Genomic DNA, 144,179 nt, shown 5'->3' on the forward strand with positions numbered 1-144,179 from the left:
TGTACATATGCATATTTCTTTTAGTTGGAATTTTATTAACGAAACTTGGCACGCTACTTAAGTAACTACGAATTTTGTATATACAAATGTTTTTTCTTTTTTGTGCTTAAATTTATTTGCAATAAATTTGTTAAAATTTGTTTTTTTTTTTGTGTTTTTATTACGACGCATGCATTTGTTTAACAGCAAAAAAAATTGTATCTTTGCTTATTTTAATTTTTGTTTTGCAATATTTATGAGCGCAAAATGTTACAATATGTTCATCAATTTACATAAAATGTTAGCTAACATATTTAATTAATATATATTTATGTTTATATATGCGCTATATATATATTTATATATGTAGCCCTACTTAAGCCCAAGCTGCGGGCCTTGCTAATTGATTTAAATTCGATATGTGATCTGCTTAAAGTTAGACAAAAAAATTTACTGTGTGTTTCAACCTATCGCGAGATATATTTGGATCGTTCAGATTTTTAGCTGAGATTAAATTAAAACTTAGCACTGATTTGATAGCAAATTTGGCTAAGTCGAAATTTTAAATTGATTTAGCTCTTTGCTAGATATAAATTAATTAAGAACTCAAGACTTGCAAATAAAATAATTAAACTTTAAATTTAAATAATAAAAAAAAAAATCAAATCTAAATCTAAAATCAATATTGCATACAAATAAATTATTTAAATAATTCAAAGTCAGTTCAGTTCAAAAATAAATAAATATAAGGTTGAGATCAAATTATAGTTTAAATATAGTATAAAATATTAAATTTAAAATTATACATATTTAGTTTAAAAGCCTTGAGAGCTTTATAAAATAATCAAATCGAAATTAGCATATTTATTTATATAAATATTTTAAATTGAAAGTCAGTTCAGTTACAAATAAGTTACAAATAAATAAGTTTAATCGAAATAAATAAGTAAATCTATTTAAAAAATTAGAAAATAACAAACAAGTAAATAAGTATTTTAAATTTAAAGCAATTACAAATAAGTTAAAAATAAATAAAGAGCAGTGAAGCTATTTAAAAAATTCAAAATAACAAACAATTAAATTTAAAGTCAGTTTAGCTAAAAATAAATAAAGAGTCATAAGCGCAGCAATTAAAAAAATTAAGAATAAACAAGTGGACAGGTTAAAGTTGGGCGCCACCAACTTTTAAATACACTTTGACTAGGCATCGCAGCAAACACACACACTCACAAATACATACACACAAAACAGCGGACGCGTCACAGCTCGTTTTCGCTGAAGCGCCAGCAGCGACGGCGCCGCTGCGTCGGCAGCGACGTTTGTATGGCGCGTCAGCACGTGCACCCCGCTGTCTACATTTAAAATTGAAATGTCAATAATTCCTAAGTTTTTTATCGATTCGTTCCTGAAAGATTTGTCACAATCGGTCGAAAACATGACTAGGCAATTTTTATTTCAGATTTTTTAAGATTTTTGTCCTGCCTTATATATCGTTTTTTTCGATTGCGGGGGAGGGGGGGAGGAAATAAAAAAAATAAAATAAAAGCGTAGTGTCCTGGATATAGGAGCACCTACATACCAATTTGGTTGCTCTAGCTCTTATAGTTGCTGAGAAACACCAACACAGCTCACAACACGGACGGACGGACGGACGGACCGACGGACAGACGGACATGTATAAACGGCTATATAAACTCCAGCTCGTCGAGCTGATCAGGAATATATATACTTTATAGGGTCCTGCCAGCGCCGTCCTTCTCGCCTGTTACATACATTTGAGCAACATCATTTCAAATACCCTTTTTCCATTTTTTACAAAAATGTCAAAGTGTATAAAAATTAAAAATAAATAAGTAATGTAAATTGAAAGTCAGTTCAGTTTTGGAATCTATTGATTAACGAAATTCCGCCAAAGCACCCCCATGCACTATAAACGGAACTAGCCCTGCTCCGGCTCTAGCTGCTGCCGCTGCGGTCCGCCTTGGGTTCATTGCTCGCCGCCAGGCAGTTGCCCAGCAAGGCGGCCGCCAGCCGCTAGTAGGGACGCCAGACGTCCGTTGTCGGCTTGGGCGTGCGGGTGCGCATGGGTCCGCCGGCGCCGCAGCTGCCGCTGGCGGAGCGCGATGTGGTGCTGACGTCGTCCAGATCGATGGTTTCCACCGGCGAGGGCGCGGGCGAGGGCGAGCGGCGTGTGGAGCTAACAGGCGGCGAATTGGCGTTCGGATTGGCATTCTCGGCATTATCCGGCGGATTATGCGTGATGAGCGTGACGCAGCGCTTGATCAGATTAACGCCGTCGGCATCGGCAGCGGCAGCGGCAGCGGCAGCGGGCAGACTGCAGTTCTCTGCCGGCTGCGCAGAGCTGGCGGCAGCGGCGGCGGCAGCTGAACGCAGCCAAGGCAGCTCACTATAGTTGCCATAGAGCTGCGAGTAGAGCCACTGACTCGACTGCGGCAGCAGCGGACTCTGCAGAAAAAGCTGCGCAGCCAGCGCAGGATTAAAACTGTGCGCCGAGGGTGCAAAGTGTGCAGCGCCCGCAGCGCTGGCAAAGCCGCCAAAGAGTTCACTCGGATTCTTGGAGCGTTGTATGAGCGCAGTGAAGGCGCCGCCGCCAGCAGCAGCGCTGGGCGTCGAGTCCGCTGTTGTTAGTGTGGCAACGCTGCTGGCATCAGCGCTAAGCAGCGTTGGACTGCGACTGCGTTCCGGCTCCAGCTCCAGCTCCTCCTCATCGTGCGTTAGCGAGCTGACGCTTTTGCGTGGCGAACCCGTCACCGAAATGATGTCGCTTTCGAATCCTGCATCAATGTTGCTGCTGCTGTTGTTGTTGTTGTTGTTATTGTCATGTTGCTGCAGCGTCAGCGGCGGCGGCGTCGTCGTCGTCACAGGCTGCACAAAGGCGCTCAGCGTGGCGCTTGTCGCTGTCGTCGTTGTCGTGGGCGAACCCTCCGGACTTGTTGTGCTATGCGCGGCGCCCACCTGCGTCGACAGCGGCTGCTGATTGTCTGCCAAAGCGATGAGCAATCAAATTAGTGATTTCTGGTAGTGATTTCTAGCCCAACTTACCACCAAGTCCACGCAGGCTGCTGGCGGCGGCGGCGGCGGCTGCGGCGCTGGGAAAACTTGCCGCATGATGATGCGCAAAGAATGGCGCCGCTGGAAATCCTGGACGTCCGCCCAGTGCCATGTGTGCTCGCCAGTCCGGCGCATGCAGATGACTATGCATGCCCACCAGATGATGCGCGAAGCCTGCAAGCAGCAGCAATTGCATATTAAGTATACGCAACCAGCATTAAATTATGTGCGCATTTTGCTATCGATTACTCAGCTAGCAAATATGCGCTAGTTTAATATTAAGTATACGCCAGTTGCAACTTTTTATGGTCAGTCAGAGTTTCACTTTCATTACGCTGCTGGCAAATCGACTTGCAGTTTAATATTAAGTATACGCACTGCTCGCTGCTTGTTCAACATTTTTTCACTTGCTCTAGTGCTACTTAAATTAAATATAGCTAAATTCAACTCTTAAGCATTAGCTATTAAATCGTCAAGTTATTTTTCTTATATATTGCAATCATAACGTTTTTAATGAATAAAATATGAACATTTTTTATTATATACAAATTGGAGCACTCAAATGAAGTGTAATTATTATTAAGCAATATTTTTTTATTTTATTTAATAATAAATACTTAAAATAAAAACATATTACTTAATATTTAATAACTTTTATAATAAAACTTTTATCACTTGTTGTAAATATAAACATGTCAAACTCATCTACAAATTAATTAAATAAGATAAAAGGTAAACCGAGAAGTTAAATAAGAAAAGAAATATTTTTTGTTCATACTTTTTAATATTTATAAAACAGTTTAATGCTTATTTTTATTGTTTATATATAAATAAATGCTGCAGTATTTATTATGAAGTAAAAATAAATATATTCATTTATTTATATTAATTGTATAACTGTATTTAAGATTTGCTCATTTTCCAATACTTAACATGTATTTTTTGTATTTTATATAAACGCAATAAAATAAAATAATAAAATAAATATTAATTATATAAAAGCTGCTATATTGTCTGTTTTGTCTATGTAAAAATGCAACTGATTAAGCTTATGCAATTAATTTTAAAGTAAAGACTCTCGACTTGTATAAAAATCTGGCCAAGAGCCTGGCAAGACAATTCAAGAGCAAGTGCAAGTGCAAAAGGCGCTGCGCCAATGCCAAATGCTAAACTCAAAGTCAGAGTCAGAGTCAGAGTCAAAAGCAAAGCCAAAGCCAAAGCCAAAAACCGAAAGCGAGTTAGACCACATATAGCCCACTGTGCAAGACCAAAAACGTTGCCGCACATTTTGGTCGTGGGCAAAACAATATTGGGCAGCATTACCGCCAGACGAGAATGCAGGCAGCGAAAGAGAAAGAGAGAGAGAGAGAGAGAGAGAGCGAGATGTAGTTGAAGGCTGGGCCAAGGAGCAGCAATATGGCTGCTGCTGCTGCTGCTTATGTAAATGCAATCTGAGCGATCAGCATGCCCAATAAGAGAAGCTCCAAGGCGGCCAACGTAGCAGACAATGTAAGAGTGAGAGCGAGCGCAAGAGCGCCGGGCAAAACTCTTAAATAAATTCATTAAAATTATACCGAAAGCAGCAAAAGTCTGTCGAGTCCAGTGGGCAATGTGGCGCTGCTTAGAGGCTAACGGTGTTGCCCGCTATCAAGTGGCAGCCCACATTTGTGGCTGGAGCGGGGGGGTCGCCGCACATACTACGCGGCGGTCGACAGCGACGCTAACTGCGGCGTTGACTCATTGCTTGGCTGTGTGTGTGTGTCGCACACTTAAGAAAACGCCAAGGCAACAAACATTGAGCATAATTCGTAGCTGCTCTCGCTGCAGTCAAAGACGCAGACCGACCACAACACACACACACACAAACACACATACGCCCACATGGAGGAGAGCACTCTCTATTGCGCTCTCGCTTGCGCTATCTCGCTTTCACTGCTGAGACGTGCGCCAATTGCTTGCGCTCTCGCTCTTGCTTAACATTTGCACTCGCACTCGCCGCATTGGCGTCTTATACTTGCGCTCTCTCGCTCGCTCGCTCGCTCTCTCACTCGCTCTGCGTCTTTGCTCTGTCGCACTTGAGGCCGCATACTTGGCCAAGTTTTGCCAAAGTTTGCAACCAAAATTTCACCGAAAATGTGACACCAGCAACCAACCAACGAACCAACCAGGCCAACCAGTCAGACAGGCACTAACTGTGGCCAAAAACGAGAAGCTTCCAACACTGCTGTTCACTCCGAGCGACGGCGGCAGCGGCAGCAACGTCTTAGACACATTTATAGACATGTTCAAAATCAGCTTAGCTGCATTACTTGATTGGCATGCTGCATTATTTTCAAAGCAGCAGCCGTCGCCGTCGCCGCCGCCGTCGTCGTCAGCGTCTTTCATATGACACTCAATGTTACAAGTATAATGATAAGAAGAAGAAGCAGCAGCAGCAGCAGCCTAAGCACTTGTATGTAGGTCAAACAAATGTGTGCGCCAGACTTGGCAACTTCAACTGCCTGTCTGGGATCTTGATGGGGCCGAAAACTTCGCCAGCCAGTAATCAATGCCAGCTGTCATTGATCTCTAGCTCGCACAGCTTATATATATATATACATATGTAATATATAATATTCAATTAAAGCTTAGTACATACTTAGCTTAGATTTGCTATAAATTTAATTTATTTTAAGCATATTTTTCAGTTGCTTTTGCTACAAATAAAATTCAATTCATAATATATGAATCATTTTAAATAAAAACAGTTCAGTTTTTCTTAGAATTTCTGCTTAAAGTAAAAAATAATAAAATATACAAACTATAGTGAATTTAATAAAATGCATAGCGTATTACAAATGATTATAAATAAATGTAGATGGCGTATTAAAAATAAAGCGCTGTATTAATTTTTTTGTTTTAATAGTTTTGTGATTATAAAAAATTAACAAATTACTATTATATAGTAGTAATTTTTTGCTTATTAAAAATAAGCAAATTAATATAGACCTTTAATTTCAATACTTATACGCATATTTATTTAAATACTAATAATTAAGAATAGAGAACTGAATAAACAGAAGAGTTCAATTAAAAAACTAAACTAAAGCTCTAGAATAATAAAATATATAAAAGAGTATTTAGGAAAATGCTATTTTGAATTACTAATAAGTTTGTATAATTATTACGAAATGATTGGAAAAAAGTATTTTAAAACTATATGATTATTTAGGAATAAAAAATATATACGTATATTTATTAAGGAAAAAAAATTAAATAAAAAACCATATTAATTAAATAAAAATAAAGTGCTAAAAAATTTTTTTAACTTTATATATATACATATAATTATTAAATTATTTTTGGAAATAATAGAAAAATACCTAAAAATTAATTTGTTAAATTAATTTGATAAATCAAAAAAGGGCATAATAAAATTCAAAATTAAATAACAAATTAGAGTGGCGTTTAAAAAATAAAGTTCTAGAATTAGTTAATCATATAAGATTAAATCTTTTACGCTGCTAAGTGCAGTAGCTATACAAATTTTTGTAATTGCTCCACATACCGTTGAGAGTTGCATTAGTCGTATACGTAATATTTTAATGCTACTAAAACCTACTTAATGCCTGAAACTCTCAGCTAGAGCTAGAGCATGCATTAGCACTCATTATTGTATTGCTTTCTGGTTTTTTTTCTAGTGTGCTACATATTATTAGAAAGTTCTAACCAAAGCAGAGTCCATTACCATAGCTATATGTATATAGGAAGAGACAGATATATATAACGAAAGAGTGGAAAGAGTGTGTGTGTGTGTGTGTGTGGGGGGGGGGGGGAATTTTATAGTTGGATTTTAGTTGTGTTGTCACACAAAATGGCAGCAGTAACAGCCCACAAAACTACGACGATCACACACACACACAGACACACAAACACAGTTAGAGAGCGAGTTGGAGACACAGACACGCCCACGTCGTTGTGTGTATGTGTGTGTGTGTCGAGTGCTACTTAAGGCTGCGGGCTTGGGCGTCCCGACATTGAGCAAATTGTGTTGGGCCATATAATATAACGTCACGTCGATTTTGGTAACCCAAACCTACAAGGCAACCAATATATATATATATATATATATACATATGTATATAAGTAAGCGGGCAATGGTCGAAATCGCAGCGCGCAGGAGAGAGCGAGCGAGAGCGCGCGAGAGTGAGCGGCACCAGCACAAAAACCTAAATATGCGGTCCTGTAAGGAAACCCTATGTGCGATAAAGGGTTAGCCGCGCTTGGTGTCAGTTTGGGGTCGGGCCTTTCTTCTTCTTCGGCCACACACACACACACCACGTAACGGTATTCGTCGGTGACAAAGCGGGGGGCAGCATGTGTGTGTGTGTGTCTCGGAGCATAACGCGGTGCCATTGGTGCGCCACAAAAAGCTTTCAGCTGCCCACGCTTTTACTTTATTTTTTGACAACAAAAAAAATACATATATATTTATATATATATATATATATTTGCCTATTTTTATATTTTCTTGCAAGTTCTTTTTGCATTTGCCGTCGGCAAAGTGCGCTTGACGTTGGCGTTTACCGACGGCAAAGCGCGAAAACGAAAACGAAAGGCGCTCAGCGCAAAGCCAAAGAAAGCAAACACACACACACACGCACACAGAGAAAAATTACGCAAAGCGCAACAATTTCTCACCACAAGATGCTGTCTTGGAAAGTCGGCAGCAGCAAAAAAAAAATAAAATAAAAAAAAATTGCTACACGCCAAGGCAGCGCCGGCTTCTAACTCACCACAAAATGTGGTGAGTGAGCAGGCAGCGCGTGGTGCTCCCACACACACACACACACACGCACACATTTGAGCGCGTTGACGAATCAGGGGAAATTCACTCAAAGTCTAAACTCACTCAAAAGCGCGAGCGCGAGAGCGCTTATGCCAAACGAGCGTAGGCTAGAGTGAGTGAGCGCGACTGAGTTTCGACGCCTGCGCTGCAGCAGCCAGCTGCGTCGGCAGCGACGTTGAGCTCTTGGGCATTCGCTCAGTTGATTTTGCTTTGCTTTGCTTTGCTTTGCTTTGCTTTGGGTGCTGCTGCTGCTTTCAGTTGCGTTGTTGCTTACTTTGGTGCGCACTTTGCGGTAAAATTTGCTTTTTTTTTGTTTTCAAACGTTTTTTTGAGTTGTTATTGAGATATCAGCGCAACAACAACAATAACAATAACAATAACAATTGCAAGCCGCACAAACAGCGTGAAAGAAAGAGAGAGCGGCAGCAAATGCATATGAAATGAAAGCAAGAGCGTTACCCACTGAACTGCAATTTAAAACTTCAATTAATAATAATTATAATAAGTTCTAAGACTCTAAACTGCAGAAAGCGTTAAGGCATGTCGAAATGGTCGAAACACTTGAGCTACATATAAGCGCCTTATAACTGTTGTCCTGTCAATTTAAAATACAGTAAACAGTAAATTGGGCCTAAGTCGACAAATCAACAATTTTAGAAAACAAGTGGCTATTATAAATTGTAAAGTAGCCGCTGTGCGTGCATTTTATTTATTTAATATTTATTTAGGAATAAAATGCATTCTTATCAATATTTAAATTTAAAAACATTAAAAACCAACAACGAGAACAACTGTTTGCCATTTACAATTTTAGTCTTTATGTTATAATTATTTTATTTAACTAGCAAACAATTCAAATCAAATCAAATTCTTTATACAATTTTTTATGTGCATAAAAATCAAGCAACTAATATTTAATTATTAATTGCATTTACTATTTATATGCTATAAAATACTTCACATGATTTATGCATTTGCAAATACTAAAATCAATAATTAAGTTCTGAATTATATTCTGAAGATAGAACCTACATATTTGTTTTTTATAAGATTTTCAACTACAAGTAAATGTATTGAATATTCTTTTGCAATAGTTATCAATAAGTAAATAATAATTATTTTTCTCACTTCAGATTGACAATTAATAATTTAATTTATAATTCAACTAATCGAAAATGTATTTCAACTTCTCGCTATTGTCAAATATAAATTAAAATTTAAAAAGCCTAATCCAATTGCTTACTTTTCAGCGTAACTAATTAGCAACTGCACTAAATATTAATTTAAACAATTTAAAGCATAGCACATTATTTTTATTGCTTAAGCTGCAAGCTATTCAATTTATTAAGCTGCTGATCGTTTAGTTCATCAACTCCGCTGCTGCTGCTGTTGGCTGTGCACCTAATAAAGTCTGTCACACCGTCTTGGGTTTCATGTCTTTATGTTTTCGCTACAGGTGCACCACCCACCCACCCCACACGACAAATGGCAGTTGAACGCTTTGCTAACAGCTTGTTGTTGTCAAGTGGCTGTCATATCAGTATTTACACGTATTCGCTATAGATTTGCAAATTGTTTTGGCAAATTTGTTGCTATTTGGCTTTTGGTATGTGACCCCAAAAGAATTTCAGTGCCAGTGCCAGTGCCTGCGCCTTTGTCTTTCGCTTTGGGTCGCTGCCAAGGGCATGGGACACGCACAATACGCACAAATTTTACCGTTACACACAAGTGTTGTCAATACTTTGGGGGTTGGCACACACGCACACACACACACACACACATATGTTGAGCGTAACAGGCCGCAAGTTATTACAGCCCAAGCGAACGTATCAAAAAAAAATGTGTAGCATACTTTGCAGGGCGCGCCAAAAAGAAATTGCAAAGCGACAGCTTCGTTGCTTTCGTTGTTGTTGTTGGCATTTGGCAAACATATTTTCGCAAATGTTATAAATAATTTTAAACGCACACCGCTCACAGCACATGTCACGGGGTCAGGGGTCGAGCGCGCACAGCCACGACCCCAGAGCGTATTAGTGTCGCATTGACACGTAAATTGACATGAAATTGAATCAATGCTGTAATATGTCCTTGGGGGGCGCACACACACACACAGAAGCGAGCCTTGCTGCCACGCCCACCCACCTAAGGACGATGACTTTAAAATTTTCTTTTGCCAGCGCCAAATTGAGCTGTAGCCAACCCAAACACCCACCCACCCAACCACCCAGCCACCCACACCCCAACGCACAGTGACTGTGCAAATTTGTCTGTCTGTCTGCATGTTTGATTAGATGTACTAAATCATTTCGTTTTTGCACATGCATATTGTAAAGGGCTGCCTCAGAGTGGGTGGGAGGACTGAGCTGGGCTGGGCTGGCTGAACAAGTTTATGAAGCTGTTTAAAGACTGCAGCATACTTAACCCTTAACCCTTTAATATTGACTGTTGCGCCTATAGCTACAAAAAAAAAAAAGAAAATAAAGAAATAACTTAGTAAATATGCAGACATTAATAAAAAAGGACACCCCGCAGCAACATGAAAGCAAATTAACTGCAAATGCAAGTGAAAGCGCAAGGCGCAAACGATTGGAAATTCTTTTCTCACTCAGTCAGTCAATCCACAATTATAAGCAGGCTGGCTGGAATTTTTATCAACTTGAGTTGTAAATAAAATTAATTCTTTGCTTGACACCTGTTTACAGCGAATTTTTAATCAGCGCGCTTTGTATTTTGTGCCTAAAGCGTTGAAGCTTGACATGCATTTCGAGTTTTGTAACTTAAATATAAAGTAATTAATATTTTAAATTTCATAAATTAAAGCTACGCCCACTTGCATTCATTTTGTTCACAGAAATATTAATCATAATCTTCGAAAACACTTAGATTAAAAAATATGTTAAATTAGTTCAACCGTTGCCATGGCTAGTTACTCATTTCAAAAGATTTTGGCGCAGTACTGTATTTTTTTCTTCGAATTTTTTAAAACAGTTTCTTAAAAATTTACATAATAAATATGCCGAGCTTAAAGCATTGGAAAACTAAGTTGGCAGCAGGTTTGTTTCAACTACAATTTCAACAACCACAAACAATATTACACCAACAACAAAAGTTACAACAATAACTATCAATTCAACAACAATAGCAGCAAAATATATTATTATATGCTCTTATATTAATTTATACCAACAACTACAATTTCCACAACAACAAACAATATTACACCAACAGCAAATATCAATTCAACAACAACAACAATAGAACCAAAATGTATTATTGTTGCTGTTGTATTAGTAATTGTTGCTCTCATATTCATTTACACCAACAACAAGAATTACAACAACAAATATCAAGTCAACAATAATAGCTGCAAAATATATTATTGCTGCTTTACACCAACAAATAGAATTTCAACAACAACAAACTATATTACACCAACAACAAGAATTACAACAATGTATATTAACGACAATAAAAGCCAACTATATTATTGTTGCGCTATTATTTATTTCACCAACAACTGCAATTTCAACAACAAAAACAACGTTAATATGCGTTGTTCAACAATTATTAGCACAAACAACAATAATAATAGCAGCAAAATATGTTGTTGTTTTTCTTATTGGATATTAAATAATTATACCACAACAACAATAATAAATATGTTGTTGTTATTCTTATTGTTTTGCTGTCATATGCATGCGTGTTGTTGTAATTGTTGGTGTAATGTTGATTGTTGTAGTTGACATTGCATAAAACAAAAGACTTGAAAATAATAATAAATAATTTGTTCATCATCGACACCTCTTGCGCTTTACTGACTACGCCTATGCTTTTAACTCTTAACACACATAAGCTTCTAAAAATATATGCAAACTTTTTATTTAATGCATGCCCTAAAAAAATAAAACCAAACTTGAAGCATGCTAATGAATTTTCTATAAAAAGATGCCAATAACTTTAAATGTAACTTTAATTTTTAATTAGTTTGAAGCTGCAAATGCTGATCACATATGCACATAAGCAACAAGCACTAATACAACAATAAGCGCACACACACACACGCACATATGTGTCTGCGTGTTGAATGCTTTGATCTTTGACTTTTGCTTTTGACGTGCCTGACAGGGTAACAACAACAACAACAGCAGCAACAAAAAAGGGTTAACATAAAAAAAAGGAAATATATTTAATCTTAAATAATGTAGCAAGCGCTAGCGCTCAAGACAATATGCTGCTAAAAATGTATTCAAGCTGAAAATTCATTTAAAACATTAACGCACACACACACACACACACATAGACACGTTAGTTGCTAAGTAATTATGCACACATGCGTCGTCGTCGTCGTCGTTGTCGTCGTCGTCTACTTTGCCAATGGGTTTTATGACATAAATTACATCAAGCGCAAAATTTTAATATAATTTTCACTAAAAACGCAGCGCGAAACTTTTTTAGTTGCCGTGATGAGATGAAGCAAAGTTCAAAGAGCGAGAGAGAGAGAGAGCGAGTGAGTGTGCACGTATGTGTGTGAAACAGGATATCCGTTGCGGAAGTTACAAATTTTCCACTTTCCACACACACACACACACACACACAGACGCAAGCTTGACATGTGTCGCCTCCCCTTGGGCACCTTGGCAAGCTGGCTGGGTGGGTGGGGTGGTTGGGGTGGTTGGGGTGGCGGCTTCTTTGCTTGTGTCACTAATGTGCACTGCTTACGACGCCATTTTATATTTATTCCGTTCCATCAAGGCAGCAGCCACTCTGCTTCGCTTCAAACTATTTTCGAGCCAAGGCTCGTTCAGTTGAGTCCTTTTAATCATTTGGCAAACTTTCTGTGACACGCAGCGCACTCCAGAGTCAAATACATTTTGTCTACTTGACACACACACGCACGCACACACACACATGCACACATAGTGCTTTTAGTTTTTAATGTAATTTTGAGCTACTGTTTTTTTTTTTTTTGCTGCTGCTTTGTCACTTTGCTGTTTTTTAAGTCGCTCGTCGCAGCTGACAACAAAAGTTTTTTAAAAGCAACTAAAATAAAATAAAATAGTTCTGTGGCCAAGCATAAGAGCAACACTTGCAACAACAAACTTGAGGCAGCTAAGCACAAGTTTAGTGCTTTATGTTTTTTAATTTTTAGCTATGGCTTGGTCCAGCTTAAAGCAGAAAATCAATGTGAATATCGATTTCAGCATATAAAATTGACTTTACTTTTCTTTTACACTCAACTGCATTTGATTGAGCTGCTGTTAAGTTTTGAATTTCCTTCTAATGTGGCCAATGAAATATTTAATGCGCATACAAATTTTAGTTGCCTGCTTTTGAGCGCAGTTGGCGCAAGAACAATTCGAATTTAGTTGCTTTTCTACTTTTAATGCAATTAATTTTTTTATGTTATTTTTACTATTTAAGCAAAATGCAACGAACTTTAAGCAAAGCTAACGCTTCAAGCAAAAGCAGCTGCGTACTTTAATTAACAAAAATAATCAATTATAAATTAAAAACTAAAATATTATTTGAATAATTGATTTAATATTAAATTTGTAATACTTTCAAGCTCACAATACCAATGCATATTGAGGCATTTTTTTTATTATTTTGTTTGCTTTAATTTTTTTTTTGAAAATGAATATTTCTTTTATTTTTAATACAAAAAATGTATTTTTTATACATCAATTTAAGTAATTAATACTTATTGAGTGTGAAATATGTATTAGAAAAGAATTTTAATAAGTAAGATTTTGCATAAGCAATAATAATAATATAAGTAAAATAATTATAATAATTAAATAAATAAGTATGAAGGCCAAGCGTGATTGAATTCAATCAATTGATTAAACTATAGTACTAAACTTATATATAAAAAATATATATAAAACAAAATTGCTGTAAAAAAAATAAATAAAATAATAATTAAACTTACGCTTTAATCTATTTATAATAAAAAATAAATATAAACAAATAAATAGCAAAGCATAGCTATTTTATTTACTTGCAGTAACTTAAGCGCTATGACCGATTTTTAGCTTGTCCGCGCATTAAATTGAAGTCAACTGAACTGAAGTGAAGCGAAGTCGAGTCGAGTCAAGAGTCGAGAGTCGAGTCAAGCCTTTGGGGGCTTAAATTCTTCTATACAATTGCGCATTTTAATAAAAGCACAAAAATATTCGCAGTTCATAAAGGCGGCTGCCAACTGCTGTTGCTGCTATGAAGTGAAAGCGACAGCACGAAAAGCAGCACCAACAAAAGACAAAAGCAGAGAAGAGAAAACAACAAACAAGCAACACAAAGCAAAAAAAAACAATTCACCCAAATGTTGCTGCTGCTGCTGCTTGGCTCATAAATTTCATACAAGAAAATTGTTAAATTTTAATAAAATCAAAGCGTATCAAACGAGATTTGTTCACCAGGCGACGACGACTTGTTCGCAGTTCTGTTTATTGTTGTTGCAACAGTCGCTGCTTTAAAATAATTTAAGTCCTGCACGCCTGCTGCTAAGCTAAGGGTGCGACCCAACAAATGGGGGTGGGAATGCTTAACGGAATTGCTTGAACTCCAAGTCGGCGGCGTCGTCGTCGTCGTCGTCGTCGTCGTTGTCGTTTTGCGACTCGTTAAAGGATTAAAATCATTTTAATGGATTTTTCAAGCTGTTGTTTTGTTGTATAATTGTCGATGCTCTGTCTGTTGGAATATTTAGGGCACACACACACACACACACACACACTTGCCACCAAATGTGGCAGCGACTCGAATTTGTTTGCACGCCTGTCGCCGCCGTTTGGCGCGCCTGTTTGCTCGCTCATTTGTCATCACGCTTATGCAAATGTCTTTCATTTTGTTAATGCCTACCCCAAGTGGGAGTGGGAGTGGGAGTGGGCCGGGCAAGTGGGTGCTGAATATCGAAATACATCATTAGCCTGCCCCAGCCCCAGCCCCATAACCCTTGCGCGCATCATTTACATTTCACCTTTGGGCCATTTCGACATCGATATTGATATCGTTATCGCTATCGTAGGCCTTGGCTTAACTTACCTGGCAACTTAAAGGGCAATCCGGCCATAAGCGGATCCGGTCCAAAGCGCTGCGGCCCAAAGGCAAACGGATGAAAGCCCTGATGGCGCACCTTGGAGCGCGGCTCACGTGGCCCGTCCACAGTTACCTTAATGGCCTTCGTATAGGTCGCTATCTGTATCGGATTCGTTGAGATTATAATTGTTAGCGTAAAGCTTTTGCCTGCAAATTAACAAAATGGTTGCCGCAGTTAGAATAAAATGTATAGAGAATTAAATATCTGCAAATATTTTGTATGGAAAATAAAATGAAAGACAGCAGAGCCCAATAAATTAATTATAAATCTCATTTAAATGCTGTACATATTAAAAGAAATATGAAACAAATAAATACATAAATTTAAAAAAAAATATAATATTGCATTTTAAATCAAAATAGAAACTTTATAGATGTAATATTGAATTTTAAATTAAAATAAAAACTTTTTATAAATAAATCGCATTTAAATTTTGTATATAACATTTAAATTTTGTATAAATATAATAAATGCATAATTTAATAAAAATATAATATTGCATTTTAAGTTCAAATATAAACAGCTAAAAATATAAATTTAGTTTATATATAATTTGTAGAAATTTAATAGAAATTTAATAATTTAAGCTTTTTAATTATGCAAGACTTTATTAAAGGTTTTATTCATTTAAGCTGACTTTATCGATAGTATCGCTTGGCTAGCCTATCGATATACATTAGAAATAGCTTGAATTGAAATTAAATTGAAATTGCACTAAAATTTAACAAAAATTTTTGACTTTGAGACATTCCGCTTGTCTCATTAGCTGCAGTACATTTTCAATTTTCACAACTTTGATGAAGTTTCTGTGACAATTGTGTGGCTTACGATAGGGACGAACCCACCTGGGCCAGCTTGGTAATGCATTGAGATGAAATTCCAGCTGCTGCTGCTGCTGCTGCTGCTGCCTTAACAAAGCGATAGCTGCTGCGCAGTAAGGTAAGTCTAATATTAAGCAGCAGCAGCAGCTTCCTGACATGGCAACAACTATTGTGGCTAGCTCTGGGCTCTCTGTTCGAATCTCTATCGCTGCCATGACAGCCACGTCAATGGACTCTAATATGCTGATACAGAGCTCTCATATTTGGAATATTCATAAACTCCAGGGGGAGTTTGTGGGTGGGTGGGTTGGTGGGTTGGTGGCTCACTTTGTGCGCAGCTGTCTGGCTGTAAATTTTAGTGCTTTGTGAAGTGCATGGGTGGGGAGGGGGTGGGGGGTGTGGCAGGCATGCGTGAATAGCAAATTCATCGACATACTCAACCCAACAAGAAATATTGCAAGTGTGTGTGTGTGAATTTGCCAAACGCTGCAGTTAATCAAGCTAAATAAGCATTGCTGGCTATATCATGAAGTATCCATAGCCCTTGCTTTTGTTAATAATTAAAGGCTTAGCTCAAGTGCAGCGTAAAATGAATTACAATAATGTTCAGTCTAAAGATAACACAGCTCAAATTTGAATACAAAATTATAGTTGCAGCCAAAATTTTGCATATTTTTGTTAGTTTTGTTGCAAAGCTAAAGATTTTCTTTAAAGGTTTAGTGAACTAAAATTTGTAAATAATTTTGTTAATGAGTTCTTAACTTGTTTAAAGTTGCTACAAATATTTAGCTACTGAATTGATTAAATTTGAGTTATTAGCGGCTGAAAGATTCTTAAAGTTTAAACAGAGTTCGCTCTAAGTTTTTTGTTTATTTTTATTTAAGTTCTTAGCTGCTTAAAGATTAAAAAAATGTTTAGTGGGTTTCGGTTGCAAATTTTTAACTTTTTTTCTTCAATATTTAGCGAGATATGGTTCAAAATTTTGTATCATTTTTATTTGACTTCTTAGCTGCTTAAAATTTTTAGCTTATTCATTGTTTTTTCTTTATTTTTATGCAAACTTAAAGTTGCCTCAGCATTTTTATGCTTTGCAAATTTGAAATTATTTTTATATAAATTTATAGCTATAGAATTATTTAAATTTAAGCGCTTAGCTTGTTTTAAATGCTTATGGTTTATTTTTATGCGTGTGCTTAGCTGATTTAAACTTTATTTGGTTCACATTTTTGAAAGCTTTGATTTTATTTGAAACTGCTTTGTGTGTATTTTGTAGTGTAGCAAATTAAAGTGATGCCAAGCGTAAATAAATGAGATTCGAAATGCAAATATTAAATATGATTACAGCTGAGCATGTCTAGCCAAGTTGACAAAACAACAAGAACACAAAGAGCAAAGAGTCGGCGAAGCCATTAAATTCATTTGCAACTTGGTCTTGGTTTCTGCCAACAACAAAAACAACAACAACAACAACAAGATGTGAAGTGCAAACAAACTTCTTAGATTAATATTAAATTAAACGAAGCATGCAAAAAACGCAACAAGGCGGTAATCATTAGGACAAAAGGCGCAACCCACACTTGTAACTATATAAATACATATATATGTGTATGTGTGTGTGTGTGTGTGTGTGTATGTTGCTTAAGGCTGTGAAGATGAAAAACCCAAGAAACCTACACAAGAAAACAAATGAACATAAACAGAGCGAAGCGAACCAAGAAAACCAACAAAATGAAATGAAACTTTTTTAATTATGCGCCCTTAGCGGCAACAAGCTGGCATAGAAGGGTGGGGGTGTTGTTGTTGGTAGCTTGTACTAGCAAACGTCAACAAACTAACTAAGCTGCTGCGTTGGCAGTTGGCAGTTGGGGGTGCGGGGTGTCGCTTTGGGGTGCAAAGTGGCTAAGACAAAAGGCTCAAATGTTTGTGTCGACGGCATTTGGCAAATGAGCAAAAATTGCAAATAAATCTGTTGCGCTAGCCAAAATATACGAGAGAGGGAGAGAGACTGGGGCGGTAGGCGTGGCGTGACGTGGCGACAAAGAACTTTGCTGCTAATAAGATGAAAACCATTAAAAGTCGCACACAAAGTCGCCTGCGCTGCAAAGTATGCTATGTGAGCAAGCGAATGGCGTGAGTGCTGGAGTGGGGGGGGGGGAGGGGGGGGGGGGGGGGGGGGGGGGGGGTGCTTGGTTAAAATGTTGCATTTTGGCAACAAACAAAATATCACCACTCTTTAGCAAAAGGCAAACGCGAACAATGCAGTCAGCGCTACGTCGCTCGCTCTCGCTCTAACTCTTGCTAGCTATGTGTGTGTCTGTGTGTGTGTGCGCGCTAAGTGATTTTAAAACAAAGTTTTTCAAACGTTTAACGTTACAATTTTGCCAAGTGTAATAGAAAATGCTGTAGCTGCTCAACTGCGTTTTAACTTTCGTTGCTGATAATAAAGGCAAAGCTGCTGTCTAGCTCGCTCACACACACACACACGCACTCGCTCTTTCTATGTCTGTGTGTAGGCAATTTAATGGCACTGCTGCCGTTTGTGTTAATGTCGTTAGTAGCATGGCGCCATAATTATAATTTGACATAAGACAAGAAGTCTGAGGTTGACAACAAAATGACATTTTAAATACACACTGAGGCGGACAACCCCCAAGCAGCCAACACCCCCAACACACACACACACACACACACACAGAAATACTTGCGTGCGTATTTAGACACTTAACAGCTCATAATTTTAACACTTTTCCTTTTGTCAGCCAGTCGCCCGCCCCCCACTTGCCACTGATTGACTACCTGCTTAGCTTTATGTTTGCGCCGCCCCCAGCCACCACCCACACCCCTCTGCTGCCTCACAGTACTAGCGCTGCTGTCCCCAGGCGTCCTGCTGCTACCAAAATTGACGCTATTTGCATAGCTTTCGCCTTTCGGCTTTTGCCTTGCTCGCCATAAATATTCATATGTTTATTTTATACGCGACAACAACAATAACAAAAGACACTGTCTCGACCAGTCTCTAACCAGGCAGCTGCTCTAGCTTCATTGCTTGCTCTACTTTTTTTTATTATACCCTTGACTAATTTTTTTTTATTTTTATTTTGCTGCTAGACAAAGCTGCATTAGACTTAATATATTATTTTAGCTATGCAATTTAAAAAAACACTTCACGTTTAGCAAATTTTTAACTTATTGAAAATTAAGCTGCAGCAGCAACTATAAATACATAAAATAAAATGGTTGCATATTTAAAAAAAAAAATTTTAAAAAGCTTTAACAACCACAAAAAATATTAATAAAAATAGTTACATAATTTTTAAAACATTTTTAGCATTAAATAATTGTTAAAAGTACCTAAGCAGTACATTTTTTTTTTTAGTTTAAATTATTTTATTAAAGTTTGGTATTATGAATTTAGAAACAGCTCAAAATATAAATATTTAGCCTCAAAAAAAAAAATAGATAACAATAAGCTGGTATATTTTTTGAGCTAGATAGGCTATTATATATTTCTTTTTTAATATTCAAATCTCTGTTAACTAAAAATGGAAACATAAATTAAAGCATATTCTTTTAATAGAATTGGTTTAAATATAAAAAGAAACTCAAAAATAAATATATTGCAATAAATACAATTGAAGCTATTTTCTTAACTATTATTTTTTTAGTATAAGCTAAAGTAACAAAGAGCAGAAATATATATAGCATGATTTTCAAGCTAATACATATTTTTATATTGAGCAGTAAATAAGTAAAACATAAAAATGGACAATGTCAAAGTCGAAATATAAAAGTATAAGTCTATTAGACGTTCCTAGGGTATCTATAGTCTATGTCTACACTATTGGGAGGGAGGGGGTAGCATAAATAATATTTTCGTGTTTGTGTTTAGCACATGATACATTTGATTTTCAGTAGCGCAGAGAGCGAGATTTTTAGCATTTTGTCGCCGTTTTTGGTCGTTTGGCTTTCACTTGTCGCAAATTGTTTGGTGAGTGGGAGGGGCTGGGGGGCACGGGCATGGTTTAATAATCATAAATTGTAACCCTTTTTAGCGCGACTTATGGGCCTTCGCTCGTGTTGTTGTTGTGTTGACATCCGTTTTGTACTTTGGCAGCCATTTAACCCGATTTGTAATACATGGCCCAAGGGCAGTGTCACTTTTGCCATTGTTCTTGTTCTTGTTGTTGTTGTTGTGCTTTGGCTTTGGTTGAGAGCTACAAATTATGAAGCGCATAAAGTAACACAGAGAATGCCAGCACAGCATAAAGCGACAGAGCGAGAGCGAGAGCGAGAGAGAAAGTGGGAGTGAGCGAGCGCGCATATACGCAAGCGAAAAAGGAAATTAAATTTCCAGGCAAAGTCAAAAATTATATTGGCAATAAATGAAGACACAGCAGACGCTGCGACCACGCCCCGCAATTATATAGCGCCCTCTTTTGCAAACAGTTGCAGCTACTGGTGGTGACTACACACACACACACATACGCACAGTCTTTATCGTTATATGAGTATAAGAGTATGCCAAGGCTGCGACGTCGACGCGCAAACAGGAAGCCGGAATCGACGTTTATTAAAACGGAAACTTGAGACAACTGTGCGGCGGCAAAAGAAAAAAAAAAAAGAAAAGAAAAGCAAAATAAACCAACAAGCGCCCAAATCTGTAAGAAAAACGCATTGAAGTCGTTGAAGTCGACGATGAAGACAGCGCGATAGGCAAGGACATAATTCCGCCTTAGCAAACAATGTCCTTGGGCGTCAAGCTAAGCTGCCGTCGATGCTGTCGCACTGATAAGCAAACTCCACCCAACCCACCACCCCCCACTTGGGCTGCCGCCTGCGAAAAATGACCAGCGGCATTACACAGCCAAAGAAAAGGCCGCTAAATTGCAATTTTCAAGATTTAAGCGTGAACAATAAATGTCACATAATCTGTAAGTAGCTAAATAAAAGCCAACACACACACACACACAGGCACACACACAGACAGCGTGAGCGAGTGTGCGTGTCCTGGCCTGGGGTCTCTAGCTATTTAATTTAATTTATCGCATTTTAAACAGGCGACAAACAATAAAGAAAAGCTGCAAACAAAACTAAGCAATACAACAAATTTATTTGTTGTTTCCTTCTGGTCGATTCATTGGCCTTCCCAAACAGCATTGATTGCGGCTTTGTCTTTTATGTCCATAAACGTAGCGGGTGGGGTGGGGGTTGGGGGGATTGGGGCCTGTTGTAAATAAATCTATGCGCACTTTATCGCAATTTGTTAGCGCTGGCAACTTGATAGGGCGAGAGGCTTCAGCTCAAGTTTCAAAGGCAGCAGCACAAGTTTTTTTAAATAAAAAAGCGCAGCTCAAGCCTTTATTATGCTATAACTATTGTTTTAATTTAAACTGTAAAAGCGCAAAGCATTTAAAAAAAAGATGGCAACGTTTTCTAAGCATAAAGTTAAGTTAAACGTTTAGGTTCAAGCAACTAAGTAAATTTTTGTTTTTTTCTTACTAAATGCGTATGTTGGCTTCAACTTTCAGCTGATGGGCCGCCTAAATAAATTATAAGCTTAAGCTTTAAAAACTTTTAATATATTTAATTATTTAAAGTTGCATGTAGTACATATAATCTTAATATGAAATCCAAACAGCATTTACTTTGAGTTCTATTTACTTCTCTCTCTACTTTATGCTTTGCTTGTCTACAGCAAACAGCTCTCTATTGCTGCTGCTGATAATTAACAGTTAGATATTCGCTCACCAGCTTTGCTTTATTCTCTCTCTCACTCTCGACTCGCGCACTTCGCTAATTTCACTTGCTTAAGCATCAACACTTCATGCAAAACTGACCTACGTGCTGTCTCCCTCGCTGGCTGCCAGCCCCATGCGCTTTGATCAGAGTGCAAGAAATGAAGCGAAGAGCGCAAGTCGCTCAAAGAGCGTAAGTGACAGGCAGTGCTTAGCCCATGTTAGAATAATTCTGCGCTCTTAGGTTACTTAGCTTCATCTTCCTTTTTGCTGCTTTCTCGTTCTCGCTGTTCTCGTTTTGTATACGGTATGAGCGGGAGCTCATAATGAAGCTAAGTACCCACACACTCAAAAAGAAGAGCGCAGTCCGCTACCTTTTATCATTCTACCATTCTAGATGCATGCTAGCGAGAGAGCGTAGCGCTGCTTTCGTTCGCTAGTTATGCTGCCAGCCTTACACCCACACATAGATCTCAGTGCACAAATCGAAGCTGGGAGCGCAAACTCCACAGAGAGCGCGAGCGACAGTCAATGCAGCCAGTGCTAATCAGTGTACGCATGGTAGTATATCATGGCCTGATGGTGAGAGAGCAGCGCTGCTTTTGTTTGCTTGCGCTCGATCGCTCTTCGCTGCTATTGCGACTGAACGAGAGAGCATCGCTGCAGCGCTGCAGCGTACGGTGCATTTTGCTTATTTCGTTTAACTGCCGTTAGAGCGTGGGAACTTTTTGCCTTAGCGAAGCAGACTTTGTCTGATTTAAGCAAAACAATTTTCAATGAAGTTTACATATTTAAAATATTAAATGCAATGTGCTTATGTAATATTGCAGCTCAAGTCACAAGTCGCAAAAGTTGTAGACTACATTTAACAAGAAATACTTTATTAGAATTTGTTTCACAAATGCTTTTCTAATTGTATTTGCATTGCATACTTTTTGAAATTTATAAAGAACAAGAACTAAACAAGAACTTAATATGGAATTTGTTTATGTTTTTGCTAAAATTCTTTGCTTATTATATTAGCAATGACATTGCATTACTTTCGTCAACAGAGAACAAAAGTTTTTAATTAATTGAATGCATTCCCTACATGTTTCAATTTTCTAAGTAATTTGCAACTACAGAAATTCTTTAGCTCAGTAACAAAAGTATTTGTTTTTAGTTTTTTAGCATAGAAATGCTTTGAATAATAAAAGTAATAAAATGAATTTGTCAGCAGCAGCAGAAGCAGCAGCAACAGTTGTTGATGGCCCAAAAGCAACAAATATAGTTATAGACGAAGTCAAAGCTGTCAAGAGCAGCAGCTCTCACTCTCGCTCGCTCACTCACTCGCTCTCGCTACTTGAGATGCGGGCTTGAAAAGCCTATGAAACATTTCATTATACAAATAACAATTAAGCGAGCAGCAAATACTAATTGTAAGTGTGTGCGTAGCTGTTGCTGTTGCCACCACCAGCAGCAGCAGCAGCAGCAGCAACAACCACTAAGAATAACAACAACAACGGGAACGAGAACAACAACAACGAGAAGAAGAAGCCAAAGACGTCACTGGGCGTACAACCATCCCCCAGGTTCCAGTTCGAAGCATATGGAGCAGAGCATAAGGGCTCAAGGCTGCAAATGTTAATGAAAATTAAAAATTCAACATCAAACTCAAAGCGAGAGACGAAGGACGCAGCACTAAGGACGAAGGACGACGACGACATCAAACGAGAGCTGGAAAATTTACTTGCATTTGATAGAGAGTCAATGGGGGCGGGGGGCGACGACGACTATAGAAAGAAGTGTTAATGTGTTATCTGATTTATTTATGTTAAGCTTACATATGTGTGTGTGTGCGTCTCTCTCAAGTATGCCTGTGTATGTGTGTAAATTGCTTGCATTTGTGGAAATCGTGACTTCAATTAAATTCCATTCGATACTCAAGGAATTTTCAGCTGATGATGCGCAAGTAATTTCGGAAATTGAATACTGTATGCCAATTGCAAACAAGCAAACAAACACACACACACACACACACACACAGAAACACACACATGCACATACGTGTGTATGCTTTTGTATTAAATCAAATTTTAATTGCGCATACTTGTCCCTCTGCAAATATTTGCAACGTGCGCTTGCCGCCTTTGGCTCGCACACTCAACTCTCCCCCCTTCCACACACACACACACCCCGCCCGCCCACGCTCTGTCTCACTCGCTGTGTAAATTGCTTAAGCGTCAAGGAATTTGAGGCAGCAACCGAGCCAAACATATAAACACACACACACACACATACGCCATACGACTCGCCAAAGCTCTGCAAACAAACATTATGAGCAAACAAGCTGACAAACAAATAAGCTGCTAAATTTTATAATCCACAACTAAATGACGCTGCGAACAGCCAAGAGCCTGTAAATTAAGCAAAGGACTTAGCAAAAGGATTTGCAGCTACGTAGCTGCTTCAAATATATTTCTATTAATGTTGTTCATTTATTAGCGCGCTTTAAATAAATCTAACAAAATTCTAGGTTTAAAATTTATTATTTTTTACATATATTTAATAGCAGCATGTATTGTTTAACTAAGCACCTTTTATTTATTTAATTTAATATAGATTAAGAGCAACAGTCAACGGCAAAATAAAATATTTATAAAGAAAGCAGCAATCCAAATGAAAATTAAAAATTATTTAAATCTTTCTATATTATAAATAAAGAAAAATTAATAAGAAAATATATACTATGCTTGTAAGCTATTTGTTTATAAACATAAGTTAAATAGTAGAATTAGTTTGACATTGCTTTTATATTTATTTAATTAGTTTTAATATTTTTTTTATTTTTTTTTCATGAATTTTATGTGAAATTTTTTTTTTTTTTGATTAGGGGCACTTCTTGAATATTTAATAAATAAGTTTTAACTATTTTTTGTATAATTTTTTATAATCATTAGCTGAATTTTATTTAAAAATATTTCATTTTATTTTAGTTTTATTATTTTTTAATTAGACTCTCACTTCTTGAATATTTAATTAGCTTAGTTTTAATATTTTTAATATAATATTTTATAGTTATTAGCTGAATTTTATTTAAAAATATTTAATTTTATTTTAGTTTTATTATTGTTTTGATTAGGGTCACTTCTTTAATATTTAATTAATTAGTTTTGATATTTCTTATAGTTTTTAAAGTTATTAGCTGAATTTTATATGTAAATATTTAATCTTATGTTACTTTTATTATTTTTTGATGTTATTGAATTTAATGCTATTAACTTAAAAGCATTTAATTTAATTGGGAAATTATAAATTATCACTTTTATTTATAGCAAAAGTTAGAAATTCTTAATGCTTAAATAATAATAAAATGTTAAGCCAAAGCAGCAAACAATAGTCGATAAATAAAGCGCTAATTAAATAAATATTATAGTTTAATATGCAGCACACATTGGTGGCTGGGGTGGGTGTTGGGGAGGGGCGCATAAATTTATTCATATTTTGAGTCTTTTAAGCAACTGAGCTGCGCTGAGCGCCTTTGCCAAATCTGTCAGATGTCAGCGCCAGCAGCGACGCAGCGACGTCAGCGCTGCTTGGCTTGGCTTGGCTGATTAAAAGGAAAAACAAAACGGGCCAAAGGCAAAGCCAACAACAAATTAAAGAGCGAGAGGCAGGCAGGCAGGCATTGGCTTTAGCTTTAGCTTTAGCTTTAGCTTTAGCTTTAGCTTTAGCTTTAGCTTTGGCTTAGTCTGGTCTGGGCCTGGCCTGGCCTGGCTTGACATCAGCATAGTGGGGCTGACTTGCTGTAGTTGACACCTGGCAAAAAGTTTTTCGCCCCGACGACGACGACGACGACGACAACGACGCGTTAGCGCACAAAATGGCGCCCACGGCCGCTGTGCAACCATTTTCGGTCGGGTGTTTATCACATTGCTGCTATTAATTAAGCTTAACGAGGTTACCGTTCGCAACCACACCCAGTCAGCCAAACGTAGCTGCGTCGCTCAGCGCTAAAGAGTGAGCTGGTTTGGGTTGGGTTGGGTTGGGTTGGGTTGGGCCAGTAGGCAAAGCATCTTAGGCAAAAGCTACCGGTGCCGGTGCAAATCCCCAGGCAACTTCATAATGAAATTTTCGCCCTCATCTCATTAAAAGTCTTAAGCATTTGCCTCGCTTGGCAAATTGATGCCACCCCACACACCTCCCCCCACCCCCCCAAAAAAGGGGTACTTTGTATTTTAACTGTGTGTGGCACTCGCTTAGGATCAACTAAAGCAATGAGCAGATCAAGCTGCCACGCCCTCGAGACGCCCACAACTGGTTGGCAGCTGCCAACGCTCTGTTGCATATTCAATTTTTAATGAAGTTTAATGGATGCCGGAAGCTTTAAGATGCCGTCGCCGTCGCCGTCAACCCAAAAAGGCAGCAACAGCCGTCGCCCCAATAAGTATGCTACAATATTATTTACTTGCCCCAGCTCATAACTCAGATATTCAGGAAATTGTACATTAGCTGCCGCTACTAGTTCCGCCCACCCCCAACTCAGCTGCTCAGGCTAAAGTAGCAGTCAGCCTTTATATTAAGTCGAGCAATATAAATAGAAAAAAGAATATACAAAAGTTTAATGCAAACAAACTTGTGCGCTTAAGCTGAGTTTAAATGAATTGACTTGATTTGTAAGCTAAATATGCAATTATGATTACTTTTAGTTAATTATTTTTACAAAATGTTTGCTATGATAAATATGCAGTTTTATAATTTATATGCACAAATGATTTCATAATTGCAATTACTTTGAAATGATTAAAAGTGCTTGACTAAAAGTAATAAAAAGTAATCTGAATGCAAATCTAATGCGGCAACTCTCAATTTTTGTAGTTAAATAAATATTTAATGAATTGCAATTTAATTTCAAAAGTAAACAAATGATTTACTAATTGCTATTAATTTGAAGTAAGTAAAAGTGTTTGAATAAATTGAAGATAATTGAAAGTTATGTAGACTACTAAAGAAAACTAATTTCAATTATAAACTTTGAATATCTCTAATTTAATTGTCAATTATTTGTAGTAATGAAACAAAACTAAATTTATTGTAATTTAATTTCAATTATAATTACAAATGATTTAATAGTTGCAGTTAATTTTAAATAAGTAAAAATGTTTCAATAAATTGCCTTAATAAAACTAATTTCAAGCACTTTGAATATTTTCAAATGCGAGAACTCCCAATTATTTGTAATCGTAGTTATTAAATAATCTAAAAAAATGCTGAATAAATTGTGATTTAATTTCAATTATGATTACAAATTATATAATCTAAATACCCAATAAAATGAATTTCAATTATGAACTTTAAATATCTCAAATTTAATGCGGAATTTGTTAATTATTTGTAGACATTTAGTATTAAAACAAAACTAAATTAATTGTAGTTTAACTTCATTACGATTATAGAAAATTTAATAATTGAAATTGATTTGAAATAAGTAAAAGTGTTTGAATTTAAGTTAATTAAAAGAAAACTAAATATCTCAAAAATAAATTTCATAGAATATAGTGTTAAGTAAGACTAAGAAACGTCAAGTATTTCCAAAAAATTTAATAATTGGCCCCATAGCCAGATTTTAAATAAAGAAAAATAAAAAAAAAAATACTTTGAATATTCTCAAGAATTCTGCATTAAGTAAAAAACGAAGCCTAAATAATTTGCTCAACTTCAGAATAAAAATTATATAATTTCTAATGATTACAATGTCTGCTCATGAACAATAATGTATAGCGAATTAACTATAACTTTTCAATAATTCTTGGACATTAAATTATTTTATACATTTCATAGCTTGGCTAAATGCAAAGCTCATTAGGCCTGAGTTGAGTTATTCAATTCACTTGCGCACATAAGTTGAAGTTAACATTTGGTCAATTCGATTATTGCGAGCGCAGTGAAGCGCAAAGAACAAAAGCAGATGCTAAAATAATAACGAGTGCATTCCTCGAACTTTGGGGGCAAGTGCAATCAACTAAGTGCCGCAAGCAGAGCAGAGCGCAAGCTCAAGTGGCAGCGACGGCGACTGAGCGACTGAGCGAATAAGCACGTCATAAGCAGAATGAGCGCCAAACTTTGCTGTTAATTAACATATTAACGTAAATGCAGCAGCGGCAGCGGCAGCAACATCAGCTTAGTTTCTTGCCGCATTGTTGCAACAATTTGTTGTTGTTGTTGTTGCTAATGCACTTTGGTAATGCACTTCAAAGTGCTTACACATCAATGCAAGCGGCAAGCGGCAAGGCTGCAACTCATTTACATGCAATGCTGCAACAATAATTACATGTTGCCCCAACCTCATCGCCTCATCCCCACCCCATGCCGCAAACATGCCAAGCTCAGCGTCCAGAAGATTTTAATTCATTAGTAGACAACGGCCAAATGCATTTCCCATGTGTGTGTGTGTGCGTGTGTGTGTGTGTGTCTGTTCGTGTGTGTGTGTGTATGTGTGGATTATGCAGTTTCCGCTTGAATGCAACACAGCAACAGTTGCAGCTGCAATTGCAATTGCTGCAACAGCCGCCATTTTATCTAATTGCGCCCACATTACGTTACGCATACGCAGCGTTTGGTTCACATCATTAAAATTACGAGTGTGCACAAAAATTTTATGCCGAGCCAGCCCAAATACGAAAAAAATCACACACACACACACACGCTCATGCCAACTGCAGCGAGGGCAGCTACAGCAGTTGCTTGCATTAGCGAAATAAATAAAATAAATAAAACAAATAAAATAAATAAAATAAATAAAATAATAAAATAAATAAAATAAATAAAATAAATAAAATAAATAAATAAATATAAAATAAGCAAAATATGTTTAATTTTTTGTTAGTTTTGAAAATATTTTAGAAAGTCTAAAGCCATACATTGTTTTGAATTTTTAATCAATCGAATTTTCAATTTTAAAAACTATCAATCAAATATGAATTTTATATAAACAACTATAAAGCAATGTTTAGCTTTTTTATGGCCATTTTTACTTAACACTTGGCAACACTGGCTGCAGCTATAAAGAGGAAATATGTAAATAGCTTAAAATGCTCTAAAATAATAAAACGATTTTACTTAAACTAAGTCTAAAAAGCTGCAAGGCATAGAATCTTAGCTATGGAAACTTTTTTGCCACACAAAATAGAAGCTTAGATCGAATTTTTATATAGCTGCCATAGCTGCTTAATCAAAACGCAAGTAAGACGTCATTAAACTTAAAAGAGGCGCAGCACTTTTTTTTAGGTTTAGAAGCTCATCTATAGGTATCTAACATTTAATTTTGAAAATTAAATTAAGCTTATATACGCGACAAAATAAATTAATGATTAATGCTCAATCAAAGCAGCAATTTGCATAAAATTAAGCTTAGAGGACGCACAAGACTTAAGTAAGGCAAAATTAGTAACATTTTTTCACTTGAATTAGGAGTTAGCTGCAAGTCGAAAAGGCCGCCAAGCAACTTAATGCTGATATATGAGCAAGAAAAGATAATGACTATAGCTTAAGCAATGCAACGTTTTCGCTTTGATGAGGCGCATAACTTAAATTGAGCAATGGAAGTTCGATTATGGGCTGAATCTTTCTTGGAATCCCAAGGCTCATTGCTCCAGTTCGAGCTGTAGGCTCAACATTTTGCTAAAACTGCTGAAGCTCACCCAGGCATTCAATTTGCTCGTGCATAGGGCAAGAGGCAGGTCCTGTCTGCAGCCTTGACAACTGCAAGTGGCATTAGTTGTAGCAACAACAACGCGCCAGCAATGATTGCAACATTACTTTTAGCTAGTACAAGGGATTTGCATTTGTTTGCTAATTGAAATTAAGCAAATATTTAGCATGGTGGTGCGGGGAGGGGGGACATGGGTTAAGTTGACCCACGTAATCCTTTTTGTAACGCACATTACAACATTGTCGTCGAGTGGGAAGCGATAATTTAAATCCATTTGTTGGCATTGCTTTCAATTTTCAGCCAAACGTAACTTTTTTACATTTTCTGGTAATTAGTAAGAAAAAGGACATTCAGGCTCTTGATCAAATGCGCGAGGCTTTGCAAGTAAATCCCAAGGAATTATTTGCCACTTGAAACGTTTAAAAATGCCAAACAAGAAATTCTGCCTGATGAGGGTGACAAAATACAAGAAAAAAAAAAAAAATCAACCCCACGCGCAAATAAGAAAAAAAAAAGCAAAAGTTGAACCCAAGATTGAGACTCAGGTTTGGGGTCAGACAAACTTAATGAGCAAATTGTCAAATGCCGCGGCCAAGCGCGCACTTAAACATGCCCCACCCACACACACACACACACACACACACAGACAGCGGCAAATGAAAAATATATCTTGACGAAAAAGTAGCAACAGCGTCGTCGTCGTCGTCGTTGTTGTTAGCCATGTTTGGGAGGGTGGGGGGTGGATTTGAATAAACAGTTACGCTGATTTAATTTGGGACCCAAAAATTCTATCACAGTATGTTGTCTGTCACCCTCGATTTGATTTTTAAATTGCGTTCGTGATAAATTGACGAAATGAACAGCAATAACGCCAAAGTCAAAGTCAAAGCCAAAAAAAAAAAAATGCTACGCCCCAAAATAAAGAAAATTGACAACTGTCAAGTCGCCGACGGTGATGACGACGACGACGCCTCGAATAGACATATAAAAATTAACTACAGACTACTTATCTTATTTGTTGACGCAGTCATGCCGCCACCCAGCCACCCACTTGCCCAAGTTTGAAAAGCCAAAAGATATTGCAATATGAACGGAAGTCAAGCAAAAAGTTTGCCCGCCGCTTTTGATCTATGCATAGATGTGTGTGCGTGCGTGTGTGGCGCCCTCTAGCGTGCTAGACTTACTTACGCCGGAAGCAGACAATCAAGCCAAATGATAGCTGCACGCATTGTGGGCAAAACTTTGCCTCAATGCCAATGCTCCATCAACTTTTCACATTTCACTTTTGTAAATTTGAAATATGACTAATTAGCTTAAATACAACGCTGCAGCTATGTGTGGGTATGTGTGTGTGTGTGTGTGTGTGTGTTAAAATAAATACTTAACAACTAATTAAAGCTAAAGCTTGAGGCGCTAGATCACTAGCGTTTGGGTTTGATCAACTGCAAATTTCTAATAACAAACAGCTTAAGTGTGTGTCTCTTTCTCTCTATCTATCTATCTATCTCTCTCACACACTATATCTCTCTTGCTCTTTCTCTTCCTCTATTATTACAAGTGTTAATTGCACACCAAGTTTTAAATTAAGTTTTATTAGAAGCTTAGGCTCTAGTTTGTTTTAATTTTTGAACATCAGTCTCGATCTTAAACTTTAAACAAAGCTTAAAACTTTATTATTTACATACTGCTAACATGCTTGCGTATCCTTAAGATCTCTGGATCTTGCCTGCGTGCAAATATTATTATAATATTGTATGAGAGTAAAAAATTTGCATATAATTTAAAGCAGAATCTCAAATGAATAATACAAACAAATTAAATAAGCTGATGAGATTTGTTTAAATGGAATATACAACTATTATTATATTTAGCATTACTTTATTTATATATATAGCATTACTTTACAGTCTAAGCTCGCTAAGTTTGTCGCGGCAGTGGCTTTGCTTTGTTTAAAGCAAAAATGTTGCCAACGTCTCAATAGAATAAATGAGCCTTAAGTTGCAACGAATTAAACTGCGCATAGTATAAAAATAGTAATAAATTAATAGCCTCAGTTTAAATATGAACAACAATTCGCTAAACTAACTGAAAATAGTCTAAGCAATAGCAATGAAAATGCTTGACATGAAAACTCGACTCACCTCGGCCGCTGCGACCGACGAAGCGCAGATCATTGAACTTGGCCACCACCTGATTCTTCATGACGGCGGTGCAGTTGCGCAGCTCGCCGCAGAAGTTCTCATCGTTGCCGGCGCGTATGGTGACAATGGTGCCGTCCATGACCTCGCCCAAGGCCAGCACCTTAAAGGCAATGGGCAGCGTTTTGTTCGAGCGCCAGTGCGTGGGCAAAGTGGTGCAGACCTGTGAATGCAGCGAAGCTGCAGTTAAGTGCAGTCCCAACTGTAATTAGCTATACTCACCACATGTGGAGATCCAGTCTTGACCAGCTCGCCAGGATGTTCGGCAAGCAGGACATCAACAGTGCGCTCAATTAAATTCTCTGGCGTCAGATATGGACTCGTGTCCACGGCTTTTGTTTTCTGATTGTTGTTGTTATTATTGTTGTTGTTATTAGTGCTATTGTTGTTATTATTGTTTGCTTCTGCATTGCGTCGCTTTGTTGAGCCAGCCGTGGTTGTTGTTGTATTTGTTGCTACTGTTGTTATGTGTTGTTGTTGTGGTTGTTGTGGCTCTGCTTGTTGCTGCTGCTGTTGTTGTTGTTGCTGCTGTTGCTGCTGCTGCTGTGTTTGATTTGAGGTGGTCGAACTGACCTCAGCTGAAATGTGCATTATTGCAGTTTGAAAACGAAGCAAAAAATTCGCACTACGATCACTTCACGTTCAATCCAATTTTGTTTGGCTGCAAATAAATAATTTATTATATTTTTAAATTAAACAACAATCACAGCTAAGTAGCTGTCAAAATTGAAAGCCAACCAATCAGCAAATCAAATTTATGCTTAGTTTATTGCTTATGTATAATTTAAATTTAAAAACAGCAGCAGCAAAGTTTTTATGTACTTATAAATATTTATATAAAATACTTAAGTACTTAAGTTATTGTTTGTTTATGCTGTTTTGTTAATACTCATAACTTGCTTTGAAAACTAGCTTACTAGTTTAAATAAATTAATTTTAACAGCAGCTGCCATTAATTTTAATTTAATAACTTCAATTTTTAAAGTAATAATAAAATTGAAATTGTAAAGCTAAGACAAATTTTAATATTTAGGCGAATCAACAATTCATATTTATTTATTTTTTGTATTAAAAAAATATAATAAAAATGCACACTTTTGTTTATTTTGACATGTACTTAATTTTTTTAATTTATTAAAAATTAAATTTATTAAATTATTATTCAAATTTTATGCATATGCAGCGGTTTGAAATTTTATATTTTTTGGCTGTAGTTAATATATACTTAATTTATTTGTGTTTTTATTAATAAATAAAATTCAGCATTAAATATTTGCAATTTTATTATTTATTTAAATTGCACACTTGTCATATTAATACAAATTTTATAATATATTTTTAAGCCATAATTGTTATTGCTTTATTAACTTTGAGCTTTTATGTTTATGCAGCAGTTGGTCGCGCACATAAGTATGCAGCAACATTTTTTTTTAGCAAGGCTAGGCGTTACGCATACGCCGCGTATAGATCACAAAATATATGAATTGAATTTAACACAAGCTGAATTTTTATTACGAACCGCACACCTTAGCGAACAAATGACATTTAAGCCGCCGACTGGCCGCACAACTCAATTAAATAATAAAAAATTCAAACGCCGAACGCTGAACAGCTGCTCAGGTTAAGATGATGCAAAAATGCAATCAAATGAGCGCTAACAGTAACAGCAGCTACGCAAGAAGAAGCAGCAGAACACAGCAATATAAAAAAAATAAACAACAATTATAAAAATAAACGTGCATAATAAAAAAAAAAAAAGGAATAATGAAGCGACAGCTGTTGCCGCTTTTGTATGTTTGGCCACCAAAAAATCAACAATGTGCAATTACACACACACACACACACATACACACATGAGAGTGTATATTTTTTCAAGCATTTTTTATTTGCAATTGTTGTTGTTTTTATTGTTGTAGGCACATATGTGCGTAGGCACTGTGTATTGCATTTTTTACAACTTCCGTTCTGCGAAAATTTTTGCATACACAAATGGCTGCCCATCAACCCACTCCAGCCCCCCCCATAAAGCAAATGAGCTTCAACGACTATGCGGCGACATATGTGGCCACAGGACACAGGACACATGGCACACACACAGACACAGACACAGACAATGCGCCTGCAATTCCAAATCTGACCAAACATATAAGCCCAGTTAAATCTGCTCTAGGCCGTGTGTGTGTGTGTGTGTGTGTTTTAAATAATAACCACAAAATTTGGTTTGCATTCAGTTGGTTACGATTTTTTAATGCATTGTAGTCTTTTTAGAATAATTAACATAACATATTTGAAAGTTTGAAGATCGTTGCAATTGAAATTTCAAAAAGAGCTGCCAGCGAATTTTTAAATGAGTCTCATATCTATACAAAATCAGCTGCTAGCATTAACTTTTTGGACAAAAAATTTATTATTTTAATTATTTTAAACAAGAAGAACTCTCAAGCTTCTAGTTCAGTCTACAGACTTTAGATCAACATTTTACTTTAGTGATCAATATTTTTGAATAAGTTTGGCATTTTCTCAAATTTCTAATTTATTATATGCCAAATTTTTTATGCATTTTTATATATTTGTTGCAGTATCAATTAGTTTTTTTTGTAGTTTTTATAATAATTTTCGAGTTTTCATAAATTTATGCCAAGCTGCTGTTATTTAATATTTTTAATTTTAGTTTTAAAATTATATTTAATTAACAATTTATGTTGTTTTACATGAGCTTAGAAATTTGTTGTTAGTTTTTAATATTTCTTGTATTTAGTTCTTAACTTTTTATATTTTGTTACTTACCTTTGTCAAAGTTATGCTTTCACTTTGCTTTGGCATACATTTGTTTATAATTTTTACAGTAATTTATGCACGCTTAGTTTGCATTTATATTTAAATTTTTTATAAGAAGCGCACATTCCCAAAAAATTAATTTTTATTTAATATCACATTGAAGCACAGCAAAAAAAAATTCATCAAGACAAGCTGATATTTTGATATATTTTTTGGGGTTTCACACACACACTTACACACGCGTTAGAGACACACACACACACACATACACATGCACATATATAATAGAGACGCTAATTAAGCTAAGACGGCGGCTTAGTGAGAGATTTCGGTGCGCTGCAGCTAAAGATTAAGATAAAGATTTGGCGAGTTGTCGTTTTAGATTGAGTTTTGTGGTCGCTCTGTCGCTCTGTCTGTCTCTGCCAGAGGAGGTCTGGGCGATCGAATCAAACGACACGAAGATATTAAACTATTTTTTTGCGGTAACCATGAACGCGACCACTACGAGCGGTTGACGCTGACAGCGACGCCAGCAGCGAGCTCAGCTGAGCATCATCATCATCAGCAGCAGCAGCCGAAGTCCTGCTCGTGCTGCTGCGACGGCGACTGCTGAGGCTCTTTCTTTTTTTTTTCTTCTTGTGTTTGCTTTCTTTCTATGCGCTGCCTGCGCTGCTGCTGCTGCGCTTGTTGTTGTTGTTGTTGTTGTTGTTGCTTTTGGAGTCGCAGCCAAACGCTTTGGGTATATAATTCTTTTTCTTGGCTTAACATTTACCGCGAGAACCAGTAGCAGTGGTTTTTGCTTGTGGTGTGCCAGCGACGCTAACAGCAGCGTCAGCGACGGCAGCGCTGCCAGCGTTAACTGCGCGGCAGCCGAAGCGAAAGCCAAGCCAAAAACCGAAAACCGAAACCAAAAACGTCAACTACACCACAAGCAGAAAGGCCGCAACGATGTCTTCAAGTTGACACCCCCAACCAGCAGCAGCAGCAGCCCGCCCACTCTTATGGCGCCCAGCCAACAGCCAAAAAAAAAAAGCGCTCAATTCACCTTCGCGAGCGCCCAACATTTTTCTTGAGTCGAATTTTTCAAGACAGCAACTGGAAAGACGCTGAGCGCAGCTCTACTATTTGTTTTTTTTTTTTGTTTTTGGACAACAACCCCTAAGACTTGGTGGCGTCTTTGAGTTGAGTTGGCGCTACAGTTGGAAGAAAAAAAATCTCAACGCGCAGCGTGGTAAATAAGACGAGAAACTCAACCTCAGGCATGCCAAGACACCAAAAAAAAAAAAACTAGGAATAGCAGCGCAAAAGAAAAAAATAAAAATGAGTGCGCAACGCTGCGACGTCGACGTCGACTGCGACTGCAAGTTTGAGAATGAGAATGTAACCAGCGCGTGGCTTTGCGGCAAGCCTCTGAGCAAGTGAGAGCTGCCTAAAGAGAGCGAGAAAGCGAGAGAGCGAGATAACTGTCTGGCGGCGGCTGAACGGTAAAATCTTTGCGGCTGCCATTTGCGGCCAAAGACGAGGCAATATTTTTGCAGCCTAGGAGCAGCAGCAGCGCCGTCGACGTCTTGAGTGAGAAATGGGCGCAACCACATGAGCGTAAGCCGACCCCCTTTTTTGGTTTTTTTTTTTGTCTTTTGCTTAGCAAGGGCGGAGTTTTCTTTTCGAAGGTTTTCGAGCTGCATTAACATTCAACCCTCCTACATTTTGCGGTTTTAGTATGTGTAGCGCTAGCTGAAGCTTCTGCCCAACATGCAGTCCTCCCTCTTGAGCTGCTGCTGCTGCTAGTGCTGTTGGTGGTGGTGCTGGTGGTGGTGGTTATCAGTCGGCGGTTGCGCAGCAAACATGTCGCAGGGTGTGTGGTTGGCATTATGAAACCGCAAGAATTATTATACGCTGCGGTCGATTACTATATCAAAACTCTAATCCCAGCCCCACAGCCTATCCAGCCAGCCAGCCAGCCAGCCAACCAAAAGCCGCCTTCCAATCGCGCTGCCATCGAGCCAATGAGCCACAGCCACAGCCGCAAGCACAGCGTGTCTAACTGCTCAGTTAAGCATTGCCAATGCCAATGGCTTGTTCCATGTTTAATTCACAACTGTTAGTAATAGCTGCAAGCATTTCCAGCTAATCGCTTGATTAAGCAACAGCGCATAAAAATTAAAAATATTGCTAACAAACTTATGCTATAGACTCCAACTGCTTGTACTCTTTATTTAAAAGCTTAAGCTCAAGTTTGTTTTAGTTACAAGTCTAACTTAAATTCATTGCTTCTGCTTGCAGCATTGCTTAAGCTCAATAAGTAATGCAAACAAATGATTGTTATTATTTAAATTGCATTATTTGCACATAAACATGTCACAAATAAATTTATTACTCAATAAATAATAATACAATCCCATTTGAGCTGAATGCTAATGTAGTTAGTTGAACAGCTGTTTAAGATTGGCGATCTATCGATTCTAGCTTTTAACATAAAATGTTAAACGTTAACATAGCGCGCTCACTTCTTGTAAGATTTGCAACTAAAGCTAAAATACATATACTAAAATAATAATAAAATAAAATAAAATAGCCCTGTTAATATTAAAAATATTAATAAAGAATTTTTGGACTTTAAAAAAAATATTATTATTTCTACTTAAAGAATTATATAAAAAACTTATATGCCCTAGTCAGGAATTGGGAATATGACACCTAAAATTTTAAAGTTCAACAAAAACTTTTTACATGTTTTAAATTTAAAAAAATACAAAATAAATATCTGCAGCTCCCTTTATATTCCAACGCCTACCCAATTCTATACCAACAATATGAAAAACTTCAGCTTAGTTAAAAATAATAAATTATATTAGAATTACGAGCCCTAAAACTTTAAAAGCTCAATAATAACTTTTTGCATGTATGAAAGTCTTCAATTAAATTTAAAAAATAAATAAGAATATATTCAGCTCCCTTGGAATTCCCAAGTCAATACCAACAATATTAAAAACTTTAAAAATTAAATAAAAATATTCCCAAGTCTAAACCACAAAATTTTAAATAAAAAACTTGAACTGAAGGCTTTCAATTCAGTTAGAAATAAATATTAAATTAATAAAAAAAACAATTTATTTATTTCAAACAAGATTGCTGTTACCGCTGGGGCAACTTAATCTAGTTATATATAATACAAATAAAAAAATAAATAAATTAAAATATATTAATGGCTTAAATTGCTTGTAGAGCGTAACAAATGTTATTGTTGCCGTTGGTTATTTATGTATTTATCATTAGCTGGCCACAACATCGATCTGTTGCATGTATGCGCGGCAATTGTTGCAGGACCCTGGGGCAAGCCAATTAAATGCATAAGCCGCAACAAAAAATAAAACAAAAGAGTGAAGCAATGCTCAAGTGGGTGAGAGAGGGGAGGGGCACGCTGAATGACCGCGAAGCAACACCCCGACAATTATTTGCAGCAGGAACAAAAGTTGCAACAACAATCGGGAGCTGCTGTGGCAGCAGCACTCAAGGCAAGTGGGTGGGAGTGGGAGTGGGCGTGGGAGGTGGGTGCGCTGCTTGGCCTGAAAGATTTTGTGCAAATAATTTAAGAGGCAGTGAAAAGTAAATGACGCGACTGGCAGCACTAAGAGCGAACGGATGTGTCCTCCGTCCTCCAAGCCTCAAAGCCAAAGGGTCTCTCTGAGCCAGGGCAACACACTAATGGCCAGCAAAACGATGACAAGCGACAAAAGCTGTCGGCTGTTGACAGACTCTCCCTCCCTCTCTCACTCTCCCTCTCCCTCTCCCTCTCCCTCCCTCTCTTTCTCTGTGTGTGTTGATTTTTCTTTTAATTGTTGCGGATTTGCATTCTGACACATTTGTCAACCTCAAGCTCAGGCGACGCTGCTGCTGCCTCCTGGCGTCCTCCTCAGCGTCTGTGGCTGCTACACTGCTGTAAATACAGTGAAGCTTCCTCAAACCAAGTTGCAAGCTCAACAAATTTTAAAGCTGCACTTACACACAAGCGAGACAATAGCTAATGAAATTTCTTTTAAATATTTAACATTGCAGCTTTATTCTCTTTGTTGTATTTATTTATTTATTATAATTAGTATATACAATTATATACAAAAAGTAATTTTTATTCTTATTTATTTATTTATTAATTTTTTTTTATTATTAAGCAGCACTTAAGCTTAATTTTTTTTGTTTATTTTATTTCACCTATTTTATTTTTTATACTTTTATTTATTTAATTAATTAATTTCTTCTTATTCACTTTATTTTTTGATTTATTTTTTTTTTTTTATTTTTTTTATTATAATCAACTTGCATGTACATTTAAATCAAACGATATTTTTTTCCTTTTTTATTTGTATTAAAGCCAACAAAAAAAAATATTTTGTAACATTGCTGATTTATTCTTTTTATTTTATTGAATTATTTTTTATAAATTATAATTAAATAAATTATTCTAATTTAAATCACAACCTATGAAATATTTTCTTTTTCAATTTTTTTTCATGTAAGCTCTTGTTTTTTTTATGATAATCAAATTATATATAAATTTAAGTACTTTATTGTATTTATTGAATCTTCTAGCTTTAATGGAAGACTACAAATAGCCATAGTTATATATTTACTTTATATTTTATTATATTTTAGCTGATCTTATTCAACATTTATTTATATGCTAAGCATTTATTTCATTTGTTCATTAACCCGTTGCCCAACTGTACGTGTTAAAAAGGGTTGCCTGGGGGCGGTGTGTGTGGGGCGTGGCACTTCAAACCGTGTTTGCTCAGGTTGTGTAGAAGGAGCGTTTATTATTTATTAGCTGGCATGTGTGACAGTCGCTGAAGCCTTAAGCCCCGTTGGGATAATAATAAGCGCCAGCGTCAAGTCATTTGTCAGCAAGACCCCCAACAACAACAAAAACAACAACAACAATACTTTTAAGTTATACACATGTGTGTGTGTGTGTGTGTGTGTGTGTTCGTGTGTGTTTATTTTGAGTGACATGTGTCAAAACTGAAAAACTACGCGAATTTATGTCAAATACCCTTGTCAGCGCTTTTCAAGTGCAAAACAACACTCGGAACTCAACAACAACAACAAGTAGATGAAGAAGAAGAACACTCAACACTCTCTCAAGTTGCCAAGTTTGACACTAAAGCACACCTGAGCTACCCCATACTAGCTTTGGGTTGAGGCTAAATAACTCGAAATGCATATTAGATGCGTCTATAGCAATTTTAAGCGAAGCTTTCGAGCTTGCTTAGGCTTAAGCAATGTTCTCATTTAAAACAATTGACTATATTAAATTGCTATCGATTGCAAGCTGCAATCAATTTAGTTTCTCATATTTTTCCAAGTATTTTAGTCCATGAGTTAAGCGTTTTAGTTCGACTAAACCTAAGCACAGTCATGGACTACTAAAGAAAATAATTGCAAAAAGCTATTTCAAATTTATTCAAATAACAAATACTTGGATTGCTAAAAAGAATTGGGGAATGTGCAATCGTCTCTGAGATTTTTTTTATAAATATTTTAGGCCATATTCGTCTTCTTCTTTAACTTGAAGCCTTTTCAAGCTAATAAAGAGTCAAAAACATAAGTAAGACAACCAAAACTTGTATTATATAAATATTTTAATTATTCCTATTTAATATATTTTTTTTTATTTCATGATTTATTTTAACTTATTAGATAAATGTTTTAATTAATTGCTTCTTATAATTTATTTTATTATTTATTTTAAATATTTGATTAGTAGCTTATTATTTATTTTTATTATAAACTATTTTTTTTATTATTTTGGTTATAATTTATTATTATTTATTTTTAATATTTTATAAGTGCTTATTATTACTTTTTATTTTACTATCAATTATTTATTATGCAAATTTTTTACTTTTAACATATTTTTAAGACTTTCCGCTATTATCATCATTAAAATATAAGCTCAAACATACCAAAATTCTTTTTTAAATTTTCTTTCTAAGTTTTGCAATAATATTTTTAAAATAAAACACAGTCATAACAATAAAAATGCGTAGCTATTCAATTGTTAATAAATTGACAAACATGACACAAGTCAAAGAAAACCTTCCCCCAATAATTTTGGGCACTATAAATTAGACATTTAATGGACTTAAGCGTTAAATCTTTATGGCAGTTGTCAGCGACAGATTAAATGGAACTAGTTCTGTAGCTATGTCACGATTTCCAAAAACAAAATACTTATTGAGGGTTGCAAAATATTTTTGCGTGCATATAAAAAACAAAAATGTGCAAAAAAGCGCACAGAGAATGGCAAATTGCCTTTGATCAATGAAAACAAATCATAAAACGCGGTTTACAGCTCCCATGTGTGTAATCGCTGGCGTTTAACGTTTTGGGCTTCTTTAAGGCTTACGACTGGCACGTGAGGGGCGGTTGTTGTTTTTTTGTTTTTTGTTTATGTTAAGATACTTAACAAAGCACAAACTGCATGCACAAAAAAAAAATTAAACTGTTAAAATATATATGGAGAAACATGCGCGACATGCGTCTGGGGAATTTCTATTTAACAGACAGACAGACAAAGAGAGTGTGGGAGAGTGAGAGAGAGTTGAAAATTTGAAAAATGTAAAACAAATTGAGGCAATTTTGTTGTTGTCTTTGTTTTGATTTTTGCCAAAGCTGTTGACATGCCAGATGGGCCTTTAAAATTGCGAACGTAATCGAAGGGTGATAGCTATAAAATATAAAATGTGTAATACAGTAAAGACACGCATAGAATAAAATAAAAAAATATTAATGCAGTCATTGCGTTATTGATTTTATTGTTCCTAGAAACAAGAGCTGTATTATTTTAGTTTTTAACTAAATTTTTACCACTCTAGCTTACAAATATTTAGTTGCTTTCTAGCTGAAAGCTTTTTATAAACGTATATGCTATAATTTAAGACGAAACATTTGTTAATTAACAGTAAAATAATAACTTACCATATTAGTCTTCTTCTCACTCTCATTTTGGCAACTCTTACTCACTTCACTGCTTGCTTAAAATTCAAATTAAGAGAAATAAATGCACATTGAGCACATACTTAGGGAAAATTTGTGCTAGGCAGTGTTTTTAAAATATTACAATAAGTACATTTTATTTAATACAATTTGTCACGTTGCTTTGAAAATAATTGTGCGTAAGCTAATCTTGAGCTAAGATAAGATAATTTAATTCCCATGCTCAGTGTCCAGCTGCAGTCAAAGCAAAAGCACCGTACGATGCAGCGGCGCTCTCTCGTTCAGTCGCAACAGCAGCAAAGAACGATCGAGCGCAAGCAAACGAAATCAGCGCTGCTCTCTCACCATTGGGCTATGTAGGCTGATTACCACAAGCATTGACTGTAGCGCGCGCTCTCTGAGGGCCTTGCGCTCCCAGCTTCGATTTGTGCAATGAGTTCAATGTGTGGGTGTGAGGCTGGCAGCTTAACTATCAAACGAAAGCAGCGCTGCTCTTTCGCTGGCATGCATGATTAGTATCACGCTCTCTGAGCGGCTTGCGCTCTTTATCTTCTCTGCTTGCACTTTGATCAAAGTGTGTGTGAGGCTAACAGCAAGCGAGGGAGACAACACATACATAGGTCAGTTTTGTATGAAGTGTTGGTGATTGAACAAGTAGTGAAAGTGAAGTGCGAAATGAGAGTTAGAAAGAGAAGAAGCCGTAAACAATGGGTAAGGGCTTAGCTAACTGTTAAATATCAATTACTTTTAAAGCTTTTTGCTGTAGACAAGCATACTTAATGGAATTTTTTATGTATGTATATGCACAAGTGTTGAACTTGAATTGAAATTCTTTTACTCGTGAAACTTTAGACAAGTCTTACATAGCTCTAACTTCAAAAGCTTCATATGTATATTCCTTAATAACCTTCAAGTTTTTAATGATAAACTCCTTAATCGCTGCCACATACTCTCCTGCCGTCGCAATCAGCTGCTTAAAGGCCTCGATCACTTTGCCCTCACCCTGCAGCACGCCTCTATAGCAATCCTCGGACACTCGCGTTATATATCCACGTATGCCCACGATCTTTGCCTGCGCTAGAGCGAATAGTTCAAAAGCCTCTTTGGGTATTTTGCCGCGTACTTCAAAGTCGCAACTCAATATGCCGGGCTTATCCTGCAAATTTGGCGTGTCCGCCTTCGTCATGTTGAAGCCACAATTTTAATAATTTTTAGTAGTTTAAGCCAAATGCCTGCTCTGCTCAAACAAAATACAAACAGTTTGGAGCTAGCAACACAGGCATTGGCAAATCAAATCATTGGGAATCAGGTAAAGGCAACGAGATGTTAATCGCTGGAAGAGATTAACGAGTAAAGCACTTCCCAGCAATAGAATAAAGACAACAGAATGAGTAAATTTACTTCAAAAATTATTGAATATGAGTTTTGATTTCGCCTTGACTGAAATTTTTTATTTATAAGTATGATTGCCTTACTCTTAGCTTTCATTTTGAATAGAACTCTTAGCTATTAATATAAATTATATTATATTATATAATAAAAAATTATTATAATTTATTTAAATACTGTCTCACTTAAATATTAAGCGCTAGCAGCAAAGGTCTAAAGCTTGTAGTGTAAATGTTTCTTAAAGAAGAAATGCGTTAGTTTTGAAATGTTCAAATATTGTATTAAAATCGTTTCAGAATTGGGTATTTTCTGATTTCTCATTTCTTGCAGTCTTGCTCTAGTTTTTAATGCAATTTGTTAATCTGCTATAAATTTAAACTTACTGCTTAAATACAAATTATATTGAAAAAGAATAGAAATCTTCGAATATAAAAGTTGCAGATGTTAATACAATTTATATAAGTTTTATAAAAGTTGCTTATATAGTTGATTGCTTACTATATAAAACATATAAATATGCAATATGTAGACATAATCTAGATATAGACAAACAAAGCGAATAATGCAGTCCAGCAGCTAAAATTGAAGTCTGAAAGTTTAAACAAATTGGCGACACGTTGATTGCTGCGTGTTGTGCATAGCTAAGAATCGAGGCATATATATTTTAATGGCTACAACCCAGACGCGTAGACAGACGGACGGACTGAGACTGACTCTGAGACTGCGACTGCGTAGGATGCGTAGCCCGTGGCGACAATAACCGTAAGGATAATAATAAGTGACTAAATGAGTGAGTAAGTGGGTGAGCTAACGATAACGTAAATAATGACCGAAAGGCCAGTGCGTCTAACGGGCAGGCCATAGTAAAAAAAAAAGGGACATGAAGGACACGAAGGAACGTGCTCGATATTCAATAACCGCATGGAACTCACACAAATGGCGGGCGGAGGAGTAACATGTGTGTGTGTGTGTGTGTATGGGACGGAAAAATTGAATTGAACATATCCTGGCAGGGCAACCATGTGGGCAAGGACAATGACAGGGACTGACCCATTCAATTAAGCATGAAAAAAAAGCGAAGCATACGAATGGGCGCCGGCCTACGTGCCATGATAGTCTGGCAAGGATATATGTATGTGTGTATATAAAAAAAAGGACATCACGAGAGAGCACTTAAGGAGTCCAGCGCTCAACTGCGCTGCCCGCAACAAAACACGCATCACTTGTCACACATACTTAGCAGCAAAAAAACAAAGCGCGCGACAGAGATAGCAATAGAGCGATAGAAAGGACGCTCGCTTATTGTCATGTCCTGGTGTTGTTATTGAGGTGTAATACAATTTTTGCCATGATACCCATAACAGCAGCAAAATAAAAAAAAAACAAAAAAACGAACGAAACGTATAAAAATAGAAAATCAACTTCATGCCGACACAATCAAAAAGGATAACGAGGCAGCTCGTTGTCCTGGTCACATATGGCGGTATTAGTTTTAGCAACAATAGCCATACACACATATGTGTGTGGATGCGTGTGTGTTTGTCTCTATTCAGGCATCGCATAAACTTGCAATTGAGCCAATTTGTAAAGTGCGGCAAGCCCATTAACGTGAACTGGAGAGAACTCGTTACCAAACCGGGAGCTGCTGCTGCTGCTGCTGCCAATCGAATGTCAGCACCCCCACACGCACCAGCCAACCCACCATCAAAATTGTGAACTTTTTCGGCGCATCCTTTTTGCATTTACTTTGCATTACAAGCGCCCACATTAAAATTAAAATAAAGTTCTTTTAGCTGCTGGCTATCCTTTTGGCCTGAGCTGTGGGCGTTGCCCTTGCCCTTTTTTGTTTTCTTTTTTTTTTTTTGCTTTTTTGTTTTGTTTTTAACTACAAATAAATCTAAAACTCGCACATTTCTCAAAGCCGTCGACTGAACTCTCAGCTTTTTGGGTTTGGTTTAGCTTCACACAAATGCAAATATCCTTGCGAGAGCGAGAGAGCGAGTCGCAGGATACGGGCTGGCCGCAGTTGGGCAACGCAGTTTTATTTTGCATTTACATGCCCACATACATTATGCATACGGCTCCGAAACTTTCCAAGTGTATCCATCTCCATCTCCTTGCTCGTGTCTCATCCGCATCCTTTTAATGCTCTAACAGCGGTGGCGTCCATCCACAAATCGCAAGCACACTTGCCACACAGCTGCCCCAGCAAATCAAACAAACAAGAAAAATCTCTGAAAAGAGTTTAAAGCTCAAAAGAAATAAAATATATGCCCAAAGGATTAAATAAAAAATTAAATAAAGGGCATGAAATATAAAGGCGTAAAAAAAAACAACAAATACAATAATAAATAAATATTGTAGAGAAACAATATTAAGAAAATTTAAAGCAATTATATTAAAATATTAAGAGATAAAAAAAAATACATTCAAATGTTGAATTGCAATCAATAACTCAAAATAATATTGCAAAAATATTTTTATATTTTTTTTTTACTTATTTTATTCAAATGCTTAAAGCATAAAAATACAAATGCATATATTTTTATGCATATTTATATTAATATGAATGAAATACTTAAATAATTGAAATTTAATTTAAATTTAAATAATTGAAATTTAAATAATTTTCATAACAACTTGCATAATAATTTTATAAAATTTAAGAAGCATATTATACATTTATTTATAATTCTTTTTAAATAGTTAGAGTCAGAATTTAAGAAACATATTATATATTTATTTATATTTTCACTTAACTAGTTAGAATGCTTAACTCACATGCACTTATATTTTTTATTTTATATGCATTTGTATTTTGTTTTATTTCCACTAGCGTCTGCTTCTTGTCATTTCTGTTAGTCACTTCTCTTTTTTTTTTTGTTTAGCAAAGGCTTTAAAACAAAGCGCAGGATACACAGCAACAACAACAAACAAGAGAATAAAAGTAAAGCATGCAAAATGTAAAACAAAAAGCGTTGAGAGCACAAAGGATGCTACAATAATATCCTTAAGCTACAAATGCAACATGAATTTGTCTTTGGCTCGACCCAAGTCCGAGCCAAAAAAAAAAAATAAAAAGACAGCAACCCCCAGCCCCTCCCTGTTGCCCACTTATGTTGCATATAGACAACAAATTGTTGTTGCTCTGTCTTCAAGTTGCTTTGGCAAAAAAGCAGTAAGGACAACGTGTATGGAAATAAAGGATACTCGAACTTTACAAATGCATGCACATTAGAGCGATTTAAATATGCGTCTGTGTGTGTGTGTGAAAAGTAATCTTATGCGTATTGTATGTGAACCTTACATATGCGTTCAGTCGCTCAGTCGCTCAGTCCCTCCACTTTGTCGACTTGGCCTTATATCCTTTGGTCCTTTTTGCTGCCTTTGCTTCGACACTTATTTTAATTTATTTCATTTTCATTTATGTACCCTTTCCACTCGCTCTCTCTCTCTCTCTCTCTCTCTCTCTCTCTCACTCTCATGCACTGTCTTTGTCCAACTTGTCTGCCTCCCACTCCTGCCATTGTCCTCTAAGCCTTTCTGTGTGTAATTAAATAAAAACGAACTATGGACTTTAAAATCGCATATGCCAAGCATAAACGCAAGCTCGCATTAAAATTTTATAATTGCTAAGGCAAAATGACTTGCTTTCTTTTTAAATTATTATAAATTAAATAAATTCAATCAAATACTATACAATTCACAATCAAAAGCAGCAAATAAATTAAAATATTAATAATACGGTTATAAAATTCGTTCTGCTGCTCGAGGTTTTCCCTCTTTAATAGTTTTCTTTATAGATGCTTATTATTTGCAATAATTAAATTAGTTATACATATTAAGCATAAAGTTGCGACAAGCCATTGTTTATACAAATCAACTGACAATGAACTAAGTTAGGCATCAATTTTTATTATCAATATAAATTTAAATATAAATATTTTAATTTTTAAGCATACTTTTGACAACTAGTAGTATTATATACAAATTGTTATCAAACTATGCTACAAATCTTCAATTAAAATAAAATTTAGTGATTAAATTAGCACATGCAAGTTGGCACGTAGGCCTAAATGGCTTGAAAACAATTGTGCTTAATATTTAGCTTAGCTAAAGCCGTCTAGCTCCCACGCCCACTGTCCACACGTGCAGTTAAAACAAAGCCCAGCCCATCGTACGATGCGCTCTCCAAGCAACGAATCAGCGACGCTCTTGGTTCAGTTGCAGCAGCAGCGCCGAACGATCGAGCGCAAGCGAACGAAAGCAGCGCTGCGCTCTCGCTAGCAAGCGACTGATTAGCATATATATAAGTATAAGTATAAGTCTGCGGTATAAGCGCAAGCATTGACAAACGCCTCACGCTCTCTGAGTGGCTTGCGCTCTCAGCTGCTCAGCTTCGTTTTGTGCGCTGAGATCAATGTGTGGGTGCGAGGCTGGTAGGTTAACTAGCGAACGAAAGCAGCGCTGCTCTCTCGCTCGCTAGCAAGCACATGGGCTGATTAGTATAAGTATAAGTATAAGTCTGCGGTATAAGCCACAGCACAAACATTGACTGACGCTCACGCTCTCTGAGTGGCTTGCGCTCTCAGCTTCTGTTCTTGCATTGAGATCAATGTGTGGGTGGCTGACAGCAGAGGCGGGGCCAGACGTAGGTCAGTTGTGCGTGGACTGCTGGCGATTAAACACGCGTTGAAGCGCAGTCAGTTGCCAGTGGGTTGTAACCAAAATTAAAATACCATATATATATTTACTAACAAGCAATCAATACACTTATTATTAATTAATAAGCTCGTTTAATCAAATTATTCTATAGCAGCTGTTCTGCCTTAAGTTATTGAACAGCTTGACATAAATTAAATGCAACTTGCTTTAAATTTGTGTTGCGAATGTTTTATAATTTACTTTTATTCATTTTACTTTACTATATATGTATTTATATTATATTTATTTGAAAAAGCCTCAAAGGCTTTGGCTGCTGCTTTCATAACTAAATTTATTTATATATAACTGCTTGTCTATTTTGTTTTTCAATGCAAAAGCGCAACTTCTATGAATGTTATAAATCTTTATTAGATATATCAAAGAACAGCTTGACATTAACCCAATCAGTAGACAATACAAATAAAAATGGAAATCGCTTATACGGATATATCTAAATTTGTGCTCACATGTTGATTATTTGTGATTTGATTTCTTAACAGTCAGGCGTTCCTTCTGATTGAGTTTCTCCAATTTTGGAAAATTCTGTATGGTCTTCTCCGTGGCGCTATTGAAGGCATTGGGAGTGGAAGTGGCAGTGGGCGGAGAGCCCTTGGGATTGGACGTTATGGTGAAGACAGTGTGCGATGACTTGCCCTGAATATCACGGGAGAGCACCTCACGATATGTGGGCTTGGGCAGTTCCTCGGTTTCGGTTTCGTTGGCGTCATCCATGTCAATGATTTGCTCATTCGAGTCGCGCTGCTTGGCAAGATTAGCGGAGGCAGCGGCAGCGGCGGCCGCTGCCTGTTCGGCCTTCTGCTCATTGAGACGCAACAGTTGCCAATAGTTTATGTCCGGATGATAGAGCGACTGATATTTGGGCGTCTTGGGCAGCTTGGTGATTAGCTTGGGCACCAGCTTTGTCACCGGACGTATGTAGTAGCCATCGCCAGTGGTGCCATTGATCACCTTCAGCTGCGCCAGCCGGCAAGTCAAGTGTGTGTCATGTTTAGCTAAAGAACAGCAAACAAATATTTAACTTTACTTAGTTCTCAGGCATCTCCACTTACATATAAAATGCTGTTGCTCGCGCAGCTCGCGCTCCGGATATTCCATGGGCGTGGGCGTGGGGTAATCCTCATGCGGCTCCACCTGCACCAGCTCGCCCATCAGCTTGCGGCTGCGACTCGATAGCAACTGCTTGCCCAGCAGCACATGCTCGAAGCCCGGCGGTGGCGAAGCTGTAAGTTATTTATGTTTATTAAAAAACTTTGGCGCTCAACTAAAAGAAAATTAATTAGCAAACCGCTAAGCGTTCAATTAAATTCCATAAAACAATATGCTAAGAATTTTTTCATAATTTCAAATATATTTTTTTAAGAGCATAGAAAGTTAGCGTTAATGATTTAAGAATTATTTGATTAAAATATTTGTAATATTTTGTACAATAATTGCAAAGCTAAATATATAAATGAATTAATCATTACTCAATATTAAACGATGCGCAAAAGTAAAAAACAAAAGATAAGCAGTAAATAAATATAAACAAACACCTAGACTTCATTATTTATAAATATTTATTAGTGATTATTATTATACTATTTTTGTGGTCTTGTAAATTAGTGAATTAAATTTTAAATGCAATAAAATGAATACAAAAATTTTTAAGTAATTAAAATTTAGAAATAATAATTATTTGAGATTTTTTTTATGCATTTTTTAATTGTTTTTGAAGTTAACTAAACTAATTTCAGATTAAGGCAAGTTTATACAATTTTTAAAACGTTTATAAGTAATTATATATAATATAAAATAATTACTTATAATATTATATATTCATTTTATGTTATTTAATTTATTTTTAAATTTTTAACTTATTTTATTTTTAATTTTTTTTTAATTATTTAAAGGCTTTAAAGATTTATTGAACTTACGATTGGGCTTGCTGGGATCGCTGTCGCGCGTCGTGATGTCCAATGGATCCCACACCTGTTGCGACTTGCCAATGGGCTGCCACTCGAAGAGTTCGCCCTCCGGCTGCTCTGTGCCCAGCACCTGGCAGCGAGTGCGCGGCTGAGGTGAACCGCATCTTGGCTGCTCTTGATTCTCATCGCCATAGTGGCCATCGGACAGATAGTCATGCGATGGGCCAAAGTTGGGCCCAAATTCCGCCTCCAGATGAGGCACAAAGCAGGCGGCGCTCGAAGGAGGCGGCGGCGGCGGCGGTGCCTGGCGCCAGTCGTAGATATACTCGGTGTAGCCAGCGGGCGGCTTGGGCTCCATGTTGGCCGCATAGGCGAGCGGCATGGGAGCAAAGAAGCGGCGCTGATCTGGCTGCAGGACCAGCATGGTGGGCTTGAGCAAAGTGTATGGACTATTGGGCGCATAGATGGGCGTCGAGGTGTATGGGCAGAAGGAGCGCGTGCGCAACACGTGAGGCGGACGATGTGGTCGATAGACGCCGGCATTGAGCTCCGACGAGACAGACTTGTCCGGGTCGGACTCGTCGCCGGCTATGGGCCATGGATCATCCGGAGCTGCATCATCAAAGTCCAACTCATTGTCGTCATCGTCGTCATCGACGTCTTCGTCGTCGTCGTCATCATCGTCGTCGTCGTCGTCGTCGTCGTCGTCGTCATCGTCGTCATCGCCTTCGTCGCCATCGGCATAAACAATCTGGCGTGCTGTGCTTGAGAGCGCTCTAGCCTCCAAGCTCGGTTGCTTGACGGGCGTGGGCGTGCGCTCCGGCGTAAGCGTTGGCGTCGTCAAATGCATCAGCGTTGACGCCGGCGATGGTGTGCGCGATGTGAGCGGCGAACTGGCCTGGGAGCCGGCGTTTTGGGACTCACCTATGATGCCATTGGCCACCACCGAAGCCCAGGATGACGTCAGTTGTTGTGCCATGGCCATGGAGCTGCTTTCGTCCATATGTGCGAGCAGTAATCGGGTATGTTTGACTGTTTTATATTGTTGTTGTTGTTGCCTGCCTCAAGGATTGCATGCGCCGCCAAATAACGTTAACTTTTCGGTGACTTGGAAGGAAAAAAATCTGTGTGTTGTCGACTAAAATTAATTGTTCACAAAATTCTGGCAAACTTAAGTTTTCAAGTGTAATTTTGACAGCTGATGACGTAAATGTCAGCGAACGTGAGTTGACAATAATTTGAAAAAAGGGTTACAACAAATTTTTGAATAACATAACACATTTTGCAAGGCAAGCTAAATTTTCAAAATGCGCGCCGTGCTCATATTTAAATTAAGCGCCAAGCTGACAACGCTAGATGGCAGCTGTTGTTGCACTGCTTGTGCACTGCTTGCAAAGCTCAATTGTGTGCTGCTGCGCCAGCTAGCGGCAGTTTTGCATACAATCGATTAACGATTTCTACGCTATCGGCTAGCCTAACAGTTGCTGTAATGTTAAACAGCTGTTAAGTTACTATTGACAACAGCAAGAGTTGTTGTTTTGTTGCTCATTATTTATTTGATTTTATTTTCACCTGCCTAACTTGGCAGACGCTGAATAATTTTTTAACTATAAACGAAAAAATTTAAATAGACTTTTGTGTGCTTGTGTGAAATGTACAGACGCAGCAAATATTAATTTACATACAATATATAATAAGTAAAGAAGGCAGCTGCTGGCTACAAGAACAAAAACTACAGCAACAGCAACAACAACAACGAACAGCGTTTGTGGGAGAAAGGCAAAAGCTGTTTGGTGCATTATATTTTGGTTATCAACTTTGACGGAATCCCCAACAACAACAAACAACAAATGCTGTGTCGCTCTAATCAGCAGCAGCGGTACGTAGTAATTTCTTTGTCGTCATTGCATTGAGTAAGGCTAAGGTCTGCGAACTGATAAGACAGCAGCAGCAGCAGTAGCAGCAGCAGTATGTCGACAGCGTTGGCGACAGCGACTGCAGCAGCAGCAGTGGCAGCAGCGAGCAGCAGCAGCGCTGCTGCTAGCTCTGGTGAGAAGAACTTGTTGAATGGCCTAAATAAGCTGCGCTCGCAGGGCAAACTAACTGATGTGAAATTAATTGTTGAAGACCATTGTTATCAGGTGGGTGGTGCTGTTGCAATTGGTTATAAAACAAAAAAAACATAAATAAATATGATTCATTAACAGGCTCATCGCGTGGTGCTGGCGGCCAGCAGCGATTACTTTTGCGCCATGTTTGCCGACAGCGATATGATTGAGTCGCGCCAGAAAGAGATTAAGCTATATGGGATGACACCACGCGCCATGGGACGCATTATACTATTTATATATACATCAATGCTGGATCTGAACGAGGACAATGTGGAGGAGACGCTGGCAGCGGCTACACATGTGCAGGTGAAGGAGGTGATCGAACGCTGCACCATGTATCTGGAGGAGAAAATAGGCATGGTCAACTGCCTGGCCATAGCCAGTTTGGCTGAGATTTATGGGCAGCAGGCGCTGGCCGAGCGCGCTTATCGTTATATATGCGCGCATTTCAAGGAATTCGCGGCTAGCGCTGATTTCAAGGATCTCAAGCTGGAACAGCTGCACTATATACTGTTCAGCAACTATCCGATTGATGTTAGCGAGCTGGAGCTGCTGCAGCTGATCTGCCGCTATGCGCTGGAGCAGCAGCTGGACGATAATGCGCTGCATGAGCTGCTGCATCTAATCAAATGGCAGTATATACACTATGAGGAGCTAAAGACGCTGCGGCAAATGCATCACTCGCTGGTCGAGGAGTTTTTGCCGCCGCAGGACGATGCTGAGTCGAGTGTTGAGCTGCTGCCCGAACAGGGACCCACCAATATGCGCGGCATGGAGCTGAGTCTGCTCAAGATTGGCGGCTTCGAGTGCAAGGGTCTGACCAATGAGATCATGTGCTTCTCGCCCACCAAAATGAAATGGTATGAGCTCACCTCCATACCGCACATCGATCAGTGTAAGTTCAGTTTAGATCAACGCGCGACTGTGGGACTTACGCTTTGTTTGCTTGCAGGCAATTTCGGCACCGCTGTGCTGAACAACGAGTTGTTTGTTGTGGGCGGCGCCTATGATGTGTGCCTCAAGGAGTATATACATCCATTTGGCTTTCGCTATTGCCCGCTGCGCGACTCTTGGGTCACCATAGCGCCCATACAACTGGATCGCTGTCGCTTCTCGCTGAATGCTGTGGGCAAGCAGCATCTCTATGCAGTTGGTGGCATTGTCGAGCACGATGACAACTCGGAGGAGGCGCTGCGTCGCATGTCCAATGTGGAGCGCTATGACATCGTGAGCAACACCTGGACCTATATGCCCAGTCTGCAGGAGAATCGCAGCCAGCACGCGGGCGTTGTTGTTGGCGATAAGCTTTACATCTCGGGCGGCATTCACTTGGCCAACATTTTGGCCAGCATGTGGTGCTTCGACACCAGCAGCGAGCAGTGGCTGGAGCTGGCGCCCATGCCCACACCCTGCTGCGATCATGTGCTGGTCGCCATCGATAATCACATCTATGCCTGCGGCGGCTGGCACGAGACGCTGCGTGAATCTCGCGTGCTCGTCGAGCATATCTACGCTTATGATATACAGAACAACAGCTGGCGTGTGGAAACCAAAATACCCGCACCCAAGTTTTACTCGGGGGTGACCTCAATGCGTCGCACTATTTTCTTTGTTGGCGGCTTGGACTCCACCGAGTCAATTGATCGCGCTAGCTCCGAGACTATGGCTTATGATTTGGATACCAGCAACTGGTGGCATCGCAAGGACTCGTGGGATACGCCCAACGATGTCTGGGAGTCCACCTGTGCGGCCATCTATGTGCCCAGCTTTAATGCTTAACGAATTTTTAGTTACGCCTAATTTATTTTAAATCAAATCAAGTCCTGTATATTTACCAGTTTACCAGTTGTGCCAAAATGTTACAACCTGGTAAATATTTAAATAATTTAGTAAACAATTTTTAGGCAAGTTTTTTAGGCATACACTACTACTATAGTACGTATATATTATATATATATATATATATATATATATTTTGTTAATAAATGTCGAATTTTTGCTGTGTTCTGATTTAGCTCTACTTACGCTGTTGTTAATAAACTTATTACATTTTTTTAATATATATAAAGTTAAGTGTGAATTTTGTAACAAAATGGTTGTTTAACAATTTATATGCAGCTGATTTGAATTTATTGTATTTGCTTTCGAACTCGAAATGTATCTTTTGCTCATGCTGAACACTAATTTGTGTTGGTAAAAAGTTAATCTCTGCATTGATTTCTATTTGGTTTTCGAACTCGAAATGTTTATTTATATGGCACAATTTCGCGCTATTGTTGCTTTTCGAACTGGAAATGTGTCTTTATTTATTTGTGAACGCTGCTAATTCGTTTCGGTTCATTCTAATTTCATATTTTAGGTACAAAATTTAACATGCAGCTAATTGAATCATTGCATTGATTACTATTGGGCGTATTCGAACTCGAACTCGAACTTTACTATTTTATGTATGTATGAAATGTATCAAAATTTAAATTCTATTGCACATGTTCGTATCTTTATTGTTTTTCAAACTCGAAATGTGTCTTTTATTTATTGATTGATCACTGTATGAAAATATTGTATTGCTTTTCGAACTCGAAATATGTCTATTTATTTGCTGAACGCTGCTTATTATTTTATTTGCTTTAATTAATATTTTTTTTGGTAAAAAAAAAATGTATTATGACTTATTGTATTGATTTCTATATAGCGCATTTTCGATTTATTGTTGTTTGTCGAAATGTGTCTTTATTTATTTGCTGAACGCTGCTAATTCGTCTCTTGGCGTATACTTAATATTTTTGGTAAACATTACTTGTGTCACACATACATACAGCTGTGAATTGTCTCGTTTATAGAATAGAAATTAAACACTAAATTAAATTAAAATGCTTAAGTTTAAACAAAATGTCGGTATGGCTTACAAACAAGAAAGTTACTACTACTACATTTAGAGTAAACAAGCAACATGAATTTAAAACTAAACAAAGCCAAAAATAAAAATCAGCTAAACAAAAAACGCAACTTAAATTAATTTCTACAGTTACAGTTATAGTTAAGTGTTTTTTGTTTTTTTTTTTTTCTTTTTTTTTTAGCTTTAAGTTTGAGTTACAGTTATAGTTATAATGTTAAAGTTACGGTTACAGTTGGAGTGGTACACAGCTAAAGGTTATAAACAAATTCACTCGCGGCTACGCTATAACCACCCAGCCATCGTTTTCCACATTATCCGCACCGCCGCCCGCCGCTGCAGTCTCCTGACCGCTGCCGCTGCTCTGCTGGCTGCTCAAGCTGGGCGCTTGACGCGCGGTCGGATTGTTCGACTGACGCGACGCTGGCAGCTTCTCCCACTGCTGCTGCAGATCATTGTACAAGGTTTGCAAATCCTCCTGGCGAGAGAAAGAGAGAGAAAAATATATAACATTTTCAAATAAAAGTCTTATTGATAGCTATCGAAATCAAAATCAAAAATAGCGCTTATATATAAATAACTCATAACTCTTAAATTAAATATATTTAATTTTTATTGCTAAAATTCAAAATTGCAAACTTTTAAAATAGAAAATTATTTTTGAGTACAAAATAAAAATTTAAAGCAAGTATTATTTAGTTTACTTTAAGTCAAAATGAATTGTTAGCTGCAGAATTTCAAATTAAACTTCAACTAGCTCAAAAATAAAAGAGCTCAAGTTATTTTAAAAGTTTTCAGCCCAAAGTTTGAGCGTAATTTTTTATATAAATAATAAATGTTTGAATTTTAAAAGCGCAAGAAAATTATTTACAAACATTTATTTTTATTTTATTTTATGTTTGATTTGTTTGATAAATTGCCAACTTAACTGACTACATTTCGAATTATTTTAAGCTTGCTTAGTAATTATTATTTTTTTGTTTAATATTTTATTACTTTGGTATTTTAGTTTTTATTCTTGTTTTTCAAATTATTTTACTGATGAAAATGTTTAAGTGTCTCGTCCTTAACTAAATTTTCTTTTTAAGCAATTTAAGCCTTGCTAGTTTAACTTGCTTAAAAACTGTTTCAATTATATTTTGTGTACTTATTAATTTGCTATATTTTGCCTTTTGTTTCAATAGCTTAACATCAAATCTAATCGAACATTTATTATTATTGAAATTTGAACAAACTGCAACTGACCTTGTCTTTAATTTTTCGCAGACGTTCCTGCTTCTGTTCACGCTCGCTGCGATCCATTTGGAGTATGAGCTTCTCCTTGAAGTCCTGCGCATAGTAGAGATTGGTATCGACCCGCAGGAATTCCTTGGCCATGTGGCGATGATCGCGATAAATGGCCTGCGACTCTGGATTGTTGGCAATGGGCGGCAATGGCTGCAGCTCGGGATCCAAAATCTCCGCTAGCGACTGCTCAGTGCCGTCGTTTTCATCCGCATCCGCCACGTTGGCAGCAGCAGCGTCCACTGCTGCTGCTGCTGCTGCTGGCGCTTGACTAAGCAATCCATTGGATTGGCTTTCATTGTTGTTGGCTCTGTGCGAATGGCTAATGCTGCAATTGTTATTGGCCAGATCTGTGTTGCTGGCGGCAATGATGACGGGCTTGGTGTCCGTAACTGTCAAACGCTCGCGTCCATCGCTTTTGGCTGCAAAGTAAGTTGCGCAAACATTAAATATTTAGGCACATAAATTAGCTAAAGACACATACTATAAATAATCCAGCAGCTATGCAGCTCATTAGCTGCTGCTGTTGTTAGCGCGCGCGTGTCGCACATTTTGGAACTTGCAACAAAAAGAAATATCAAGTGCTCATTTTTTGAATTTTATAATACTTAAGGCGCGCTAAGCAGATGACGTGTTCACACACACACACACACACACAGAGAGAGAGACGCGTGTATTTTGTTTATGTATATTGCATAAAAAACAAACAAATGTTTTAATGAATTTGAAGACAACTTTTGCTTTGCTTTATATATGCGCATATAATGCCAATTTATTGTCAATTTATTGTCAAATGCTGTTGTTGTTTTGTTGTTGTTGTTGTTGTTGCTGTTGTTGTTGAGTTGCAACGAATTTTGATGCGTAACATTGCTGCGGCAACAACGAAGACTCGAAGACGCTCGAACGCAGACTGAGATTCTATTCTGTACCACATTGAGTGGCACACACGAACGAACGAACTCACTATGCGCTGTATAAATATATAGCCTATAGCCATATAAACATACATACATTCATTGCTCTGCATGTGTGTGTGTGTGTGTGTGTATATATATATATATATTTTTAATATTTCATTCGTTCGCGCGATCTCGAGCAATTCCCGAAATGACGCGCACTGAAAAAATTGTAACATCATCATTTGCAAAAGAGCATCGAATGCCTTTCAAAACTCTAGTAAGCATAGTGGCTGCCATAAGTATGCAGACAATGTATGTAGTCAATGTCGTTTAATATTAATCAATGCATTTGTTTAGTTCAGCTCAAATATTTTCGATTAGTATTGCAAACAATTTTAAATTAATGCAGCATTTAAATATTTGTAATCTTTTTTTTTTTTATAATAAATTTTTCAGTTCTTGCGTTATTATAATCATACAAATATATATTGCGGATAATGAAATTCAATTTCTAGCTGAAATATTTTCCAATTACTTTAAAATTACAATTTCAAATAATTCATAATGCGGCATTTAATTTAATTTTTAGTAGCATAATTTTATTTTTAAAATATTTTCTATTACTTTTCAATTACAATTACAAATATTTCATATTATTTGCAATTTATTTTTTTAATAATTTTCATTTTAATATTGAAACTCATATTTCATTTTCAATTATTACAATTATAAATAATTTGATTTTATTTTCAATTTATATATTCTTTAAATAATTCCGCATTATTTTTCAGTTTTTGTTAATTATAATCAGTTCAAAATTACTACTGATAATTTAATTCATTTCCGAGGTGAAATATTTTCAATTACTTTTCAATTACAATTACAAATAATTAAATTATTTAACAGCATTTAATTATTTGCAATGTATATTTAATAATCTCACATTATTTTTCACTTTTTGTTAATTTTAAGCAGTTCATATGAAATATTTTGCATTATCCAATTATTACATTTACAAACTTAAAGTTTTTGCTTTAATTATAATTGAGCGCAAGTAATTACTATTTCACAAAAAAAAAAATGCAATTAGTAATAATTACAATTTTTAAACAGATACAGCTCAAGCATATATAGTTTTATATATGATACGCTTCATAAGCTCTATTAAATTTCAAATACAATATGATCAACTCTAGTAAATTTTAGATGAAAAGCAAATATTTACTCAAAATAGTATTGGCAAAGTATTTTAATTGTTGGCAAAATATATTTGTCAAATTAAAATTACTATCTAGAGCAATTTAAGGATTAGCTAAATAAATTTCTGCTTTTACTTGCTTCGCATTAATTATTGTATTGGCTTAGTGCGCATAATTTTAGCTGCCACTGTATATAAACAGATGTTTAAATTTGTATGTCTAGAGTCTAAATACTACATATATATATAGTATATAGCTATATACTTGTAGCAACTGCTCCTTTCGATATGATTAATGCTTGTGGCATGCAATTGGGAAATCTCCCAAATGAGAAGAAGAAGCAGCGACTTGCAGCAAGCAAATTAAAATGTATTTACTTTAGTCGCTAGTCACTAGTCTTAAGTCTTGCGGATCTGTCTGCTATATAGACTATATAGTTGAAAATGAATTGTGCTTGGATTTTGTCCCCGTAACCATTAAGTGCTTACTTGTCTATACACTCGTATATATATACAACTGTTTGTCTATATACAACAGGCACTATATAGATATACATATATATATGCATATATACGCACAGCAAAAATCAAAAAAAAAGTGAGATTATTGCCGTATGACTCACTGGTCAATTTCATTGGGGGCTGGCTATTGAGGCAACACGGCTATATTTGTGGGTGGGGGGGTGGTTGGGTGGTCCGCGACTGTCGGCCTCGTCATGTGTGTGCGTCGTATTTGCCATTAGCTGATTTTTCATTTACATTTCATTTTTCTGCTTAGCTAAATTTTGTGTTTTGTGTTCTGTTTTTTTTTTGTTTTTTTTTTTTTGCGCATATCAGCGTCATTAATCTAGCCTAAATTGCCAGGCTGCAACGCTAAGTGCCACAAGCGGTGGCAAATTATTGAGAGAGCGTATTTTAGACAAAGCAAATTTTTAAAAATTTCTACGAATTCGAAAACAAGCAAAAAGTAAACTAATAAATAGTACAAAATATTTTGAATAATCCTAAGAAACTAAACTTAGCTAAGCTTATTTAAAAGTATTAAAAAGATCAAGAGTCGATAAAAAAATGATAAAATATTTAAAAATTAATGCAAATTTAATATTAAGTTAAAATTACTTTTAATTTGCGTTCATACATAAAAATAAAATTAATAATATAAAACTCAAGCTAAGCTAAGGCAAGCATAAATAAAATTGCCAAATATATGTGTATATATATACAAACTGCCAAATAAACAAGCCAAATAACAAAAGCATACAATAACACAAGTCTCTGCAAAGTGAAAACTAAAAAGAGAGAGCAAATGGAATTTATATAAAAAATAAAAAAGTGTAGCCAAAGCACAATAAATCTAAATTCTAAGCGTACAATATATAAATAAAATTTATTTATTTAAATATTGTTAAGCTAAGTTAAATTTAAAATGCAATATTATTTGCTTAACTTTTTGTTTTGTGACCCTCACAATTTTTGTTTAGCTGCTGCAGCTAACTAAAGTTAAACTTGAGCTTAATTTGTTTTTACTTTTTTGTTTGTTGTTGAAAATAGTTTTGCTGCTCGCTTTGCAATGATTGCATCAAAAATGTATTTTGTATTTATTTTTGGCCAACTGAGACATTGGCAATTGAAAAATGTGCAAAATGCAAAATATTCATTTCTGCTTGCAATTTACTTATTAGAAATAAAAGCGAAAAGCAGCGCGGCTAATTAAGCAATGATGCCTTGAGTTAGAGCGAGACGGCAAGCGCCTTATTGTTTATGTACAATTAAACAATTAACGCTGATTGCAATTGTTATTGTTGCTGTTGCCGCTGCTGCTGCTTGGTGGTTGCTGATGCGTCATGCTAACGACCTCAAACAGCTGCCCCCAAACGCAGACGAAGCAATGACAATGCGCTCAGCTATTTGCAACAATAACAACAACAACAATTTAAATTTAAATTAAGCAGCGTGTGAATTTGTTAATCGCAGACACGTGAGAGGCGCTCAGTTTGCTAGAAGAACTCACCATAGGTGCTGCTGCTGCTGCTGCTCTCGCTGCGACTTAAATCGAAGCCATTCTGCAAAATAAATAAACAATAAGTAGCCTATATATATAACAATAATATTCATATTTACCGCCTCAACATCCAAAGTTAACTGCGGCAATGGTCTGCTGGCCATTTGTATCATGCCATTGCGTATTGTCTCCAAACGCTTGGAGGCCTCCGCGGATGATGTTAGATTGAAGCTATCGTTGTTCTGATGCTGGCACTCGCTGGCATCCTCCTCGGGTATGGCGTCCCAGCGATTGCTGCTGCTCATATGGAACAGTCCGTTATTGTCAAGTTGGCAACTGCCCGAATTTGTGGGCGTTCGATCAATTGATGAGGTATTTTCGTTGTTACTTGTTGTTGTTGTTATTGAACCAGTCTCAGCATTGGCTATGGCAGTGCCAGCAGTTGCGCCGCCAAGCTGCTGCTGCACATTGGTGGGCGTTAGCTGTGTGGATGCCAAGCTCATGTCGCTTGAGCTGACACTTAAACTATCATAAGTTGCGGCCACAGTGCCATCGCTTTCCTTAGATACAATCTGTAAAGAGAAATTTGACAGTTGCAGTGCAATTTAAGCTTAAAAACAAATGTCACAAACAAAATATGAGCAAAACTTATCAAAGTTGTGTATAATAAATCAAACCGTCAGTCTCTATACTCAAATCAAGGCTAATCATTATTGCAGATAATAAAGCTAATGCTAAAACGCATAAAATTGAGTGTAAATTTAACGCATACAAATTAAACAAACTTTAACTATATAGCTGTTCTAACTATACACTTTAAGCTCCTTTAAATTTAAATATATAGCTTCTTTACCTTCTCAACTGGCATCTATTCTTCATATACTTTAAGCTCTTCGACATTTAGTTTTCTTTCTTGCTTTTCTCTTTTGCTTGCTCTACTTAGACTCTCAGCAATTTCTGCACGCACCTGTTGATTGACGAAAGCATATTCCAGCGCCTTATCGGCGCCTACATAGTCCTTGATAATCTCATTCATCACGCTCACTATATACTGCATTGATGGTCGATCCTCTGGCGCTGTTTTCCAGCAGGCAGTCATTAGCTCTTCAATATGCTTGGGGCAATTGTCCAGCAGTGGAGGTCGCTCGCCTGCAGCAAAGATTTAGTTTAAGTAAGCTGCTTTATTTAAATTTATAATTTGTTCTACAACCTTTGTATATCTTCCACTGTATAGTGTAGGCATTGTCTATATCCTTGAATGGCTGCTTGCGCGACAGCACCTCCCAGAGCACTATGGCCCAGCTAAAGATGTCGCATTTCTCTGTGTACTTGGAGCCTTCAAAGACCTGCAAAGCAAATAATAATATAAATATATATGTATGCTTAGCTGTTGTCCGTTGCTTACCTCTGGCGCCATCCAGGCAGCACTGCCGCGATTATTGGTCATCATTGTAGACTTGTCTGCTACTGTACCGAAATCACATATCTTCAGGTTTCTGCCCTTGTTGGTCAGCAGCAAGTTTAGCGGCTTTAGATCGCGATGTATCAATGGCTTGGGCGACATGCCATGCAGGTAGGCAACACCCTGTAATTAATAATATGTTATCAATTATTATTATTTTCGCAGCTTTCGTTGCTACTTTACCTCGGCACATTGGCGTGCCCAGCTCATGGCATGCGCCAGACTATAAGCCGGCTTCACTTTGCCGTGCAAGAAATTATGCAGCGAGCCACCTTCGGCATATTCCATTATCAAATATGTAGCCTGATGATATGAAATGCCATAGAGCGCAATAATGTTCACATGCTTAACGCGCGACAGCTGCTTGACCTCCTTTTCGATGTCCTTTTGCTCGGCGCTGGCAAAGAACTCCTTGACGGCCACCAGCTGATTGCGCCACATTGCCTTGCATACCACGCCGTAGGAGCCATGGCCCACTTTCTGCAAACATTTTATGTGTGTGTTTAATCCTTAAGTACATTGCATCTATGATGGCTGTTCAGGCTTACCTCTCCCAATGCTATTTCATTAAAGTCCACAAAGGCGGTTTGCAGCGCATCTTGTGACGCGGCGGCCATCGCCTGTTAATGCTCCACTCCACCTCTCCTGACACACTCAATTGTTCTTTATGCGCTTGGCTTCTGCTCCGTGCTTTTGCTCAACCAGCATATGGGCTTGAGATCCTCAACTTTGTTATTGTGTTCACACAGGGCCAAAGGGCCTCTTGGGTTAGAGCAGCAGCGGCAGCCCCGTCTTGCTTATATCGACCAGCAGTAAATCGCAGCAAGTGCGAGCGCTGCGCACATCCTTCTAAGCGTTGTTGGCGTTGGCTTCAGTCGTGGCATCGGATCATCAAGCCGATTAATATATTATTGCCAGTTTTAACAATGCACGGCAAGCAGGTATTTTAATTTGGCGACAAATTATTTCTCATATTATTATTTTTTCGTTTTTGGTCAGTCGTTTGTGTCGCACATATCGATAAGCGTCGCACTTATCGCATATCTATGGCTAATTATGAGCATGCCGCCACAATTTCATTACATTTGCAATCGCCAAAGCATCGATGCTGTTGCTGATGTTGGCCAAAAAATAGTTATATATTCAATGCTGCCGTGTAAATATGCAATCAAATTTGTATGCTACGTGCAGGTTTAACTCCTCATTAAGTTTTTTTATTGTATTATACATCATTAGTTCGCAGCTACTGTTAAATTCAAAGTGGCGCTGTTAAGTAACAGTTCGATAACGAGTTTAATTTGCACGTGAGAGTGTTGCTTACCTGATAAATTAAAACAACAGAGTGTGTTTAAATAATAAATTTATAAGCAGCTACATATGATATTAAAACAAGGTAATCAAAAATTGTAACATGTGTTATCGATACCTATGTTAATGTTAAACGCTGCTCATTGTGTAGCTGCTTAAAACATCAAGTACTTATCGAGACATTAACATTATTTGTTTCGATGCTATAATACATCGATGTTTTATATACAGACGCACACAACCATACCGCAATCGGTCGCAACGGAAAGCAAACGTAATTTTTTTTAATACACAATATTTTCTAAGTACAGTGAATTTTGAATTTATGTTTTGCGTTCGTGTGTGAATTGAATTGGCAATGTGAATTGGCAACAATAAGTTTGCACAAACCGAATAGATGAATTGTGTGTAAGTTGTTGTTTTTTATTTATGAAGCGCTCATACTTGTTTGCACGGTAAATGCAAACAAATAATATAATTGTTCATACTACACACACACACACACGCAGACACAAACACACATACACAACATACTAGCACATGCATTTTGGTGATAACACAAATCGAATGCAGGCAAAATACTACAAGTGTGCCGTCCGCCGCCCGCGTGAATCGTAAATTTTGTTATTGTGCTGTGTGAAATGTTTGCCAAAAGCAGAAGCAGAAAGACGCGAAGAAACGGCAAGCAAAAGTGCGTCTAAATATATGAAAAGCACAAATTGTGTTGATTGTGAATTTAAAAGAACGAACAAGCGAACGGAACGGAACGGGGGCCGCTCACAAATTTGCCAAAGTGTTGAAGGCGACGCCGCCAATTAATGCTACTCGTCGCCGTCGCGGCAGCCGCGCAGCCATTGATGCCGCTGCCGCTGCCAGTGTCAACCGCAGCAGAAAAAAGAAAAACAACAACAATTGCAGCAGCAGCAGCGGCAGCAGCAATGTGAAAGACATGAAATGTCAAAAAAATTATGCAAAGTTTGCAGAAGTTGCTGCAGTATTGTTATTGTTTTTTAACTTTTCATTGAAAATATACAAGTTTTAAATTAAAACAAATACATTTATAGACATGCAAGTAAAGTAAAGTCAAGCATAAGCGAAAGAAGAAATTGCTGCTGCTGCGGCGGCGTAGGAGCAAAGAGAGTTCCAATACACAACCTCAACTCATCATCTGCTTCGTCTCTTCTACACATGCTCTTCTTTGTTTAGGATGTGTGTGCGTGTGTGTTTAAATGCGTGCGGCATAATTTTTTTTATATTTTTTTTTGCTGTGTGCGCGCGCTCTTGCTTACTCTTGTATGTGTGTGTGTGATTGTTTGCATGTGTATGTGTTGTGTATAAGAATTTTCATTACGCTGCTGCTGCTGCAGCCTAAATTGTTTTTTTGTTTTTTTTTGTTGTCGTTTTTTAGCACTAAACTTAATCTAGTTAATCGGCTTTTCTTTAACGCTCTTTAAAGGGAATCCTCGACAACGTTTACAACAACAACTAGCTAAAGTCGTTAGCCGCTCTCTGTATACATGTGCATTTGTATGTGTGTATAGAACGCACAATTAAAGCCGCCGCTACGCTGTTATTTTTGATTCGGTAAGTTGCTGCTTCTTACTTTTTTTTTTATTATTATTATTACATGTATAGGGCAGACAGACGTATGTATGTACCTGTGTGTGTGTGTGTGTCTGTGTTAAATGTTTTGTTTATTTGTGCACAATTTGTATCTAAACAAGCAGCCCAAACGTTTTATATACTCTGCCGCATCTTCTAAGCTGCGCTGCTACTTCGACAATGTTTGTTGTTATTGTTGCCCGTCTTACGTATACACAAACAGACACTCACACACAGGCACACACACAAACGTACACATTTCCCGTTGTAGCATGGAACAGCGAAAGTTGTCTTCCTGCTTTTTTTTTTCGGTTTACCATCGTTCCAAGTCGGCATTGTGTAGTTTTTTTTTTCGCTTGCCTTATTTGCTGTCCGAGTTGTTCTCTCACTCTCATTCCCGCTCGAAGCTCCAAAAAAAAAAAAAAAACTCCCACTTTGGGGGCGCAAGGGCATATGCAAATTGTTTGTGTGATTGCTTCTGCTGTCGACCTTCTGCTTACTCTTATACTCGCTCTCTTCTGCTTAAGCTCTTGGCGCTGCTGAGCCTAGAAGGATGAACATGCGTCGACTTTGACTTTGTCTTTAACCCTTTTGCATTATTTAAAATAAAAAAAATGTATTGTTTGTTATATTGTTAAGCTTAGCTTCTGTTCTCATTAGCAAAGACTTTAGCAACAAACTTTAACATATAGCCAGCCATATATATTGTATTATAGTCTGATCGGCATTATATACTTACAGCAGTAAGTTGCTTGTATCCAAGGTTTTATGTAATTGTTAATTTTATTTTGTGCTTTTGCTTTTCGTTTTCATTTTTTTTTATACCCTGTGATTGGCTAAAACTGCGGCTATATTGGCTGCCAATGCATAAAACTAACTGAAATATACACTTTGTTAAGCTTCATATGGAAATTGCAAATTGTTATTTTTTAAATATAGCAAAGTTTGATTATATATGTTGATACTGATTGATTGAGATTCTCAAATTATTGAAGAAAAAAGCGTACTAAACCAACTACAATATACACTTTTTTAAATCAAACATATGCTGTTGCTTATTTTGAACTTTACAGCGCATTTGCTTAGTCGTGCATGCCCGCATTTTAATTCTTGCACTAGGTCAAATGACTTGTTTCTTTTTTTTTTTATGTTTGCTTTAGTTGAGCTTCTTGCGTGCTGGTCGAATTCAAAACACCAAACAACAACAATGGGCAACAACAATAATAATAAACGTAGAAAAAAACCAAAAGCAAAAAAAAACAATAACAGTGCCTAATAAAAGTTGATTACTCACAATCGTGATTTGGCCACAGTTATTTGTTGTTTGTCGCTTTCAAGCGATTTGCTGTCTCGCTCTTTGACTTATGCATAAGTTTGGCAATAGCTTTAAATTATTTAGTGCATGCAAAAGATCATGACTGTAACGTTTCCTGTTATAAACAATATCAACTTGCTTATATTTTAAATAGTTAAATACACTTGAAAATATAGCAAAGCTTTCAAATTTGATATGGGCTGCATTTGTTTATGCGTATCAAGTTAATAATTAATTAACAACAGGCAGACAGTATTTATTAATTGTATATTTATACATTTATTTGTTTGCAATATTGTCAAAGTTTGTTGACAAATGATTTGTTTATATAATTTTTGATATATAAACAGTAATTAATTAACACAGACAGCTAGAACATAATACTAATACTTATAGTTTATTTACACTTTGTCATGTTTATACAATTTTTTCAAAGTGTAATTTGATAAGCAACGCAAAAATATTAATTAAGTGTATTTGGAAGTGGCTAATTATTTTACTTTTCTACTTGTTTTTCATCATATTACATTTGAATTGCGTTGTTGTTGTTGTTGTTGTTGTTGAGCGATAAGATGCGAGAGAATTCTAATTAAATGACAAAACTTTGAGACTAACTTTTGCCTACACTCCAATTGAATTGAAGCAGCAGCGACGGCAGCGACTGCGACAGCGACTGCGACAGCGACTGCGACTGCGACTTGAAGTGCAGGGAGACAAGACACTTGTCACTTCTCGCTCTCTCACTCTCTATGTGTGTGTGTGTAGCACCGGAAGTAAGCCAACAAGAGCGGCAAGTTTTTGTTACTTGCGCAAAAAAATAAAAAAAAAAATCCTACTAATTATTCAAACTAAAAAATATGCATATTAACTTTTTAGCGCTATCTAGCTGCATTTATATGTGTCTGTGTGTCTGTGTGAAGCGCATGTGAGGTTATGTCATCAACATTTATCGCGCTATTTTGCAGTCATGCAACAACAAACACAAACAACAACAACAACAATAGCAACAATAGTAGTCACAGCTAAACAAATTGTTAACTCTAGTATAACATTGTAAATTTCACGCGATTTACAGTGAGGCAGACAAGTTGACAAATGGCCAATTGAATTATGTACATATTTTAAAGAATTGTAACAACAATTGCATTCTTAACTGGTTTTTATGCTTAGAACTGCAACTAACTAAGCTAGCTTCGATTATATTTAAATCAATGCTGCAGTTCGCAAGTTCAATGTCAATTGAAAACCAATTTAATGTCCATTGCGCATAAACAAATTATACTGGATGGACACTTGCATTTTTAATGTCTGCAAATGGATTTTGCATTAATTCAATTTCTCAAAAAAAATGTCAAAAGGCCAACACACACACTCAAATACACATTAACTTTGGCCAGCAGATAATTTCTGGCTAATTGACATGTTGATGGAACACTTTGCTGTAAAAAACTGTCAAAGCCATAAATGCAAAATAATGTTCAGCCAGCGAGCCCAGCGGAGTCATCAAATGTTGCTCTGTGTGCGTGTGGGTCGAAGGTCAAATAGTGTGGGTCGAATTAAGTGGCAGCTGCAAAAGGTTAATAAGTAATCAAATTGCATTAAATCATTCGTTGCAGATTTTTTATTTTTGCACCGCACATCTTTGTGGGCAGTTGAATGTGCTAACAAAATGTTTTAAATTTATAAAAAAAGTTATATGTAAATTAAAAATGTAGTTATTCATTTTTTTTTTAATAAACTCTTTAATTTAATGCTTTTATTTAATTTTTGTTAAATGTTCATTTATAAATGTGCCATTCTTATTTTTTATATAATTTTGTTTTGATATATATATATTTTATATATATTTTTTTATATAATTTTTTTTATATATATTTTTATATATTATTTTTACAGTTTTTTTTGCTTTATATATATTTTTTTATATATTTATTTTATTATTTGCGCACATTTAAATGTATATAATTTTCTTTTGATATATTTTTTAATATATATTTTTATACATATGTATATATATTTTATAGTTTTTTTTTTATATATTTACTTTATTATTTGCGCACATTTAAATGTTACTGTAAATGTAAACTATTTAATTTTTTTCTTTTATTAGTAATGCTTTTTTAAATATTTATTTATATTAATTGCCTGTTGTTTTTTTGTTTGTTTATATCAATTGTTATTGCTTATAAATGTAAACATGTAAAAATTTGATATTTATTTATTTTTTTTATATTAATTGCTTACATTTAATTGTTGCTGCTGTTTGTGAGCTAAACATTTAAAAGTGTTTATTATATTGCTTAAATGATTTATTGCTTTTAATTAGCGTGCATCCAACTGTAGCTAAATGAATTATTCACTGTAAGTCTAATAATAACTTACAATGGAAACCTTTACGTTTGTTATATAAAATGGCACGCAACACAGACAGACGCACACTCACACACACATACACAGCTTCCTATGGCAGAGTGTGTGAGTGAGAGGGAGCTAGTGATAAACATGTCCAACAGGCCAAACAAATATGACAAGCCAACGCAATCAGTTTGCTTATCATTGTGTCTAACTAAACAAAAGGCAATTGCAAAAAGAACAGAGCGAACTGAAAGCAAAGCGAACACATAATACATGTGTGAAGGTGAAAGATAGAAATTGCACACCTGAGTGGGAGTGGGAGTGGGAGGGGGAGTGGGTGTAGGCGTTAAAATGAGGCGTGGCGTGTGTGTGCGTCGTTTGGGGCTGTGGCTTGTCTGTGTGTGAAACGTGATTACATTTCAGTGAGTGAGTGAGGGGGGAAGGAAGTGCAGCAGTGACTGTCAAGTCCTGGGGTATATCCTGTTGTATCCTTGTATCCTGTATGATATTATATGCTCTATATGCTTACCTATGCGCAAAAGCTCATCAACGTTGCCATTATCAACTCAAGCGCCCTGTGATTATCTGATGATTGTCAGTGGCAATGTGGCAATGTCTATTGTGGGTGGTTGGGTTGAGACACGTGCGCCGTGCCGACTGCCGACTGCCGACTGCTTAACAAGTAGTTGAAGTTGAGCTAAGCGGGCGAAGGGGGGGGGGGGGGGGGGGGGGAGCTGAAGCGCAGCTTGTTCTCTAAGCTTCTTGTGTTGTGCCATGAAACAAAAGTGAACAGGCAGACATGTGAAAACTGAGTAAACATAAACGTGTGTGTGGCAAGTGGGTGGTGCTGGCTGAAGTGGGCGTGTTGTCAGTTATATAAACCGACGACTGCAGTATACGTAAAATGCGTTGGAGGACAACAGCAACAACAACAACAACCACAACAACAATGACAGTTGCTACTGTTAATGCCTTAACCGTTGTTACTGCTTTTGCTACTTGGCTGTGGCATCTGTCGATCGATATGGCCTAAACATCAGGTGCAAGTTTAAGGTTAATGCTAAGAGAAGCAAAAGAATTAAAACTGATTAGTGTTCAAACATTAATTGCACCATAATTAGTTTCTAAGCCGTTGCAGCTGCATATCCAAACTTTTAAAACAAAAGTGAAAGTATTACAAAGTTAGCAAAGCAAATAATTGAATTCAATTTAAACGTCATATTTCATTTGTTTGCTTTTGTATTGACGTACTCAATTGTCTTAAAGCTATAAACTAAAATAAAAATTAAAAAAGTAAAGTAAATATATTACACTGCCTAATTAAAATTATTTTTAATTTACCTTTAGTGCTAAAAAATTATTAAGTATAAATTTATATAAATTAATAAAGTAAAGTAATTTGAAAAGTAATGTATATTACACTGCCTAATTAAAATGATTTATTTACTTTTTTTTTTGATTTTATAAACATTTTAATTTTTTTAATTTACCTTTAGTGATAAAAACAGTAAAATATTTTGATATAAATTAATAAAGCAAAGCAAATTAAAAAGTAAACTTTTTTTTTAAAATATATTACACTACTTAATTACAAATATTTCATTAAATTTGTTGTGCTTATTTTAAAATCATTTTAGTTTTTTGTAGCTTAAATTTTTAATTTACATAAGTGCAATTAAATTTTTATTGCAATATTTGATGCGTTCATTTGTTGCATGGCACATTCATTTACTAACTTTGCCGTACAACAAATGAATAAATTAAGTAAAGCATAAGCTGCAAAAATAAAAAATAAAATAAGTAAAATGTCTGTGTGTAATTTAGAATTTTTTTAAATGAAAAAAAGTGCTAAAAAGTGAAAAGTGCATAGCTTATATTAAAATTAAATTTAATTTGTACATTTTATGCATTTTAACTTATTTTTTTTTTTAAATTTTGCTGCTTCTTATTTGTATTTAATTGCTTATTTGGACAAATTCAATTTCAACAACGAGGCTTAAAAATAAAAGTAAAGTGCGCCTAAATAAATGTTTTTATATAAAATTATAATTTATTTATATGCAGTAATTCTTTTTTCTTAAGACAATTTAAATTTCAGTGCTTTTAATAAAGGAAATTAAAATCAATTTCGTAGCTAAAATCTATTGATACTGACGCTTAACTTTAACTAACTTAATATTGTAGTAAATATTGCTCGAAAGCAAATTTGACTCAAAGCACAAGCGTCAATAAATAAAGTCTGTCAATTGCATTAAGATATCTTCTGCTGTTGGCCAACTGGGCACTGCAGTTCGCTGAGGGTGTCTATGTGTGTGTGTGTGCAATCTGTGAAACTCCAATCACAATCACATCCACTTTCATTTACATCCTAGACACAAGCTGCACAGGAAATTGCTTTAAACGTATCAATAGATAAAAGCATTTGCCAATTGCAGATTGTGCTGCAAGAAGTGAGTAAGCCAAGATGTTGTTAAGAAGAGGGAGGGAGAGTTGGAAGGGGGGTAGATGTGTGTGTGTGTGTGTGTGTGTGTGTGTGTGTGTGTGTGTGCAAAGTGTTACTGACTATCGATTCAATTTGATGCGCCTGTCTCTGTCGCTCTCTTTCTTTTGACTCTCGAGGTGACTTGAGGTTTTTATGTGCGCTATTTCCGTTGTCAGACAATGTAACGACTTCTGCCAGTTAACAAACAACAACAGCAGCAACAACAACAACAACAATAACAATACGTAGCATGCAAAAGGCGGCAATCAAGGGTGACTGCTGCCAAGTTGCAGTTGCAGTTTGCAGCATCTCGCCAACTGCCTTGGCTTTTATGAAATATATATATATATATATATACATTTATATATATATAAGCAACTGTATTGATGCGCCTGCGTTTACATAAAGTAAAGACGCGCGTCTAAAGCTTTGGGCTCTGGCACTGGCTCTGAAGCCGGTTTGAGCGCATTGGGCAAAACTCTCGCCTGCTGCTTGCAACTGCCACTGCCACTGACTGGTGCCTGGTGCCTGGTGCCTGGTCCTTGAACCGTTTTGCAGACAAGCGCGCGCACTGCTCTTCCCCCATATAAGCCTAATGTCAAAGTTGCTGTTGCATCTTGTTTGCTGCCTACTTAGAGATGACAACTTTTTTAGACAACAAGCAACAACAACAACAAAAAAGCTTAAAAGTAGCCTATTGACATACAACAAAAAAAAAAATAGCTTAAAAAGCAGCCAACTGCTAATTTTCATTCGCAGTCTCAATAAAGTATTCAATATGTTTATTTAATTAAATATACATTTATTTTGCTTTCAGCTTACAAAGCTTAAAAATAGCCATTGGCGCTATTATTTATCTATACAATGCTCATATGTTTCATAGCTGACTCAAAATAACATTTAATATTTTTATTTTATTTTATTTGCTTTACACAATCATAAAAAGCTTAAAAATAGTCTTATTATGTAGCTAATGTTAGCTTAAAAAAAAGAAATTCATATATGTAATTTATTTTATTATATTATTTCCCTTAATTTTTGAACTAAAGCAAGTATACAAAATTATTAAACTTTTTATGTTGCTTGTTTTTATTATTGAGTAATTTTTATTTAATAATTATAATTTACATTTATTTGATTTAATTTTCTTTTGTAATTAACTTAAAATTGTATTTCTTATTTATTAATTATCATTATTTATTTAATTTTGTCAACATAATTTTATTTCAATGTGCTAGTAGCAAAATTTAAAATTTATTGCTTAGCATAGCTTAAAAGCAACATAATTATAGCTAAAATGCCAGCTAATTAAATCAAGCTTAGCCATAAGCAAGCACTAGCTATAAAATAGCTAAATTGTCAACATTGCTGTTACTGCTGCTGCTGTCGCTCTTCTTCTTCCGCTGCTGCTGCTCTCTTTCAATTGCAAATTGCATTGAACGTGGCCTCGACACCAAAATAAAAAAAAAGCACACAGAGCGGGGAGACAGAGAGAGAGAGAGAGAGAGAGAGAGAGAGATGGCGAGAGGTAAAGAGAGCGCAGCGCGCGCGCTTGAGCGAGAGACTCTTGCAATTTATCAATGCGGCCGCTGAGACGCGTCAACTGTACCCCAAACAAAATTCAGTGTGTGCGCCTAGCCAGGGACTCCAGCTCCAGCAACTGCAAACTGAGAGCAGCAGCAGCAGCTTCAACCTCCAACTTTAACTTCCAACTGCAGTTCAAGCCAGTTTCTTTTTTTTTTTTAATGTTGTTGTTGGTTATTGTTGTTGTTGTTGTTGTTTTCGCTTGTTTGCTTAGCCAAGCGCTATTGATGTTTGTTGTTGGCGCCGCCGTCGCTTCATTATGCATGTTGCAGTCGCAGTCAGCAACCCCACAAGCCTCCCCCAGCCCAACCACTGACAACCCTTGTGGTTGAAGCTCACTCCTCCCCCCTCCACCTGCTCCGCCCGCTCAGTCGTTCCTTCCTTCGACGCTCGAACCCCCAAAGCAAAAGTCTCAATTGCATTTTAACACTCATTAATATGCTTTTTGACTACACAGCAAAAAAATAAATAAATTAACAACTGTAATTTATGCATATTCTGTTAAATAAATAAGGCTTGAGTATATATGCGCTTAATTCTATAACAAGTGCATAAATTTATATATTGAAAGTAACTGCAATAAATAAAATAAAATAAAGTTTAAGTCTATACATGATGGGACTTCTAATCAGAGCTAAAGAATTAAGAACTTAATTCAGCTTTGCTGCCCTTTTGCAGAACTTTAAACAATAAACTATAAGCTCTACATTCATTATATGTTATTAATGTTCTTCTAAAAAATAAATATTGTTTATAAAATATTTTAGGCATTTTGTAAATTGCCCTTTTGCTTAAACTTAAGCAATAAAAAATCTGACTTCAAGCTCTATATTCATTAGACGATATTAATTATAAAGAAAAGTTCTTTAAAAAAATATATATTAAATTAAAAATAATTTTAAACAAAAATATATTTTAATATTTAAAATATATTATACATTTTATATAATTTATTATTGAATATATTTTAATACAATTGCTTTTCATTTTCCAAACTGAATTCGCATATCGAATTATTTTTCAAAGTAAAATTCGTAAAATTCTGCTATGAATTTTCGAATTTGAACTGCTTGAATTGAAGTTCGAATTCGAAATTCAAGCATCTTTAAACGCAAACAGCTCATATATTAATTTAATTTCTATTTCTAACAATTAATTGCACTTTTTTTTTAGTAAGCACGCAAGCCTTAACTATTTTTAGTTAATCTAACGCAGCTGCAACGAACATTAAAAGCAAATATAATTATAAACCTTTTTTTTTCGCTGAGTGTATACTAGATTTTTGTATTGTTGTTCGGCCTGCTTGTTACCACCACCAAAAAAAAAAAAAGAATGAATGAAATATTAAGCCACCCTTAAAAGCTGGCAGAGCAGCACCCCTGCGCCCCACTCTCGAGGGCAGCAGCGCCAGCACTCTAGAGCTTATGTTGGATTTTCATTCATAAATGGATTTTAAAGTGCATGCAACTCCCAATTTCGAGACCAGCAGCGAGAACTTTGGGTGGTTGGCTGGACGAGACGCTACCTACCCCCAGTCCACAGTCAATTGGGCACTCAGGGTCTTCATTATGAAATTAAATCTACATATGTGATGCCCAAGTACAGTAAACTCTTGAGACTAGCAAAAGAACGTTAAACAAGCTTATGTTTGGTTTTGTTTTTTGTTTAGCGCCTATGCAAGTTTATTGTTTATGAAAATTGTAAGGCAACCCCCGCCCCACCGCTTGTCATGCCACCCTCAGTTTCGGTGACGCTTGTCGCACATTAATCATGCATATAACCATCTATCAGGATATATTTTACATTAAAGCGGATTAGTTATTGAGCCCAAGCAACCCAACCCCCCTGCCCTTCTCTTTGCCACTTGCCACTTGCATTAATTTGATTAGTTTTGGTCTGGGCTCGAAGTGTGATCTAAACGGGATTAGAGTTTCTCGATGCTCATATGTGAAAAATCGAGCATATCCAAGCTGATTGGCTGTGCTGCATTTAATAAACATTATAGCAACTACAGTAGGCAATAAAAGTCTTAGCACACACGTTGACAAAGCTTTGTGTTCATATAAACAAAAAGCTTTTAGTTTCAATTGAACAAAAGTCTTGGGCTTAGAATTTAGTTTGCATTAATTCTTGCAAACATGATAAAAAAAATATATATATTTATTTAAATATTTTAAAAATATATATTTCATAGCAAATAGTTATATAAATATTTTTAGTGCAATTCATTTAAATGATTTAAAGAAAGAAAAAAATAGTTACGCATATTTAATTGAATTATTTCAAACAAAAGCAGCAATAAAACAAATAATACTTATTAATAATTAATTTAAATCAATTAAAAGGCATTATTAGCTTGAATTATTAGTAAGTTATGCATATTTAACTAAAATGAAATAACTTAAAACAAATACCAAATATTTGAAAGCAAGCAAATTAATTTATAGCGAACATTATTTTTTAACTTTTAATACTTAACTAATTATTTTTTTTACATCAATTTAGCAGAGTTTGTTTTTCAAGCATAAATATTTGAATTAAATTAGTAAGCAAAGTGTAAATATTTAAAAAAAAATGTAATTTTAATAGCGCACAACAATTTAAACTCTTACAATTAATTTTTGTAATGAAATTAATTTAAAAACTATAAATTTCAGGCATATTATTTGTATTAAATTATGCTAAGCAAATGGCAAAATGAGTTAATAAAATATATAATAATATATATTTATGCAATGCTAAGCAGCCAACTAATAAAAGAAAATTGTTTTATATAATTAGTTAGTGCTAAAAAGTCAACTAAATTAAAAATAAATATCAAAATATGCAAAGCAAATAGAAAACATTTTAAAGTTAATAAAATAAAATAGTTTTATATATAAGCCAACTAATTTGCAATAATTGCAATGCAATTTTTAATTGTTAAGCAATCAAAAGTGTTGCAGAAGCAGCAGCGAATTCAATTAGCTTGTGAATTGTTGCAAATCGTGTGTTAATTGCCATCTTTAGTTCTGCTTTTAATTATATGAACCAACTATTCTTGCATAGAGGCAAGACCTAGCCCTCTAACTCAAATTGCGGCTAATTGCTTAATGCCAACAATTTGCTATGCCAAAGCCCCAAAGCTGGCAAAATGCAGCAGCAGCAGCAGCAACAGTCGCTACAATAAATAATTGCCACTCAAATGATTCATGACGAATCCAATTAGCGCCGCACACCCACCATTCAAATCAAAATGATTGTATTTGTGCACCTAGCAGTCACGCCCACTACAGCCCACCTAGAGACACCTACGCCTACGTCTTGAAGGACCTTAATTGCTTATTGACCGACCCTAGTCTACATTTTGCAAAATAACAACAAACAATCGAACGTAATGTAATTTTAAATTAATGCAATTATATTATATAGTGGAAATTGTTGGTCGCCAGCAGCAGCTGCGTATACTTAACATATGTGCTGATCCAACATTGTGGCAAGGCCAAGGATTAGCCTTGGCATTGGCATTGGCATTGGCTTTTTATAATGACAAAATCAATTTTAATAAGAAAGTTATTAAATACTATGTGAAATAATTGTAAATAATTACAATGTACTTGTGCCTACCACACACCCAGCCACCCCCGCATCCAACTGCTGTTGCACTAACTATGCGTAACGGTTGTTATTTTTCACATAGTTTTTCTTTCTCTTATTCTTCTCTGCTGGCTTCGCCTTTAATTTTGTGCAGTTCACTTTAATTGAACTCGAAATCTTGTTCAATAGCCAAGCGACTGCGCCAGTGAGCAGATCAGTGTTGTCGCCATTAAGCGCTAGAAAAAGCAGCTAAAACCATAAATCAACATAAAATAACTAAATACAATTGATAGCAACATAAAACTGCAAACAGTAAGTTTTTGCATATTTTAAAATTAAATTGAATAAAATGAAACTAGTTAACAAATTATCCATTTCATTTTTTAAGTTAAATAACTATATTATCTTAATATATTTTTGTATTAGTCATACATATTTCTGTGCTATTTCTTTTTTTATTTCTAAACTGTATTTACATTTAAATTAATTTTATTGCAATTTTGACAACAATCTTAAATTTTGAATATAAATAAATTATTTAATTTAATCAAATTTAAATCTAAATTACAATTGTAATTTATATGTCAGTATTTAATTAAATACTTAAGTCTTATAATGAAGCTCTTAAGTATAATTGGATTGATATAGATGCATATTAATTCCATTTTTAATGTGAATGCCTAAAATCAATTACATTGATATATAATTTTATCGTTATTATTATTTTTTATATGAAATGCAAGAGTTTGGCTGCAAATATTTGAGCTTGTTGGCTTCAAATTGATTATTAATCTCTTCTGCTTAATAAGCGAGCAGTAAAAATATGAAAATAGTCAAAATATTTCAATTAATCGTTTTTTTTTTCTTGCAAATATTTTTGAATTTTTTGTTAATTTTAGATTTTTGCTTGTATTTTAGTAAGCGTTATCATTAAATAAATCAACACACGGGTTAATAAACGTAGTTTAATAATTAGTTTACGCTTCGAAATAAAATAAACTAAACATTAATCTAGCATTACTTAACAGCTATGATTATTAATACGTTTAGCATTAATTTAAGTGACGTGACAATTAGCAAAACAGCAAGTTTTTAATATATTTCGTTTAAGTTTGATTTTAAATGAAGCAAAATTTGATGCGTTTCAACTTTGGGTTTGAAAATTTCAAAGTCATTATTGAAATTGTTAGCTGAGTTTAAGTTCCTGTGCGTTCTTTTTAGGACGGACTGTAGACTTTTAAAATAAATTGCTTAACAATAATTTAATAAAAACTTATTATTAACTTTAGTCGCTGATTTTTAGCTATAAGCTTTGTATATGCAAATTTAATAAGCTAGTTCTAGCCAGAAATGCGCAGCACTGCTAAGCAGCAGTTTTCTCTCGCTCTCTCTCTCTTTGTCTAGCGATCTCGCTCTTTTTATTTTGTAAATTGCTTGAAGCACAGCCACATTGAATAATTTTTTGAGGCAGGTCTTGGCTATTTAAATGTTTTCAAGTATTTTTTAATTTAGTTTTATCTTTCGTTAGTTCGGTCGCCCGCGCACACGTTTTGAACTTGCAACGGGGTCGCGTTCGCAGTCTCGGGGAGCCACAATGCTCGCCTGCCTGCCCCCCCCCCCCCATCTATAAATATAATTGTTGTACTTCATTTCCCAATTGTGTATTATTATTTTAGTACTACTATGTGTTTACACATTATTTGTATTTATTTTAAAATAGCGCGCGCGTATCTTTCTTTCTATTTTGTTTACTTTTACTTTTGTTTATGCAGCGTTTGCTTTCCCACTTGTTCATGACTTTAATCAATTAAGACAATTAAGTTTTATATATTTTTTGTTAATGTATTTTTCAATATATTTGAGTTTTGTTTAAGATTTCTAATATTTTTGTGCTTAATTTTTGCGCTGACTTAAAGTTTTGTTCTTTTTTTTTTTGTTTTTGTTCGCACGCCCACTTTGTTTTGTTTATAAACAATAGCCGCACAGATCACAGCAAGAGATGAGGCCACAAATCATTTGTCAGCATTTCTGATTTATAATCCAGGCGAAACTCTCTGCATGCAAAATGTTGATAAAGCTCACACACACACACTTGTGTATGCATGTGTGTGTGTGTATTGCAAACAATTCTTTTGACTGCCTCTGTCCTCGCTCTTTTATAAGAATTTGATTATTTTGTGGCAATGAGCATATGTTTGTTTTTATTTATTTGCTTACGGCAAACATTCTTACACACATTTGACACACACACACACGCCTAGTTTAAATAAAAAACAGTATTGAAAACAATAGAAAATTTTCTAATTATTTACAGTTGTGTTCTCGCCCATGATTTTGTTTTTATTTAAGCGCTGCCTTGCTCTAATTTTTATTTTGCAGCTTCTGTTGTTTTAAAAAAGTGCAAAATGTTAGTAATTCTAATAAAAAATATTAAAGTTTGCATAACTTTTATATAGTTAGCTAAAGCATAAATTCTTTTACTCAAATTTATATAAAATAAATGCAATTAAAGCGTAAATAACAATATTAATTATTTTAAAAATTGGCTAAACTATGTGTAAAGTTTGATATGCCAAAGAAATTTAATTGACGTATCTAATTAAAGTTTTCTATACAACATAAGTCTAAAATTTAATTAAGAAAAAATAAATTATCAAAGCGTAACTAACATACTAAGCAAATATACATTATTATAGAAACAAATTAGTTTAAATATAATATTTAATATTTGAACAAGCTGCGCTTTAATTATACATTTAAAAATTTTATAAAATATTAATGCAAAATTTAATTAAATTAAATTAATTATAATAATTGTTTATGCTAAATATTTAAACAAACTGCGCTTTATTATGAATTAAAAATTTCTACAAAATAGCAATGGAAAGTTGAATTGAACATAAATAACATAAAAGTAATTAATACAAAAATTATATAAATATAATAATAATTGCATATTATAAAGTACAGTACAAATTTTACTACAAATTAAATATGCAAGTTATGCTATAGAACATAAACTTTAAATTTGCACAAAAATTAATGAATTATTTATTTGAAAAAATTAAATTAATTAAAAAAATTAAATTAAAGCAAAATGACATATTGAACAAAAGGCATTAAAGTAATAAGTTAAATTAATAAATTAAAGTAATAAATAATTAAGTAAATAAGTAACTAAAGTAAAAGCTTAAAATTCGCTGCAACTATTAAATTTCAAGTAGTTAGCTGCACATTTCGTTTGCATTGTTATTAAACTTTGTTTAATCTGCTTATGTGACTGTTGCTCATTGTTAAGTTACATGTCGCCTAATTAAATAGACTTTGCTCTTGCTCTTGAACTATTATGTGGAGGTGTTGCTGCTAATAATTACACATGTGTGTGTGGGTGAGGTGGGTGGTAGGTAGGTGGGTGGGTGGTGAAAGTGAGACACGCAACATGCGCAATGGGCCTCACCCTAGAGTAGTGGAAATATGAACAGCCCCCAGCCCAGCAAACAATGCTGCATGCCCCTCTGCTCTGCTCTTCTCTCCTCTCCAGCTCAGCTCACATTCATTCTCTTCTACATGTTACGAATGTTGAGCTGTAAGCAAAGAGCAAAAAGGTCGTTGAATGAGGTCAAGGTATCTGCGGCTCCATTGATGTCTCGCACACACACACACACACACACACAACTTTAGCTTAGTTTTGACTTATTGATTTGTTAGCATTTCTTTTTTTGATTACTAAGACGCTCAACTGGACCAAAATTTAAGCAACAACACAACAACATAAAATAAACAAACGAAAATAAACGTAACAACGAATCGAATTGTACAAATTTTCATGTTTTTTTTTTTCCAACTCGTACATTGCCTCGATAGCTCTGAGTGTATCTAAAGTGTAGTCGCTGTATCTTTCTCTTTGGCGCGTATCTCACCGATCAAAAGGCACTTGGCAACAAGTTGAATGCCACACACACAAACTGCAGTGAGCAGCGGAAGTAGCCGCCGCCGCCGCCGCCGCCGCTGCCTCCTGGCAACGTCACAGCACACAAATACAACTAGAAAGCATATATAATATATATAGTATATATAGTATAATCGATGGTGTGTTGTAGCTACAAAACGGACAGTGTACTGACCGAAAGACCGACCGATCAAGCGATCGACCGTTTGAGTTGTCGATAAATACTCGACACTTTGCTTTACATGTGCGTATGTATGTGTGTGTCTGTCTGTCTGTCTGTGTGTGTGTGTGTGTGTGTGTGTGTGTTGAGCTCTCGTCAATTGCTTTTGATGTGTACTGCCTGCGTATATTTTGTTCTATATAATGTGTATTTAATTTAACATGTGCCAAGGCGTCAATAGCTCTAGCTCTAGGTGTAGCCAATACATAGGTAGACATTAGGGTGGCTCGTTTGAGATAGTGTAAGAAAATAAGTACAAAAAATGTAAGCTACAAATCTGAGTACATTTGAAAACTGTTTCCAATTCAAAAGTCAAAGAAGTAAATAAATATTTAAGCTTCAGCCTGTTACGTTCATACATTTAATTGTAATATATTATTATTTTTTTTTTTTTTTTACGTTTATCAATTGATAAGACAACTGCACATAAATATGTAAAATTCTTAATTTTTTAACATCAATACGAAATTTGTAAAAACATTTTAAAATAAAATCAAATTTTGATAGCCTTTTTTATTTATTTTTAAATAAATATTATATTTTTGTATTACTTTATTTAGCATTTATTAATTGAATAGTACTATAAAAAACAAAATTTAATTATAATAAACAATGCGCATAACTTAATTTTGTTTTCAGTGCTTAATTTAGAAACATTTGTTTGTCGAGCAAAATGTTTAAGAATTTTGCTTAAAATATTGTGCATTTTTTTATCTACCAACATAACGAGCCACCCTAATATACATAACTATATTGTTAGCTCAATAAACTAGTTCAAAGGGTTAAGACTACAAAAAAATATGTAATTAAATCTTCAAAAATTTAAAATTGCAAATTGCAAATCAATAAAAATATTTGCTTTTTTAAACAATTAAATATTTTATAAAGAGCCTGAACTCAAAGCTGCGCATGAGTCATTGATTATAAATAATTTAATATTTAATTGAATTTGTTTTGGCTACTAAAATAGTTTATTGACTTCATAGCTAACTGAATAATACTACACAACTGATTAAGCAAGTAATGCTAAATGATTTATTATCTAGTCTTCATTTTCTATTGTTTCGCTTTGTTGTTTTGTTTTTTTAACGAATTCACAGTAGACAAAACGCGGCAGTTAAATATGATACAGTTTTATTGTTATAATAATTAAATATGCACGTAAATTGCATGATCACTATTGCGCTCTCGCTCGCACACTCAACTATAAAAGCAAAGTCTGTGCTCTGTGTCTGTTTTGTTTGCTTAGACGATTATAACAAAAGGGGGGGCTTTTCGTTGTTTATCGTTAAAGTAATTTGAAACACTTTTTTTTTTTTGCTGCTTCTTGCTCTTTCGTTGTTTATGTGTGTGTGGGTGTGTGTGAGCTAACTGTAAACGTAATCGCGTTATGATAAGTGCCATTGTAAATATACAAAATAGAAATCGCTATATGTCATCAATTTATGAGCAGAACAAAATAATCAAACAACAGTAAAAAAGCAGCAACTAAATAAAAAACAAAAAAATAACACAGGGGGGATCAGACACAGATTAATGCTAATCTACAACTGTCAAGGATGTCGCTTATCAATAGAGTAAAATTTAGCTAGAAGGGCTAGTTGGGTTAGTTGATAGCTTGAGCTGCTTTTTCGGTTTAGTTAGCTGGGAAAATAAATTTGCGCATTTTTTAACGCACTTAGCATTGATTTATTTATTTTAATTAAGAAATATTAAGACATAAATATAATTATTCATTTAAGAAATTTTAAACTTGCATGCATAACATTTTTTTTTAAATGTACATAGTACACTTCTTTTTTTTTTTTTAAGTTTTGTATATAAATCAAAAATTTTTATTGTTCATTGTTGTTGGTTAATTTATTTTAATTTGTAAGTCTTTTAACAATTTTTTAAATTATTACTTTTAGTTATTGAGATATAACTGCTATAGCACAGTTAAAACTTTAACTAAAGTTCATGCAATTTCAGCTACGAACTGATTTAGTATTGCAGACTTGAGCTGCAGCTGTAGCTAATTAATATTTATAATATTAATAACGATTTAAATTCTGTTTTGATTTGGCTTGAGAAATTGCAACCTTTAAAGCTTTGAATTGTCAGCTCTGCTGTTATTTTGAATATTCTTTGGCTCTCAACTCCCGCTACTCTCTGCTTGCTTTAGCTGCTTTACTCTCTTTGCTCTCATTGCTAGCACTCAACTCCCGCTACTCTCTTCTTGCCTTAGCTTCACTCTCTTTGCTGTTTATCTCTATTTAAATTGCTGATCATGTACGTTGTCTGCTTTAAAAAAGTTTCCCATACGCTTTTGCTTATTATCTTTTTAATTTTTTTTTTTATAGCTAGCAAGCCCATTTAAAAGCATTAAGCCTAAGCTCACATTATAGCCAACTTTTCAATCATATTATGCTACAGTTAAAACATTAATCCATTCAAGACACACACACACACACACACACATATAATTTTCATTAATAATTTTGATTAAATTCGTTTCGAGTTAATGTTGCTTTGCTTTGCTTTTTGTTTTTGTTTTGCTTTTCAAATTCTTAGCGCTTTGATTGATGTAATGTGTACGCTCATTATGAACTTTTAGTTGTAACGAACACACACACACACGCACACACACATGCATGCATGTGAACATTTGTTACTTTTACCGTTTGTTCGCTCATTACACGCATGTTCTCTGGCTTAAGCGCGTCGCGCTCTCTCTCTTGCTCTCGCTCTCTTACACTTTGGGTTCGATTTTTTACTCTGCGCTTGTTGCAAAACAATCAATTTAATTGTTATCTTTAATAAACTTTACTTACATGTGCGTATGTTTTTATTAACATTGCAGTTGCATATGTGTGTGTGTGTGTGATATCAACGATAGCTGTACCAACATGATAAACAATAAAGTACTTTAGTATAAGTGTATAAGAGTTAAAAGTATAAGACATTGAAAACTTTCAGTAGAACAAAACTTCACTTGCACAATTTTATTTTTAAACTCAGACTAATAAATAATTATCTTTTAAAATATTTATTATCAAATTACAGTCAAGAAATTTCAATTAATAATATATATTTTTTAAATAATTAATCTCTTTTATTATTTATTTTTAACTTTCTACAACAATTTGCAACTTTATAGCCCACGCAACTAAGTTTACAACTCAATTATTTATTTATGCTTTGCTTTTGCCTACTTTTTATATCAACAATAGTTTTATCCTTGAGTCTGCATATCATAGCAATCAGCTACTGTCCACATCACACACTTGTCTGTCTGTTTGGCTAACTGATTCGATTTCCTTGAGCCAAATTTTCTGTTGCTGTTCTATTGACTTGTTGACAATCAAGCAACTTAAACTGACACCAGACCCTACAAAACAAAATAAAAACAATTGTGTATTTGTTTTAATATTTTTTTTTTGGCTTTTGCTTTTGCACTGACAATGAAACAATTATAGTTTAACAACTGAACGATTTTTAGTTAACTGCTGCTAATTACATGTGTTTTAATCGCACGAATTATCATTGTTTGTTTTCAATTACGCCAGAGATTATGGCGAGAAAAAGTGAATAAAGCGTAAAACAGATTAAACAAAGCAGCGGCGACACAAAAGAAGGCAAATAAACTTGAAGAAATAAACTTACGTCAATTGAAGTGTTTATAAATAATTTAATTTTAAATAGCATTGTGCAAATTTCTTGTTAAATATTAAAGAAAAATGAAAATAATATTCAAACAAAATTATTTATTCATTTGTTCAATAAGTTTCTTGATAATTTAATATTAAAAAAATTTTATTTATTATTTTTTATCAAGTAAACTAATTTTTAATGTAATAAATAAAAAAATAGAACAACAAATTTATATTATTAAAAAATATTAATAATTTGCTAGCAAGACCAAATTTAAAATGAAAAGTACAGGGTATACTTAGACTAAACAATTCTTTGGTAAAGATAATTAAAGATTATTTTTGAAAAGCTTATTTTGTATCACATTTTTTATATATATATATTTTTTTTTAATATTTTAACGCTTAAAATAAAAACTACAGGGTATACTAAATCATAGTTTAAGAGCCCAAGCGCTTAAATAAAAAAAGTTGCGGGCGACTCTTAACGTTGTTCAAGGTTGAAAGGGGGAAGGTGCTTGGGATTTGGATTTGGTTATGGTGGTGCCACAAATTGCGTCTAGAGGCGTGTTACAGTTTCTCTCTCTCTCTCTCTCTCGCACGCTCACTTCATTTTAACCGTCAGCATTTTGACGGTCAATGTCCATACATAATACACACACACACACACATACAAACGAACACTTAAACATTTCGACATACAGTTAGTTGCGGCTATTTATTATTGTTTTATTTTTGTTTTCTTTTGTTTTTCTTTTATGTGGCTTTTGTTGTTTTTGTTGCTATGACGACTTGCATTGTAATTAAAGCTGTAAAAATGTGTTTTTAGTCTTTAAGCTTTTTATGTGTCTGTATGCGAGTGTGTGTGTGTGTGTAAAAAGCACTTAAGTAACTGTACATGGGCAATAAGTGCGTCTAAAAGACTCATAAAGTTACGTATACGTAATTTATTGGTATAAGCCTTGTGGGCTCTGCTCCAGCAATAAAACAAAAGCTGTGGAAATGCCAAAAAACAAAACAAAAAAAAGTTATTAAAAAGCTGTTAAGGCTAGGGTGAACACACTTTTTCTAATTCTTTTCCTCTGTCTGCTTCTTCTTTACAGCTGCTAAGCTATGTCGTCTTGGCCTTAGACGTGGCTTCAGGCTCAGCCGATGCTCAAGTTCAGCTTTAAACTGAGCGTCATGGCGCTCCAAACTTGCCACATGCAGCTGCAGAAACACTAGACGGACAACCAAATGAGGATGCAACACGTTGCAACAGTCGCTGCCGCAGCAGACGCAGCAATTGCTGTCAATAGAGCAGGTTGACCAACAAATTTTCCCAACAAACAAACGCAGCAGCAACAAAAACAAAAAAAACACAAGCGCAGCAAATTAAGCAGCAAACAAATATAAAAAACGCAAAAACCACAACAAACAGCAACTTGAAGTGCAGCAGGCGATCAATTGGATCGCGAAAAAGAAAAAATTATCAATCGGCTTCGGCTTTGGCTTTGGCTTCGCGGCAATGTTACAAAACTCGAATGTGGCAGCGACGCCGCCGCCGCCGCCCGGCAGCGCAGCTGTGGCCGCAGCAGCAGCGGCAGCTAATAATGCCGCAATCGCTGCCTCATCCATACAACCCAAGCTGGTCGTTATACGCAGGCGTCCCAATCAAGGCTTCGGCTTTACGCTGCGTCATTTCATAGCCTATCCACCGGAAGATGATGCCGCCAGCTGGCCCCAGGTAAGCTCACCCAATACACGAGTAAAAGAGCGCAATAGAGCGAGAGCGAGTAAGCAGCGCAAGCGCGCCGGTCGATTGTGACTCTGCATATGGCAATTAGTCATCGTCGCTGTCGTCGTCGTCTGCCTTGGCACTTTTGCTTTTCGCCTTGCAGTCGCTGCCGCTGTTGACGTCGACGTCGTTACGTGAGCGCAACGCATGCGTCGACGTATTCAAATAGCCATTGCTGCTTTCTTTTTTGTTAGAGTATCCAGCGAGCATAGCAAATACTTCAAACGTAATACTAAAGCTAAAATAATTATTATTGTTTTCTTAAATATGTAGCTTATAGTATTACTTATTTTATTTATGAACTATTTAAAATTGAATTTTGAATTTGCTTAGTTTGGTTGATTGTGCATAAAGCTTGGAGTTGTATATTTTCAATATTTGTTTTTAGTTACTTAGTTAATTCATTCATAATTATGCTTAATTTTAACAATAATTTTTTGTCTAATAATTTATAATTTATTTTCAAACTTAATTAATGCCAATCTACATAATTTTTTTTAGGCTTTTTATTTTGTTTTTATCATTGCTAAATAGTTGAATAGACAGCTTAGAGTTTTTTTTAATGATTAATTTAAAAAATTGCAAAATACGCATTAAATATTTTTATTTTTACATATTTTTTTATTTAATTTAGTTAATAATTTTTTTTTTGTTAAATTGATAATACATTCTTTTTTATTAAACATATTTCTATATATAAATTAGTTTAGCTAAAATGCATTCGAATCGTTGCTATAAATCGAAGAGCATTAGCTGTTTGCTATGCTCTTAGCCTTAGCCACTCTCTTTGAAGAGCTGAAACGGCTTTTCTGCTTCTTTCCTTTTTGCACTAATTTGCGTTTTACTCACTTTACTTTTATTACACACATCGCTTCACTTGGCGTGCACGCGCTCTCACTCTCGCTCTCTGAGCTGCGCTCTTCAGCTTGCCATTCGTTTGCGCTCGCTCTTGTTGTTGTTGTTGTTTTTAATGTCGTTTCACGTTTTATTTTCTCATTTTGATTTTTATTTTCTTTCTCTGCCTGTGTAGGAAGCAACGAACGCTGGCGGCAGCAGCACCAGCGGCAGCAGCAGCAGCGGTGGTGGTGGTGGGGGCGGTGTCGTTGTTGTTGGTGGCGGTGGCAGCGGCGCTTTGGTCGGCTTGGAGCCAACGTCACCAACGTCGCTGCCGCCATACCAAGTGAAAGCGATGGAGACCATTTTCATCAAAGAGGTGCAAGTGAACGGACCGGCGCACTACGCAAACCTCCAAACGGGCGATCGTGTGCTAATGGTAAACAATACGCCAATCGCTGGCATTGCCTACAGCACAATTGTCTCAATGATCAAACAGACGCCAGCGGTGCTCACGCTGCACGTTGTGCCCAAGGAGTGCGATGTGCTGCAAATGGTGAGTGCCCGAAAAACAGAAAGAAATAAAACAAAACTACAATTAATTAATAAATGTTGCAATTGTTTATTTTATTTATGTTTTAGCACTATACAAGCATTGCGCATACGCCGGAATCGAATCGCTTGACAATGTCTGCAACGCCGCCAGCGTCAGCAGCAGCAGCGGGAAGCAGCACGTTGACCAATGGCGCACCCGCCGGCATCAAGTCGCAATTTTTGCAACAACAGTTGATCTCATATCCCGCTGTTGTTGCCAGCAGCAGCAGCAGCAGCAACGCCGCTGCAGCCTCCGTATCGCCGCATCATGCGCCAGCGTTGCACGGCGGCAGTCGCTCCGGCAGCATCACCAGCCAGGCAAGCAGCAGCTCCCAGCAACGACATCCGGCAATCTCTAGCGGCGGCAGTCTTGACTTTGGCGACATTAGCCATGGACTGCGACAACATCATCAGCAGCAGCAGCAACTCTATCAGCAGCAACAGTTGCTGTCGGGCGCCTTTATGCGGTAAGTGGCAGCAGCATCAGCTTAATCTTATCAGTTCCCAGTCCAGTCCAGTCGTCGTCCTCATCAGCTGCCCACTTGGTTAGCTGGCTGGCGTTTCTCTTTTGCCTTTTCAAAAGCCAGTCAAATGGCTATGTTTAGTGCAATTAGACAGGCGCAACGGCGGCAATCAGTGCCAGCTTGCCACCTTGCCACCTGCGGCACAGTGGTGCGCAGCTTAAGCGCAAATTGCTTTCAAGTTTCGACTCATGCGCACCGCTAGAAAAAAGATGCCATAGCTTTTGATGAAGCTCCAGCAGCAGTGATTATTGTAGATAGCGCTCATAAACTGACGCGCCAAAATCCAGTATTTGCCCATAACTGTGCTTGGGACAATTTTGAAAACGATAAATTTGAAATTTGTATAAAATGCTAAGAAATTGTATGAGAAATTTTAGAAAAATCGGAGCCACAAACGAACAAGTTGCTGAGATAAAAAATTTATTAAACCTGGATTGAAATTAACAAAAAAAAATCAAAGCAATCATAATAAACAATTTGATTAGTTAAATAATATATATTTAAAAAATTTTAGATTGCGCTTAGGCAATAGAAAGCTGCTTGCCATAGCTAAGAAAACTTTGGATTGTAAAAATTGCATGAAAAATGAAAGAACTAGCCAGTTAGGTGCTGAAAAAATTTATTTAAAATTTTTTATGCGCTTAGGCAATAGAAAGCTGCTTGCTATAGCAAACTTTATTTGAAAAATTGCATGAAAAATATGAAAAATCAAAAAACAAGCAAACTAACTAGTAAGAATTTGATAAAAATTATTTAAAAATAGCGCTTAAGCTGCTTGCTATAGCTAAGTAACATTTTTTAAAATATTTTATTATATTAATATTAACATTTGAACCACTGTGCGGCACATCAGCTGACAAATTGACAGTTTGCTTGGCTGGCTGGCTGGCCAACAGCCTTTTGGCAAATTTCAATGAACTTGAGCACACTGTGCCGCATTTGATTTATCATCACACACAGTAGAGACGCTGAGTAAACGTAAAGAGAGCGAGAGAGTGAGAGAGGAGAGCGAGAGAGGGTGGGAGGCTAGCCAAACTGACTCAACACCTCTGTCGCTGCTGCGGCTGCTGCTGCTGGGACAGTTGTTCAGTTTCATTCAAATTCCAGGCATTGAAATGAAATTTATTAATAACAATAATAATAATAAACAAAGAATTAAGTTCATGCTCTAAATGACATTAACTAAGCCACACACACACACAATAGTCGACAATATTAATTAAAAGCAATTGTAAGTGAACTTTGTGCAAAAAAAAAAAAAAAAGTAACGGCAGCTGCCGCTTCAGCCCGAGACGCCGCTGCAATTTATGTGTGGCATGTTAGCTAATGTGTGGCAACAATGTTTTGCACTCATTAATTAATAATTATGTCTGTCGCTGGCGCTTTTGTGCATAATTATAATGAGTCCATGGCCTATAAAAATTTATATGTGTAGCAAGCGCTTGTTGCATGCAACATGTAGTAACAATCACTAGCTGTCACTTACTTTGCATTTGTCTGTGCATTTTTTGTTTTTTTTTTTTTTTGGCAATGAAGCAAAACAAAATTTATGCAGCAATAAACATTGCAATCATTATAATTTTCGCTCGCTCTCTGTCGCTCTGCGCAGCTGTTTAGTTTGCCCCACTGTGCCAAACTTCACAACAAAACTTTATTAAATTCACATATTTTTTAGCTTATTTTTTTTTGCTTTTTGTCACGTGTTGAAATTTAATTTATTTTTATTTCAAGCACTTTCTGGACTCAAGCATTTATCGTTTCTAACTTGTACGTGCTGCTGCTGCGAAAAAAAAGCTGCAACTTTCGCATAGAGATAGATAAGTAGGCAAAGAAGTAGCCACGATCGCCACCCACTTGTAAAGGCGGCGCGTACAGTGGGCGAAATTCATAAATTTCTACATATTTGTTTGTTTGACTTTCTTTATTGCTTTTTAATTTTTATTTTTTTTTTTGCTGTGTTTGCTTTAATGACTGCGCAAACAAATAAACAACAAAATATATATAGCAGAATTGTTGAAATTCAAATCACAATTTTGTATTGCATATTTGCTATTGTTGTTGTTGTTGTTGTTGTTGTTGCTGCCGCCCACATTTCAACATGCACGCTTGCGTATACGCAATATTTATCATTGTTGCTTTTAATACAATGTTAATCATATATTTCTTGCTGTCAGTCCAGTCAGCCAGTCCCATTGACCAATCGTGCCCAACAACAACAACAACAACAACAATGAATTTATTAACGCGCCATTGTCAAATGATTACGACAAATTTAGTTGAAATTGTTTTTTTTTAATATATTTATTTGCCTGCACAAAGGCAAAAAGCGCAGCCACGCCCACATTACACTCACTAATGTGTGCTAGCATCGAAAGTCAGCGCCGCGCAGTCGGCGTCTGAGTGTCTGAGATCATTTTGATGACTCTTTGCCTCAAAACCAAACACACACACACACACACTAATACATAGCGCATAATATATCGTATATATGTATTAGCATGAGCCCGTTTCTTTTTAGAATAACATTTATTTTGTTAGACTTGTGGCTACAGCACTAAAGCAGAAATTGATTTGCGTCTTTAAAGTTTTCCATGTTTATCCAAATTTTCCAGCATTCAGTTCCAAGCGGCATGATAGTCTAATATATATATTAACATAACGATTTTCCTTAAATCAATCTTTAAAGGCATGCAAGACATTAATGAAGTATTCCTTCATAGAATGGAAATAAGGAATAGAAATAGGAATAGAAGCTATTCGATTAGGAATAAGGAACAGAAGAAGGAATAGTTTTCTCTTTCTATAGAATAAGGCATAGTATAGAAAGAGAAAACTATTCCATCTTCTATAGAAAGAGAAAAGAAGAAGGAATAGAAAAAGAATACTATAGGAGGCTACTAGAATAGAAATGAGGAATAGAAGAAGGAATAGTTTTCTCTTTCCTTATTCCTAATCTAGTAGCTTCCTATAGTATTCTCTTTCTATTCCTTCTTCTTTTCCTTATTCCTAATCTAATAGCTTCTATGAATACGATTTCAGTTGTTATCGTCATTTGCACATCAAAACGAGCAAACAGAAGGAGCGAGCTATAGCTTCTGAATTATTGGCACGATTTCCATAAAATTAGTCTTAACAGACGTGTTAGACTTTTATTTAGGTTCATGTGTTAAATTTCCTTAGCCGAACTAAGAGTAATCTTTATTTCCAATTCGATAAGCTAACCACTTACGTGCAAAAGAGCAAAGTATTGTATTGCAACACCCCAACGTCCGTTCTATATCAATTATAGGCTACTTGAGCCAATGTAAAGATTTCTATGGCAAACTCTAACGTTGACTGACAGTTAACGCGCTTGCATTGTTGTCCTGACCTTTATCCTTTTTAGCACACGTTGTGTTTGCATTTCAATTGAGCTTAAATGATTGATGAACGATGACAGCCAATGGACATGGACATGGCCACCACACAGTGTGTGCTAACGGTGAACCTGCGAACCCTGCGGTTCTAATAGTCAGACGAGAAATGGGTCATCGACTATTCGTAGTTCCTAATACATTTTACTAGGGTATGTCATTGGAGAACTAGTCCAAATGGAATGGACTAACCAGAAGACTGCGTAATCTTTACAACTCTGAAGAAAATGGAATATTTTAGGCTAGCTAGAAGAAGAAATGCTTAGATATTAGTAATAATAGTAGTAACATTTACTTAAAAGTGTATTACTCAGAAATCTACGCACTATTTCAAGAGAGTCGTGTAAAAACCTTTTTATTTTATTCCGCACTACTGCATTCACTTGGACGCATTCATAATATTGGGTAATGATCATTTTAACTGTGTTAAGGGTCTTCACAATTTGAACTAGTCATTTTTAGCCTGCTTATCCAATTGTAGTCTAATTAGATTCAATACAGCAAACTAAGGCGATAATGCCATGTCCGTCTGTCTGTCTGTATGAGCAACAAGAACTCAGAGACTATAAGAGCTAGAGCAACAAAATTTAATATATAACTGCTATAATATCTGAAGCCGTGTGCTATTATATTATTTTATTTTATTTGCTCCGCCTTACGCTGGAAATCGAAAAAATCAATTTGAGCCCACAATATCGTAATCTAAAATAAATTACACACCAGATTCTTTATAAAATAAGCTATGCAGCTCATTTTTATCTATTAGATAAGACTCTAGACACATGACTCTGACTGTTTATTTCTTTCAACTAGTCTGAGCTAAATGTTATGCTCTCAGCTGGAACTGCAGGGTGTAGTGAGCACACACACACACTCGTGCGCAGCACTGTGCACACATTGTACCGAATTTCAGAATGACAATTAGAGCTCTATGTACATTGGCGCAAAACAAGGCGCTACAGGTACAGAGCAGAGCTATTGGCTTAATCAGTTGACTGATTGCCGTATGGACATTGCCACTTGCCACACACTCGCTGTCCTGTCCTGCTCCTGATCCTGTGGGGCGTGGGGCATGCAAAATAATTGTGGGCTGGAAATAAGCTGTAGCAGCTTGCAGCAAGCTGTGCAACTATTTGTGGCACGTTGGCCACAATTGATTAAAAGCGCGTATTATATAGCAGAAAATATCAACACACATATATATAGCTATCTATACAAGTCTATATATATATATATGTATATATATGAGAAAGAAAAAAAAGGAAGCGCCCAAGACCGTGTTATAGTTTGGGTGGGTCGCTGCCTGGTGGGTTGGGTGGATTATATTTTTTTCTGCTCTGCGCTGCGCTGCTGTGTGTAGAGAGCCCACTCAATAGCTTGGGGGGCTCTTTTCAATTGGCCGGTGCCCTGCCTCGTTGCTGTCGCGAGCTTAATATGAATTTCATACAGGCGCGCACACAAAGCTGATTTATTTATTATTTTCTTTCCTTTTGTTGTTGTTGTTGCTGCGCGTCGCTTGTTATTTTTTTTTTTTTTTTTTTATATATTTCAGTTTAGTCGCATGGACTTTGCGTTGTACTTTAGTTTAGTGACTGCTGTTGGCGAGTGGAGCGCGTAGATTTTCGCTCAAATCCTCCGCTCTGCGCATCGAATTCAGTTCCTGAGTGCGTAAAAACAAAAGCCAAACAGCAACAATTTACTTATCATTCATATCGTGTTTTTGTTTCGTGTTGTTATCGATGGCTCTTTTTTTTTTTATGCAGAGACCTTGAAATACATTGTTGTTAAAAAAACAACAACAACAACAACTTTAATCCATTAGAAAGCCTCTGCCAACAACAAAGCCCGCGAGCTTGTCTCAATTTCTCAGCTCAGTTATTTTAATTTTTTTTTTTTTTGAATACGTCTTACGTTTATTTTTTTTCTTTTTGTTCTGCGTTTCCGTTGCGTACGTTGCCCAAACAATAGTCGCGCTGTTGACGCTGACATCGCTGTCGGCGTCGACGTCGCTGTCATTGCTGTGAAGTGTCGCCAGTGTTGCCATCGTCGCCGCTGGTGGCGACGGCGTCCAGCAGCGAAATCGATAGCAAAACAACAACTAAAATTATAAACATTCAGTTCAATAAACACAATAACAAATAAATAAATAAATGTGCACTTAAATGCTCTAACTAAATGCTAAACAAAAATATAGAAAATATCAAAAAAATGCTTTAAAAAATAAATTCTAATATTCAAATGTTGTTTTTAGCTTAGTCTTAATAGCAAAAAAATAATAGCAAAAATATCAATTTATTTCTATTTATTTTTTGCATAATTTTCATAAGCTAGCAAAAAAAAATTAAATTGCGCAAATATTAAAAATGCACTCTGACTTTAAAATAATTTTATATTAATAATTCTCGATAATAAATATTTATTATTGCACAAAAAAATTAATACTAATATTGCAAATATACTTCAATTTTCAAATTCTTCAAACTAAACTAAATTTGTTACAAATCGTACTGCAAAAAAAAAGTTGAGTTTTGAAAATATTACAAATAAACTCTGAGCTTAAAATAATTATTTTAATTATTTTTTTTAATAATTCACATTGCTAAATATTTAAAAAAAAACAAATATACTTCTAACTAAACTACATTTTTTTAAGAATAGTTGTTATTGCTATATATGCTTTATATTTTTATTTATAGTAATCTTTTTTAAAGATTTTTTTATTGGTGCAAACTCGTTTAAAATAAAACTCATTGCTATATATGATAGCTATGCAGACTAAAAGCATAAAAATTTATACAAGTGACTGCTAATTTAGTTAAAAATAATTGTTTAGCTAAAGTAAAACTAAAAAATGAATTTTATTAATATTTGAATTACAAATAGCAGCAGCTGATGTTGCAAATTCTAAGCTAGCGAAATAGGTAATAACTGAAATTACAACAATAAAGCGATAAGCCAACTAAGCAACAATTAGGGCGTGGCTGATAAACAGAAGCAAAAAAAAAAATATATATAAATATATTTATAGAGTATTTGCGAAACGTTAGAAATGTGTTTGGGCAAGGTATGTCAGTTATTTACGACTTGTTAATTGCAAAGAGGCAAAAGTGTTGGCCAAACGCAAATCAGATAATAAAAAGCGAGAGAGATAGAGTGTGAGAGAGCGAGAGAGAGAGAGTGACGGCGGCGCTGCATACACAACAAGCAGGCAATAAAGCGCGAAATTCCTCACATAGATATAAACACACACACACACACAGACACAGCTGTAGCTACTGCATATGGCATATATATGGGAAAATGTGTGTGTGTGTGTGTGTGTGTGTCTGTATTTTGAATAGATACAGCTATATACAGCGATTTGCTATTGATAACAACAATTGACATTAGAGTCAACACTTGTGTCAGTTGCATTTTATTTTAATATTTAATATTTATTTATAGTTCACTGAAATGTGAATCATAATTAGATAGCAAAGTTTTAATTGCTAAATGCTTTTAGCCAAAAGCTTGTATCCCTTAGTTGCAACTGCCACAGATTGATAAAGTAATTTGACCTTTAGGACTGACTGAGTGAGTGACTGACAACTCAATCAGGCAGCAAACTTTGCCAATGCGTTTTCCAATGCCAATGCGAAGCTGTCTGCCTGTCAAACAACGCACTCAATTTACTTAGTTAACCTGGGCTAAGAGTTTTAGTGCTGCTGTCAGTACCAATTGCAGCAGCAGCAGCAGCAGCAGCAAACTGACTGAAGCTGTAGCCTGAGTTTGAGTTTGAGTTTGAGTTTGCTGCCAAGCCATAAACTAATTGCACTTGCTTTGACTACAGCATAGCTGCATAGTGTGTGTGTGTGGGCGCATCCTGTGTAGCAACATCCTTTCAAACAAATAAATTCAATTTACTTGCCATGCAATTCAATTTGTGTGTTTCAATCAAGCAGCGCTCTGCTCTCAGCTGCTGCTGCTGCTGCTGCTGCATTCAGATTTTAGTTGCTTGTACTAGTTGTGGTCTAACGGTCATGGTCATTAGTTGCGCTCTCGCTCGCTCTTTTGCATTAAACAAAAAATTCATAAACAAATACGCGTTTGCTATCATTTGCTCATTTAAGCAAACAGTGTGTGTGTGTGTGTGTGGCAAGTGTTTGTTGTGAGCGTGGCTGGAAGCGTGACTGATTTCTGTTTTTGCGTAAATTGCGCAGCGCTCAGCGTATTTGGTCGTCGCTTCGCCGTGACCAGCGTGCCCAATCGGCTCGACAAACGTCAAAGCCGTCAAAGCCATCAATGCGCTCAAAGCGGGGGCGACTCTCATTGCTGCGACTGCGGCAGCGACTGCGGCAAATGTTGTTAATGGCACGCGCCAAAGTGTCTCAGCTCCATTGATGGTGCGTCGTCCGTCGTCGTCCGTCGTTCTCCCCCCAGCAAACTGACCAAGCGACCTTATTTTGTATTTCAAACAGGTGCCCACACACACACGCACACTCTGAGACACACACACACACACACACACACACACACGCATGCTGCTTATTAATATTTATTTATAATTTGGCTTAGTGACGTAGCCAACTGCGTTTTTTATTGCGCGCTCAGCTCTCAACTATGACAACTAAACGCAGTTTCAATAAAAAGTAAATAGCATTAATAAATATTAAGTATTTATTTATTAATCAAGCAGCAGTTTATGCGCTAAAATTAGTTAAAATGCCTATTGTTGCTTTTGAGCTCAACTGCTTTTTTTTTAATGTAATAAATAAATAGGTAACAATTTTATTTTAAAAATAATCAGCATCAACTTTTGCTAAAATTTAAACACATTTAATACATAAAACAATCAAATAAAGCCAATAAATATATTTTAAATAATTTAAAGGAAATAAAAATCTTTTCTAATAATAAATTAATTTATATTATGTATATTTTGGCTTTTCCTTTCTTTGCCTAATTTTTCTATTTTAATAATTTATTTATATTCAGCCAATATATATATATTAAATAATTTAAAGCAAAAGCTTAAACAAGAAAAACCTTTTGAAGCTAAATAAATACATTTATATTATTTATGCGCATATTTATTTATTTTTTGGCCATTTTGTTGCTATGTATTTTTTTTTTTTTACATTTTTTTTAATACAACTAATTATGAAATATCAATACCAATACTTTGTTTTTAATTATTCAAAATGCTGCTGCAAAATTTTATTTTTTTAGTTAAGTTATTAAGTTAAGCTAAATGAATTTATTAGCAAAGGCAAATTTCTTACTGCGTTCTTTACAATAAAATATACATAAATAATTACTAAATTTAATGCACAAAATAGTTGAATTAACAATATGCTTAGTTTAAAATATAAATCATTTTATTAATAAAGCACTGACTGCTTATTTTGCTAAGCTGCAGCTAAATTAGTTGATGCGTTTATCATGTAATGTTGTCATGACTTGTTTAAATTAAAAATTAATTAATTTGTATATTAATTTTTTGTTGTTGTTCATTTGCAGTGCCAATCAGCCGCCAAATCTAACAGTATTAGCCAGCACATCGACGCGGCAGCCGAAATCGGCGGCAGCAGCTTTGGGTCAAGCGCTTTATGCGGCAAATGCCAGTGGTGGGGCGGCAGCTGCTGCAGCTGGCGGCGGCGCTGGTGGTGACAACAGTGATCTGATGATTAGACTGCGCGAGTCTATAAAGCAAAAGGAGGAATTTCTAAAGTCGCCACTGCCAGCGGGAGCAGCAGCAGCAGCAGCAGCAGCGGCGGCGCTAGCGGCAAACGGCAATCAGTCATCGCCGCAGTCAGCGCAGTCGACGCAGCAGCAGCAGCAACATTTCTTTCCAACGCATATGCCAGTGGTGCCACCGCGTAGCAGCAACGTGCGGCAGCAAGTGTTGCACAAACAGCAGCAGCAGCAGCAGCAGCAACTTGTGCTTGGCTTCGATATGTATAATTGCTATGCAGGCAACAAATTGGTGCAGCGCGCAGCAGCGCCCCAGCAACAGCAACAACAACAACAACAACAGCAGCAGCTGCTGCAGTCGCGCTCGCTGCCCAACAACAATGCCAAATATCCCAAGGAGCTGGACTACTTTGAAACTTTACAAGAAACTGGGGTAACCAACAAAGTGTAAGCGACTAAATATTATGAATTTAAGGCTTTGTTTTTGATTTGATATTTGTGTGCTTACAGCTTTGAGCGCAAACTGGTCACACACATGTCCAAGGGCTTTGATCCCTTCAAGCCGCTCTCCATCAACACTGAAGCCGCCAGCGGCTCTGGCTCTGGCGGCGGCGGCGGCGGCAACAACAACAGCAAAAAGTCGAGCGTTCTCTATGAGTCGCTGCAGCAGCATCCGCTGCATCAAATGCACTCCAAGTATCAACAGCACAGCAGCCACCAGCAGAGCAACATCGTCGCCGCCAGCACAAGCAGCAGCACCAGCAGCAGCATGGTCGATGGCCAGACGAGCAGCCGCATGGAACTGCACAAGGCGACGCTGGCCAATGCCACGCTGGACAGCAGCAGCAGCACACACAGCAGTAAGATCCCCGAACTCTTAGCAGTGTAGCAAATATATTTGAGTTACAGAGTCAGTTGAGTCGAGTCTTTTAATCAAAGAATACTTTAGTCCGTAGCCAGAGCCAAGACTCGCCTTCAAGTCGTATTTCGCACTAGCAGTTTATCAAATATATTTAATTAACATTCGAGAGTCTTTTTGGAGTCATCAGTCTGATTTCTAATTTCTAATTGATACGTTTGTGTGTAGAAATTGATCGCATGGCTACGATTCTTCTTGAAGAGTTGATTCTCAATCAATTTGAATATTATGTCCAGATCCGCAAAAATGTTGCAAATGGAGCTTCAAATGCAGTTGATTTTGCTATAATAGTAATATTTCTGAAATTATTTATTATTATATGAATATACCACAGGCGTACAAATAGAAATATATAGCTAATGCTCATCAGAATCGAAACAGCCATGATATGTTTAGGTTAGTGGCTAGTTAGGTTAGGCTAGTGGTGCCTTGCACAGTCTCCAGATAGATAACAAAAGCAGTGGAAATAAATGGAATAATATTTTATAAATTTGGTTTAGCTTATGTACAAATATGACTTTCTGTTATTTGAATCAGTCAATTCTGCTCAGTCAGTTACATATCTAGGACTCTACAACATAAATGATATTTCAAAATTACTAAAGCTGTCTTGAAATTGATCAGTTAACACATAAACATATTGCAATGATAACTTTACAATGAATTTTATAGGTAAGCTAAGCAAGAACTACAAAGCTAACAGCACATTTTAAACAGCTGCATAATCAATTTGCGATTGTTCTATATATTTTCTAATTTTTGCTTTCAATTAATTACATTTTGTGTCTCAATGAAAGACTCAACAATGCGATTTAGTCTAGCTCCTATTAATGTTCCTCTATTACTTGCAGAATACAGCAGCGTCATGCTGGAGCATCATGCTCAGCCAGCGGCCAGTTCAGCGCATACCGTAGCCAGCCTGGCGGACATTGCCGAGAGCAGAGGTAAGCCAATTGGTAACTGTCAACGCTTGACTACAGTTTGTTATTTATTAATCGATACCTTTTTTTTTTTTTTTTTGGTTATAGCTGCTGCCATTGTTGAGGCCTCCGCTGTCGTCAGCAGCGTCGTGCGTCGCTTTAAGCCGCTCGCCTCGAGCTCCTTCGATGAGGGTAAGCCCATGCGTCGCATCTCCTATCTGCGTGCCACCAACAATGAGAACAATGAGTACGCAGCCGAGTCCACAGTTGTGTCAGCAGAATCCGCTGGCGCTGGTCATGCTGCTGCTGCTGTCGTCACAGCGGCGACTGCGGCTGCTGCTGTCGTTGAGCCGCATAAAACCAAAGCGCTGGTCGAGGAGCATCCCGATCCCACCTATGATGTCATTGCTGGCGGCGCTGTGGGCCACGAGTTCATCGAAACGCCCAATGGACTGGAGGATGTGCGTCTATCCGCGCTGCATGGCAGTCGACGCGCCTCCATGAGCAGCGAAATGCGCAGCAGGTGCGTCCAAGTGACTTTAATTGTTAATTAGCTGCTTATTAACGACTTCACTTTTAGCATACACATTGATGCGGAGCTGAATGGCAAGTATGTGCCCAACGAGCTGGAGGCCTTTGAGACGGAAATCGAGATTAAGTCGTCCTGCATAAATGGCAAAGTAAGCAGCGCATTGGACTTTTATAAATTTAGGCTAAGCAACTAAATTTCTGTTCGTTGCTCACAAATCAGGGCAAACATTTGTTTCAAATTTAAAAATTTAATTGTTAAATTGTATTCAATGATCTTTGCATTGCTTATCAGTTAATTTTACTGATTACTAATTGATTATGATTACAAATAATCAGCATTAACTCACTTGACCAACAATCTATTAAATTAGTTGACTTATTGTTGAATTGATTAATCACCAACGCTAGGCAATAATTTTATAAGTTTTAGCTAAGCGAATTTGTTAATTGAACTGCCTGAGCACGAATTTGAATTTAAAACTAATAGAATATATTCTTAGAATAATTTTAAAACTTATTTTCAACAAGTTTTTGAGCTACTTTAGCCATTGACTATCAATAACTTTAACTGTTTGCTGCTTTCATAATTCAAATTAATGTATTGTTTATGCGCTATCAGCTATTGAAAATAATCGTAATTTAATATTAAGTTGTCATTTTGAAGATAGTTAATATAAACTAATAATTATTTAACGCTCGTTTGTTATCTAAACCCCATTTAAATTTCTTTATTTTTAAATAATTTTCAAAAATTTTTGCACATCAAAAATATTGTAAACAACATATTGATTCTTAGCTTAGCTTTTAATTATATTATTTGAATTTATTTGAATATTTTGTGTTTACAATACAAATAATCTTAATCGTAGTTGATCAATTAATCAATAATTAACAGCTTTCTCAACTTAAGATTATTTAAAATGAAACTCATGAACTTTGCTTAACTTTCAGCGCATGTCGGAGTATCGCTCATGGCGACAGGTGAAGCTGGAGATCAAGGGCGATCTGCTGCGCATCTATTCTGGACGCCATGGCAAGTCGGAGCATAATGTAAGTGGAACCCCCAATAGAGTTTGTAGGCAAATTTTAATTTCAATTTGTCAATTGCAGGTGATAGAGCTTGATATTAGAAATTTTAAATTTTTTGACGAGTCGTTGGACAAGAAAAAGTTTCTCATACGCATGCAGTCGAAGCCGAGCACCAGTAACGCGCATTTGGCCACACTGGGCAATGAGCTGAACCTGGATGCGTATGATGCGCATGATAAGTTAACCTCATCGGGCAGCAGCAGCGCTGCCGAGCCGCAAACGCCGGCGGCGCCTAGCACAAGCTGCGGTCCCTATACTGAAATATTGTTCAAGACGAAAAGCAGCAACGAGATGAAGCGACTGTTTGGACTGCTGCAGTGGAAGGACAGCCTCAACTATGATGATGTAACAAAAAATGAATTAAATTTTAAACAAAGTTGTATATTAATTGCTTTTTATTGTTGCTTGCAGGAACAGCCAGCGGGCAGGCAGCTGGCGGAGCCGCAGAAAACGGCGGCCACAGCGAGCTATTTGGATGATGTGGTCGGCGGCGCAGCGGACAGCTCACCGCTTAGCTCACACTCGGGCGGGCAGCTGGAGGGCTCCACGGTGTCCACAATAGCGGCAGCAGCTGCTGGCAACAGCGACTCCATATCGCCAGTAATGAAGCTGCGCAAGCCTTCGGGACACAAGCATGTGCCAGACAAAGATTTGGGCTCGCCCAAGTCAAAGAACTGGAAGGATTTGCTATTCAGGCGCGGCGGCAGTGGCGGCAGCGCTGGCGTCTCCAGCAGCGATCTGGCATCACCTTCAAGCTGCGCTGGCAAATCTATTGGCTCCATTGGCGTGCCACTGCGCGCCTGTCCCATGTCCAAGCTCAACGCCTATGTGCCGCATCTGGTCGAAGTCTGCACCAACATTGTCGAAACCAAGGGCCTGAGCGTCGTTGGCATTTATCGCATACCCGGCAACAAGGCGGCCATATCAGAGCTCTCGGAGCTGGTCAACACCAAGGACTTTCAGTTCGATAGCTGCGCCACCGATGTGCGATGGGAGGACGTCAATGTGGTTAGCAGTCTGCTCAAGCTTTTCATACGCAGTCTGCCCGACGCGCTAATGCCCGCCAGCTTCTACATTAACTTCATCGAAGCGGACAAGAAGACGGGCCTGGAGCGCATTGTGCTGCTCAAGGAGATTGTCGAGTCGCTGCCACGTCATCCCTACGAAACAATGAAGCATCTCATACGGCATCTGTGCCGCGTCAGCGACAACTGCGAGGTCAATCGCATGGAGCCAAAGAATCTGGCCATTATCTTTGGCCCATCCATAATACGCACGCCCAACGATACGCTCGAGACGGCCGTCAAGGATATGAAGCATCAGTGCCGCATTGTCGAGCTGCTGGTCACGCAGGTACGAGTCTCATTTTATATACAAGAGGGTGGATAAATTTCGAATTCGAAAATTGTAAATCTACAAAGCTCATGCAAAGTCTGAAAATCAAGTCGAGCAGGCTAAAGATTTCGATAAAATTTTTGTATTTTATCATAGCAATCAATTAAATGAAATTCTTAGTCATTTGTATATCGAAAGTCAGTTCCATAACAAATATAAATAATAATGTATTGTAGCTACGTTCCATATAAAAATAATATATATGCCAAAGCATGGCTATTAAATTGAGCTTATCAATTAAATTATTTAAGCAAAATGAATAATTGATTACGATTAGAAATCATTTATATTAATGCAAAACTACTTCAATTAGCAATGAGCATTGAAAATATTCCGAATTCTGTTTGATTATTTGAGCTAATTTTGTATTTCGAATTCGAAAAAATTATTGTAATTTAATCATTAGTTTAGCCGCTCAGTGATGACTAAGAGTTGATGTTAGACCCATTAGTTGCTTGCTGAGATCGTTCTTTGAATTCTTTGTAGATTTCGAATTCGAAAAATCGAGCCGCTCTATTAAAAATATATCAAAGTGTATCCTAATTCGAATTTATTGCTTTTTTGCAGTACGAGTATTTCTTTGAGAACGGCAGTCTGCCTGAGGTAGCGGATTTGAGTGGCGCTGCCGCGGCCGCCGCTAGCCCCGCACAGCCGCAACAGACGCAGGAGGATCAGACGAGCATGCTGCTGCATAATCTCTCCAAGATTGAGCGCATCACAGAGCGCGAGACGCGCACCTCACGCTTCATACCGCAGCTGCGACGACGCACGCACGGCAAACGCAGCGCCGTCAGCTCGGACACCTACTCCGGCGAGAGTGTACTGGTAAGCGGCAATAACCACAACACCACCACCACCACCACCAACACCACCAATCCTTTACGCACCCAACATCATCATCACAATCACCACAATCAACATCATCATCTTCATCATCAGCGCCGGCAAAGCATTTGTGATTTTGGCTTAACTCTGCCTGGTGTTCAATTTCAGTCGCTCGACTATGCCAAGGTCTCTGCCAGCAGCACCAGCAGCAGCTCCACGCTGCACAGCAGCAGCAAAAACAGCAGCAGCAACAGCCAGACCACCAAACAGCTGAGCAGCTCCACCGTCGCCGTGGCCAGCACCAGCTCCTCGAGCACCTCAAAGAGCAGCAGCTCAATCACCACCACCACCACCAAGAAGCGCAGCAGCGCCGCTGGTTTCTTATCAGGCGCCAACTCGCGCAGCGCACAAGCGCGCAAGGCCAGCCTGGACGAGAAGGACTCGGGCAGCATGGACTCCAGCAGCGGCCTGGGCAAGCAACCGCAGCAGCAGCCGCAGCGCTGCAGCGTCGACATCTCTATACTGCTCACTGATGATGACTCAAGCAGTCGGCTCAGCGACACGGGTAAGCAGTCAACACAATCAAAGCAAGCAGTGCACTGCGCTATGGGTTACAATTTTTTGGCATAAATGTAATTTTTTTTTTGATTCCTTAACAACAAGAGGAGATAGCATACACATTATTGTAAAACATTTTTTTGGAATGCTCGTCAACCGATTCAGAGCTGCTTTGAACTGCAGCTTGAACAAACTTAAAACAAAAGTAAGGCTCAGCAATATTTTATTGAATTATTTTTTAATACACATTAGAGACACATCAGCCATTAAATGTTCTTCTTCAAATAAGAACATTGCATTTAATTGATTGAAATATAAGCAAGCAAAGTTCTCACGCAATTTAGTTCTCACGCTTTTGTGTTTGTCTCTTCACCTGCAGTCAAAACGAAAACAAAGCAAAAGCACCGTACAATGCGTTGCAGCGACGCTCTGCTCAGTCGCAGCAGCGAAGAGTAATTGAGCGCAAGCGAACGAAAGCAGCGCTACGCTCTCTCGCTAGCAAGCACATAGGCTGATTAGCACAAGCATTGACAGTTGCTTACGCTCTCTGAGCGGCTTGCGCTCTTATCTTCTGTTCTTGCACTGTGTGTCAAAATGTGTGTTGCTGGCAAGCAAGCGCGGCCAGTTGTGTTTTAACTTTTGGTGATGAAACAAATGAAGTTAGTGCAGTGTAGTGTAGTGAGTTAGCATATGTATGTATGGTGAGCTATGATCTAACTGTTAATTATCATTAGATACTGTACTTGGTGTAGACAAGCATTTTTTAAATGGGATTTTAACTAAAAAACAGCAGCCTAGCTTTGATTATGTCTAAAATACAAAATCGTTCTTTTAAAAGGAGCAAAGTATGCAGATTTTGAATATAAATCGACATTCACAATTCAGAAAACCAAAATAAGATGTTGTCTATGGCTTATTAACTGTGTACGTCTCAAATTTGTGCCAAAATGTTTGTCTCTTTACCCATAGTGCAGTGCACTGCTTCAGCGCACTCAACTTTGCTCATGCGTTTGCTTTGCAGGCTCCATGTCGTTGACGACCATAACGGACACGCTGGACAGCAAGCTGCGAAACTTACGCAGCGGTTCGGAGTCGAACGATGAGAACGGCTCACCGGAGTTTCCCAAGAATCGACGCCATACGCTGGGACAGCCGCTGCACTTGCACTCCGAGAACATTCCGTATGCGGACGAGTCGCCGGAGCGGCTCTTCCACAACTTTTGCCCACTGGATGCGCCGCATGCGCTGCATCTGAGCCGCAGCTGCACGGCCACCAACAGTCTGGGCGACACCAAAGACGACACCAAGGAGCGCCAGCAGCTGAAGCTAAAGCCCACGCTGGCTCCGCTGCCCGCCAGTCTGCTCAAAGCAGCGCATAAGCTGCAGCACTCGGCCACAGCGCCCATACATCAAGGCAGCTCCACAGCGCCCACCAGTGGCGCAGCCACACCCACCGCTGGCACTGGCTCCAGCAGCGCCTCAACGCCCACCGCCCAAGGCAGCAGCAGCGCCACCCAGCGCAATTCCTACGGCAGTCGCAACTTGCGCTTCAGCAGCTTGCTGGCCTACGAGCGCGGCGCCGCTGCTGCTGCCGCTGCCGCCGCTGGCGAGGACGCCGACGATTCGGAGGGCTCCACCACTAGCGATCCCAAGGAGAAGCTGCTTCTCTCCACGCCGGCGCCGTCGTTTTTTCACGAGCGCTACAACAAGAAGCGGCGCGACCATCGACTCTTTCGCAGCGCCAGCTTCAATTGTCGCAACTACACGACGCGACATCTGAGCACTAACTGCAGCAGCGCTACCGCAGCCGCTGCCGCCGCCGCTGCTGCCAACGCCAGCTGCTGTTCGCCCTCGTCGCAGTGCGCCGCCGCCGCTGGGCTGACCAAGGACGAGAAGACTGACATGAATCTGACCAAGAAGCGTCAGATACAGAACAAGCAGAATCGTTCCATCAAGCGGCGTCATACGGTCGGCGGCCCACACGATTATGCAGCCAATGCTAGCGTCTGCGCTGCAGCAGCCGCTGCCGCAGTTGCAGCTGGCGTTGACCTCGCTTCGATCAACTATAATCATCACAATCGGCATCATCAGCAGCAGTTGCTTAAGCTGGGCGGCGCTGCTGCCGCTGCAGCGGGCAATGGCGCAGCTGCAGCCGAGACAACAACCACAACAACGACAACAACCACAGTGCTGCGTCGCTTGGGCGCAGGCAGCGCTGCTGTTAACGCTGCCGGCGGCAGCAACAGCGCCAGTGAAGTGAACGTTGCATTGCCAACAGTTGCCAACACTTCGAGCAGCAGCAGCAGCAGCAGTAGCAGCGCTGCCAGCAACAACAACAACTCACCGCTAAGCGAGGGCAGCAATGGCAATAACGCTACCGGCGTTGGCAGCAGCAGCTCAACGCATAGCAGCAGCAGCAGCGTTGCAGCAGCCAACAATGCAGCTGGCGGCGGCGGCGGCTTAGCTGCTGGCGATCCATTGCTAGAGGTGGGCATACGTATTAAAAATAGAGCGCGCTACTAAAGCAACCGAGCGAGAGAGAGCGTGAGCGTGAGGGCGAGCGAGAAAGCAGGAACGTGAACGAACAAGTAAAGCAAGCAGGCGAATTGAGGTAAGTTTAAATGTCTGTCGTCAAGCAGTTTTGCTTCATTTGCTAATGTTACACTTTTTCTAATTGCAGCAAGCGCATGGCAAACAGCAACAAAAGGAAAACAAAACAAATGAAAAACAACTCTAGTATTAGCTGCAAAGTATATATCACATATACCTATATATATATATATACAAATTATATATTATATACATATAACAAGTATTTATGTGCAACAAACAAAAACAAACACACATCGAGGGAACCAAGTTATAAACAAAACGAAATAGCGCTAGCATGTGTTAGACAGAGAGAGAGAGAGAGAGAGAGAGAGAGAGAAATGATGCGTTAGTATAGCAAGTGAGCGAAAGAGAGAGAGAGAGAGATAACTATTTTGTATAACATATACACAACAAGGCAGCATATAACGTACGTATATATTTATATATATATCATATAACATAAATATATATATTTATATATTTGCGCAGTAGCGTATTTAAACGTTTATATATTTATATAACTACTATATATACATATACACACACGCAATCACAAAGAAGTTCGTCTTGTCGCTCACACACTGTGCACTGCTTGTGCTGTGGTGTACTGCTTGGTGCCCTGCTTGCTGGCAATTCGTACCTGTACCCATTGCTGTTTAAAGCGTGTAAGCCTGCGTAGTTGCAAACAACAGTTTTGGTGCCTTAATTGTTTGCTTTAAAAGATAGAAAGAAAAAAAAAAAACAACAATGTAGTATAATTTTTTATCAAAAGTATTTTATGCTTTTCTTTTAGGCAACACTGCCCTCAGCCAAATTGGTGCTTTAGCAAAAAAAAAAAGAAATTTTATAAATGAGAATGTTTTTTTGCAGCCAGCAAGCAGCGCAAGTGACGACAACAAAACAAACAACAAAAGCAAAACGTAAACATTTCGTTCAAAGTAAATCCCATTTATAGATATATTTTATTAAGGCTAAACGGACGAAAGAATATCGAACATAAAGGCAAAATTATTGCAAACGAGTATTTCAACAACAACAAACAAACAAACTAAAAGAAATATATATTATAAATAAATATACATACATATACAAAATTAAGTGAATATCCCCTATAGTTGTATGTAGTTCTACAAACACATAGACAGACAGACAAACACACACACAAAACGACACGCACACTACTATATACACGCATATTTACATATATAGTTAATCTAAATAAACACATACATATATATCTATATGTATATATATGTCTGCAAATTGTAAATTTACATATTTTTTGTATATATTTTGAATTTTTTTTTTATTTTTTTTTAGTTTCACTATTTCAATTTCAAACGCTATATTCTAATATTATGTTTTGTTAATGAAAGAAAAAAATGAAAACTTGTGCAAAAGAAAATTTGTTGCAACAAATGTTAAAAATCCCAAGCGCGTAACGTTGCTATATAAATATACAAGCGATATATTATATTAATTATTAAATTATGTATGCATATTATATTTTTGTTAGTTTTAGGTAGTTATTTTTTAAAATTGTATTTTTTTTCTCGCTATATACCTATATATATATATATATATACATATATTTTTTGTAATAAATGTGAATTTAAATAAAAAGCTATAATGACCACACAATAAAAAATGAACAAAAAATGTAAATGAGAAGCTGTAAACGAAAGTTATTATATTATTTTGTTTATTTAGCTTTTGTGTTTAGCTTTATTTTTGTGTAATTTTTGTTGTTGTTCAGTCTATGATTAGCTGTAACTTAAATTTAAAAAACATATTAACAATGGCGCATACTGTACTCTATATGTATGAACAAATAAACTGCAGATGTTTAAAGCTTGGCCTGTGGTCCTGTGCCCGATATTTTGTACACAAACTTATGCGCCACATCATAGTGCGGATTGCAGCTCTGCCGCACGCGCTTCAGCCAGGCGCGCACCTTGGGGTACTTGATGCGCACATCGTAGTCAGCCATGCCTAAGAAGAGTCGAAGATGAGCTAGATTGGCAACTAGAGCGGCTAGAACTACTTACGTGTCTGTTCGATTTCACAGGCGGCGAATATATCCGCTGCAGTTAAATGTGAGCCAGTCAGAAACTCACTCTTGGCCAGCCAAACCTGCTCAATGATATCCAAATTGCCCTCCATATGCTGACGCAGTGTTTCAATCTTTTGCTGCGACGGCGTTTTCCCAGTCAGCAGCGGCTCCAGCCAAATCTGGCGAAAGTAGAGCGCGCAAGTAATGCGCAACGTAATGTGCTGCCACTCGAGAAACTCATCCACACGCGCCTGCTCCACAAAGTACTTGGGATACAGCTGCTCTGGGATTTTGCCCTTGGCACTTAGATAGCGTAGGATAGCAACGCTCTCGGCCAGCTTGTAGCCATTGTCTTCAATGCAGGGCACGCGCTGAAAGCGATTGATCTTCTGCTTGAACTCATCGGTCAAATGTTCACCTGTGTGTGTATGTGTGTGTGTGTGTGTGTGTGCAAAGTGCAAAGTGCAAAGTAACAACTACTTAGTTTCTTAATCGATAAGATAATAATCTGTCTCTCTTTTAGTGTTTACCGTTGCGCAGCGCCACTGCGCAGTCCTCGAACTGCAGTCCGCTCAGCCGAAAGATTATGAAGAGCGCACGCGACGGCTGCGACATCAGATCATAATAATAACGTATCGGCCGCATCTTCTTTTGATTGATATTTACACACTCTAATTGCCTTGTCACCTTTGCTTGCAAAATTCGTAAACAAAACAAAAGGTGCAAAGATCAAACTTGAAGCTTTTGTAAAGCTTTCGCTCTCAGCGACGTCAACTTACTTACTGAGCAGCCCACCAACGACTGTCTCGGCGGCTTCTACTTGGTGCCGCCATCCAACTATCAGCGTGTGGAGCAGCCAGCAAAAGCTTAAGCTTAAGTGAAGAGAGCGCAAAGTTTGCTTAGAGTGTGCAAAAGCTTTCTTAATCATTGCAGCACATTGGCAATCAAGGCGTTCGTTGAACTTTTGTTTACTCAACTCAACTGCAGTAAGTCTATTCAGATTAATCTATTAATTAAATAATTCAAAGTATTATAGGGCTGCGGCATAGGGCTGTTGTATTAAGCCAATACTATTTTTATTTTTTTAAATAAGCACTAAAAATAGTTTTTTATTCTACAAATTGATAGTAAATATTTAATTTAAATTTTCTTTTGCCTTGACAAACTCAAGTCAAAACAAGTTTCCATTACACTATTCAAAACGGCTTTCGTCTTATCAGCAGAGCGAAGCTAAGAAAACAAAACATGTGCGTAGCCAGTGCAAGAGTATGTGGGACTATGGCGCATGCCCCCCTAAGCTACGCCCCTACGGCAAAAAGTAAATCACAACTAAAGCAATGCAATGAAAACAAAACATGTGCGTAGCCAGTGCAAGAGTTAGTGGGGCTTAGACGCAAGCCCCTCTTAGCTACGCCTCTATGACAAACCAAGCAATCGAAGAAAACGAATATTACATGCGCTCACGCTCTCTTTCAATTGCTTGCGCTCACTGCAAAAGCCTGCGCGCTGTCTGTGGCTCCGTTAGGATCGTTGCGTCGCGCTCTCTCTCTCTCTCTGCCGGTGCCTCTTTTGCTTGCGCTTTAGCCTATTCATATCGTTTTGCTTTCCTAGTAAATTAGTCTTAATTTGAGTGCTAATTGCTTCAGTTGTTAAAGTGAATTTATTGTTTAAGTGATTTACATGTGCTGATTGCGCCAGGCCGCTTAAACAGGATTATAATATTAACTAGCCGTAAGTGCTTTTGCTTAGACACACTACACTAAGTCTAAGCTGCTTTATTGCTTTTGCAATTCGAGAGCTTTTCTCTTGAATTGTTCAAATACTTACACACCTCACCTCCTTGGTCCAACGTATTTGCCTTCGATAGCGTTCTGCTTTACACAATTCAAATTGCATTTTTGCAAAAGGATTTATTTGTTTTAAAAATAAAATTTATTAAGCCTTAATGCTTCACGTTTAGAGATAAACAATTTCACATTTTATTGCAATTTGGCACCCACAAGGTACAATATTTTGTCATAATTCTTTTATTTAAATTGATAAATAAAAAGACAAAGAAGTGAATGCTTTAAAGCAAAGCAATGACACACAATAGTAAAACAGAGACAGCGATTGAGAGAGAGAGAGAGAGAGTGGAGTATGAGCATTTTTGCTTGTAGTATATGTCGCTGTATATTTACAGCTACTAAACTGTAATCGGGCCACACACCGGAAGTTGAAATGACTTGAAAATTTATTGCATTTGCTCTGGCAGCGTCATCCTTGTTGTTGTTGTTGTTGTTGTTGTTGTTGGGAGTCCTGTGTGCATTCAGCACAGACAAACGCTTGACTGGCTTCTGGTGTTGTCGGTTTAGCCATTTTCCGCATAGATTTCGGAACTCGGAAACGGTTTCAGTTGGAAAAGAATATCCGGGAATAGCCCTTTTTAGGTTCTTTACATTTTTTCAGCCACTTTTTTTATGCTAATTCATATTACAATAATTTTATATAAATGGGTTTATTTATATCCTAAAAACAAGAAACAAATTAAATATCAATTCAATTTAATTTCTAGCTATGACTTAGTTGCGTTTCTTATTTAATTTAATGAAAAAAAGCTGTAATGGTGAACTTTTATTATAAAAGAAAGACAACAAAGCGAGTATTAAAAATGATTTATACGTTTTTATACACTTTAACATTTTTTATTAGTAAAATTTATAATTTATATTAATGTATAACAGCTAAGTTCCTAGATGCAAACCAAATATATGTTCCCATGCCTAATATATGCTATAGCTTTATACAAAAAGATATTTATCTATATATATTTTCTCTTAGTGTGCATCTCCGGCAGCTCTGCCACAAGGTTGAGCGTCGTCGTCGTCGTTGAGTGTCGCCAGCTCGTCGTTGTTGTCGGAAGTGGCACGGCAGTCAATTACAGCCACTGGCAGAGATTCGACGAGCGAGAGAAATGCTGCCAAGCGGCGATTTCAAAATTGAATATGCCCAGCGTCGGTCTGCCGCTGTCCCCCCGGCCACCGTCTGCTCCGCCGCCACTGTCACGTACCTTTGGCTTCTCGTTTTAGCGACAAACACACACAAAACTCTTGCAGCGCTCCGCTTGGGGCGACACAAATTCACGGTGATTTAGCAGTCAGTAACAGCATTCAGAACATTTTTGCCCCCCAAAAAAAAAATGGTCTGCCCCCTCCCGATCCGACCGCACGCTCGAGCAGCCCCAGCCACTGTGGATTGCATTCTCAGCCTCAGCCTCAGCCAATGTGTGTGGCTGTGTTTTGGGGCTAGTGCATGCTTCAAGCGTTTTACTGGCTCAGAGAAATCCATTAAATTATTCAGATTGCATAGCGAAAAACACTTTTTGGTAAGACGGCGACAACAACAACAGCAGAAACGGAAGCTGCACAGTGGCATAAAAACTTAAGCTGAGTAAGCAGGCATTTTTATTTTATATTACATTAAATTTATTGCTAGCTAATTAGTTAGACGCACATTAAAATTTAGGCCAAGCTTATGGTGTAGTTACAATTTTGCACCACTGTGCGCAGTCTGTCTCACTACAAAGTAAACAGCTATGGATTTTATACTTTTTTTTTTTTGTTTTTTGTAGGCTCTTAGCCAAAATATTTGTTTGTTTTTCATTTGAGGCTCTTAGCGGCATATAAAAAGGGCTTTAAATTTATGCAATGCTTGATGGGTAAAATTTAAGAAACATGCTTAGCGAGCGCTGCTGCTGTATATTACGTATACGCACTGCAATTTGTTTACAATCTACTATAATTGGCATTAATATTTAATTATGCCCAGCGGCGCGGCTGTTATAAATATTTTGTTGCAACACAAACTTTAGCTCAGCGTATTAAATTTTCAGCCAACGCGCGCCGTCTCAACTTGACAATATTTTTTTTTTATAATTTTAATTTTTTTTTTGCTATTTTTCCACGTTGGCTGCTAAAAATAAAAGGCAACCGATGCGTTGTCGGCGGCTGTGGCAGTAAACAGGCGCAGTGAGGCATGCAACACACACACACACACACACTCTCACATACATACATACATATATATAAAAAAGCTTGCATTACAGTTAGTTGAAGGCAGCAGCATCAGCAGCAGCGTCGGCGTATTGAAGGCGCTGAAGCTGCTTGGGCTGCGGTTTTTTATTACAGGTGTGCATAGCATAGGGCGCATAGGCACAGTGGGCAATTTAAGCACATTTTTTGAAAAGCAAAATGTGCCAGAAATGTGTTGCTGCTGTTAGTAGCAACTTTTTGCTAATTTATATTTTAGTTTGCATATTTTTAGTTGTTAACCACACACACACTCACACATGCAACAATTTGCGTGTATGTGCATCTAATTACATATTTAACTTAGGCCACAGCTGCCAGCACACACAGCAGAGTCTGCCCAGCTACAGCCCAATGGGTTCACCCTCATTATACACACACACACACATACACACACACATGAGAGCAGCATGTGCATTAGTGCATGTTTAGAAAAGCGATTTTGCACGTTGTTGGGCGAGCGTGAGCTTAAAAAAATATACATTCAAGTTAAATACATATATATACTGTATGTATGTGTGTTATATACACATATAATTATATATATGTTTAGTATATGCAATGCACATTTGTTTGTTGTTGTGATCATTTTGCATTATGCAATTTGCTCAGCACATTATGTGGCATATGTAATTACGCTATTGTGTGTGTGTGACATACAAATGCATTTTATACAGTAGTAATTGTGCTATAAAGCATTAGTAGTAAAATTACATTTGTATGCAAAATTAATAAATAATTAAATATGCAATTAAATAAGTGCGCATTTAATTTTGATTAAATACAAATTTTCAAATGCAAATACAGTTCTTTAATATATATAAAGGTATAGGCATATAAAAAATTTATATTACGTGTAACAATAACTTTAAAGTGATAATTGCTGACCAACTTAACTTAAGTTAGCGCCTAATACAGTGTATCGATAGTATCGATTACAAATTTCGCGCAATAGCTGCTTTAAATGCAACTATTAGTATATAAATCTGAAGTTGACATAAATCTAATACATATATATAAAATATAGTACTTATAAAAAATCTAAAAATACATATATGCCATATATGAGTGCAAATATATTTGCAATACAAATTTTTAGTCAGTTCATAGGCCCACACACATATTGGAAATTGCAAACAAATTTTGAAGCCTGTGGCCTTTACAAATTTGCATTGCATAACTGTTATCGATACTATCGATTACCAATTATGCGCAATATCAATTGCACATAAGCAGCAGCTACTGTACATTCCAACTCGAGGCATGCCACGCCTCAAGGCCACACAATCAACGTCACTTTGCTTCTTAGCTACTTTGCTTACGCCTCAGCTGTCAGCTTTGTGCACTGGCATTTCTTATTCTCATATGTACATATATGAGAATGTATGCTGTGCTTTTCTTTTGGCTTTTGTGGGCGTGTTGTAGGCGTGTCTGTGCATTTGGCATAATGATTAAAGCCAACAAGCGACGCAAAAAAAAAAAAAAAACGCTGCACAGGCAAACGAAACGAAAACCCCACATGAAAATGTAAGCACGAAAAAAAAAAAATAAAGAAAAGAGAAAGAGAAAGAAAAGTTCTGCCACTCTGACTGCTTTACTCATTTTTTGTTTTGTGCGCGGCGCTTCATGAAAAATGCAAACCAAAAGTCATTGCGGCAGGCAACATGCATACATTTGTACACACACACATACAGTGAAACAAATAGCGTGACTGCGAATAGTGTAAATACAAGCAACATGGCCCAATGGGTGCGATTACTTTTGCCAAAGAGCTCAGAGCTCTGCATTATGCACGTAACAATGCCAAAAACTATTTGTGTGCTGTACCCAACCACACCCCCACGCCAACCCCCTAGCGCTCCAGAGTGTGCATAAAAATTGCCAAAATGTAGTTTACTATTAATTGTTATCGATATGATTGCTGTCATCGATAACGTAGCCGCGTTTTAATTAAGAACTTTCGTTTGTATTTATGGCCACTTTTACGCGCTTTGTTTATCGATCTTGTTAACAAGGCTACGTGTGCTGCCGTTTGCCTATTAAATGCTTTTTGTATAAAACACACGTGTTATTTAATATACACAACGACTGTGTGAGCGAGAGAGACAGAGAGAGCGAGAGCGAGAGCGAGAGCGAGAGCGAGAGCGAGAGTGTGTGTGGAGGAGAGAACGTAAATGTAAATGTATTAAAAAACTTTTGCCTTTATATTTGTGTGTGTGTGACTCGCGCTTGTTAACTGACCGCAGACAAAGTACTATGGGCATTTTGTGCACTTTTTCGTAAGCCATAATTAATATTTATCTAAAACTAAATTTGTTAGCATTAGCTTTTCAATTCAATACAATTCTAGACTTAAGTTTGCTTATTTTTGTGCAAAATAAAATAATAATTAGTTAAATTAATTAACAGCTTTAGTATTAAGCTTATTTTAAATGAATTTTAAAGCAGCTTTGCTATAAGTTTTTAACTTCTTTGATATTTGATAAGGATATTGCTTCAAAACTGTCCATAGTGCAACGCAGGCAGCACTGCAGCACCTTTGGTGAATTTTAATTAAACTTTAATGAAGTGTAAATGCATGTGGGTGTGAGTTGCGAGTGTAAGTGTGAGTTGTATGCTAACTACATTGCGTATACGTTATATATTCATGCATACTACACACAGAGAGAGAAGCATTAAAGTATTTTTACTACATTTTTCGGCCTAGACATTGAAGTCGTTATCGCTAGACAGCATCGAGTGCTATCGATAGTGTGGCAATCAGCATTCGAAGCTCATCAATGTCAACTAGCAAGCCAGCCAGCCAGCCAGCCAGCCAGCCAGCTGAACATTTAGGCGTTGCCTAGCAATTGATGAAGCTAAAAGAGGCAGTCAGTATGCGTGTGTGTGTGTGTAGTGACAGTTTGAAGTCGACACACAGGCAACGGGACACACACAGGACAATGCGCCACTGATTGAATTGCATGTAAATTAACTTGCTGATCCGATTATAGTGAAGGAGAGACAGCAAGCGATAAAATAAATAACAACTTATGTATATATACATATATATATATATACATGTGTATATACGCTGTTGTTACAACTTACTTAGCCAGCGTATACATATGTATGCATTTATTTACCTGCGCGCTCATCTCACACTCATCATTGACTCTGACTCTGACTCTGACTCTGGTCGGTCTGTGGGCAGAATTAAATTTGCTTGCCAAATCAAATTTTCTGCTGCATACTTTTCTGGGCCAATTTGCAAGGCCTTTGTGTCAACTGACCCGCCCCCCCGCTCCTACAGCTGCGCCCACTGCTATTATTGATAGTTCTGCAATATGTTGCTATAAGCTATAAATAAGGCAAATAGCATATTTAATGTACTGTATTTATTTATTTAATATTGTTATTTTAGCTTAACAATTAAAATAACAGACAGACCTTTGGGTTTATATGCAATTGAATGAATTTAAAGCATTAATTTGGCTTTATTATTTTTTTTTAATACAATTACAATTTTAAATTAGGCTTTTAGTTAAGTTTGGCTAGCTGAGATTAAGATAAATACGAATTTATTTGTATTTATATTTTCACTAGTATAAATTCAATGCTTGCTAGTCCTTATTAAGGCTTCTATTATTTTTATTTCAGTTGAATACGTTAACTATAAGTAAATTTATATATATTTTTATTTGCAATGCTTGCTAATCCTTATTAGGGCTTCTATTATTTTTATTTCAGTTGAACTACATACGGAATATATTCAATAATAAGAATATATTCGATAATAATACAACTCGTGTGCATTTCAGGACAATTGTTTTTAATTCGATTGATACCAACTGACATATGTAGTAAAATTGAATACTAATCTAATAATTAATCCATGTACGACGATATCAATATGCCTGCTAAGGAGATTGGGGTGAGTAGATATTTGAACTATTATAATTATTTGTTATTTATTGCTATCAGATTTGAACAAACTTTGTTGGCACTAAATTATTTTTATTTACAAGCTTAGCACTTTTTAAGTTGCCGAGTATTTAACTTTATTTAAAAACAGTTAGTATTGCATTAGCTCTTGCTTAATGTTAGCTGATATTGATAACTGATTTGCTTAACTCAATTTGGCTTAAGATCATTTCATCTGCGCCTCTTGCAGCTTTAAGTTTGCTGGCCACACTTTTTGCGCTTAACGTCGTGCAATATTTTTATTGCCTCAGTAGCAGCCTCAGTCTCAGTATCAGCCTCAGCCTCAGCCTCTCATGCTCTGTGTGTGTTTATCAAGTTGGGGACTGGGAGTGACTATCTCAGGCCACTGGCCACTGGCGCGCGCTCAAACTTTTGCACAACTTATTTATTTTCATACTTGAAAGCTTTGGTTTTTGCAGCTGTGGCGGCGGCTGCTGCTGCTGCTGCCATGGCTATGGCTATGGCTATGGCTTTGGCTATGACTTTGGCATTATCTTAAACTCTATCTCGCTCCAGCTAATGGCCGCTGTGGCTTGTTGCCCCGACTTTGCGCTGTGGATTATGCTTTATGGCTTTTGTATATACAGCAGAGTCTCTGTGTGTTTGTTTTTTTTTTTTAAGAAACGTACGCAGCGCAGCAAATCAAAAGCAAACCAATAACAGCAGCAGCAACGCTGAATCAAGAAGAAGAAGAAGAAGAAGCTGCAAGAAACTATTTAATTAAAATGGAGTGCAGGCACATTATGTTTATTTGTATGTATGTGTGTGAAGTGCGTGTTGCGTAGCAACTTGGTGGCGAAATAAAAAAAAAAACTTTTTTATAAATGTGTACACACACACACAAATTTTGTGTTGCATGCCACACACATAATGAAGACATTTTGGGGCAACAGAATGCGGCGGCGGCGGCGGCAACATTTGTACATGTAAATTTTATTTATGTTTAAAACAACAGCACAAACTTTTTCTTATAGTCAGCGGCGTAGGCAAGCAGCGGTGGGGAGGGGCTGGGTGGGTTGCTGTGAAAACTAAATATGGCACTAAGATTACGAAATTATATTTATAGCTAGCACTACTTTGATATACACTTTGTTGCCATCTACATTTAGTTTAGCTAAACAAATTTGAAATTTTTTATTAGCTCACTATTTGTTTTAAACAAATTACTGCTGCAACTAACTCTGCATATATTTGTTACATATTAATTATTAATTATTTTAATTATGAGAAATTGTTATAGTTTGCTCTTAATTTGTTGACTGCAGCCAGGCCCCTTTTTGCGCTTAAACTATTTCTAAACTACGCGCTGTTTTGTAGGTTTGTTTTTATACAAACAATGTACTACATTTAAAATATAACAAAATATAAAATACATTTATATATATATATATATATATTGCTTGCCCAACAATCTTCGCAGCTTTTATATCTTCAACGTCTGTGTTTAAAATACAATTAAAATGCAAGCAATGCCAAATATTTGATTAATCTTGGCTTTAATTTAATTTATTTAATTAACTAAATGCAGCATTTGATTGTTTACTCTAACTACGCTGCTGTTTAACTGCAAATTAATAATTTTAAGCTTATTGTTTGCTTAAAATAATTACTAAAACAAAAAAAAACATTTTTTAATTGTTTGCTTAAATAAAATATTGAATTGAAACTATGTAGAATAATTTAATTAATTTTAGCATAACTTTGAATGTATGAAATTCATTTTTGCAACATTTAATACGCTGCTCGGCATTGTTGGCATTTAAGCAGAAACAAATTGTTATTGTTTGCTTAAATAACTACTGACAGCATTTCATTTATATTTGCGTCTTTGTTTGCATTTATGTGTTCAATTGAAAATTAAAACAATGCCCAAATAGTTGATCAAATATGCATACTTTAATTTAATTAATATTAATACAACTGTTGAGTTGAGTTGAGTTGAGTTGAGTAACTCATGACATAATCCCGAGCTGACAGAGCAGAGCGCAGAGGCAATTGTATTGAATAAATTCAATGTTGCATACCACACGGCGCAAGGAAAATCATTTCATAATGAAAGCATTTATATGGCATCAATTCCAGAGCTTGCCACAAGCAACTTGTCAATGCAGCAATTGGTTACAACTCGTCGTCGTCATCGGCGTAGCTTGTTATAGTTAAGAGCAAGACAGCGCTAGACAGAGTGTGTGAGCGAGATGGCAAACGATTGGCAGCAGCAGCAGCCATAGCAAGCAATTTGAAAAGAATGAAAAGGCATTGACAGCTTAGCTCGAATTTCAAAGTTGGCCAATTAATTTGATTTATGTGTGGTACGTACGCATGTATTCGTGTGTGTTTGTGTGTGTAAGGTAACTGTATTTTGACAGGCATGCTATTGCCTGTGAAAGTTTCTTCTTCTTCTTCTTCTTCACTTACATCTCTCACATGCCAAGACAGCTGAAGCGGAAATAATTGCCTCAACTACAAGTAACGAAAATTTAAGCTTAAAGCTTAGCCCCAACTACCAAACCAAGTCGCTTGCTCTTGCTCTCCCTCTCCCTCTTTCTCTCTCTCTCTCTCTTTCGCTGTCTCTCTTTTTTGTGCAAATGAAATGAAATTCCAGTTTGCCTTTTTGTTGTGTGTTGCTTGATTTTGTATTTTGCAGTTAACAAATTCATAAAACAAATTCCTTGTGCTTCCTTTTGCGTTAAGCGAGAGAGGAGCACAAATATGTAAGCTATTGCCCATGGTGTTGTCCATGAGCGTAGCCAGCATATAATTTAACAGGGGGTATGGAGTCAGTTGAGAGTTTTTGCTTTTTAGTCACAATTTGCTCAAAGGACATGCAATTCTCGAAAGTTTTGCTGTCTTATGCTCGTATTGAAGCTAAAAACAAATGCAAAATTGAATGCACTTTTTTCATAAAAGCATAAAGCAATATTGAAAGCAAATATAAGCTGCATAATTTAATAAAAATTGCAATTCAATTAGTTATTTTGCAAATAAGAACATTTCATACTCAATACAAACATTCGGCTCAATTGCCTAACTCAGCTGATGTTTAGCTCAAGTCTCTGCATACATCAATAGTCAAAGCAAAATCCACTCAGGATCCACGCTCATCGTACGCAGAGAGCGGACGCTGAAGCTGCAGCAGCGAATGATGCATCAAAGCAAAATCCACTCACGCTCTCACTCATCGTACGATCCACAGTGAGCTAAGGTGAGCGCTCGAAATGGCGACGTTCAAGCTAAGCCGCTGCAGCAGCGCTGAGCGACGCTCTCTAAGCAATGAAACGTTCAAGTTCAACCGCAGTAGCAGCGTTGAGAGATCGAGCGCATACTAAGAAAAGTGGCGAGCAGCAAAACACACTCACGCTCTCACTCATCGTACGATGCACAGTGAGCTGAGGTGAGCGCTCTCTAAGCAACGAAATGGCGACGCTCAATTTCAGCCGCAGCAGGAGAGATCGAGCGCGTACTCACGAAAGAGTCGAAAAGCAAAATCCACTCGCGCTCATCGTACGATGTTTAGTGAGCAGAGAGCGACACTCTCTAAGCAACGAAATGGCGACACTCAAATTCAGCCGCAGCAGCAGCGCTGAGTGATCTAGCGCAAACGAACGAAAGAGGCAGCGAAGAGCAGCAAAGCAGCGTCGCTCTGCTCACATGTGTGGGGGGCTGAGTGAATAAGATTGCACGTAGGCCAAACGTAGGTCAGTTGTGTTTGAACGCTTGACGATTGAAGCCAAGCAGGTTTTTTTTTTTTTTTTTTTCTATTATTTATTAAGTGAGGAAACCGTACAGCATAAAATGTACCTTAACAACACATGGATAGAAATAGAGAAATGAACCAAACCTCAATACAATATGAGGATTACATTATGGATATGTCATCTTTATTGGCCCCTAATGGTTTTGGCAAAGCCTTGCCGTTTGAGTCGTCTCAGAGGTCTAGCTGGAAGTAAGTTTCTCCTGTCCACTTGTTTTTAAAGAGATATTTAATTAATAATTTCAATGTGCTTACTTACAATCAATCTATGGAGCTGCTTTAACCATGTAAGCTAATAAAACTTATTGACGATGCTTAAATGATATAAAATGCAATGTTCGCTGTGTTTTAGCAGCTTGATTGAAATTTTCATTCATATGCTTCTCTTTGCTTGCTTATTTTGCTTATCTTATGCCATTTTCACTCGGTGCTTCTACTTTGTGTGTAATTAACTAAGAGCAGCGTGTTTTAGCTGTTTGAGTTCTTTTTTATACACTTTGACATTTTTTTTTTGTGTTTTATCATCTCTTGTAAGCTGCTCACTGCCATGATATACATATTGAATGTATTGCTGAATGCATTTTAATTACCTTTATGCATTTACTTTCATTCACTGTGTGCATAGACACCACTCAATAAATAAATAAAGAAAACTGTACCTACCTAATCAATCATCTGTTTTATTTTGCAGCTTACTGTGCAATGTGTTTAACGCCGCAATGGACGCAGAACTTCATCATACACGATATCTGGCTACTGCAGTTGGATCTACATCCTGGAGAGCTAACTGGACTTAGGACTACTACATCAGTATTCAATAGCAACAACAAAGCTGCTCGTCCTGCTTGAGCGGATGCTTACTTTTATGTAAATTAATTCATTCTTTGTATTTTTATTATTTATAAAAGCTTAGCTTTAACTTTGCTTTGTAAATGTTTCTTTATTTGTACTTAATCCTTATTATTATTTGTGATACATATTTTTATAATTTTAGTTGTAAGGCTTAGCTGCTAAATTGTAGTAATATTAAGAAAACGCTTTGCTAATAAATAAACAATTATAATACTGGATACAACTTCTTCTTATTTTGAGCGGCTTTTCAGTTTAGCTAGCAGGACAATTTGCAGGACGAACCAATGCAGCAAGTTCGTTGCTTAAGTCTTTTTTTGTTTACATTTTGTGTGGAAAATTTCTATGCAAAACAGTCGATTTTTAGCTCCTACAACTTCGTTATCCTTCCAATCTAAAAAGGATATACATTTGCGTGATCCTCGGCTTCAAATCTATCGATCTGCATACCAGGATATCCAGGATTGAACAAAAAAATTTCTTGAAAAAATTCGCAAAAAGTGGACCAGAAACACAAAATGTCCTCTTTCTCGGAAACTGCAAGGACTACAAGGATGTCCTTTGGTGTCCAAGTAGTGCTCTTTGAGAGCTTTCAGAATATATAACTCACAGGACGAAAGTCCTTACAGGAGCGGAGAAAAACAGTATTTTTCGTATACAGAAAATGGGCTATATCTCCCGAATCCTTGCCAGGATCAGGACGAAATTAGTGCCAAACAATTCCTTTTTAAGAGAGCTATTGTCCTGCAAAAGGACATCCGGATAGTCCTTGTGGCTCCGGAGTAAACATGTATTTTGTGTTTTTGCCCACTTTGCTCCCGCCCTGAGGCTGAAAAATTCTAAGTTAATGAACATTATTATGACGCCATATATTTCTGATGGCAATCGATAGAGTTTCGTCCTGTGAGTGACGGAAAGTTAAAAATTCGGAAATGCGACCTGATCCTGTCGAGATATGGCCACATTGAATTTTCAGTTTCATTCTATTTATTCCACAGTAAAATAAATATGTGTATAGTATAAACGAATATATATATATGCTTAAGTGTATTTATATTGCAAATTAAATTAGTATATTAAGGAATATTTTAAGTTTACATTTAAATATCGCACGGGAACTCGTTGGGCGGTTGAAGTGTTGGCCGCTTGGTTCATCTGTTCAGCTAATGCTTCTTAGCCAGCCAGTCGTAGTCCATAGCACGTAGAGAGCGAAAAACACAACTGAAATATAAAAATTAAACTGAATTTAATTAAATGCTTTAAAAAATAAAAACAGCTTAATCAATTTCAAGCAAATTTCTAAAACAAAGTGGTAATTATTTTAATAAATTAATTAATTTAGTTATATCACTCATAGGTACGATTGTTTTTACCTCAGTTTTAGATTTCCACTTTAGCCCACTTCTCGGTGCAATGCCTGGTCTCGCCTTCTAATGAGCTGAACAATGAGCGCTCGATTCAGTGCTTCATAGCCAAGCGGCCAGCTGACCCCCTCCTTGGCTACGGCTATGCTGCTGCATCTAAAGTGGAATTGGTGGCGTGCGGGGCGTGGCGTTAACACTAAATTTCCAAATGGCTAACCGCATAGCAGCAGCTCGTTTACATACACTTGAGACAAGCAACGCAATTAAATTACGAAGCTCTTTGTTCTGATCTGAAACGTAAAATTGTAACGGCGTTTTTATAATAAATAACTGAGGTCAAAGTCTTCAGCTGCAGCACAATTACATTTCAGTTGAAGCTTTAACTTATACTAGTTACTAAGCCAATTACTGATTGCTTGTTAACAAAAGTATTATTCTAAAGTTTGAGGACTTTGCAGTTAGTTGGAGCTCAATACGTTTGAGGGCAACAAAAGCAGCTCAAGACTCAATGGCAGTAAAAGCAATTTTAATATAAAAGCTAATAATGCATTAAAGCGCATTCTATGTCTGACTATAGAACGTGCGTGCACCTTAATTTGATTGCAACTGAGAGCGGAGCTTCGAGTGTGTGTATCTCGAGCTGCAGCTGCATGCATTGTAAGGATAACAGGCCAATGCATTTGTCCTGGCGCTCGCTCCATTGTTCCGTAGCTACAGTCATTGCATAACAAAAACGTAAGACAGCAAATAAAAAAAAATAGAAAATTAAAACATAGAGTGTAGCGAGGGGAGGTTGTAAGTGTTGTAAGCGAACAGCAACCACATGGTCGCAAATATTATGCAGGTCCCTTTGTATCCCGAACCCCAAAAACAGAATTATTCGTTGTAGCCACAACTGTTATAACAGTTGCTTTCATTTTTTTTTTTTTTTTTGGTGTTGTCTCTGCTTTTCTTCAGTTATATATGCATATATGTATTTCTTTTTTTTTTTGTCATGCTTTCCGGTATAAGAAAAAACATCAACACACAAAAACGGCGACAGCAGTGATAACACACACATAACAGAAATGAAAATGAAAAGAAAAAGCAACCGAATAAGAGAAATGAAACATAATGAAATCTGCGGCAGCAGCAGCGGCAGCTCTGCAGCTAAGAAAGGGTCAGAATTTAAACGAGTTGGCCAAAAGCAGAAATTCGGCAAAGCTTGCATAAACAAATGTATTTAATATACTTAAAATAAATATAGCTATAAGTAAAAAACAACAAATAAAATTTTATGAATTTATGCAGCGCATTGTATTGCAAATTTGTAAACTTTAAGCGCAGTTAGCAAATATTTTTGTGTGTAATAAATAACAATAGCTGCTGATATTTGTAAAAACATTTTAATTCAATTGTTTATATTGTGATGAAAACAATAAAAGCTGTAGCGAAAAAATAAAATCAGTAAATCATAAATTTCATTTGAATTTGCAAATTATTTTCTTACGCTGCTGCTAATATTTGCACTTGCATATTTCATAGTAATTTTAATTAAGCTGCTTATCAAAATTACCTCAGAATAAAGATTATGATTGAAGAAAATAAAAGTAAGAAAAGAAAACGTTGCAACTAACGTCAAAGCAATAAATTAAAATATATATAATTATTTAATAATACTACGAACACCAAAATTATAAAGCGCTAATTGTGAAAAAAATAATTTAATTTAATAATTTTGCAATAAAAGTAAAATATAATTATTTTATTCAAAATTATAACAACAATTTATGCTGCTTAAAATTTTTCTTAAACTCTTGTTTTAATATAGATAAATAATTTTGCTTTACTTTAAAATGCTTTGTTTAATCTAAAGTAATATAAAATGCCAGGGCTACTTAGTTTTGGTTCTTCGCAAAAAATTAAACTTTGCTGCAATGCTTTTGTTATATGGAAACTAATATGGTTAAGCTTTATATTAAAACGTAATATTTATTACTATGACAACATTTTTAGCCACATTTTTGTATAAGCAATAAGTGCAGGAATTTGAGGCACACACACACACACACACACACACATGCATAACTAACCCATGTAGAGCTGCAGAAATCATAAGCATTGAGCAATGTGTTTTTGCTTGCCAAGAGCTGAGAGAATTTAGCAAACAATTTTTCTTTTGTTGTTGTACACGAAATTTTGACACAATTTTTTGATGAATGTCGAGAGCTGGAGCAAGAGAGTGGGAGGCACAGCTGGAGTTCGAGGCATAGAACTGAGCAGAGCATAAAGACAAACAAAAGCAGTCGAAAATATATAAATGTGTAACAGCGAGCGAGCGAGCGAGAGAGAGATAGAGAGCGGCAGAGTTGGGTAAGTTGGAAAACCCGCATCAGCGCAAATGTCATTTGATGGATAAGTTTTGAGTTGCCTGAGCGAGCGGCGTCCTGGAGTCCTGGACTGGGAACCAAAGCAGGCATAACTATGTGCCATATTTAATTATTCATAAGGGCAGGGGCTGGGACTGGGGGCGGTGCTAGCCGCTTGGTCCATGCTTTATGTCTCTACTTTGTGTGTGTGTGTGTTGCTTGCCTTGGGTACTTTGATTAATGAAGCAGCTGAGACAACATCAGCAATCAAATTAATTTCAGTTACATGAGCGGATTATAAACAACAGCAACAGCAACAACAACAACTAAAAAATTAACAGCAACAACAAGAACATAAACTAAACAGTGCCACATATAATAAATCGCCTGTGGGGCGTTCGTTGCTCTGAGCTCACATTTTTCACAACTTAATGAACTCATTTAAAATAATTATCAATGCTAATTTAATGTGCGGTGCAGCGCTTGCCACATGCCACACACACCCTGCCACATCACCCACCGCCCAACTTTTGTCTCCTTTTGTCCACTTTGGTGGGCTCAAGCATGCTCAACAATTCAAATTATAGCTTGTTGGCCTATTGTCAAAACGTTTGTTATTATTATTTGACTTCAGTTTACCAGCCAATTTATTATAATAAATTCTATTTGTTGGTTTGCGCATTGAGCAGATAAATAAGAGCGAGCAAAGATTAACACTTGTATTATTATTAATTTTTTGTTAGGTTTTATTTTAATTTAATACTTCGTTTAGTAAAAAATTGATTTTTTTATTATTTTATACTATGCGCATTAAAAAAGCTAAAAAAAAATATTTAATCAGCTTGAACTTTTGTTTAACAAATTTATTAGTAAAAATATTATTTTGCGCTATTTGAATTTGCCTGTCGTTACTTTTTTACATTTATTTATATTTGCAATTAAAATGCATTAAGCATTAAGTGCTAGAGTGGGTGTGTGAGTGTGGGCGTAGGGGAGGAGGGGGCGTGGCTACCTAGCCTACATTGCGTATGCGCTGCGTCAAGTGGCAGCCAATTTGACTTTGGCTAATTTGTGTGCCCGCAACGTCGTCTAGACCAAAACCTGCCAACCTGCCAACCTGCCTGCCTGCCTGGCTGGCTGGCCTCGTTATTTTTTTTTTTTTCATTTTTGCTCAGCTCGTAGAGCTACAATGGCATTGGCAGTCGTTAGCAAGTGGCAGTGGCAGCAGCAGCAGCAGCAGCAGCAGCAGCAGCAGCAGCAGAGTTGTAGGCAAAATTGTAGCATGCGGCAAACGTAACGTTGCATGCATAAATTTGCAGCAAGCAAATGCCGTTAATGGTAATTGTCGCCAACGCCAGCCAACATGACGTATGCGCAATATTTACCAAGCTCTAAATGAGGCGCTTGCCAACGTAACGCGTTAAGTCTGTGTGCGTACATATGTGTGTGTGTGTGTGTGTGCTCGTATGTGTGTGTGTATGTGTGTGTTGGTTTTTTGGCGTGCTCAAGCGCCTGGAAAATGCCGCTAACGATGGCGCCTAAAAGCATGCAGCGGCAATTTAAATTTTTCCACACACATTTCAATTTCGCAAAATGCGAAATGCGCTTAGCAGCAACAATAACAACAACAACAACAATAGCAACAACAACAAATGTGTTTATTGTTACAATTGTTTTTCACTTTTTTGCAAACCTAAATTTTTGCTAAGCTGTGTAAATTTAATTGAAATATTTGGGCATGCGAATTAATCCTATAACTTTTAAAATAATAAAAGCAAACTCAATTTCTGGCAGAAAATAATTGAAACATTAGTTAATCGTGGCTTTCTTCAACAATTTGTATAAATAAATACAAATAAATTAATAAATAATTACATAAAAATCTATAAATAGTGTAAAATTCAGAACTTTTCATTGAAGTTATTTAAAAAGCAATGTTTTCAAATTCAATATTCGAGCTTGACAAACAAAATTTGAAATCAAATCTAAATCTGAAGGCTTTACATTTATTATTCTTTACTCTCTTCACTTTCAAAACTAAAATTTTCAAATAAATAATTAAATTGTTAAATGCTTGAATATTCCTCATACGAGCTGCGACTTTTGAAGATGTAAAATTAAATTAATCTAGAAAGGCAATGACTGAGATACGCTGGCAGCAGCATTACAATTATTGCCAGCTGTGTTGCAACGTAGTTGTTGCCACACTGTGTGTGTGTGTGTGTGTGTGTCGCGATGGGGTTAAGGGTGCTTGCATTTTATAGTGTTGCGAAAAGTTAAACTTTGGCACAGCACGCCAGCGACTTATGTTCGCATTTTGAGTGCATTCAGTTACATTGACTTGTTACAATGGCCACGCTCACGCGCACACACACACAGAAAAAGACACACACACAAGCACACACACACATATGGAAGTGCTGGAAGAAAAGCTGGCAATGCAACTGACCAAAAGTTCAAGTGGCAGGAAGACCCAAACGTTCTCTAAATGTGAAAATGCGTGCGATTTCATTGGCATCCACTCGAGCTGCAAAATCCAGTGAGCTACATCAAATGTGCACTGAGAGAAAAGTCTACATAAAAGCCAAAATAATATCGATTGAAATGTAAATGAAATAAAAGAATATAAAAATAAAAAGACAAGAAAATAAATACTATTAAATTCAATAAAATGAATTAAGAGTAAATAAAATATTAGAATTTGAGCAAAATAAACAAGAATAAATACAATCGAATTAATTAAAAATAATATAAAAACATAAAAATTATCGAAATTTAATTTAAATAAGCAAATTATCTATTCTACATAAATCACAAGCAGAACATGCAAAAAATTGTACAATAAAATAATTCAATGGCAATAATATTTGTAGAATATTTTCGATAAATATTTTTTGCTTTGTGCATTTAATCGCAACGGGGAAACGTTGGCTGTAACTTTGGTTTCATTTGAAGCAGCTTGTAAGAATTGTACAAAGAGCACCAAGCGGTTGAGAAACAAGAAGAAGAAGTGGCAGCAGCAGCAGCAGAAGAAGAAGAAGCGTTGAGTGGTTGGCTGCGCTCAATGGGTGGAGTGGCTGACGTCGCGTTGATTGAAATGTTTCGCCAGCGCGCGCGCGTGGCATTTAAACTTTAATGCAATGTCTGTGTAGCCAGCAATATGTGCAATAAATTTGTAGAGTGCCAAAGCCAAAGCCAAAGAAGTAACATAAATTTTATAGCAGAGTGAGAGTGGCCAGCGTCCAGTACAGTCCAGTGGGTGGAGAGGGAGAGAGTGTCCCAGTTCCAGTTCCAGTCCCAGCACGCACATTAAAAGTTTAAAATGGCACACACACAGAAATACGAGAGAGTTGGAAAAAAATCCTCTTAAAAATTGTAAGCACTGCAAACGAAATGTACCCGACCCGCTAACAAAAGCAACAACAAAATATTATAAATATATGTAACTGTTAGTCAGTCAGAGAAAAAGCGTAGCGAACGCTTAGAATAAAGCGGGAGAGAGAGAGGAAATGCAGACACTGGATACATTTCCATTAAAGAGCAAATAAAATTAATTGCTTAAAAATGTATTCTTTTTGTTTTTAATTACCAACTCTATGTTTGAACTGCTGCTGCTCTCGAACTGTAAATTTTAAAAGGTAAAGATAATAAAGCTGCTTGTTAGACTTTGTGCAAAAGCACTTACCGCTTCAATTCAATCAATTAGCACAATAATTTCTGCAATGACAACAGTAAATAAAATATAAAATAATATACACATTTCAATCAGTCTAACAAAAAATTCACTTTGATAACTGAAGCCATTAGAACTTAATTGCTTGCACTACAAAATGAGATGAACGATTTGAGTAAGCAAAAGCGCAAGCAAAGAGGCCGCGGCAGAGAGAGAGAGAGAGAGAGAGAGAGAGCGACGCAGCGATCATAACGGAGCCTTTTGCAGAGAGCGCGCAAGCAATTGAGAGAAAGCGCGAGCGAATGTAAAATTCGTTTGCTGCTTACTTTTGACTTCTCGACTTAGGAGCGTCGCTAAGAGGGACTTGCGCCTAAGCCCCACGAAATCTTGCGCTGGCTACGCACATGCATTATTTTCATTGCATTGCTTTAGTTGTGATTTACTTTTTGTCTTAGGGGCGTAGCTTAAAGGGATGTGCGCCTGAGCCCCATTAAATCTTGCACTGACTACGCACATGTTTTGTTTTCTTTGCTTTGCTGATAAGACGATTGTCGTTTTGTATGTGCAGTGGGAATTTGTGTAGATTTGAGTTTGTCAAAGCAACGCCAAAGCTGTAAATTTATTATTTATAACAAAATCAACTTACTTTTATAAAAGATTTTATCGTATAAATAAGATTTGCTTATGCTGCAAGCGCTACTTATTAATAAGCTTGCTACTGGCTGTTGCTAAGCATTTGGCATTATTTTGTTTGATTTTTATGTGAAAACTTAAAGCGTGCGAACTTATTAAGTGCGCACACTGCACTTGGAAGGCATTAAAACAAATCATTAAAACAGTGTGTTTGTTAGTTTAAGTTTTACGTCTGTCTGTCTGCCACTCTTGCGCTGTCTCTGTTTGTCTTCTACTGTTTCGCTTGTATTTGGTCTAATGCATTTAGTTGAATGCATTTCCTTTTGTTTGCTGTTTTGTGTTGTGTTCACTAATTAATGGAAAACGTACACATCCCCCCACGCTCCACCACTGCACGCTTTGCCACTTCCCTTATGCTGAGTTTGTTGTGCAATTTGCCGCTGTTGTCAATTTTTGCATTGATTGGCTGTCGATTGTTTTCGTTGTTGTTGTTGTTGTTGTTGTTGTTGTTGTTATTGCGGCTTTTATTAAGCAACTGTATTCCTTCTCACACACACACATCTTTTGTTTTATGCCTTTTGTTTTAGCGTGTGGCTTAACCTTACATTTCACTCTGCCCCTCTCTTCGCTGTAATCAGCACCCAGCAGAGCGTCAAGGGTGCGACAAGTGTGCGATCAAAAAGATAAACGCCAATGGGATTCGGTTCGGTTGCCCTTTGTTGCTATTATAACATCTCTCTCTCTCTCTCTCTATCTCTAGTCTGACCTCTCTCCCAACAACAGTTACACAGCTCAAATCTCAGCATAAACGTGAGCACGTGTTGCGGTTCCCCTTTGTGTGTGTGTGTGTGTGTGTGTGTAATTGCTCAAGGTTAGCTATTCATTCCTTTAATTTAAATTGATTTCATGGCTACTTTGCAAAAATTGCTAAAAATTATATAAAAATCTATTAAAAACTGCTTAATATTTTATATAAAACATTTATTGCATGTAAATTTAATTACTGCACTGATAGCTTTAATTATTATTCGCTAAATATACAAAACGTTAGCAGCAAATTTAAATTTTAAATTAAATCTGGCAGTAGATAAAATTAATCATATCAATCAATCAATTTATTTTAAATAAATTCCAAATGTGATAAGCATTTTTTTAAATGAAGAACATGCGCATTATTCTCAAAATAATGCATTAAATGTTTTATTCACAAATTTGCTTCACTGCTAATGTTAGAAAACAATATGAATGCATATTTTTGGCTAATTAAATTGCCACAAAACATGAGCAAAAAATGCGCTGCTATAAGGAGTTTTGACTCGTTTAAGTGTCGCATGTGCGTGCGTGTGTGTGTGTGTGTGTGTTCAACATGCCCCAAATACATTCGAGTTGCAACTCGAGCTTTGTGGCTTTCACTTAACGCAGAGCCCGCAATTAATTTCCGTTTGATTGTTTGGCTCTGTTGCTGGCAAAGGCCACGCCCCTTGCAGCTTAATTGCTTTTGAAGCTCAGTTTTCAAATGTGAGTGCGTGTGTGTGTGACTGTGTGTGTGCGACTGTGTGTGTGTGTGAGTTTGTGATTTATGCGGTGCATTTGCTGTCATAAATTAAAACGCTAAACAGAGAGCAGAGAGCACAGAGCAGAGAGCAGAGAGCAGAGAGCAGAGCAGAGCAGAGCAGAGCAGAGCAGAGCAGAGCAGAGCAGAGCAGAGCAGCGCAGCGAGGACTGCCTAGAGCGCTAGAGAGTGAGACAAAGGCGTTGCCGTTGGCAACTTTGACAACTTTGTGTGCTGCATGCGACTTTTATTTGTTGCACAATCGAATATGCAGCACCAGCTAGTTGGCCCGGCTCTGGCCTGGGCTCCAACTTTCGCTTTGGTTCTCCGACGAAGCTTTTCATATGATTATTGCTCTGCTCTTGCACTAATTGCCATTAAAAGCAATAAACTTGTTTTCAAACACTGACAATTGCCACACAGCCGTTTATAATGAAAAGCTGCTCCAACCAACTTTAGCAGCAGCAAAAACTGTTGCATACAACTTTTCATCAATTAGTTAACAACCTATTTAGCTTCGCAATAAGCAGCAAACAATATGCGATAAATGTTTATGCAACAGATAGACAGAGAGAGAGAGAGAGAGAGAGCGCAACACGCATAGGTTTAGTCGTGTAATTAACTTGTAAACTATTTAACTATTAATAACGATTAATAGCAAAAAGGCATTTGCTTTAATTTATATATAAAAGCGCAAGCGAAATGTTTTAATTATACTTTTATGCTCTTCAAATAAAAAATATATTTATAAATATTTTTATATAAAAGCGCAAACGAAATGTTTTAATTTGATTCTTTTCAAATAAATAATATATATATATTTTCTTGAATTTTTAAGCTATTGCATTCTATAAACAAATATATTAAAAAGGTATTGAATTATTCTATTTTATTCTATTCTATTCTATTTTTGTACTAGAATATAGATATAGAAAATAGAATAGAAATATATATTTCAATTTCATTTTCATTTCTATATATATTTCTATTCTATATTTCTATTTATATGCTATGCCATTCTTATTTTTATTTCTATCTCTGTAAATTATGATTTCGATTTTTATTACAAAAATATTTAATGCAGTTGCTTTGAAGAATTTAGTGTTAAATATTTTAAAACAAATATAAAACAAGCTTAGAGCGTATATGTTGCTCGGAATATTTTGTTGGTTAAGTTTCATTTTCGAAATGTAAAATGTATTAATTTTACTTTGGCATCAGCTTGATATCAAATTCTGTTTCAGACCAGTGTGTTTTATTTTATTTATGTTAAATAATATGCTGTCTAAGTTCTTTAGTTTAAATAAAAGTCGCTTTTGCAAATTGGTAAGAAATGCATAAAGAGTTTTCAATTTTTTGTTGTAAATTTCAAGCCTTTCAATAAAACTGCCTCAAGCTTAAGCTTAATAAAGTTCAAGCTTTACTCATTCCCTTGTTGAACATATGTCTGAGCATATGCTATTTGTTTCTTAAATGAAAATAATTCTCTGCCAATCTTTTGCTTTCTTCAATCCCTTTTGCCAGTCATCGACATTTGTAAATATTTCAAAATACTTAACTTTGCCTACACACATTTCGTTGTTGTTGTTGTTGTTTTTTTTTCGCAAACTCATATTTAGCAGCACACAGCATTTTTTCCAACGTAATGTGCTTGCAACATGAGGCAAGTCCTCTCACTCTGTGTTGATTCTTAGCTCTCTGGCAAGTCATGCAGCCAGCTTAGTGATTTTCGATATTTGTTACCGACGCCATTGCTTCCATTTTCAACTTTGCCCAGCCAGCCAGCCACGCCCCCAACCCCCTGCGCAGTAGGCTCTGCCTCGGCCTACATGCTCTGACTATTTCCTTGCGCCTGCTGGGATGCTGTACCTTGGGCTTGGGCTTCGGATTCGGCTGGGTTTCCATTGTACTTTGATGGGGACTTAATTAAGACCTCGTTACGCGCCATTTTGCCGTATTGAACATGTGTGCACTGAAAAAAAAGAAGCTAAGAGATTGATAAGTTAACAAAATATTATTTAAAAAAAATGAAGCTTAACTAGATATTTTGTAAGTATTTCTTTTGTCCTATGCAATTATTTTAAATTAAATTAATTGCAAATTAAAGCATTTGATATCAAACAAACATCAAAAAAATATTCAAACTACAATTAATTCTAATTTATGTAAAAATTTCACTGATATTGATTTAATTTCAATATATAACTATATGAAATAGAAAGTAAAATACTTTACTTATTTAATTAATACAAATTGAAATAAAATGACGTTTGAAAATAATTAATAAAATATTGTCTTAATATTCAATGAATAATTTATGATATATTACTAGTTTGCACTACATTTTACGCTCAGTGCATGACTTCTTTGTGTTTGTGTGTGTGCGTCTGCATAGAAATTTGCCCATTCATGCTGCTAGCATTTGGCAGCTGTAGCGTTAGACATGCATAATTAAAATTGCTTGGGAAATATTAGACTGACTGGCAAAGGGGTTGCCTTAAAGAGTAGGCTGGGGTGGGGGGCTGGGGGGTGCGTGGGTTGGGTTTGTGCGCTTTATAATGAGTCGCCTCGCTGAAGCGGCAAATGCGTTAAATCTTCATAAAATATTTGACAAGCTTGCACGCCCCCAAGTCTAACGCTCTGTCGCTCTCTCTAAGGTCACATCAATTGCCTAGGCACACACACACAAAGACACACACATACACAGGTGGCAACACACACACACACATACGCACACTTCATAATGCACGCCAGCTGCACTTTAATTTATTTGCTTTTTAGCCCGAAAAAACATAAAAAAAATATAAAGCCTAAGCACAATGTAACGTTATGTATGTCTGTGTGCGTGTGTGTGCGACAGTGTTGCAAAGCGCACACTTTGCTGCCTTAGGCGTTATTATTTATGCCACCAAGGCTCAGACATTTTATGCACCATTTAGTTGCAGCTGCAAAAATTCGTAGCAAAAATTTTATTGCAACTTTTATATTAAATTTTAAATATATAGTGCTAGCTAAAAATGCAAGCAATGAACAGCTTAATTATGAAATTTTAAACACTAAAAGAAACAGTTTGATTTAATTTGTTATGAGGCTGTAAAATTGAAGAATAAATATAAAGTAAACTAAGCAGACTAAGCGCATTTGTTTTAATAGATAATGTATGAACTGCTGTTCAGCTAGCATAAGAATTACTTAAGCTGTTCGCTTATATATTAGTAACAAGTTTTAATAAAATATGTTTATTGACTAATCAAAAGAAATTATTGTTTATAGTTTCATATGCAATTAATCTGAAGCCATTTGAACTTAATTGCACTACAAAATGAGACTAATTTACTAAGAAAGCAAAACGATTTGAATAAGCAAAAGCGCAAGCAAAGTGGCCGCGGAAGAGAGAGAGAGAGAGAGAGAGAGCGCGTGCGACGCAGCGATCGTAACGGAGCCTTTTGCAGAGAGCGCGCAAGCAATTGAGAGAAAGCGCGAGCGAATGTAAAATTCGTTTGCTGCTTACTTTTGACTTCTCGACTTAGGAGCGTCGCTAAGAGGGACTTGCGCCTAAGCCCCACGAAATCTTGCGCTGGCTACGCACATGCATTATTTTCATTGCATTGCTTTAGTTGTGATTTACTTTTTGTCTTAGGGGCGTAGCTTAAGAGCGAGCGCGCTGCACTTGTAAAAACCGCATTTGCCTTTTGGTTTTGTTTTCTTTGCTTTGCTGATAAGACGATTGTCGTTTTGTATGTGCAGTGGGAATTTGTGTAGATTTGAGTTTGTCAAAGCAACGCCAAAGCTGTAAATTTATTATTTATAACTTACTTTTATAATAGATTTTATCGTATAAATAAGATTTGCTTATGCTGCAAGCGCTACTTATTAATAAGCTTGCTACTGGCTGTTGCTAAAAAGTTGAAAAAAAGCATTAATAAAATATATTTATTGACTTATCAAAACAAAATTATTGACAATACTTTTATATGCAAATATAGCAACATGTAAATCATATTATATTAACATTTATACATTTGTGCAAAAAAAAACAAAAGCTTAATGCAGCAAGCTTAATCCCAATATAACAAACAATTGTTTATAAATAATATGAACATGAAGCAACATTTTTGCGCTGCAAGTTGCACAATGCTGTTGACAGTTGCAACATGTTTGCTGTCTGGTTGCATGACAATGCAAAAAGCCCAAACCAACGAATTCTAATGCACCACCCAACCCACCACCCACCAGTTTATCCTACGTAAGCACTTTAAAGGTCAGCAAAGCGCAAGTTCAACGACTGACACAAATATTTACAAGCTTTAGCTCTCTATCCATGTGTGTGTGTGTGTGTGTGTGAATCCTTTAGTTTAGTCTTTGCTTTGAGGCTGTGGTTGACAGCAGCAGACAAAAGCCAACACGGCGTATAACAGACCAACAACATAAACAATTTATGCACCGCAAACCTGTGCGCACCACCACCACCCACCCACTCAGCAATAAAGTGTGTGTGTGTGTGGGCGTGGCTGTATAAAAACTTGGCCTGCAGTTAGCCAACTTTCAGCTTGGCTTGTTAGTTTAGTGTAAACAAGTCCATGAGGCAGCATCAGCAGCAAAAGCAACTGCGAGACTGAGTGACAAGCAAACCAAGCGCAAGATAAAAAATACATGTAAATATCTATATCTATATCTATATATAGTAAGCTGTGTTTCAGGTCTAAGCAACTCTAGCTGTAAACACAAAGTCTAATGCACTTGACAGCTTAATTTTTATATTTAAATATGCTGAGCAGGTTATATTTAAAAATAGTTTGCTTTGCTTCAAATGATTTGTTTGCTTTATTTATTTCTTGTTTTGTTAATTTATGAATAATAATAGTAAATATGTAAAAATTGCATTAGAAGTTAAGTTAAGTAATTATAATATTTATTTTCGTTTTGCCTAATTGTTTAGTGTATTCAAATAATTACTAAATGCGCCAGTTTATTGCACAGATAATTAAGCGCAGCTTTAAATTATACTATTGAAAAATAATACAGCCAAATTGGAATTGTTAAAAAATTTATTTTTATAACAATTTTTAAATACTCTTAAAGACTTGGCTGAGAAAACAAAAGAATTTCTACTTTAAATTTTTTAAATAATATAAATAAATATATGTTAATATACTGCTAATTGAGCCAAGTCAATATATTTTACATGTATATATTTTGCATATTTTTTTACAATTTATTTTACAACAAACTGCATTTAATTTTTAGCAAATTTTTGTTTAACTTTTCACTATTAAATGCAATTTATTTGTTTAGCCAAACTAAATGCGCTGACAAAATTGAAAATAAATAATAATATTAAAACTTACAGCGGCTTAAATAAAATAAAGCTAAACATTTATTTATTTATTTAGTGCAAATTGCAAAAATTTCATAGAAAAATGTTTTGCTATTTATTTTTGTAAATCAGCAGCGAGCATTAGACACAGTCAAGCGTATTTAAATAATAAAAAGAATGCATGGCAATGCAAAGGCGTGTGGGGGGCGTGGCTGCAAAAGCAAAAACCAGAAAACGTAGCGAGAAGCTGCAGCATCATCTATGATAAGCCATGTAGGCAAAAAAAAAAAAAAAACTGTTGGCCAAAAGCTGGATGCTGGTCAAAGAAGTCAACACGCAAAATCAACACACAAACAGCTGTTGCAGCAAGTGGGTGGGTGGGTGGTTGGGATGATGGTGTGAGAGAAAGAGAGAGAGAGAGAGAGCGAGTGCGACAAGCAATGGGTAAATATTTAGCTCTCGGCTGCACTTGAGATTAACTTGCCATGCAGTAGTATATATACAAATATGTGAGTGTGTGTGTGTGTGTGCTAGTGAAGCGCAACACAAACACACACTCAAAAGTGAAAATGGAAAAAGTTTCAATGGTTTTTATCATGTTTACTTTTATTTGTGTCACTGAGTGCTTCTATAAGCAATGGGAAGGCACAACGAACCGAAAGCTTGGACTCCAACATACACACACACACACACACACATAGACATGTAAAAAATACACATGTAGATGTGGCAGCGCCATATGTTGAACATACTCCAGGGATATCACTGGCAACAACAACAAGCAAACAGGACAAGTGACAGTCGCTTGGATTCCCTCGATAAGGACAAAGGCAGCGGCAGCGGCAGCGGCAGGAGCAGCAGCCGCAGCTACTGCCAAGGACAATGAAACTTGCTACTTGAAGCGGCAACTGAAATTGAAGCGCCAGCAAACCGACTTAGGCGGCTCTGCCTCTGTTCCCAGTTCCCGTTTAATGTTGCATCCTCATCCTCTTGCCAAGTGACAACGCAATTGAGCGCACTGTGCATTGTTTTTGCACACTGGGCCAAAATGTTTAGCAAACAAACAAATTGATTGCCACAAATATTACGTATTGGTTTTCAATTATTTATGTTAAGTCAACACAATACGCAAAAATTGTTCAAGCATAAATAAAATAAAATTTTGCCTTTGCAGCTTTAAAATTTAGAATTGCAAAATTTCATTTGTTACTTAAAACAATTTATTTTTAATAAAATATAGAATAAACATACTTAAGCTTAATATATAAAAATGCTAAAAATATAAATTATTTGCTTAATTTTTAACTTGCAAAATTCAATTCAATGCTTAAGTTATAAAATTTGTTAGTATTTGTTTTAGTTTAAGAACACAGCTTAATATAAAATAATAATAAATTACATAAATAAATAATAATTAATATAAAATACAAAGCTGCATTTTATACGACTCTGTACAAAAAATGTGCTAACGGCTACAGTAGGTCATAGCAGTTATAAAATTAATTAAAAAGCTTTAGAAAAAATATTGTAAAGGCTGCAAATAAATTTGTGTTCACTTAATTTAAGTCAATCTTGAAGAATTTTATTTTATTTTAAGCTCAGCCTAATGTAAACTGCATTTAGTCTGTACTAAAAATATTAGTGCTCTATATAAAATGAATAAAATAACTTTAGTCAATAGTTGAAGACTTTTTAAACTGCGTATACTTTTTTCTATTTTATATTGTAAACTATTAAATTAGTGCTAAGCTCAAACTTTTACTTAATTATTAATCTATGAGCATTTGATTTGTATCAAAAGCTTAGCTTAATATTAAAAGTAAACCCTTTAAATTTCTTGGCTACAAAGATTTTTAAGCTGCAGACATTTTTTTTGCTGCATTTGTTTATAAACTTATAGCTACTTAAATGCTAATTAATTGTTAAAGCTGCAGCGCATTTTCGCTCAGTGCACTTAACTAATGCTTGTAGCACGCTTAAGCATAAAGCGATACCCACACCCCCCGCCCCCAACGCCAAGAGGCGGCAGCAACGTAACTACAATGTTGTTACACTTGAGAGGGCTGCAGTTTTACTGTTTAATAAGCTGCTAAGCCGCACGAGCGGAGCCAACAGGCAACGCCCAACGTCGTCGTCGTCATGATTTGCTTTAGTTTATGGCGTTAGCTGCACCTGAGCGGCAAGTAAACTCGGCAGTTTTAGAGTTAACTTGTTCAGCAATTTTATGCAAGGCGCACACACACACGCACACACACAAATGAACTGAGGCAAAATTCTGAGTAAAGCTGTTGCTAGCTAAAGAGACGCCTCTAATTGTTGCTGTGGCAATGCAAGTTGAGCGCATTTCAAGCGAATAGCCAAAGCTCTAGTCAGTCCCACATAACGTATACGTAATGCATATTGCGTTGCTGCAGCAAAACAAATAATGCAGCCATATTACGTATACGTAATTTTTTTATATGCTACATACGTTTGCATTTGCTTTTGACAGGCCAAAGCGTTAAGCTTTTCCTCAGATTTTCCACATGCTTTGCACATGACTTTGTCTCTAAGCTGCCTGAAAATCTATGCACTTTTTCTTTTGAACGCATTTTAGCAGCTTAATGTTTACTTTGGCTTTGCTGCATTTTGCTTTATTCGCAAATTTATTTCAGCATAAATTCAAAATTAGCAAGCAAAACATAGAAAGCTGCCAATTAGCATAGAAATAACAATTATTTTAGCATATATATATTCGAAAATTAAAGCAGCAATAATATTTTATTTTATGCAACAAAATCTATTTTAACTTTTTTGCTTCAATTTAAATTCAACTGTCAAACTGACCCCAGCCGCAGCCAAAGCTGAAACACGTCACGTGTTCACTTCACATTTGTCAGACAGCGCGTAAAACACAAAAAAAAAAAGCAGCAACAACAACAACAACATTAAATTTTGTATGTTGTCAACGCGGCGTATGCGTAATACCAAAAAATTTGTCTTAGGCTCAGGCATTTCAATTGCAAATTAGCTTCACTCGCTCCGTCGCTCTGTCGTTCTGTCTGTCTGCGGTCTTTGCCGGCCACGCCCCACTGCAAAGTTAAGTTTTGTAGTTGAACTGCGTTTGGCCTTTTGCCTGCCTCTGCCTCTGCCGCTGCCGCTGCCTCTTTTTTTTTTGTGGCAATTTGAATGATTTATGTTGATTGCGTATAATTGCATGTTTTATGCCGCGCCGCAGGTGCGTCTAGTTGCCAGCCCAAGATCCGCTCACTCCGCTCACCCGTTCCCAGCACAACACACGCCAGACTTTGACTTGACTTGGCTTTGACTTTGGCCTGGCTTTGCTACTTGGCTTGGCTTTTGGCTCGCTCGGTCACGCACACAGACACAGACACAGAGACAGAGACAGTGCAGTGGGCAATTTTGCTGCACTCTTCGGGCTTCTAAGCAGACTCAGTTGATGAACTGATTTTCATTGATTTAAAGTGCAAATCAAGCAGCATTTAGCTATAAATTTTTATTCAAGCTTCATTTACTAATAATTAAACATGCATTTTGTAGCATTTAGCATCATAGACAATTAATTTAAACATTATTTATGAGCAAATAAAATTCGTCTCAGCTGTTGCGAAATTCTGTGTCATTCCTAACAATAATTATTTATTATCTAGCAGTTAACCATGACTTTTGTGTTTGAGCTCATTTTTAAAGAAAGTTACATTAAATTTTGCATATTCAGCTGCAGCATTTTCCCGTATATTTGCCAATTGGTGCTTATTATTATCAAATTGTTCTTAATTATTGCATAATTATTATTATTATTGTATTATTGTTTGTTATAAAATGTAGATGTCGCTGATTATTATTAGAAAACAAGTTTTATCAACAATATATGCAAAAATTAATTCTAAATGCTAAACAATTATATATATAATATAAATATGCTATATACTTAGACATTGCTTTTGCGCCTTTTTTTATTTAAAATAGCTTTACTTTGCTTCACAAATTGTATAAATTGCCCATAGTCCATTGGCAAAGTGTCCTAACCTCAGACATTGTTGTTTTTGGGGCTTTGGCTTTTGGTCTTTATGACGCGCCATCTGTCAACAGCTTGTTGTTGCTTTTCTTTGTGTGTGTGTGTGTGCGTGTGTGTGTGTGCAACGCCAAGAGGCGAGTGGGTGTGGCTAGACATTGCCTTCCGCTTATCTAATTATGCGCCCAAAAGCACGCAACACAAAAATGCCATTGCGTACTCGCATTCTCTGTCTCTTTCTCTTGCCTGCGCTCTCTCTCTCTGTCTCTGTCTTGCGTTTAGTCCACCGCAAGCGCACACAAGTTGTCTTTTGTGGCACGACGCAACATTTTTCTAACTCAACTGTGTGGTACTGAGGGCTTGGGTTGGGTGCTTGGTGGGGGGTGGGGGGTGGTGCTGGGCGCCCAATTGAGCCTAATGGCGAAAAGGCAAGCAAGCGCACGCGTTTTGCGTTCGCGTTCGCACATTTATTTCACTTGTAAACGAGCGCAATTTGCAATTTGAACGCGTCCATTTAATGGAGCCAACCCCACTCCTTAAATTTAATACCAACGCCCAAGCCGCGCCCTTGCCTTTGCCCCGTTGCCTTTGACTCGACTCTTCGCATCATTTGCAATTGAATATTTATTTGGCTCGTTTAGCTTGCTCCTTAAGTAACAGCTATATAAGTATATATATTCCTGATCAGCAGCACAAGCTATGCTAAGCGGCTGTATGAACGCAAAGATCTTGCAAACTAGCAGAGCTAGAGGCAGCAGCTTTGACAGCTAGATACTGCTATATATGAAGTTGGATTTTGCATAATTTCCGTCTGTATGAGCGCCAAGATCTCGCAAACTACAAGAGTAAACGATAGCAGCTTTAACAGCTTTATACTGCTATACGAGCCTTATACTGCCATAACGAGTTGGGTTTAGAATTAAGTCTTAAGCTCATGTGCGTATGTATGAGCGCCAAGATCTCACAAATTAGAAGAGCTAGAGATACCAGCTTTGGTAGCTAGATACGGCTATACATGAAGCATAGCGAGTTGAGTTTATAATTAAGTCTTATGTTCATGTGCGTCTGTATGAGCGCCAAGATCTCGCAAAGTACAAGAGCTAGCGACACCAGCTTTGCTAATTGGCTATTTCTAAACAAGAAGCTTAACGAGTTTGCTTTCAAATTGCAAAAAAGCTTGAGACAAATGACACTACGCACTTTTAAATAAAAATGTCTAATTTTATATATATATATTTCGAATTCTTAGTACAAAAGTGTTGCACTAACTATATGTCCTATATATTTATAAATAAATAAACGCCTTTTGGGTGTGTACACAGCTGCACTAATTCAAGCAACGCATATAAATTTACAATTGTAGCAAATTGCAAGGCAAAGAATTTTTCGGACAAGGCAGCAAATTAGTTTTACATTTGCCGCACGTTTGTTATGGATGCGCTGGCGCTTGTTAAGTTGCCAGAGCTTTGATTTCGAACTGGCCAAACACACACACACGCAGACACACACACACACACGCACATACAGTTGTAGATTGGAAAATAGCAAGAGCAAGAGGCAGAGAGTGAAAAGAAACGGCAGCTAATAAAATGTACTTTATGCGCGAACGTGCATGGACTGCAGTAACAGTGGAAGGAAGCGCAAAAGGACACACACACACACACATATGCACGTAAATATAAAGTCAAAGAGCAAGTGAAGAAAAAAAACTTATTATAATGGCACGTCAGAGTGCAAAGAGTGGCAAGGGGTGGAGTTTGTGGGTGGGTTGGGTGGCCTGTCTGGTTTGGGGGGGGCTGCTCACAATTGGAGCACACGCATACAGTTGAACTTCGCACTTACAATTCGCTCGCTCGTAGCTTTAGTTGCCTAATTATAATTTTGCAATACTGCTGCTGCATGCAAAATTCATGCTGCTAAGCAAACTTCCGTTAGCGCACAGTGGGTGGTGACTGGGCTGGCCTGGGCTGAGCTGTGCTGTGCTTGGTTGTAAACATAAAACATGACAGCTTCCGGTTGCCGCTGCCGCTGCCAGCGTCGCCGCTGCGCCCGTTAACGTTAAGCGTTTTATGTGCGTTACATTTAAGCAGCAGCCACGCCTCCAACTCCCAACTCACAGCAACTTGTGCGATTTTGCTCGTTTGTTTTTTTCTGCAAATGTTGCAAATCTTTTGCTTTTTCTTATTTTTTTTTTCTTTTCGGCGAGCAAAACTTGTCGTAAAAATATTTTCATCAGGCTCCGCCACACGCATATAAAAACAACTTGCGAAAATGTAGATAAAGAGCGCAAAGAAGGTTGAGAGATCTCTCTCTCTCTTTCTCTCAGTGCTCGGTGTGCTGCAATGAAAAGCGGCGGCAATAAACAAATGGCAGCGGCAACGGATGTTGAAAGCATAGCGCACGACAAAATGGCGACCAGCGCCAAGACAAAGCCCCCCTCCCACTCTCTCTCTCATTGCTTTGGTGTATGGCGAATTTATGAAGCATAAGCTGCATTATCATTAAGATTACATAAGCGTCAGCAGAGCTCAAAGACTTTTGCCTGGCAACAGGCATAAAGCAAAACCAGCGGCGTTTGCAACATTTTAAGTGTCGATAATTTTTACTTTGCTGCGTGTGTGTGTGTGTGTGTGTGTGCAATGAAGTCGTTAGTCGTTATAGTAAAAATATGTACAGTAGCTAAGCGCTACAAGCAATACAAACAGCAACAAGTTGTCAAGCAACAACTTGAATTGTTGTTTTCAATAGCAAGCTATCGATAGTATCGATAACATGCAATATTTCAATTGTATGCATATTTAAGCAGTCTCTACTGTACTATAAAACAGCCAAAGCGAACAGAATTCGCTCATGCATATGCATAAAGCTTGCAAACGACAACCCCATTCACTCTCAACACTGAGTGCTAAAAGTAAAAAACGGGCGAGAGAGTGAGAGCGAGAGCGACTGACAGTGGCAGCGTCTAGGTGAAGCGATGCGATAAGCAAAGCATTTAAAATTGCACAACAGTAAATTTGCATATTTTCGTTGGTCGAGCAAATTAAGTAAATGTAAATTTCTCGTCCAGCAATAACACAAAAGTTGCTTCGAAGCTTCAGCCAGACAGTCTCGCTTGTAAAACAGCTGACACGTCTTACATAAGCCTGTTAATTAACATAGCCTAAGCTGAGCTTTAGCACGACTTCAACTGAGGCTTTACACCTTGCAATGATATTTTTTATCTGCCTGCTTGTTATAAATATTTATTTATTGCTTAAACAAAAGCTGCAAACAGCATTTAATGCTTTTATTTTTCAAAGCGACAGCAATTGCAGTTCAATAGTCGCTTGAACGTTTTCTTTTAACTGCTTTTGTTTTCTTTTTCCTTTGTGCCAACTTTGCTAGTTTTAATTTATAATCGCATGCGAACTTATTGTTGCTCATATTATTAATTATATGACTTACTTTGTTGCTGCTTTTGATGTAAATTTTTCTGCTTTCTCTGTTGCATCTCGACTGCAACTGTAATTCGCACTTGTTGTTTTTCGCATTCCTTTTAACCTTTTTTCCTGTATTTTAAGAAAGCTTGCAATATTACTCTCGTCATGGATTATAATTACATTCAGCTCTTGTCACTCACCAGCTTAGCTTTTGTCTGGCTTAGAAAGACTCAGCTCTCAGCTTCTGTCAGGAATTTAGTTTTGAGTTCACTTCGTTCGCATCTGCAATTGGATATAGAAATTTTTATAAAATTAATGTCATAACTAAAATTTATTTTTTTTTTAATTTTACATACTGTAACTTTTGCAATAACTTAAACTTGCATAATATAAACACAGTTTGTTACGAAAAAACAAAAGAATTTACAAATTTATCATAGTTAAGGCAAATAAAAAGTAAAACTAGCTGCCAAAGAAACTCCTAGGCCAATGCATTGCATATAATTGCTTATTCTTTTACGTGACCCCCCCGCTCGCTACTTAACTTGCCAGCCCAACACGCACTTTGATCAGAGTGCAAGAACAGAAGCTGAGAGCGCAAGACTTATACTTATACTTATACTCATTAGCTCATGATACAATACAATAAGTCGCAGCAGCAGCGAAGAGCGATCGAGCGCAGGCGAACGAAAGCAGCGCTGCTTCTCTCGCTGGCAAGCACGTAGGCTGATGCATGGGTATAATAATATAAGCTAGCGGATTGCGCTCTTCGTTTTGAGTGTCAGTTGCTCTCGCTTAAACCGTATACAAAACGAAAAGAGCGAGCAAGCAGCAAAAAGGAAGCAGAAGCATAAGTCACTGCTTGCGCTTATACCGGTGACTTATACTTATACTTACACCACTAAGCTTGTTGTATGCTTAGTGCTTACACTTATACAGCCTACTTGCTTGCTAGCGAGAGAGAGAGCGCTGCGCTGCTTTTGTTCTCTTGTGGTCGATCGCTCTTCGCTGCTGCTGGCGACTGAATGAGTGCGTCGCTGCATTGTACGGTGCTTTTCCGTATTTCTTTTGATTGCCGTTAGAGTGTGGTAACTTTTTGATTAAGCGCAACTAACTTTAAGCGCATTTATTCTCTGGCCTACGTGACAACTTGCATTTGCATATTTTAATTACTTTATTCAATAAAGACACATGCATGTATGTGTATATTGTCACATGTTCGATTTCAATGAAAACATATTTTTTAAATTTATTTGTGCTAGCACTTTGTAAAAATCATACGAGCTTCATTGTTTTGCTCTTCTGATTGTGTTCTTGATAAACAAAACAATATTGCTTCATTAGAAAACAAAGCGCTGTAATGAAAAATTGCATTGAAAAGGGCTGTGTGCGTTGTTTTAGCTTTGTTTCATTTAAAATTCAGCAGCTTCTGCAGCTCTGACAAATTTAGTTATTAAGTGTATTTTGTATGGCTGGCATGGCGATCCAAAGGATCAAGAACAAAAGGGCGACGTAGGAGGAGGAAAAAGCAATGAGCAAAAATGAAATGAACAAAAGCAAAGCGTCAGTGAGGCAACTACGTAGTAAGTGATAGGGGCAGCGTGGGTGGGTGGGTGGTGTAGGTTACTAGCAAAGCAGCAGCAAAGCAGCAGCAGAGCAGCAGCAGCAGCAGCGCTCTACGTGATTTGTTTGCCAAATTGTGGCAAATATGTCTGTGTGTGTTTGCTAATTGAGTTGTTGCTGCCACACACACAAAGACACACACATACAAACTTGCAACCTGTCTGTTAGCTAGAGGGGATTTAGCTGTTAGCCTCTCTTTCGCACATTTTCGCAGGTTGGTTCGGCGTATTGAGTTTGACCAATCGACCTCCGTGAATTATATAACAGATGCTATTCTCATAACTTTCCATCCGGCTTAACGGAATGGAACCCTAAAAAGTGTCTTGATTTTCGGTGGCAGTGAGCAAAGCGCACTGAGATTACTTGGCTTGGGCTCGGCTAATGATAAAATTCGGGCCATTGCGCCATTCCATTATTCATTAATTATAACAATCGTTATTTGAACCTACTCATGCGTCTGTTAACGAGAGGTGTATCGCTAAAATGGTACCAAGTAATTACGAGGTCATTTGACAAAGATTTTCACATAGGTAATATTATTTAGGTTTATAGATAACAGTTCGGGCTGCCACAACAAAAATACAGCAATCGGAGGTCATTAAACTAACATATATTGTATAGTAAATTCGTATATTTAGGCTCTCTCTATTCCGCGGCTCTTAATCGAGAGCTCCAAGCGGCAATGTCTAGGGCTAAATAACAAATGTTTTTATTGTGGCGCTAAAGTATTTTGAATAAAAATTTCGCCAAATTTGGGTTCATTGTAATTAAATCGTATTTAAGCTCTATCTCTTACGGTTAAGAAGTTAGGGCACGTCTTGGTCAAAC

The 144,179-nt window shown here is 36.8% G+C and overlaps 7 protein-coding genes and 1 long non-coding RNA gene across 10 annotated transcripts; 3 read left to right on the forward strand and 5 right to left on the reverse strand.

Moving 5' to 3' along the window:
* Positions 1-1,819: 1,819 nt before the first annotated feature.
* On the reverse strand, positions 1,820-34,233 carry LOC108605380 (segmentation protein Runt). The gene is made up of 6 exons (XM_033294369.1): positions 34,207-34,233; positions 31,642-32,080; positions 31,363-31,582; positions 14,921-15,121; positions 3,043-3,225; positions 1,820-2,981 (listed from the first exon to the last, which is right to left on the reverse strand). Exons 2-6 carry the CDS (start codon positions 32,008-32,010, stop codon positions 2,014-2,016), a joined length of 1,941 nt encoding a protein of 646 aa, XP_033150260.1. The 5' UTR covers positions 32,011-32,080; positions 34,207-34,233; the 3' UTR covers positions 1,820-2,013.
* Positions 34,234-42,008: 7,775 nt separating this feature from the next.
* Positions 42,009-42,450, reverse strand: LOC108606167 (acylphosphatase-1). The gene has a single exon (XM_017996018.2). The coding sequence runs from the start codon at positions 42,374-42,376 to the stop codon at positions 42,050-42,052; it is 327 nt and encodes a 108-aa protein (XP_017851507.1). The 5' UTR covers positions 42,377-42,450; the 3' UTR covers positions 42,009-42,049.
* A 5,201-nt stretch (positions 42,451-47,651) lies between these two features.
* LOC108605798 (maker354) lies at positions 47,652-50,403 on the reverse strand. Its single transcript, XM_017995601.1, has 3 exons — positions 49,218-50,403; positions 48,354-48,524; positions 47,652-48,296 (listed from the first exon to the last, which is right to left on the reverse strand). The coding sequence occupies exons 1-3, from the start codon at positions 50,209-50,211 to the stop codon at positions 47,758-47,760; spliced, it is 1,704 nt and encodes a 567-aa protein (XP_017851090.1). The 5' UTR covers positions 50,212-50,403; the 3' UTR covers positions 47,652-47,757.
* Positions 50,404-50,897: 494 nt separating this feature from the next.
* Positions 50,898-53,250, forward strand: LOC108605583 (kelch-like protein 26). The gene is made up of 4 exons (XM_017995354.2): positions 50,898-51,087; positions 51,154-51,349; positions 51,416-52,214; positions 52,272-53,250. Exons 1-4 carry the CDS (start codon positions 51,059-51,061, stop codon positions 53,096-53,098), a joined length of 1,851 nt encoding a protein of 616 aa, XP_017850843.1. The 5' UTR covers positions 50,898-51,058; the 3' UTR covers positions 53,099-53,250.
* A 1,100-nt stretch (positions 53,251-54,350) lies between these two features.
* LOC108607070 (mitogen-activated protein kinase kinase kinase 7) lies at positions 54,351-62,081 on the reverse strand. The gene is made up of 9 exons (XM_017997688.2): positions 61,606-62,081; positions 61,241-61,537; positions 61,001-61,180; positions 60,806-60,941; positions 60,563-60,744; positions 59,715-60,167; positions 59,605-59,656; positions 55,458-55,918; positions 54,351-54,690 (listed from the first exon to the last, which is right to left on the reverse strand). The coding sequence occupies exons 1-9, from the start codon at positions 61,672-61,674 to the stop codon at positions 54,493-54,495; spliced, it is 2,028 nt and encodes a 675-aa protein (XP_017853177.1). The 5' UTR covers positions 61,675-62,081; the 3' UTR covers positions 54,351-54,492.
* A 564-nt stretch (positions 62,082-62,645) lies between these two features.
* On the forward strand, positions 62,646-104,917 carry LOC108606620 (serine-rich adhesin for platelets). 3 transcript variants are annotated; one of them, XM_017996906.2, is made up of 17 exons: positions 62,648-62,773; positions 63,822-63,949; positions 84,184-84,806; positions 85,888-86,247; positions 86,334-86,752; positions 95,722-96,342; positions 96,406-96,755; positions 97,666-97,758; positions 97,843-98,257; positions 98,315-98,414; positions 99,217-99,315; positions 99,376-99,699; positions 99,766-100,707; positions 101,317-101,574; positions 101,743-102,139; positions 103,154-104,743; positions 104,813-104,917. In XM_017996906.2, exons 3-16 carry the CDS (start codon positions 84,588-84,590, stop codon positions 104,653-104,655), a joined length of 6,099 nt encoding a protein of 2,032 aa, XP_017852395.1. In that variant the 5' UTR covers positions 62,648-62,773; positions 63,822-63,949; positions 84,184-84,587; the 3' UTR covers positions 104,656-104,743; positions 104,813-104,917. The 3 variants fall into 3 exon arrangements, with proteins under 3 accessions (XP_017852392.1, XP_017852394.1, XP_017852395.1); XM_017996903.2 differs by having other exon boundaries at positions 62,646-62,773; positions 101,317-102,139; XM_017996905.2 differs by lacking the exon at positions 63,822-63,949 and having other exon boundaries at positions 62,646-62,773; positions 101,317-102,139.
* Positions 104,918-106,446: 1,529 nt separating this feature from the next.
* LOC108605796 (glutathione S-transferase theta-3) lies at positions 106,447-107,642 on the reverse strand. The gene is made up of 4 exons (XM_017995599.1): positions 107,557-107,642; positions 107,308-107,464; positions 106,773-107,195; positions 106,447-106,716 (listed from the first exon to the last, which is right to left on the reverse strand). Exons 2-4 carry the CDS (start codon positions 107,420-107,422, stop codon positions 106,571-106,573), a joined length of 684 nt encoding a protein of 227 aa, XP_017851088.1. The 5' UTR covers positions 107,423-107,464; positions 107,557-107,642; the 3' UTR covers positions 106,447-106,570.
* A 795-nt stretch (positions 107,643-108,437) lies between these two features.
* LOC108606098 lies at positions 108,438-114,644 on the forward strand. The gene is made up of 3 exons (XR_001915414.1): positions 108,438-108,508; positions 109,598-110,206; positions 114,574-114,644. It is a non-coding gene; the product is annotated as an uncharacterized LOC108606098 (long non-coding RNA).
* The last annotated feature ends 29,535 nt before the right edge of the window (positions 114,645-144,179 follow it).

Source organism: Drosophila busckii, chromosome X (assembly GCF_011750605.1).
Source record: "Drosophila busckii strain San Diego stock center, stock number 13000-0081.31 chromosome X, ASM1175060v1, whole genome shotgun sequence".
Classification (NCBI taxonomy): Eukaryota; Metazoa; Arthropoda; class Insecta; order Diptera; family Drosophilidae; genus Drosophila; species Drosophila busckii.

What these genes read in the sequence shown, in the direction of transcription:
- LOC108605380 (XM_033294369.1), bottom strand. Translation starts at nt 32,010, where the DNA reads ATGCACATTTCAGCTGAGGTCAGTTCGACCACCTCAAATCAAACACAG. An exon ending in AGACTGGATCTCCACATGTG is followed by an intron (nt 31,583 to 31,641) that starts GTGAGTATAGCT and finishes CTGCATTCACAG; the next exon opens with GTCTGCACCACTTTGCCCAC. An exon ending in CAGCCTGCGTGGACTTGGTG is followed by an intron (nt 2,982 to 3,042) that starts GTAAGTTGGGCT and finishes TCGCTTTGGCAG; the next exon opens with ACAATCAGCAGCCGCTGTCG.
- LOC108606167 (XM_017996018.2), bottom strand. Translation starts at nt 42,376, where the DNA reads ATGACGAAGGCGGACACGCCAAATTTGCAGGATAAGCCCGGCATATTG.
- LOC108605798 (XM_017995601.1), bottom strand. Translation starts at nt 50,211, where the DNA reads ATGGACGAAAGCAGCTCCATGGCCATGGCACAACAACTGACGTCATCC. An exon ending in CGATCCCAGCAAGCCCAATC is followed by an intron (nt 48,525 to 49,217) that starts GTAAGTTCAATA and finishes AATAACTTACAG; the next exon opens with CTTCGCCACCGCCGGGCTTC. An exon ending in CGAGCAACAGCATTTTATAT is followed by an intron (nt 48,297 to 48,353) that starts GTAAGTGGAGAT and finishes GCTGTTCTTTAG; the next exon opens with CTAAACATGACACACACTTG.
- LOC108605583 (XM_017995354.2), top strand. Translation starts at nt 51,059, where the DNA reads ATGCTGTGTCGCTCTAATCAGCAGCAGCG. An exon ending in CGCTCTAATCAGCAGCAGCG is followed by an intron (nt 51,088 to 51,153) that starts GTACGTAGTAAT and finishes CTGATAAGACAG; the next exon opens with CAGCAGCAGCAGTAGCAGCA. An exon ending in CATACCGCACATCGATCAGT is followed by an intron (nt 52,215 to 52,271) that starts GTAAGTTCAGTT and finishes GTTTGCTTGCAG; the next exon opens with GCAATTTCGGCACCGCTGTG.
- LOC108607070 (XM_017997688.2), bottom strand. Translation starts at nt 61,674, where the DNA reads ATGGCCGCCGCGTCACAAGATGCGCTGCAAACCGCCTTTGTGGACTTT. An exon ending in GGGCACGCCAATGTGCCGAG is followed by an intron (nt 61,181 to 61,240) that starts GTAAAGTAGCAA and finishes TATTAATTACAG; the next exon opens with GGTGTTGCCTACCTGCATGG. An exon ending in CTGCCTGGATGGCGCCAGAG is followed by an intron (nt 60,942 to 61,000) that starts GTAAGCAACGGA and finishes TTTGCTTTGCAG; the next exon opens with GTCTTTGAAGGCTCCAAGTA.
- LOC108606620 (XM_017996903.2), top strand. Translation starts at nt 84,588, where the DNA reads ATGTTACAAAACTCGAATGTGGCAGCGACGCCGCCGCCGCCGCCCGGC. An exon ending in AGTGCGATGTGCTGCAAATG is followed by an intron (nt 86,248 to 86,333) that starts GTGAGTGCCCGA and finishes TTTATGTTTTAG; the next exon opens with CACTATACAAGCATTGCGCA. An exon ending in TCGAGCTGCTGGTCACGCAG is followed by an intron (nt 100,708 to 101,316) that starts GTACGAGTCTCA and finishes GCTTTTTTGCAG; the next exon opens with TACGAGTATTTCTTTGAGAA.
- LOC108605796 (XM_017995599.1), bottom strand. Translation starts at nt 107,422, where the DNA reads ATGCGGCCGATACGTTATTATTATGATCTGATGTCGCAGCCGTCGCGT. An exon ending in CGCAGTGGCGCTGCGCAACG is followed by an intron (nt 107,196 to 107,307) that starts GTAAACACTAAA and finishes ATACACACACAG; the next exon opens with GTGAACATTTGACCGATGAG. An exon ending in CTGTGAAATCGAACAGACAC is followed by an intron (nt 106,717 to 106,772) that starts GTAAGTAGTTCT and finishes GACTCTTCTTAG; the next exon opens with GCATGGCTGACTACGATGTG.